Source organism: Eumetopias jubatus, unplaced genomic scaffold, assembly GCF_037043125.1.
Source record: "Eumetopias jubatus isolate StellerSeaLion01/CBP00866 unplaced genomic scaffold, mEumJub1_p1.0 scaffold_11, whole genome shotgun sequence".
Lineage (NCBI taxonomy): Eukaryota > Metazoa > Chordata > Mammalia > Carnivora > Otariidae > Eumetopias > Eumetopias jubatus.
In genome coordinates this window covers 74,631,822-74,776,000 of record NW_028274817.1, presented here as the reverse complement: position 1 = coordinate 74,776,000, position 144,179 = coordinate 74,631,822, and the positions used below count along the sequence as shown (strand labels likewise).

At 41.9% G+C, this 144,179-nt stretch overlaps 1 protein-coding gene across 1 annotated transcript; it reads left to right on the top strand.

Moving 5' to 3' along the window:
* The first annotated feature begins 74,726 nt into the window (after nt 1-74,726).
* MSN (moesin) lies at nt 74,727-141,242 on the top strand. Its single transcript, XM_028126590.2, has 13 exons — nt 74,727-74,927; nt 117,493-117,576; nt 126,886-126,981; nt 128,364-128,638; nt 130,098-130,181; nt 130,857-131,003; nt 132,005-132,101; nt 133,839-134,002; nt 136,379-136,509; nt 136,739-136,899; nt 138,179-138,271; nt 138,601-138,825; nt 139,363-141,242. The coding sequence occupies exons 1-13, from the start codon at nt 74,916-74,918 to the stop codon at nt 139,525-139,527; spliced, it is 1,734 nt and encodes a 577-aa protein (XP_027982391.1). The 5' UTR covers nt 74,727-74,915; the 3' UTR covers nt 139,528-141,242.
* The last annotated feature ends 2,937 nt before the right edge of the window (nt 141,243-144,179 follow it).

Here is a 144,179-nt window from a genome sequence, read left to right as displayed (position 1 = left end):
ACCACCAGCAGCAGTAGCAGCAACAGCAGCACAACAACAGTCTCATTTACTGCTGTGCCTCCCATCTGCTCTACCTGGAATTGCTCTGTGCCCTTTGGTTTGGAACTGAGCTCTTTGTCTGGGCCATTTCTTGCCCTGATAAGGTGTACTTCCTGGGTAGCCCCCTTAATCTAGCCAATATTTTCTGTCTATTCCTTGTGCTGGAGGAATTGGTGGTGGGTGTCAATGCTGAATGGCAACCTTGTCTCAGCCTAATGCTTGGGGCTATTCATTCTCTTTATGTCCTCAAGCTAGTTCATCTCCTGGGCTTCCTCGAAGAGACCCTGGCCATGAGAGTCCTGGTTCATACCCTCTATTCCTCCTGGAAAGATGTGTGTGCCTTTCTCCTGATTTGGATGGCTGAGATCTTATTCTTTGGCTTGCTCTTCCTCTGTGGGGAACTCTTGGGTATGTCCACCCCAGGTCAGGGTAAGCCTCACTTTGGGAACATCTTTATATGTCATAACTCTCACCACTGTTGGCTATGAAGATGTCTACCCCCTCTTTGTTCTGGGCCAGCTCACTGCTGCTGTCACAGCCACCATGGGCATATGCACCTATGTCTTGCTGGTGCCCATGTTCCTGATCCACTTCCAGCACTATTATGCTATAACCCTGACTCACCATAAACTAAGGCCCAGTGAGAGCCTATAGTGGGTCTATTGGTCAAGAAGGTAAGAAAGTGAACTCTACCTTCCCTTCTTTCCTCTTGCCAGTTTTTGGTTAGAGATAAGGATTTCTAGCTTTGGATTTGGCAAAGTCTTTCAAAGTAGTTCCAGGTCATAGCAATCCCTGCTAGTCAGGATCAGCTAGCTGTGGTCTGAAGGTTAGACCCCTCCCCATCATCAGGGGGCAACCTGAAGGAAGGGGCTTAGGGACAAGGTTAGCTAGACCTCAGATTTCCCCTGCCATACCATAGAACTTTCTCTTAGTCATGGAATGATTAGGAAGGATAAAGGATTATTCTTCCTGGGTTGGTGTTATATTCCCCTCTCAACCAGTTGTCCCCTCTCATTCTCTCATTCCTGTCCCCTAACAAGACCGTAGTCTAGATGGAGGACTTTTGAGTGATGGTAATGATAGGATATCAACATCAGTCACCTATGGATATCAATGGTGATTGGCTGTGAATATCAATAGAAATTATTTGTGGATATCTGACAGCAACTGGTTATTGGGTATTGGTGACAATTGGTACCAACAGTGCCCAGGGATAGCCAGACTGTAACATTGTTCTTCATATTGCTCCTGGGACAAGTGCTCCTTAGAGCCATAAGAAGGCCTCTGAAAATTCTACAAGAATCCAAATAGATGCTGATCAGCCAGTTCTGAACCTGGAGAAGCACTCTAACTCCAGGACCTCCTCCTCATCCCATTTTTTCCTTCCCCACTTCTTCCCTTTACTTCCCATCTCTGTGACCTTTTTCTGTGATATTTTAGATATAGTATTAACCTTCATCACAATGTATTAGTCAATATTAGCCACACCATACAGCTACAGTAACAATATATAGTCACTAATAGACATGAAATATTACCATTGCACATTGCATAGACAGGAATGAAGAAACTATTTTTTGGCAAAAATAAGCAAGTGATTTCCTCTTCCAGAACTTTTAAAACATATTTTTAGATTTTACTCATTTATAATTATTTGTTAAAAATTTTTTCCAACATTTTTTTTATTACCCACAAGGGCTCTACCTCCAATCTTCACTGTTACTGAGTATTTCCACTTTCCTGCCTCCTTTTCTCCTTTTTCTCCTCTTCTTCCTCCTCTTCCTTCTACTACTTACATGCTCTTCTCTCCTGGCTTTTTTTTTTTTTTTTGTGGTGCCCACCACCTCTCTTGGAACTGGCTTTTAGAAGGGAGAAAGGACTTCTTCAGGTCTGACTTCAAGTCAAGCCACTGAGGTGTTTGAGGAAGTGCATTGGACACTGAGACTGAGCTGGGAGGTTGAACTGAACTCTCACTGTTGCTAAAGCTGTGAACATAATTCTGTCTATAAAACTTTTGAATAAAATATCTTTTGGAGTCTCCATTCTAGTGTCTGTCTGTGGTTTTTCTGGGAGAAGTTTATGGGCATTAGCAAGGATGGAATGATATATTAAACTAATGACAAGATGTGTGGGCAAATAATTTGATAAGGTAAAAAGAAATTTGCTATTTTTATTGCATCTGTTCCTCACAATAAACTATTATCACTCACAAACACCTTAGCTAGTAAAGAATAACTTTTTGTTTGTGGTGGGAATAGGGTGGGGAGGGGAAGGAGAAAAGTTCAAGAGCTGAAGCGGAATGGGAGGTTGACCCTCCTGTTTAGGGCATAATGGTGGAAACCTTGGACACTTCTCATGGGTGGCAGGTTGTAGGGAAAGAGGTTTCCATTTAAGAAGCACCGAAAGAAGATCAAGATTATGGCAAAACATCAAAGAAAATCTCCACCTTCTCATGCCTAGAAGATGCTGGAACAATATGGTGCTTTCAGATACTATTCTAGTCCACTGCTTTTAAGTTAAAAATGGGAAAATGAGTTGTAGTGAAGGGAGGGGATTTTCCCAAGGGCATACAGAAATAGTGGCAGAGCTGGGAGTTCTGTCACTTCAGAGGAATACTGTGTCAATATTTGTTAAGTCACCAGCATCAGAAATAGATGATTAGAATTTCCAACCAAAAGTCAAGAAGACTGTACCCCATTGCAAGCAGCAGCTGTGGTGGCAGTGGAACGAAGAGATGGGGGTGGGGCTAGGATGTTATGGAAAGCCTTAGAAGCTTGAATGGCTAGGGTAAGACCTTAGAGTTGAAAGGACCTTAGGGAATGACTGGGACCTATTTGGATAGGTTAAAAATGTCAGAACATTATAAAAGAACCAGGTAGAATGTTAGGGCTAAGAGAAGTCTGGGAACTCATCAAGTCCAACCCCCTTCCATTTCAGGTGGGAAAACAGGCCCAGAGAGAGACTGGGACTTGACCTGAGTTATACAGTGAGTCAGGAACAGAAGTAGAGTTGCAACCTCTATCACACAAGAAAAAAATACTTTCTTCCTTTATTTCCCCCCTTGCATCTGGGTTGGATGGTCAGACTTTTTAACCGAAAAGGAGAGAAGGGGGAGAGTTTCATGACCTGGCTAGTATTCTATAATGAAACATTATAGAATGACAGTGATGAAAGGTTTAGTATGTCCCTATTTTTGTAGCAAAGCCCTATATCTGAATCTGTCCTCAGCCTCCAGCACGTAATGCCCTGAAAGAATGAATCCAAGGATTGTCCCAAATTTAGTAATACTCCAAGACTGCGCCTACAAATCCTCTAGACTTTAGGGTCTTCTCTGAATACTGAGCACTCCTCAACACTTATGCTCCTTTTCATGATTTAGGTACTCCTTCCACACTAAGGTCATATTGGGTCTTCTGTCCAGCATGAATTCCTTCTACTCTGAGGAGGGCAGGGAGTAAAGGGGGACACTGGAAAACACTTTAATTTGAGCAACTCTTGCCATATGTTAAGAACAGTTCTTTTCCTCACATGTGAAAATTCTCAGCCATGGAACTAACTCATTCTCACATCCCCCCTCATAGCAGTCACACTCCACCCTCAGAAACTCATACACATCTCCCCAAATATACCAATATACCAACTTTACCCATGACAGGTATGCCACTGGCCAGGCTCTCTGTGCAGTCCTGGAAAACCTCTTGTTATTGGTAGCTGGTAGGGAAGATGTACTCTCCCAGCACACACTTGTATCTGTATCCTTTTTATTAAGAAGGAGCCAGGAGGTTTGTAGGTCAACCCTAGTCTATGAGTCTGGCCCTATCTGGTGAAGTATCCAGTTGTCTTCTCTGTTCCACTACTGCTTCAGCTCTCCAGCAGTTGTATCAGCAGGTTTAGCTGGTCCTGCACTTTCAGGTCAGATCTATAGAGGGCAACCGCTGTTAATTTATGAGAAATGATTTTGGGTGTGTCCTCCCACTCCCTTCACTTATTTTCAGTGCTTGTAAAATTTTAGAATGAAAGGTTATTAGAATCACAGGGTGTATTTAAATAACTTATATTTGAACCCCCTCATGATACATATGGGGAAACTGAAGCCCAGAGAAAAGAGCAGAGCTGAAAGTCTGAAGTTTTAGAAGTCTGTGCCATCACCAGGATCAAGCCTGGTGGGCATAGTGGTGCTGTTGTGGAGAAGGAGGGCAGAGGCCCAGAAGCAGACAGTGTGGTCTGAGGATCCCCTGGATCACACTGGGAGAGACAGTTCCTCTTCTTGAAGTGCATTTGGGAGAGGTGGCACTGCCTCTCAGGGAACAAAAGAGTTGGCGGGCATTGTTGAGCTGCCCCATTCATTAGCATAACAGCAGAGATGTATGCCAAGGGCAGCTAACCTGGATGCCGGCTTTTTGCTATGCTTTACAATTAAATCCAAGCCCTTGTGCAGTCATGTGACTGCTTTTCTGGGACAAACCGGCACCAGCCACAACATGGTGAGACCCTTGCCCAGAAGATCGGTGTAGGTTCATGCTGTGCTGTGTCCCTAAAATTTGGAGTCTTGAAACCCAAGCACATGCCTGAAATAAAACACAGGAACACTGCATCACCAGGTGAGCAGATGGCTTGAACACAAACAGGGGGAAGGCAGGGATCAAACAGAAGCCTGGGACACAAGTGGGGATATTGGTCACTCTTCTGTGTGGGCTTCCTGGACAGCAGTGGGTGTGAACTCTCCTCTTCAGGAAAGAAAGTGGTCTGACACCATTTTTACCCTCTTATGCATGGATGGACTTCAGTGAATGGCACAACACACACACTGGAGGCTTGAGCTGCTTACACCAAGCTCACCAACCTGCACTCTGCAGGTGCCTTTTTTTTAAATTAGGGTAAGTGTGATTGAGAACCAGAGCAACAGTGGGCCCCTCCTGCCCAAGACAACAAAACTCCCCCACTCCTGCTCCCTCCCGCACACACCAGATCTACTGATCGTAGAGTGCAGCAAAGCTTCAGCACTAGTGGAAATAGGACTAGACACAGGCTTTCCTAACACACAAAAGACAGAGTCCTAGACAAAATTCCAAGTTGGAGGAAGTCACCCAAAAGAAAGAACAAACAGAAATCTTGGCCAGGGAGCTAATCAAAATAGATATGTCTGAACCAGAATTTAAAACAAGAATCATAAGGATACTAGCTGGGCTTGAGAAAAGCATAGAAGAAACAAGAGAGACCCTTACCACAGAGATTAAAGACCTAAAAACTAATCAGGCTGAAATAAAAAATGCTGTAACCATAAGAGACTCTCAATCTTAGGAAACAAACTGAGGGTTGCTGGAGGGGAGGGGGTAACTGGGTGTTGGACATTGGGAAGGGTATGTGTTGTAATGAGCACTGAGTATTATGTAAGACTGATGAATCACAGACCTGTACCCCTGAAATAAATAATACATTATATGTTAATTTAAAAAATAACAATAAAATAAAAAATAAAAAATGTTGTAACTGAGATGTAAAACTGACTGGATGTAACAACCACAAGGATGGAAGAAGCAGATGAACAAATAAATGATATAGAAGAAAATATTATGTAAAATAATGAAGCTGAAAAGAAGAGGGAAAGAAAAATATTTGGTTAGGAATGTAGACTTAAGGAACTCTGACTCCATAAAACATAACAACATTCATATCATAGGAGTCCCAGAAGAAGAGAGGGGAAAGGGGGAAGAAGGTTTATTTGAGGAAATTATAGCTAAAAACATCCCTAATCTGGGGAAAGAAATAGACATCCACATCCAAGAGGAACAAAGAACTCCCACCAAAATCAACAAAAGCTGGCCAACAGCAAGACATATCATAGTAAAATTTACAAAACACAGATAAAGAATCCTGAAAGCAACAAGGAAAAGAAATCCCTAACCTAGAAGGGAAGACAAATCAGGTTAGCAACATATCTCTCCACAGAAACCTGGCAGGCCAGAAGACAGTGGCATGATATATTCAACATGATGAATGAGAAAAGTATGCAGCCAAAAGCACTTTATCCAGCAAGCTTGTCATTCAGAATAAAAGGAGAGATAAAGAGTTTCCCAAAGAAAAACTAGAGGAGTTTGTCACCACTAAACCAGCCCTGCAAGAAATATTAAAGGGGGGTGCCTGGGTGGCTCAGTTGGTTAAGTGACTGCCTTCAGCTCAGGTCATGATCCTGGAGTCCTGGGATCGAGTCCCGCATCGGGTTCCCTGCTCAGCCGGGAGTCTGTTTCTCCCTCTGACCCTCCCCCCTCCCATGTACCCTCTCTGTCTCTCTCTCTCATTCTCACTCTCTCAAAATAAATAAATAAATCTTAAAAAAAAAAGAAATATTAAAGGGGACTCTCAGTGGGAAAGAAAGACCAAAAGCAACAAAGCCTAGAAAGGAACAGAGAAAATCTCCAGAAACAATAACTTTACAGGTAATACAATGGCACTAAATTCATATCTATTAGTAAAAACTCTGAATATAAATGGACTAAATGCTCCACCAAATGACATAGGGTATCAGAATGGATTAAAAAAAAAATGACCCATCTATATGCTACCTATAATAGACTCATTATAGACCTAAAGACAACTGCAGATTTAAAGTAAGGGGATAGAGAACCATCAGTCATGCTAATGGACATCAAAAAAAGCATAAGTAGCCATACTTATATCAGACAAACCAGATTTTAAACCAAAGACTGTAACAAGAGATGAAGAAAGGCATTATATCATAATTAAGGGGTCTATCAATCAAGAAGATCAAACAATTGTAAATATTTATGCCCCTAACTTGGGAACACCCAAATATATAAATCAATTAATAACAAACATAAAGAAACTCATTGATAATGGTACAATAAAACTAGGGGACTTTAACACCCACTTACAGCAATGGAACAATCATCTGAGCAGAAAACCAACAAGGAAACAGTGCCTTTGAATGACACATTGGACTAGATGGACTTAACAGATATATTCAGAGCATTTCATCCTAAAGCAGCAGAGTACATATTCTTTTTGAGTGCACACAGAACATTCTCCTGAATAGATCACATACTGGGTCACAAATCAGGCCTCAACAAATACAAAAAGATCAAAATCATACCATGGATCACTACATCAAAAACTAATGATGTATTGTGTGCTGACTAACATAACATAATAAAATTAAATTAAATTAAAAAAGATAATATCATGCATATTTTCCAACCACAACACTATGCACTTGAAATCAACCACAAGAAAAAAATTGGAAAGACCTCAAAATATATGGAGATTAAAAAACATCCTACTAAAGAATGAATGGGTTAACCAGGAAATTAAAGGAGAAATAAAAAAAAATACATGGAAGCAAATAAAAATGAAAACACAACAGTCCAGAACTTTGGGATGCAACAAAGGCAGTCATGAGAAGGAAGTATATAGTACTATCAGTCTACCTCAAGAAGCAAGAAAAATCTCAAATACACAACCTAACATCATGCCTAAAGGAGTTAGAAGAACAACAAATGAAGCCGAAAATCAGCAGAAGTAGGGACATAATAAAGATTAGAACAGAAATAAATGATATATAAATGAACAAACAAACAAAAAATCCAGTAGAACAAATCACTGAAACTACCAGTTGCTTCTTTGATAGAATTAATAAAATTGATAAATTGCTACCCAGACTTATCAAAATAAAAGAGAAAGGATCCAAATAAATAAAATCACAAATGAAAGAGGAGTGATCATAACCAACACCACAGAAATACAAATAAGAGAATATTATGAAAAAATATATGTCAACAAATTGGGCACTCAGAAGAAATGGATAAATTCCTAGAAACATACAAACTACCAAAACTTAAACAGGAAAAAATAGAAAATTTGAACAAACCCATAACCAGCAAAGAAATGGAACCTGTAATAAAAAATCTCCCAACAAATAAAAGTCCAGGACCAGATGGCTTCCCAGGGGAATTCTACCACACATTTTAAGAGTTAATACCTATTCTTCTCAAACTGTTTCAAAAATTAGAAATGGGAGGAAACTTACAAACTCATTTTATGAGGCCAGCATTATCTTGATTCCAAAACCAGACAAAGACCCCACTAAAAAAGACAATTATAGGCCAATATCCCTGATGAACATGAATGCAAAATTTCTCAATAAAATACTAGCCAATCAAATGCAATAGTACATTAGAAGAATTATTCACCATGATCAAGTGAGATTTATTCCTGGGCTGCAGGGGGTGGTTCAATATTCACAAATCAATCAATGTGATATACCACAGTAATACAAGATAGGGTAAGAAACATATGATCTTCTCAAAAGATGCAGCAAAAGCATTTGAAAAAATACAGCATCCCTTCTTTTTTTTTAATTTTTTATTGTTATGTTAATCACCATATATTACATCATTAGTTTTTGATGCAGTGTTCCATGATTAATTGTTTGTTCATAACACCCAGTGCTCCATGCAGAACGTGCCCTCCTCAATACCCATCACCAGGCTAACCCATCCCCCTACCCTCCTCCCCTCTAGAACCCTCAGTTTGTTTTTCAGAGTCCATCATCTCTCATGGTTCATCTCCCCCTCTGACTTACTCCCCTTCATCCTTCCTTTCCTGTTATCTTCTTCTTTTTCTTTTTTCTTAAAATATGTTGCATTATTTGTTTCAGAAGTACAGATCTGTGATTCAACAGTCTTGCACAATTCACAGCACTCACCGTAGCACATACCCTCCCCAATGTCTATCACCCAGCCACCCCATCCCTCCCACCCCCAACCACTCCAGTAACACTCAGTTTGTTTCCTGAGATTAAGAACCCTCAACACAGCAGGGATAGAGGGAACATACCTCAACATCATGAAGGCCATATACAAAATACCCACAGCTAATATCATCCTCAATGGGAAAAACTGAAAGCTTTTCCTCTAAGGGCAGGAACAAGACATGTATATCCATCTACTCTCACCATTGTTATTTAACATGGTACTGGAAGTCTTAGCCTCAGCAATCAGACAACAAAAAGAAATAAAAGGTATCCAAATCAGCAAGGAATAAGTCAAACTTTCACTATTCAGAGATGATATGATACTCTATGTAGAAAACCTGAAAGACTCCACCAAAAAATTGGTAGAACTGATAAAGGAATTCAGCAAAGTCACAGGATATAAAATCAACTTACAGAAATGTGTTGCATTTCTATACACCAATAAAGAAGCAGCAGAAAGAGAAACCAAGCAATCGATCCCATTTACAATTGCACCAAAAACCATAAGATACCTAGGAATAAACCTAACTAAAGAGGTAAAAGATCTGTACTCTGAAAACTATAGAATACTTATGAAAGAAATTGAAGAGGACACAAAGATATGGAAAAACATTCCATGCAAATGGGTTGGAAGAAAAAAATATTGTAAAATGTCTATACTACCCAAAGCAATCTACACATTCAATGCAATCCCTATCAAAATACCACTAGCATTTTTCACAGAGCTAGAACAATCATAAAATTTGTATGGAACCATATGTAAAGACCCTGAATAGCCAAAGCAACCCTGAAAAAGATAAACAAAACTGGAGGCATCATGATTCCAGACCTCAAGCTATATTACAATGCTGTAGTCATCAAGGCAGTATGGTACTGGCACAAAAACACATAGATCAATGGAACAGAATAGAAAACCCCAGAAATGGACCCACAACTCTATGGTCAACTAATCTTCGACAAGGCAAGAAAGAAGATCCAACAGAAAAAAGATAGTGTCTTCAACAAATGGTGTTGGGAAAACAGGAGAGCAACATGCAGTGAAATTCAAGTGGTCTACTTTCTTATACCATACACAAAAATAAATTCAAAATGGGTGAAAGACCTAAATGTGAGACAGGAAACCATCAAAATCCTAGAGGAGAACACAGGCAGAAACCTCTTTGACCTCAGCCAAAGCAACTTCTTACTAGACACGTCTGTTCAGGCAAGGGAAACGAAAGCAAAAATAAACTATTGGGACTTCATCAAGATAAAAAGCTTCTGCACAGTGAAGGAAACAATCATCAAAACTAAAAGGCTGCCTACAGAATGGGAAAAGCCCAGCAAATGACATTTCTATTAGTTATGTTGGTTAGTATCCAATATCTATAAAGAACTTATCAAACCAAACACCCAAAAAAGAAACAATCCAGTTAAGATACAGGCAGAAGACATGAATAAACATCTTTTTCAAAGAAAACATTCAGATGGCCAGCAGACACATGAAAATATGCTCAATATCACTCATCATTAGGGAAAGACAAATCAAAACCACTATGAGATACCACCTCGCACCTGTCAGAACAGCTAAACTTAACAACACAGGAAACAACAGATGCTGGCAAGGATATGGAGAAAGGGAAACCCTCTTATACTGTTGATGGGAATGGAAATTGGGGCAGCCACCCTGGAAAAGAGTAAGGATGTTCCTCAAAAAGTTAAAAATAGAGCTACCCTATGACCCAGCAGTTGCACTACTAGCTATTTATTTATTTATTAAAGATTTTATTTATTTATTCGACAGAGAGAGAGCACAAGTAGGGGGAGCAGGAGAGGGAGAAGAAGGCTCCCCGCTGAGCAAGGAACCCGATGTGGGGCTCGATCCCAGGGTCCTGCAATTATGACCTGAGCTGAAGGCAGACACTTAACTGACGGAGCCACCCAGGCACCTCACACTACTAGGTATTTACCCAAAGGATACAAGAATACTGATTCAAGGGGGGTACCTCCACCCCAATGTTTATAGCAGCATTATCAACAATAGCCAAATCATGGAAAGAGCCTAAATATCCATCAACTGATGAATGCATAAGGAAGATGTCACACACACACACACACACACACACACACACACACACAGGAATATTACTCAGCCATCAAAAAGAACGAAATCTTGTCATTTGCAATGACATAGGTGGAGCTAGAGTCTATTATGCTAAGCAAAATAAGTCAGTCAGAGAAAGACAAATACCATATGTGGAATTTAAGAAACAAAACATACGAACATAAGGGAGAGGAAAAAAAGAGACAGAACAAACCATAAGAGACTATTAACTATAGAGAACAACCCGAGAGTTGATGGAGGGGAGGTGGGTGGTAGATGGGCTAAATGGGTAATGAATATTGAGGAGGGCAGTTGTTGTGTTGAGCACTGGGTGTTATATATAAGTGATGAATTCTTAAATTCTCCTCTTGAAACTAGTATTACATTATATATTAACTAAGTAGAATTTAAATAAAAATTTGAAAAAGAAAAAAATGAGACTAAAGGAAAAATTAAATAGCAGAATAGGGGATGCAATCCTTGCTTAAACTGGCTGTTAATGCCTAGGAAGCTAGAATCTGGGGCACAGCATGTATGTGGGGGGCTGTGTTCACCCCTCTTCTGGTACCCCTTCACAGAAAAATCTCTTAACAAAAGGCTCACCTCATTTCTCCCCTTTCAAGGTTTTCAGCTTTGAAAGAAAGAGGATGACTTACTTGGCATGACAGTGGCTGCTGAGAACATAATTGCCAGCTGGCACATCACCATAGCACCCAACCATCACATTTAGTACTGTCTTGTTTTGTCAAAGCTGTTTCCTATCTTTTCTTTTTTTAAAAAATTGAGATGAACCATGAGAGACTATGGACTCCGAGAAACAAACTGAGAGTTCTAGAGGGGAGGGGGGAGGGGGGATGGGTTAGCCCGGTGATGGGTATTAAGGAGGGCACGTACTGCATGGAGCACTGGGTGTTATACGAAAACAATGGATTGTGGATCACCACATCAAAAACTAATGATGTATTGTATGGTGACTAACATAACATAATAAAATAAAATACAATTTAAAAAAATAAAATAAAAAATTGCTACGGCTCTAAGCCCCAGGGAGCCAGATGAGACAGATATCATTACTCCTTTTACAAAGAAGAAACTTATTTATGGGGGCTAGTAAGGGGGTAACTCTTGATTGAGCAAGTTTAGAAGAGACTGAGTCTAAATCTCTTGTTCCATTGATTTTCAAGTTTCTGGAATGTTCCACATAAATACCCAGCACCCCAGAGGAGTCATCAGTGTCCTTCAAGTGCCCTGATGGCAGCTCCCTCCCTCATTACTTATCACTGACCTTGGGCCAGATACTGTATTGGGCTTTCATTGGAGACAAAGGAGATCTGGACCCTGTCCTTGAGTGTTCACAAGCTAGGTATCTAATTAAAAAAAAATTACTTATTTGAGAGGGCGAGCAAAGGGAGAGAGAGAATCCTCAAGCAGACTCCCCACTGAGCATGGAGTACAACATGGGGCTTGATCTCAGGACTCTGAGATCATGACATGACCCAAAATCAAGAGTCAGCCTGACTAACCAACTGAGCCAGCCAGGCACCCCACAGTCTGGGTATCTACTGCATCTCCACCCCACTCATCACTATCTTCAGCCTTCCTTCTCTTAGCAAAATGCTCTGAAAAGTATCTTTCAACTGATGGTGTTGAATCAATTTTACAATTTTTTCAAAAGCATTTCATTAGGAATCTGGAGACCAGCATTCTATTTCCAGTTTTTCCATTATTTCATGTGGAGTAGTGCTCCATTCCTTTCATGTCTGTGGGCCTCAGTTTTCACCTCTTTAAAATGATGGGACAGGGAGAGGGAAGAGGGAATATATGGTTGTTAAGAATCTCTGGTTCATTCTTAAACTCAACACCCCCCAAAAAAATAATCAAGTCAAAAAATGGGCAGAAGACATGAATAGACACTTCTCCAAAGAACACATACAAATGGCTAACACAACATGAAAAAATGTTCAGTATCATTAGCCATCAGGGAAATTCAAATCAAAACCACATTGAGATACCACCTACCAGTTAGAATGGCAAAAATTGATAAGGCAAGAACCAACAAATGTTGGTGAGGATGTGGAGAAAGGGGAACCCTCTTACACTGTTGGTGGGAATGCAAGTTGGTACAGCCACTTTGGAAAACAGTATGGAAGTTCCTCAAAAAATTAAAAATAGAGCTACCTATGACCCAGCAATTGCACCACTGGGTTTTTACCCCAAAGATACAGATGTAGTGAAAAGAAGGGCCATATGCACCCCAATGTCCATAGCAGCAATGTCCACAATAACCAAACTGTAGAAAGAGCCGAGATGCCCTTCAATAGACGAACAGATAAAGAAGATGTGGTCCGTATATACAATGGAATATTACTAAGCCATCAGAAAGGATGAATACCCAATTTTTGCATCAACATGGATGGGATTGGAGGAGATTATGCTAAGAGAAATAAGTCAAGCAGAGAAAGTCAATTATCATATGTTTTCACTTATTAGTGGAACATAAGGAATAGCATGGAGGACATTAGGAGAAGGAAAGGAAAAATGAAGGGGGGGGAATCAGAGGGGTAGACGAACCAAGAGAGACTATGATTCCAAGAAACAAACTGAGGGTTTTAGAGGGGAGGGGGGTTGGGGGGATGGGTTAGCCTGGTGATGGGTATTAAGGAGGGCACATATTGCATGGAGCACTGGGTGTTATACGCAAACAGTGAATCATGGAACACTACATCAAAAACTAATGATGTACTGTATAGTAACTAACATAACATAATAATAAAAAAAGAATCTCTGGTTCAGATCACCTAGGAGATGGAGATCCTTTGTGATCTGTGGGCAATGCCCTCTCTTTGGGCAAAAGGCTGGAGGGTAAGAGCCAGCTGGCCCTGCTATGAGATGCTTTATCCTGCTGCTTTCCTCCTTAGCTCTGTGAACACTTCCCTAGGGGAGGGGTGGGAGACTTGAGCTTCCTGAGACCTTCAGAGGGACCTCATTTCTACTTCTACTAACCAGCAACACTCAGGAAATATCAAAGCTATTTTGGGTTGGGAGCTTATTCAGCTAGATTCACTTCCTGGGGTTGGGGGTAGGGCAGAGAGAGAGAAAGAATCAGAGAAAGTGAGACACAGAGGAGAGAGAGGCATAAAGTAAGTCAGAGAGACAGACAAAGAGGAAGCAATAGAGAATGCCAGAGAGGGAGAAGAGGAAGAAGGGAAGAGAAAAGAGAAAGAGGGAGAAAGAAAGAGACAGAAACAGATAACAAACAGAGAGTGGGGAGGGAGGAACAGAAGAGAGAGGGAAATAGAAGAGCTAAGAGAGAGAGATTGAGGGGTGCCTGGGTGGCTCAGTCGTTAAGTGTCTGCCTTCAGCTCAGGTCATGATCCCAGGGTCCTGGGATCGAGCCCCGCGTCAGGCTCCCTGCTCGGTGGGAAGCCTGCTTCTCCCTCTCCCACTCCCCCTGCTTGTGTTCCCTCTCTTGCTGTGTCCCTCTCTGTCAAATAAATAAATAAAATCTTAAAAAAAGGGAGAGAGATTGAGAGAGAGAGAGAGAGAGAGAGAGAATGATAGTGGACATACCTAGTCCCAGAAGTCCTCACGAATGGAGCAGCATAACATCCTGCATCTTGTAGTAATAGAATCCAGAACTGGAAGGATCCTTCAGAAACTGAGAACAGAAAGGAATTGAGATTTGCTCATAGTCACACAGCAAGTTAGTGGCAGTGCCAAGATTCAAATCCATAACTAAAATAGGGTAGCTCAAAAGAGAATCTAGAGGCTTGGCCTTTGTCAGTCTGTCTTTACATAACTATGGGAAATGTAGTAACACAAGAGTGCCACCACACTCTCTGCCCCAGAGGAAGCACTGGCATCAGGGAATTCCATCTTTTCCTCCACCAGCTCTTCTCTGAGGACCTAGAAACACATACCTGTGAAGGCTGAATGGGGTAAGTTTAATTTTCAAATACAATGTTTTTGGGAGATTACAAGCAGGCTTCATGTAGGAGTTAACTTTAGGGTGGGGCCTTGAAGGATGCAAACATAAAAAAAATAATGGCAAATATGTAGTCATCCTTCTAAAAATTTCAAGCAACCCAGGAAAATCTAATGTGGGTAAGATTTTTTTTATAATCTATTTTTTCTTTTTTAAAATTTAAGTTCAATTAGCCAATTTATAGTACATCATTAGTTTCAGATGTAGTATTCAATAATTTATCAGTTTCATATAACACCCAGTGCTCATCACATCATGTGCCCTCCTTAATGCCCATCACCCAATTACCCCATCCCCCCACCCACCTCCCCTCCAGCAATCCTGTTTGTTTCCTATAGTTTAATTTTTTAAAAAATTTAATTCCACTAGAGTTAATAGAGTTATATTAGTTTCAGGTGTACAATATAGTGATTCAACAACTCTATGTATTACTCAGTGCTCATCAAGATAAGTGTACTCTTAATGCCTTTCACCTATTTCACCCATCCTTCCACCCACCTCTCTTCTGGTAACCCTCTGTTTGTTCTCTATAGTTAAGTCTGGTTTTTTTGTTTGTTTGTTTGTTTTTTCCCCTTTTGATCTTTTGTTTTGCTTCTTAAATTCCACATATCAGTGAAATCACATGGTATTTGTCTTTCTCTGACTTATTTCACTTAGCATTATACTCTCCAGCTCCAACACGTTGTTGCAAATGGCAAAATTTTATTTTGTATGGCTGAATAATAGTCCACTATCTATATCTATATACTAAATCTTCTTTATCCATTCATCTGTCCATGGACACTTGGGCTGCTTCCATAATTTGACTATTGTAAATAATGCTGCAACAAACATATGGGTAAATATATCTTTTCAAATTAGTGTTTTCATATTCTTTGGGTAAATACCCAGTAGTGTGATTACTGGATCGTAGGGTAGTTCTATTTTTAATTTTTGGAGAAACTTCCATACTGTTTTCCACAGTGACTGAACCAGTTTGCATTTCCACCAACAGTGCAGAAGGGTTCCTTTTTTCCTACATCCTTGTCAATACTTGTTTCTTGTGTTTTTTATTTTAGCCATTTTAAGACATGTGAGGTGATATCTCACTGTGGTTTTGATTTGCATTTCCCTGATGATGAGTAATGTTGAGCATGTTTTCATGTGTCTGTTGGCCATCTGGATGTCTTTGGAGAAATGTCTGTCATGTATTGTGCCCATTTGATTATTTGTTTTTTTGGGTGTTGAGTTTTATAAGTTCTTTATATATTTTGGATACTAACCCTTTATTGGATATGTCATTTGCAATTATCTTCTTGCATGCAGTATGTTGTCTTTTAGTTTTGTTGGTTGTTTCCTTTGCTGTGCAGAAGCTTTTTATTTTGATGAAGTCCCAATAGTTTATTTTTGATTTTGTTCCCCTTTCCTCAGGAGACGTATCTTGAAAGATGTTGCTAGGAACAATGTTGGATACATTACTCTCTCTGCTCTCTTGTAGGATTTTTATAGTTTCAGGTCTCACATTTAGGTCTTTAATCCATTTTGAATTTACCTTTGTGTATGGTGTAAGAAAGTGGTCCAGTTTCATTCTTTTGCATGTAGTTGACCAGTTTTCCCAACACCATTTGTTGAAGAGACTGTCTTTTGCCCACCGGATATTCTTTCTTACTTTGTTGAAGATCAATTGACCATATAGTTGTGGGTTCATTTCTGGGTTTTCTATTCTGTTCTATTGATCTATGTGTCTATTTTTGTGCCAGTGCCATACTATTTTGATTATGACAGCTTTGTAATATAACCTGAGGTCCAAATTTGCGATGCCTCCAGCTTTGTTTTTTTTTTTTTCCATGTTTGCTTTGGCTATTCTGTTTTTTTTGTGTGTGTGTGGTTCCATTCAAATTTAAGGATTCTTTGTTCTAGTTCTGTGAAAAAATGCTGTTTGTATTTTGCTAGGGATTGCCTTAAATCTGTAGATTGTTTTGGGTAGTATGAAGATTTTAACAATATATTTTCTTCCAATTCATGAGTATAGAATCTCTTTTTTTTGCATCATTTATTTGCATCATCTTCAATTTCTTTCATCAGTGCTTTATACTTTTCAGAGTACAAGTCTTTCATCTCTTTGGTTAAGTTTATTCCAAGGTATTTTATTATTTTGGTGCAATTATAAATGGGACTGTTTTCTTAATTTTTTTCTTTCTGCTGCTTCATTATTATTGTATAGATGTGCAATGGAATTCTGTATATTTTTTATCCTGTAACTAACTGAATTAATTCATCAGTTATAGTAGTTTTTTGGTGGAGTCTTCAGGGGTTTTTATATATAGTATCATGTCATCTGCAAATAGTGAAAGTTTTACTTCTTCTTTACCAATTTGGATGCCTTTTATTTATTTTTGTTTTCTGATTGCTATGGCTAGGCCTTCCAGTACAGTGTTGAACAAAAGTAGTGAGAGTGGACATCCTTGTGTTGTTCCTGACCTTAGGGGAAAAGCTCTCAGTTTTTCCCCTGTGGGTTTTTTACATAAGGTCTTTATTATGCTGAAATATATTCCCTCTAAACCTACTTTGTTGAGGATTTTTATCATGAATGGATGTTGTACTAGTTCAAATGTTTTTTTCTGCATCTATTGAAATGATCATATGGTTTTTATCCTTCTCTTATTGATGTGATGTATCACTTTGATTGATTTGTGAATATTGAACCATCCTGGAAATAAATCTCACTTGATTATAGCAAATGATTTTTTAATGTATTGTTAAATTCGGTTTGCTAATATTTTTTTAAATTTTTTTCAAGATTTTATTTATTTATTTGAGACAGAGAGAGAGCACAAGCAGGGAGGAGGGTCAGAGGGAGAGGGAGAAACAGACTCCCCACCGAGCAGGGAGGCCGACATGGGGCTGGATCCCAGGACCCTGGGATCATGACCAGAGCCAAAGGCAAATGTTTAACTGACTGAGCCATCCAGGCGCCCCTTGGTGTGCTAATATTTTGTTTAGGGTTTTGGCATCTATATTCATCAGAGATATTGGCCTATAGTTCTCTCTTTGTGTAGTGTCTTTATCTGGATCTGGCATCAGGGTAATGCTGGACTCATAGAATGAATTTAGAAATTTACTTTCCTCTTCTGTATTTTGGGATAGTTTGAAAATAATAGGTATTAACTCTTCTTTAAATGTTTGGTGGAATTTGCCTCTAAAGCTGTCTGGTCCTATATTTCTTTTTGTTGGGAGTTTTCTGATTACTGATTCAATTTCATTGCTGGTATTTTTTCTGTCCAAATTTTCTATTTCTTCCTGATTCAGTTTAGGAAGTTTATATGTTTCTAGGAATTTATCCTTTTCTTCTAGGTTGTCCAATTTGTTAGCATATAATTGTTTAATAATATTCCCTTACAATCCTTTGTTTTTCTGTGGTGTTGGTTGTTTCTCCTCTTTAATTTCTCATTTTGTTTATTTGAGTCCTCTGTGTCTTTTTTTTTTTTTTTTTGATAAGTCTGGCTAAAGGTTTATCAATTTGTTGATCTTTTCAAAGAACAAGCTCCTAGTTTCAATGTGTTGTATTGTTTTTTTTTTACTTTCTATTTTATTTATTTCTGCTCTAATATTTATTATTTCCTTCCTCTGCTGGTTTGGGGTTTTGTTTGTTCTTCTTTTTCTAGCTCCTTTAGGTGTAAGGTTAGGTTGTGTATTTGAGATTTTTCTTGCTTCTTGTGGTAGGTCTGTATTGCTATAAACCTCCCTCTTAGAACAGTTTTTGCTGCATCTGAAAGATCTTGGACCATTGCATTTTCATTTTCATTTGTCTTCATGTATTTTTTTATTTCCTCTTTGATTTCTTGATTGACCCATTCATTGTTTTGTAGTATGGTATTTAGCTTCCATGTATTTGTGCTCTTTGCAGATTTTTTTTCTTGTGGTTGATTTCTAGTTTCATAGTGTTGTGGTCAGAAAAGATACATGATATGACTCAAATCTTTTTGAATTTGCTGAGATTTGTTTTATGATCTAATATGTGATCTATTCTGGAGCGTGCCCTATGCGCACTTGAAAAGAATGTGTATTCTGCTGTTTTAGGGTGGAATGTTCTGAATATATCTGTCAAATCCATCTGGTTAATGTGTGTAGGATTTTGATAGGTACAGAAGGGAGCTGTTCTAGCTCAAAGTAATAGCACAGGAGAGTTTAAAGTGGGCAATAGGGAGCTGGGAATGTGCCATCTGCCTTCTGAAGGGCAGGTGGTAGGGGCAAGGACCCCCAGCTTTTTGTCACTCCATGAATGTCACGCATGTGGGTTGGCTTATGCAGATGGTGGAAAGGAAAGGAAGAATTTTTAGCATGAATGAGGCAAGAACAGGACTGCACTCTAGGAAGATTTCCAGGGACAGGTAGCCTCATGAAAAATGGATTATTGGAAAGACACTGACATTAGAGAGCCCTAATAGAAGATCTTTACTGTAGTCCAGGTGACAAACAGTTAATAAGAATCTGATGTAATGGAGTAGGAATGGGTATGGATGTGGTGGAGTAGGATGCGACTTTCTAATACTTCTGTAGAAAAAATACCCTATTTTATTTGAGTTAGGATGGTTGTAGAGGGAGGAAGAAGAAAGATGAGCAGTTGGTCAGAAAGTAGCCTCACAGAACTCCCAGTTAGCTATCTATTCCTAGTTTCTCTTGGATTGTGTGTGTGTGTCTTTGTGTGTTTGTGTCTGCTGCTCTCAGAGTGTGTCTGTGTGTGTTACTTTGTGTCTCCCAATGTGCTTGTGCAACATCCTACATTTGTGTAGGTTTGTGCACCTTCACACATCTAAACATGTCCATATTTTCTCTCTGTGTTTCATCTAACCCATGCTGTGGCTAAATTGATTGGCTAATGGAATGATTTTACACTGCCTTGTGCATCTTTGGGTCCCTCTGAATTCCACTTGCTAATCTAGGTTGTGATAAATTTGATTGGTTAAAAAAGCTATTTCAAATTGCCTATAGTCCATGGCACAGCTAGGGGTGAAATCCAATTACTGCTAGCTACAGGAATTACCATAAATCATTTGGATTGATTTTGCAGACAAAAATTTAGGACTTTGTCACCTCTCTATGCAAATCTACCCAACTAAATGGGAGCAGAACTGGGAAACTTTTTTGGAAACAAAACTCTGACCCAGTGAGGGCTCTCTGCTGCCTGCAAGGGGAGTGGGGAGGGGGCTGCAGCCCTGAAGGACCCCAGACCCCTGATTATGGTTTGATTCTTCCTACAGACAGGATTTCAGACCATCTTTTTCATTTTCTTTTTATTCCAACCTGGAAATGGTGAGTGTTCTCATCGTGCTTTCTTCTCATTTCTAGAAGCCATTAGCTCTACCAAACACAGTAGGTTCTCAATAAATATTTGTTATGCTGAATTGAATTATGGCTAAGCCAAGGCCCAAAGAAAAGGAGGAATTTATCCAAACTCTCAAAGAGGAATTAGAGTTTAAACCCTAGTTTCTGGGAGGCCTGGGGGGCTCAGTCAGTTGGTTGAGCGTCTGCCTTTGGCTCAGGTCATGATCCTGGGGTCCTGGGATTGAGTCCTGCATCAGGCTCCTTGCTCGGTGGGGAGCCTGCTTCTTCCTCTGCCTACCACTTCCCCTGCTTGTGCTGTTTCTCTCTCTCTGATAAATAAATAAAATCTTAAAAAAAATAAACCCTAGTTTCTGAATTTCCTGTCAAGAGCTCTTGCAGTTATATCATCCTGTCTCAAGATAGCTCAGGTTCAGACTTCTGGCAGTGGATGGCTTATGCTGCACTGACCAAATGTGTGACTGGGACTAGTATTTTTCCTTTCTCTGGGTCTCAGTGCTCTCATCTGTACCATGGGAAGATTAAACTACAGGTTTTGAAAGGTCCTTACAGTTGTGTTTCTAGGAATTTGTGACCAACACTGAGAACATAAACCTGTATGCCCTTGGCTAGGGTAGAGAGGGGAGGAAGCGGTTAGGGCTTGTTTCAGAGGCTGTGTGTCACACCTTCTTCCCTCTCTTTTGACTCCAAATCTCCATTAAAAGAAGTGAAATAACTTTTCCGGCTTGGGAAGTCTTGCTCTGACCCATAAGCCACTGGGTCTCTGGGAAGTGAGACTGCATGTCCAACCCACAGCCTCCAGTGCCTTATAGGGCTAGAAAGGCCTAAGTGCCCAACTGGGCAGGTGGGGAATAGTTGGCCCAGAGAAGTTCTCTAGTTCCAGAGGATCTAACCTTTGTGAGAAAGGGGGGTGACTGCCACTCAGTCCTGGACAGGTAAGCATGCTGAGCCAAGCCAGTGTGTTCTGGAAAGGCCAGGAATGATGTCATGGGACGCTTTGGGCTGCAACAACAGGAAACCACCGAGTGTTTACATTGGCTTGCAGAGCCCAGGCAGCCTGTTTTTTCTTCACTTCCTCAGTCTATCTGTTTCCTCTAATTCAAATACTATGAAGAGGGACTCACTGCCCAGAGCAGGGAAAGCGGAAGGGAGGCCCCCAGGAGAAACAGCCCCTTCCCCAGCCCAGAGGGCTTTACTCTTGCTGGAGCCCTGCCTAGGACTGACCTTAGGGTATGGAAAGCAAGGTAATTAGAACATACTTTGAGTGTTCTACAACTCCATGGAAAGAAACTTCAGAATTCTCCCTAAGATTCAGGTTCTAAACCTAGAAGCCATCTTGAACTTCTAAGATGAAATCAGTCGCCTAGTCTTATCATTTCAATTGAATTCAATCCATTTAATCAATAGTAATTTGTATGCAAAGTGCTGTGTTGTGCTGTGTCTGTATGTCTGTGTCAGTAGACAACACAGGCAGTGGTGGAATACAAAGATGAAAAAAGCAACAACAGTTCATACCCTCAAGGAATTGACAATAGAGTGGAGTAACAGTGTGATGTCCTTCAACTGTTTCATTCTCTTCATCCCCAAGGTTGTTGCCCCAGTTTAGGATCCCCATCACTTCCCACCTACATTTAGCAGTCTCTTAATGGGTCTCCCTGTTTCCAGTCTTCCCTCCTCCCATGCTTCCTCCGTAGTTATACTAGAGTGACTCTGACCCACCTTTCTAGCTCCACTCTCTCCCATTAACTCTCCTAGGCAATATGACCGGGGCTCAAAATGTGATCTTGGTAGCAGGCAGACCTGGGTTTGAATATCTACCTTATCACTCACCATTGCCTGTATGAAAGTGGGCAGTGGCTTTGCCTTTTTAAACCCCTACTTCTCTAGCCTCAGTTTCTTCATTGGCAAAATGAGGATAATGACTACCTCTTAGTGCTGTTGTGAGAACTAAATGAAATAATGCATGTATGGTGTCCAGTACAGAGTTAGCATTTGATAAATGGCAGCTCTAATTATTATCCCTCAGAAATGCCACATTCTTCTCTATCTTAATTCCTTTATGCAATCTGAATCAGGACCATTTCCCTTAAAAAGAACTGTACCTGGTAAGGCAGAAATACCTTCTAGAGCAGTGCAGTCACCCCCCCTGAGGCCAATGAGGACAAACAATGTGCCTAAGGTTACATAGAGAATGAATATCAGAGTCTCAGAATCACTACTAGAAGTAGAACTGGAATTCTCCAGAATTCTAGTCCAGTGGAGGTTCCACTTCACCAACTGTTGGATTAAACTCTTAGCCTTTAAGATGCATCAACTGGCAATGTTACTTTTCTCTGATACATTTTGTGGTGTGTTTGCATATGTGTGTGTGTGTGTGTATACTTTCCCTCTCTGTGATATACTGCTATTACTACTGTTAGACTACAATACTATAATTTATTAAGTATTATTATGTGCCAGGCACTAGTCTGAACACTTTACAAGTATTAACTCATTTTATCCTTACCACAACTCTTTAAGGTAGGTACTATTATTAGTCCCATTTAATAGATGACAAGATAGGCTCAGATAGGTTATGTAATTTGCATAAGGTCACACAGCTGGAAATGACAGGTCCAGGATATGAATCTAAGTAGCCTGACTTCAAACTGATGAGCACTTGAAATATAGTTACTATGACTAAGACACTTAACTTTTAATATGATTTTATTTTAATGAATTTAAAGTTAAATTTTAATAACCACGTGAAGCTTGTGATTACCATGTTGGACAGAACAGCTGTTGGCATCATGATTTTCCAGACTCCAAGGGGTTAGGAATCATATCTAATAAATGTTTGTGTCATCACTGTGCACCACCCAGTGCATGGCACATCTATTATGGTCAAATTCAGCTACATTAGGAGGCTCTTGTGATTTAGGCAAGATGAGAGTCTACACTATGACAATCACAGTCAAGAGGGACAGAGGGGACATATTTGAGAGATCATTATCATTATCATCACCATTATCATAGATCGTTAGCAGGTACTAAATATTTACTATATGCTAGGCAACTGCTTTAAGTGCTCTAGCTGGATTAATTCATTTTATCCTCACAACAACCTTATGAAGTATTATTATTATCACACATTTTTCGGGTGAGGGCACTGAGACACAGAATGTTTAAGTGACTAGTAAGTTACAGAGCGAGGATATAAGCCAGGGAAAGCTGGCTTTAGAATTCAATCTCTTAATCACTACTGTATACTTTACAGAAGGTAGCATTTGTGGGACTCAGTGTTGGGTTAAATGTGGGGACTAGGAGCAGTCAAAGATGACTTATGAATCTCTTGGTCAGGGAACTCTGGGTATACAGTAGGACATTCATGCAAATAAGGAACAGTGGGGCCGAGGAACAGATGTACAGGGAGCAATATTCAAAATTTTAGTTTGGTTCATGGCAGGGTTGTGCTGCATGTGGGACATCCAGAAGATATCCAGTAGATGGTTGGCCACGTGGGTTTGGAGCTCTCTTGTCACCTGATTCACTCCTTCTTTAGACTCAGATGTCACTGGCTCTGGGAGACTCACTCTCACCTCTGAGACTAGGAAATTATTTTATGTGTCACTCTCATAGAACCCTCCTTTATTCTTTCACAACATTCACCTCAGGTTCAATTATTGGTGTGATTATTGGTTTAATGACCAGACTGTGAGCTCCATGAGGACAGGTATTGTCTGTCTTAGAACTCTATCCAACATGTCTAACACAATGTCTGGAATATAGTATTCATTTACTTGCTCATTCATTCATTCAAGAAATATGTATCAAGCACTTACCATTTCCCAGACACTGTTCTAGAAGCCTGTGGTTCAAAACAGACATAAAGCCCTTGCCCTCATGGAGCTTACATTCCATTAAGACACACAGTGAGTGTTAGGGATTATATTTGATATTTATTGGGTCTGTGATCCTGAGTAAAACTATATTAGTTTATTTATTTATTCAATAAACATCTATTATTTTCAATGTAGCAGGCACTTTTGCAACCTTTCATTTAATCATCAAAACAATCCTCTGAAAGCGATACCAACATTAACCCCATTTCTAGGATAGAGCACCTGAGATCAGAAAGATTTAGCAACTCACCTTAGATCATACAACTAGTAAGGAGTCAAGTACAGGTAGTTTACCCACAAAGCCTACCAGTTTACTCATTACATTACAGCACACTGTTTTTGATATGTCAGTTCTGGGCTTAAAATGATACACTGGAACCTCTGCAGGGAACCTGACCCAGAGGGAGACCTTGAGAAAATAAAGCCATGCAGAAAACTAACAGCCTACACCAGGTCTGACATATACCCCTTGCACTCTCCATTTCTCATAGTGATAGGATAGACCTCATAATTGGTTTCTATTTGGGATGCCTGGGTGGCTCAGTTGTTAAGCATCTGCCTTCTGCTCAGGTCATGATCCCGGGGTCCTGGGATCGAGCCCCGCATCGGGCTCCCTGTTTGGCAGGAAGCCTGCTTCTCCCTCCTCCACTCCCCCTGCTTGTGTTCCCTCTCTCGCTGTCTCTCTTTCTGTCAAATAAATAAATAAAATATTTTTTAAAAATTGGTTTCTATTTGACAGATGGGGGAAATAAAGACATAGGGTCAAGGAGGGAGTTACCTAAGAGCATATAGGCAGTGAAGAAAGGTCCTGGCACCCTTGTAACTTAAGGGACCATAGAAATAGGGTGCTGGGGGTTAACTTCAGGAAGGGGAAGGGTAGCGGTAGCTATAAAACAAATACTCAATTGTCACTTTAAAGCCTGGACTCCTGAGGAAGACCCCATCTCCATGTCATTATATGAACCTTCACCTCCAACTCCTCCCTGGGACAAGTATCTGGAGGACAGGAGGCAGAGGAGATAATTCTGTGGTTCAACTTCTCCTACCATAAAGGGAGATGGAAAAGACTCTAACACTGAAAGGGAAGCAGGGTGCAAGGACAAGTGGAAGGGGGCATAGACCTACCAGACTGTCCTTCCCTGAGATTCAGGGCAGAATTCTGTCTGCACAGCCACCTTCTGCTATGTGACTCCAAATGCCACAGTGTGAATAGAGCCAGAAGGAAAGGAGGGGAGGAGTTGGCACTTCTTGGGTATGGCCTGGGTGTGGCCTGGCCTGTCTCTGACTATGAGACTATGTGCAGGGTCTGTATGTGGGTGAAATGAAGACAGGATGGCATGGAGATGGGGCAGGTCTGGGACGGAAGGAGATACAGAAAGGAATGTGGCAAGTGAGTGAAGAATCTCTGTGCCTAGTTTTGTTGATAAAACATAGTGTGACTATATTTCTGAAAGAAGTGTTTGTACTTGGGTGGGAAACATGGCTTATCATAAGCATGGCCTGGGCAGGCATATGTGTATGTGTGTAAAGTGTTGGGGAGGAAGAGTTGTGTCGGTGTCTGTATGTGCATGCCAGTTTCTGTGTGGTATTCAAGAACACTAGATATAGAAAGTATGTCTAAGGGAGATGTTATAATGAGGTGTGCAAGAGGAACAAGGGGTGAAGTGTGCAGCAAAGTAGACTGTGAGGACTACATTGAAGTGAGGTGTTGGCAGAGGTCATGGTACACTGGCTGTGTGGAGAATATATGAGCTGTGGAATGGTCAGGTGCATCACGACCCCCAGTGACATTAACCACATCTCTCTGAACCTGAGCTGAAAAAATATGGGTAAACCCCACCTCTACACAAGATTGTATGAAAATTCGGTGAAATAATCCATGGGAAGTGTCCCATATACAATAGATACTCAAGATATTATTTAATAATAATATTATCATTATTATGGCTGCGAAGTGTAGTTGCTGACATCTTGGTGAGAGCAGGGGCTCATTAAATGTTTGTCAAACTGAAGACTGAATGACTTGTTTGGTTTGTTTTTAACTGTTTGATACTCAGTAGATACTCAGTTGATAACTAAACTGGGGCTTGAATTGGCCCATTATTTTGTCTATGTTGAAAAAGCTTAAGTGGGAGCCCTGGAATTTCAAATGCCACAGGGGGTGAGGTGGGATGGGAGGAGATGGTTGGAAAGCCAATTAGCCAGGCCTGGACCAAAAGCTGGGGAAGGACAGTGCCAGGAGCTCTCCAGGCACTCAAGAAACTGAATCAAGAAGAGGTGAGGGCAGTGAGGGGCCAGGACCCAAGGGAATATTGTGAAGGATGAAAAACATCTGAATTCTCCCTGCCTGGCCTAAGCTCTGCTATTCCAAGGCAGTTCTTGGATTTGAGGCTCAATCCTATCCAGAACAAGGCAAAACTCGCCACCTAGAGAGCAGAGGAAAGGGAGGAGCAAAAACTGTTGCAGAGGATCTGCCCATTGCTTGGACATGTAAAGCATAATTTTACAGCCTAAGTCTCCAGGGCCTGGCCCAGTTAGGGGCTCATCAGGTGGTCATGGAGAAAATAAGTTATAGAGTGCCAGGTTCACAACAGTGTTGAGACTATAAATTAGGTTTCCTGATTACTCATTTGTTTGTATATTGTCTATCTCCTCTGATTAGAATGTTCTTCACAACCATTTCCCCAGAACCTTAAAATAGTACCTGGCATGGAGTCAGTACTTCACAAATGGTTATACTAGATCACAGCAGTAAGGGTAGTATGTAGAGCTGTTATTATCACTTTCTCTCTTTTTTTTTTGCATTCTTTATTGTGATAAAACATATATTACATAAAATTTGCCAATTTAACCATTTTTAAGTATACAATTCAGTGGCATTAATTACATTCTGTGTTGGACAATCATCACAACTTTTCTATTTCTTAAACTTTTCTGTCATCCCAAACAGAAACTCTGTAACCGTTAAGCAATAACTACATACTCTTCTACTCCCCCTATCCCTGGTAACCCCTATCCTACTTTCTGTCTCCTTGAATACCTATTCTGGGTATTTCATCTATGTGGAAGCATGCAATATTTGTCCTTTAATTTCTGGCTTATTTCACTTGATATAATGTTTTCAAGATTCATCTATGTTATGCCATGTATGAGAATGTCATTTCTTTCAGTGGCTGTATAATATTCCATTGCATGTATATGCCCATTTTATTTATCCATTCATTGGTTTATGGACACTTGAGTTGCTTTCACATTTTAGCCATTGTGGATAATGCTGAAATGAACATTGGGATAGAGTATCAGTTTGAGTCCCTGTTTTCAATTCTTTTGGATATGTACATAGAAGTGGAATTGCTAGGTCATATATAATTCTGTTTGGCTTTTTGAGGAACTGCCAGATTGTTTTTCCACAGTGGCTGCATCATTTAACTTTTCTATCGCCAGTGTATGTGAGGGTTTGAATTTCTTTTTTTAAATTTTTTTTATTATGTTCCGTTAGCCAACATATAGTACATTGTTAGTTTTTGATGTAGTGTTCAATGATTCATTAGTTGCAGCTAACACCCAGTTCTCATCACAACACATGCCTTCCTTAATACCCGTCACCCAGCTACCGCATCTCCCCACCCCCCTCCCTTCTGTAGAGGGTTTGAATTTTTTTACAACTTTGTCAACACTTACTTTCTATTCTCTTTTAAGCTTTTGATATTTATTTATTTATTTATAGTTATGATAAAATATATGTAACATAAAATTTACCATCTTAACAATTTTAAGTGCAGAATTCAGTAGTGTTGGTACATTCACATTGTTGTGCAATCTCCAGAACTCTTTTCATCTTATAAAACTGAAACTATATTCATTACACAATAATTTCTTATTTGCCTATTTCCTGGCAACTACCATTCTATTTTCTGTCTTAATTAATTTAATTACTTTAGATGCCTCATATACATGGAATCATACAGCATTTCCCTTTTTGTGACTGGCTTATTTCACTTAGCATAATGTCATTAAGGATCATCCATGGTATAGCCTGTGTCAGCATTTCCTTCTTTTTAAAAGGTTGAGTAATATTTTATCATGTGCACATACCACATTTTGTTTATCCATTCATCTGATGATGGACATTTGGGATGCTTCCACTTTTTGGCTGTTAACAATGCTGCTATGAACATGGTATACAAATAAATATCTTGTTGAGATTCTACTTTCAATTCTTTTGTATAGTATTTGTCTTTCTCTGACTTATTTTATTTAGCATTATACTCTCTAGCTCCAACATGTCATTGCAATTTCTTTTGCCTATTTTTTATTTTATTTAATTTTTTAAAATTTTTTAATGTTATGTTAATCACCATACATTACATCATTAATTTTTGATGTAGTGTTCCATGATTCATTGTCTGTGCATAACACCCAGTGCTCCATGCAGAATCTGCCCTCTTTAATACCCATCACCAGGCTAACACATCCCCCCATCCCCCTCCCCTCCAGAACCCTCACTTTGTATTTCAGAGTCAATCATCTCTCATGGTTCATCTCCCCCTCTGACTTACTCCCCTTCATTCTTCCCCTCCTGCTATCTTCTCCGTCTTTTTTATTTCTTAACATATATTGCATTATTTGTTTCAGAAGTACAGATCTGTGATTCAACAGTCTTGCACAATTCACAGCGCTCACCATAGCACATACCCTACCCAGTGTCTATCACCCAGCCACCCCATCCCTCCCACCCCCCACCACTTCAGCAACCCTCCGTTTGTTTCCTGAGATTAAGAATTCCTCATATCCGTGAGGTCATATGATACATGTCTTTCTCTGATTGACTTATTTCACTCAGCATAACACCCTCCAGTTCCATCCACGTCGTTGCAAATGGCAAGATCTCATTCGTTTTGATGGCTGCATAATATTCCATTGTGTATATATACCACTTCTTCTTTATCCATTCATCTGTCGATGGACATCTTGGCTCTTTCCACAGTTTGGCTTTTGTGGACATTGCTGCTATAAACATTGGGGTGCACGTACCCCTTCGGATCCCTACATTTGTATCTTTGTGGTAAACACCCAGTAGTGCAATTGCTGGATCGTATGGTAGCTCTATTTTCAACTGTTTGAGGAACCTCCATACTGCTTTCCAGAGTGGTTGCACCAGCTTGCATTCCCAACAACAGTGTAGGAGGGTTCCCCTTTCTCCGCATCCCCACCAACATCTGTCGTTTCCTGACTTGTTAATTTTAGCCATTCTAACGGGTGTGAGGTGGTATCTCATTGAGGTTTTGATTTGGATTTCCCTGATGCTGAGCAATGTTGAGCACTTTTTCATGTGTCTGTTGGCCATTTGGATGTCTTCTTTGGAAAAATGTCTCTTCATGTCTTCTGCCCATTTCTTGATTGGATTATTTGTTTTTGGGTGTTGAGTTTGATAAGTTCTTTATAGATTTTGGATACTAGCCCTTTATCTGATATGTCATTTGCAAATATTTTCTCCCATTCTGTCAGTTGTCTTTTGGTTGTGTGGACTGTTTCTTTTGCTGTGCAAAAGCTTTTTATCTTGATGAAATCCCAATAGTTCATTTTTGCCCTGGCTTCCCTTGCCTTTGGCGATGTTTCTAGGAAGAAGTTGCTGCAGTTGAGGTTGAAGAGGTTGCTGCCTGTGTTCTCCTTTAGGATGTTGATGGACTCCTGTCTCACGTTTAGGTCTTTCAACCATTTGGAGTCTATTTTCGTGTGTGGTGCAGGAAAATGGTCCAGTTTCATTCTTCTGCATGTGGCTGTCCAATTTTCTCAACACCATTTGTTGAAGAGACTGTCTTTTTTCCATTGGACATTCTTTCCTGCTTTGTCAAAGATGAGTTGACCATAGAGTTGAGGGTCCATTTCTGGGCTCTCTATTCTGTTCCATTGATCTATGTGTCTGTTTTTGTGCCAGTACCATACTGTCTTGATGATGACAGCTTTGTAATAGAGCTGGAAGTCCGGAATTGTGATGCCGCCAGCTTTGCTTTTCTTTTTCAATATTCCTCTGGCTATTCGGGGTCTCTTCTGGTTCCATACAAATTTTAGGATTATTTGTTCCATTTCTTTGAAAAAGGTGGGTGGTATTTTGATGGGGATTGCATTGAATGTGTAGATTGCTCTAGGTAGCACTGACATCTTCACAATGTTTGTTTTTCCGATCCATGAGCGTGGAACGTTTTTCCATTTCTTTGCATCTTCTTCAATTGCTTTCATGAGTATTTTATAGTTTTCTGAGTACAGATCCTTAGCCTCTTTGGTTAAATTTATTCCTAGGTATCTTATGGTTTTGGGTGCAATTGTAAATGGGATCGACTCCTTGATTTGTCTCTCTTCTGTCTTGTTGTTGGTGTATAGGAATGCCACTGATTTCTGTGCATTGATTTTATATCCTGCTACTTGACTGAATTCCTGTATGAGTTCTAGCAGTTTTGGGGTGGAGTCTTTTGGGTTTTCCACATACAGTATCATATCATCTGCAAAGAGTGAGAGTTTGACTTCCTCTTTGCCGATTTGGATGCCTTTGATTTCTTTTTGTTGTCTGATTGCTGTGGCTAGGACTTCTAATACTATGTTGAATAGCAGTGGTGAGAGTGGACATCCCTGCCGCGTTCCTGACCTTAGGGGAAAAGCTCTGAGCTTTTCCCCATTGAGAATGATATTCGCTGTAGGTTTTTCATAGATGGCTTTTACGATATTGAGGTATGTACCCTCTATCCCTATACTCTGAAGAGTTTTGATCAAGGAAGGATGCTGTACTTTGTCAAATGCTTTTTCTGCATCTATTGACAGGATCATATGATTCTTGTTCTTTCTTTTGTTAATGTATTGTATTACGTTGATTGATTTGCGGATGTTGAACCAGCCTTGCAGCCCAAGGATAAATCCCACTTGGTCATGGTGAATAAACTTTTTAATGTACTGTTGGATCCTATTGGCTAGTATTTTGGTGAGAATTTTTGCATCCATGTTCATCAAGGATATTGGTCTGTAATTCTCCTTTTTGATGGGGTCTTTGTCTGGTTTTGGGATCAAGGTAATGGTGGCCTCATAAAATGAGTTTGGAAGTTTTCCTTCCATTTCTATTTTTTGGAACAGTTTCAGGAGAATAGGTATTAATTCTTCTTTAAATGTTTGGTAGAATTCCCCTGGGAAGCCATCTGGCCCCGGGCTTTTGTTTGTTGGGAGATTTTTGATGACTGCTTCAATTTCCTTAGCAGTTATAGGTCTGTTCATGTTTTCTATTTCTTCCTGGTTCAATTCTGGTAGTTGATACATCTCTAGGAATGCACCCATTTATTCCAGGTTATCTAATTTGCTGGCATAGACTTGCTCATAATATGTTCTTATAATTGTTTGTATTTCTTTGCTGTTGGTTGTGATCTCTCCTCTTTCATTCATGATTTTGTTGATTTGGGTCATTTCTCTTTTCTTTTTGATAAGTCTGGCCAGGGGCTTGTCAATGTTGTTAATTCTTTCTAAGAACCAGCTCCTAGTTTCGTTGATCTGTTCTACTGTTCTTTTGGTTTCTATTTGATTTCTGCTCTGATCTTTATTATTTCTCTTCTCCTGCTGGGTTTAGGCTTTATTTGCTCTTCTTTCTCCAGCTCCTTTAGGTGTACGGTTAGGTTGTGTATTTGAGACCTTTCTTGTTTCTTGAGAAAGGCTTGTATTGCTATATACTTTCCTCTCAGGACTGCCTTTACTGTATCCCAAAGATTTTGAACAGTTGTGTTTTCATTTTCATTGGTTTCCATGAATTTTTTTAATTCTTCTTTAATTTCCTGGTTGACCCATTCATTCTTTAGTAGGATGCTCTTTATGTCCATGTATTTGAGTTCCTTCCGACTTTCCTCTTGTGATTGAGTTCTAGTTTCAAAGCATTTTGGTCTGAAAACATGCAGGGAATAATCCCAATCTTTTGGTACCGGTTGAGACCTGATTTGTGCCCTAGGATATGATCAATTCTGGAGAATGTTCCATGGGCACTAGAGAAGAATGTGTATTCCGTTGCTTTGGGATGGAATGTTCTGAATATATCTGTGAAGTCCATTTGGTCCAGTGTTTCATTTAAAGTCTTTATTTCCTTGTTGATCTTTTGCTTAGATGATCTGTCCATTTCAGTTAGGGGGGTGTTAAAGTCCCCCACTATTATTGTATTGTTGTCTATGTGTTTCTTTGCTTTTGTTATTAATTGCCTTATATAATTGGCTGCTCCCATGTTAGGAGCATAGATATTTACAATTGTTAGATCTTCTTGTTGGATAGACCCTTTAAGTAGGATATAGTGTCCTTCCTCATCTCTTATTACAGTCTTTGTTTTAAAATCTGATTTGTCTGATATGAGGATTGCCACCCCAGCTTTCTTTTGGTGTCCATTAGCATGGTAAATGGTTTTCCACCCCTTCACTTTCAATGTGGGGGTGTGTTTGGGTCTAAAATGCGTCTCTTGCAGACAGCATATTGATGGGTCTTGTTTTTTAATCCAATCTGATAGCCTGTGTCTTTTGTTGGGGCATTTAGCCCATTTACATTCAGGGTAACTATTGAAAGATGTGAATTTAGTGCCACTGTATTGCCTGTAAGGTGACTGTTACTCTATATTGTCTGTGTTCCTTTCTGATCTATGCTGCTTTTAGGCTCTCTGTTTGCTTAGAGGACCCTTTTCAAGATTTCTTGTAGGGCTGGTTTCGTGTTTACAAATTCCTTTAGTTTTTGTTTATTCTGGAAGCTTTTTATCTCTCCTTCTATATTCAATGACAGCCTAGCTGGATATAGTATTCTTGGCTGCATATTTTTCTCGTTTAGTGCTCTGAAGATATCATGCCAGTCCTTTCTGGCCTGCCAGATCTCTGTGGATAGGTCTGTTGCCAATCTAATGTTTCTACCATTGTAGGTTACATATCTCTTCTCCCGAGCTGCTTTCAGGATTTTCTCTTTGTCTCTGAGACTCGTAAGTTTTACTATTAGATGTCAGGGTGTTGACCTATTTTTATTGATTTTTGAGAGGGTTTCTCTCTGCCTCCTTTATTTTGATGCCTGTTTCCTTCCCCACATTAGGGAAGTTCTCTGCTATAGTTTGCTCCAATATACCTTCTGCCCCTTCTCTCTCTTTCTTCTTCTTCTGGGATCCGAATTATTCTGATGTTGTTTCATCTTATCTTATCGCTTATCTCTCAAATTCTGCCCTTGTGATCTTGTCGTTGTTTATCTCTCTTTTTCTCAGCCTCTTTATTATCCATCATTTGGTCTTCTATATTGTTGATTCTCTCTTATGCCTCATTTATCCTAGCAGTTAGTGCCCCCATTTTTTATTTCACCTCATTAATAGCCTTTTTGATTTTGACTTGGTTAGATTTTAGTTCTTTTATTTCTCCAGAAAGTTTCTCTAATAACTTCCACGCTTTTTTCAAGCCCAGCTAGTATCTTTAAAGTCATGATTCTGAACTCTCGGTCCGACATCTTACTAATGTCCATATTGAGTAGGTCCCTGGCAAACGGTACCACCCTTTGTTCTTTTTGCTGAGCTGATTTTTTTCGTCTTGTCATTTTGTCCAGAGGAGAATAGATGAATGAGAGAACAAAATGCTAACAGGTTAAAAACATCCCCAGCAAATATACTCTATACAAATCAGAAAAGACCTGAAACCAGGGGAAAAGAAAGGGAAAGAAAGAATAAAGAAAGAGAAAAGAAAGAAAAAAAAAAGAAAAAGATACAAACAAAAACAGAACAAAAAAAACAGAATATGATCAAATATGATCAGGCTAGTGCATAGATCAGTGCCACACACTAGATTTTGGACGTATTTTGGTCTGTTAGAAGAAAGTACCTCCTAAAATTTTAATGGATGAAAGACTTATATATGTACAAAATAAGGGTTGATACAATGAAGGGATGGAAGATGACTGTAAAGATGAAAATTATACAAGATTTTATAAAAGGAATTGATAAGAAGTTATTTGAAAAAAGAAAGAAGAAGATTTAAAAAAAAAGAAAAGAAAAGAAAAAGGGAGAGAGTATGATCAGGCAGGAGACTAGAACAAAGCCATACACTAGTGATTTAGGGTATATTGTGATCTGTTAGAAGAAACTGTATCTCAAAATTTTGAAGAGAGAACAACTTATATATTTATGTCAAAAATAAGGGTAACTACTATGAAGGGATAAAATATGACTCTAAAAATGAAAAATAAAAAATGTTTTTTTAAAAAAGGGATTGATAAGATGTTGGTTGAAAAAGGGAAAAAGAAAAATTCAAAAAAGAAAAAATCGTTAAAAAATTAACTTTGAAAAACTAATGAATCATGGTAAAAAAGCCATGAATTCTATGTGCAGTATTCCCTTAGCGCTGGAGTTCTTCCGTTCTCCTTGATTGGTCAACTTGGTCTTGGCTTGCTGGCTGTTCGTGCTGATCTTCTGGGGGAGGGGCTTGTTGCCATGGTTCCCAAATGTCTTTGCCGGAGGCGGAATTTCCCCGCCCTTGCGGGTCCGGGCTAAGCAATCTGCTCAGGTTTGCTGTTGGGAGCTTTTGTTCCCTGCAAGCTTTCTGTACAGCTTTGGAGGACGAGAGTGAAAATGGTGGCCTCCCAATCTTGGCCCGGAGGAGCCGAGAACTCGGGGCCCTGTTCCTCAGTGCACCCCCAGAGAAAAGCAGTCACTTCCGTCTCCCCGGTCTCCGGCCGCAGTCCGTGCTCACCCGGCCTGTGACCGAGCATTTCTATCTCTCGCACCCAACCCCCGTGTCTAGTCTCCAAACCCAGCAGATCCCTGTGGTGCGCCCCGCACCGCTCCTCCTGGGGGAGGAAGGGGAGTCTCCCCAGCTCTGCCGCTTGTTGGGTCCCTGCTGGAGGAGCAGTAGCCCGACTGGGCCGTGGATCACAGTTTATGGCAACCCCGAGCTGAGAGCCCGTGCCTCGGCTCCGTCTCTGCAGCCGGCTTCCCCGCTCTGATACCTGGGAGCTCTGCTGCACTCAGGCACCCCTGATCTTTCTGTGACCCTGAGGGTCCTGAGACCACACTGTCCCGTAAGGGTTCCACCCCCCGCTTAGCCACTGGAGTGACCTCCCTCAGCAGAGCCGACTTCTAAAAAGTTCTGATTTTGTGCTTCACGGCTCTATCACTTGCCAGAAGCGGCCGACGGAGGCCCCCTCCCCCGCCGTCTATCCTCCCGAATATCGCCTCGAATTCACTTCTACGCGTGTCCTACCTTCCAGTAAGTGGTCGCTTTTCTGTTCAGAGAGTTGTTGCTATTCTTTTCTTCAATCTCCTGTTGAGTTCGTAGGTGTTCAGAATGGTTTGATCCCTATTCAGCTGAATTCCTGAGACCAGACGAAATCCAGGTCTCCTACTCCTCCCTCTTTTGCCTATTTTTTAAATTTGGATTTGTCTTGTCTTTTCATTGATGAATTGTAAGAGTTCTTTATATATTCTGGATATTAAACCCTTATCACATATACTATTTGCAAATATTTTCTGTCATTATGTAGGTTGTCTTTTCAGTTTCTTGATAATGTCCTTTGATGCACAAAAGATTTTAATTTTGAAGTCCATTTTATCTACTTTAAATTTTGTTGCTTTTGGTGTCATATCTAACAACCCCAAATCCAAGATCATGAAGATTCACTCCTATGTTTTTTCTAAAGGTTTTATACTTTTAGCTTCTATTTTTAGGCCATTAATATGTTTTTTACTTGACTTTTGTATATGGTGTGAAGTAAGGGTCCAATTTCATTCCTTTGAACATGAAGTCCAGTTGTCCCAGCATCATCCATTGAAAAAAAAATATTTTCCCCCATTGAATGGTCTTGGCACCCTTATCAAAAATCAATTGGCCATAGATATATGCATTTCTTTCTGGACTTTCAATTCTATTCCATTGATCTATATGTCTATACCTATGCCATTGCCACACTCTTTTGATTACTTTATCTTTGTAGTAAATATTTTTGTAGTAAGTTTTAAAATTGGGAAAAGATCCCTCCACCTTTCTTCTTCTTTTTTTTTTCTCAATAATTTTTTGGCTTGCAATCCTATATGAATTTGAGGATTGGCTTTTCCATTTCTTCCAAAAAGATTACTGGAATCTGATAGGGGTGACATTGAATCTGTAGAGTGTTGGGGTAGTAATATTGATATTTTAACAATATTAACTCTTTTTACTAATTAACATGGGGTGCTTTCCATTTATTTAAATCTTATTAATTTTCTTTCAGCAAAGTTTTGTAGTTTCAATGTACACTTACTTTACCTTGTTGGTTAAATTTATTCCTTAAGTATTTTATTCTTTTACATGTGATTTTAAGTGGAATTGCTTTCTTAATTTCCTTTTTTTTGATTGTTCATTGCTGGTGAATAAAAATACAAATGATTTTTTGTGCTGATATTGTATCCTGCAACTTGGCTGAATTTGTGTATTAACTCTACTAGGGTTTTTGGTGAATTCTTTGGGATTTTTCTATATATGGGATTATATCATTTGTGAATAAAGATAATTTTACTTTTTTGCTTTCCAATTTGGATGCTTTTGATTTCTTTCTTTGTGTGTATTATTACTCTAGCTAGAACTTTCAGTACAATGTTGTATAGCAGTGGTAAATTTAGGCATTTTTGTCTGTTCCAGATTTTAAGAGGAAAGCTTTCAAGTCTCTTACAACTGAGTATGATCTTAGCTGTGAGGTTTTTATAAACGTAATTCCCCATATTGACAAATTTCCTTTCTATTCCTAGTTTTCTGAGTGTTTTTTATCATGAAAGGGTGTGCATTTTGTGAAATGCCTTTTGTCCCTCAATTGAAATGATTATATGATTTTTCCCTTCATTCTATTAATGTGATATATTACATTGATTAATTTTCTTGTTCTTTGATCCATTTGTTCTTTAAGATTATGCTGTTTAATTTCCACAAATTTGCAACATTTACATTTTTCTTTTGTTACTGATTTCTAGCTTCATTCCATTGTGGTTGGAGAAGATAGTTTGTGTGTTTCGATCTTCTTAAAATTTATTGGGACTTCTTTTGTGACCTAACACTTGGCCTATCCTGGAGAATGCTCCACGTACACTTCAGAAGAACATGCATTCTGCTGTTGTTGGTTGGAGTATTCTATATATGTCTGTTAAGTTTAGTTGATTTATAATGCTATGTGAGTCTTCTATTTCTTTACCTTCTGTCTAAATGTTCTATTTATTATTGAAAGTGGGATATTAAGTTTTTCACTATTATTGTACAATTGTCTGTTTCTCACTTTAATTTTGTCAATGTTTGCTTCATATTTTGGTGGCTCAATTGTTTGGTGCATATATGTTTATAATTATTATATGTTCTTGATAAAGTGACTCTCTACCAATATATAATTTCCTCCTTTGTCCCTTGTAAAAGGTTTTAGCTTGAAGTTTAGTTTATCTGATACTCATATCTAGCTACTTTTGGTTGTTATTTTCATGTAAAATCTTTTCCTATCTTTTCACTTTCAGTCTATCTGTGTCTTTGGATATAAAGTGAATCTTTTGTAAACAGCATATAGTTGGGTCATGTTTCCAAACCATTTCATTAGTCTCTGCCTTTTGATGGGGTAGTTTGATACATTTATATTTAATGTAATTACTGTTTTCTTATTTGTCCCTCATTTTCTCCATTACCACCTACTTGTATGTTCAGTGTTTTTTGAAAAAAAAAATGTTTTCAGCCCCTTCTCTTTTGCTTCTATGTATATTCGTTTGATACTATTTTGTGATTTACCATGGGGATTACGTTTAACAATCTAATTTTAATTGTTACTAACTTAACTTAAATGTTATTTAAAAACTCTGCTAAGATACAGATCTGTCCCTTTGTATTATGGTTTTCACAATTCACAACTTTATATGTTGTGTGTTCAATAATATAGATTTATAATTATTTTTATACATATGTCTTTTAAATAATGTAGGAAATAAAAAACTGGAGTTAAAAACCAAAACCACAGTAATATCGGCTTTTATGTTTGCCAATCTATGGACTTCTCTGAGAAATGTTTATTTCTTCTTATGATTCCTAGTTACTGTCTAATGTCCTTTTATTTCAACCTAAAAAGCTCCCTTGTAGGGCAGGTCTTGTTCTATGGAAATGCCTCAATTTTCCCCTTATTTTTGAAGAAGAGTTTTGCCAGATACAAATTCTTGGTTGACAGCTTTTTTCTAGCAGTTTAAATATAATGTTCTTTTTTACTTTTTTAAATATCTTATGGGGGGTGCCTGGGTGGCTCAGATGGTTAAGCATCTGCCTTTGGCTCAGGTCATGATCCCAGGGTCCTGGGATCGAGTCCCGCATCTGGTTCCCTACTCCTTGGGAGCCTGCTTCTCCCTCTGCCTCTCTCTTTCTGTCTCTCATGAATAAATAAATAAAAAATAAATAAATAAATATCTTATGGGGGTTTTGTTGTTGTTGTTGAAAACTGGATGGATATTTGAATATTATAATGTGGTGAATCTGGAAATCAGATTCTTCTATTTCCCTAAGGTTTGCTCTTTTGTTGATTGCTGAAGGCTGTAGTATGTATGTTCAGTGAGTATTCCAAACTGTTTTTTGGAAAGACTGAACTCCTTATCATGTACGGTCTCTGAAATCTCTATTTCCTTAGCTCACGTTTGGCTAGTGTTTTGACATATTTCCTTGAATGCCAGGAGCTAGAAACAAAAACAAACAATAACAAACAACAATGAAAGAAAAGCACCTTCCATTAAAAAAAATTCCAAAACACAAAACATGTGTCCCAATATTTGTAGATTGGCTCTGGCTAGGTCAATCCAACACTTATCCAGGATTTCACCGAGGCTGAGGTGAAAGTTTAGAGTGGTCTGAGTTGTAAGTGAGGCAAAATAGAGGCAAGTTATTTGCATTTGTCCTTCACAGAGCCTCCAGAGAACTTAGAACAGACATACACAGGGTCTGGACACTTGCAGAGGATGAGCTCTGTAGCTACTTCTTCCTCGTGATCCACTGAAGTTCCTGAAAAAAGGTTTGGTTATTTAGAGAAGATGGCAGTGGAGTAGGAGGACCCTAGGCTTGCCTTATCCCACGAACACAACCGTATAACTAAAAATCATCCTAAACGCACCAGAAATAGGCCTGAAGACTGAAAAAACAAACTCCACAACTAAAGAGAGAGAAAAAGCCCCATCAAAGAAGGTAGGGAGTGCAGAGATGGGGTTTGGGGGAGAAACAGCTTATGGGTGCTTTGGAGGGAAGGGAGCCATGGTCATGGAGAAGGGCGAGAGAGAGAGAGGCACACAGGGAAATACAGAAGAACATTTCCCCAAAGCTATTGGCTTGGAAAACAAGAGGAGTAGAATTTCATGAATTCTTGCAGCCAGTGGGGCTTGAAGCCTGGAGTTTCGAAGGTCAGCAGGCTTGGCTGGGATAGAGCCTGGAGGGCACTGTGCTGCTCCTAGAGAGAAGGCAGGCAAAAAAGCCAGGGACAGAAAACATGGAAACAGCAATCTGAAGAGTGCCTGGGGCATACAGTGGAGAGATTACTCGCTCTTCTCAGAGCACCTCACTGAGAGACAGTGTTCATGGAGACACCTGTCTGGGAAAAAAGAGCTGCTGGTGCCATTACCTGCCCCCACCCCCACCCTTCAGGATAAACACAGAACAACTTGTGGGAAGGAGCACAGCATCACCACTGGCTGCTTAACTTGCTTATACCAGTTAAGCAGTCAAGCTTGCCTCAGTCCCAGCACAGAAAATGCTTCCCTTAGAAGACCATTGCCAATCCCCAGATATACCACATCTCTGGGCCAGGGAGTTCTGCAAGGCCTCAGTTCTGTTGGAGTTTGTGTCAGATCTCATTTCACAAGCAGACTAGAGCACACCTACGTAAAACTCACCACATTCAGGCCTGGGACCAAGAACTGCCCATAGCAGCCAAGGAGAGTCTCTGCAGACAACTGGCCTGAAGGATAGAGCAGCCTAAACACAACAGCAGAGCACATGCAGCACACACCACAGACACTCCCTGAGGTGCCAGGCCCTGGGCACTACATGACCTCTTCTTCATAAGACCATTACTTTTAGGAGCAGGAGACATAACCAGATTTTCTAACACAGAGAAGAAGGATGAGACAGACAAAATGTCAAGATTGAGAAATTTATCCCAAATGAAAGAACAAGATAAAGTTCAGGCCAGAGATCTAAGTGAAACAGATATAAATAACATGTCTGATGGAGATTGTAAAGGAACAATCATAAGGATATTCACTGGACTTGAGAAAAGAATAGAAGACATCAGTGTGACCTTTACCACAGAGATACAAGAGTTAAAAAAAAGAATCAATCACAAATGAAGAGTGCAATAAGCAAGATTAGAAACAGACTTGATTGAATTGAAGCAGCAGGCTGGATGAAGCAGAGGAACAAATTAGTGACCTAGAAGCCAAAATAATGGGAAATAATGAAGCTGAATAAAAGAGAGAAAGAAAAATTATTCACAAGAGAATAGACTTAAGGAACTCAATGATCATCAATCATAATAACATTTGTATTACAGGAGTTCCAATAAGAACAGAGAGAAAAGAGGGCAGAAAATTCAGTTGAGGAAGTAATAGCTGAAAACTTCCCTAATCTGGAGAAAGAAACAGACATCCAGATCCAGGAGATACAGAAAATTCCTATTAAAATCACAAATGAGGACAGGCTCAGGGGGCGGAGCAAGATGGCGGAGGAGTAGGAGACCTGGATTTCGTCTGGGCTCAGGAATTCAGCTGAATAGGGATCAAACCATTCTGAACACCTACGAACTCAACAGGAGATCGAAGATAAGAAGAGTAACAACACTCTGAACAGAAAAGCGACCACTTTCTGGAAGGTAGGACGTGCAGAGAAGTGAATCTGAGGCGATATTCGGGAGGATAGACGGCGGGGGAGGGGGGCCTCCGTCGGCCGCTTCTGGCAAGTGATAGAACAGTGGAGCACAAAATCGGAACTTTCAGAAGTCGGCTCTGCTGAGGGACATCGCTCCAGTGCCTAAGCGGGGGGCGGAAACCTCGCGGGACAGTGTGGTCTCAGGACCCTCAGGGTCACAGAAAATCGGGGGTGTCTGAGTGCGGCAGAGCTCCCAGGTATTGGAGCGGGGAAGCCGGCTGCAGAGACGGAACCAAGGCACGGGCTCTCAGCTCGGGGTTGCCATAAACTGTGATCCACGGCCCAGTCGGGCTACTGCTCCTCCAGCAGGGACCCAACAAGCGACAGAGCCGGGGAGACTCCCCTTCCTCCCCTGGGAGGAGTGGCACGGAAGCGCACCACAGGGATCTGCTGGGTTTGGAGACTACACACGGGGTCGGGTGCCAGACATAGAAATGCTCGGTCACAGGCTGGGTGAGCACAGAGTGCGGCCGGAGACCGGGGAGACGGGAGTAACTGCTTTCCTCTGGGGGCACACTGAGGAGCGGGGCCCCGAGTTCTCAGCTCCTCCCGGCGGAGATTGGGAGACTACCACTTTCACCCTGGTCCTCCAAAGCTGTACCGAGAGCTTGCAGGAAACAAAAGCTCCTGAGAGCAAACCGGAGCAGCTTGCTTAGCCCGGACTCACAAGGGCGGGGCAATTCCGCCTCCGGCAAAGATATTTGGGAACCACGGCAACAGGCCCCTCCCCCAGAAGATCAGCACGAACAGCCAGCAAGCCAAGACCAAGTTTACCGATCAAGGAGAACGGGAGAACTCCAGCGCTAAGGGAATACTGCACATAGAATTCATGGCTTTTTTACCATAATTCATTAGTTTTTCAAAGTTAATTTTTTAACTGTTTTTTTTAATTTTTCTTCTTCCCTTTTTCAAACATCTTATCAATCCCTTTTTTAAAAAATATTTTTTATTTTTCATTTTTAGAGTCATATTTTTATCTCTTCATAGTAGTTACCCTTATTTTTGGCATATATATATAAGCTGTTCTCTCTTCAAAATTTTGAGATACAATTTCTTCTAACAGATCAAAATATACCCTAAATCACTAGTGTATGGCTTTGTTCTATTCTCCTGCCTGATCACATTCTCTCCCTTTTTTTTCTTTTTTCTTTTTCTTTTTAAATCTTCTTTCTTTTTAAAAACAACTTCTTATCTTATCAATTCCTTTTATTAAATCTTTTATAATTTTCATCTTTACATCTTCCATCCCTTCATTGTATCAACCCTTATTTTGTACATATATAAGTCTTTCTTCCTTTAAAATTTTAGCAGGCACTTTATTCTAACAGACCAAAATATGCCCAAAAGCTAGTGTGTGCAACTGAACTATGCACTAGCCTGATCATATTTGATCATATTCTGTTTTTTTTGTTTTGTTCTGTTTTTGTTTGTATCTTTTTCTTTTTCCTTTTTTTTTCTCTTCTTTCTTTCCCTTTCTTGTCCCCTGGTTTCAGGTCTTTTCTGATTTGTATAGAGTATATTTGCTGGAGACGTTGTTAACATGTTAGCATTCTGTTCTCTCATTCATCTGTTCTCCTCTGCACAAAATGACAAGACGAAAAAAATCAGCTCAGCAAAAAGAACAAGAGGTAGTACCGTCTGCCAGGGACCTACTCAATACTGACATTAGTACGATGTCGGACCTAGAGTTCAGAATCATGACTTTAAAGATACTAGCTGGGCTTGAAAAAAGTGTGGAAGTTATTAGAGAAACCATTTCTGGAGAAATAAAAGAACTAAAATCTAACCAAGTCAAAATCAAAAAGGCTATTAATGAGGTGCAATAAAAAATGGGGACACTAACTGCTAGGATAAATGAAGCAGAAGAAAGAATCAGCAATATAGAAGACCAAATGATGGAAAATAAAGAGGCTGAGAAAAAGAGAGATAAACAACTACAGGATCATGAGGGCAGAATTCGAGAGATAAGCGATATGATAAGATGAAACACCATCAGAATAATTGGGATCCCAGAAGAAGAAGAAAGAGAGAGAAGGGGCAGAAGGTATATTGGAGCAAATAATAGCAGAGAACTTCCCTAATGTGGGGAAGGAAACAGGCATCAAAGTACAGGAGGCATAGAGAACCCCTCTCAAAATCAATAAAAATAGGTCAACACCCCAACATCTAATAGTAAAATTTACGAGTCTCAGAGACAAAGAGAAAATCCTGAAAGCAGCTCGGGAGAAGAGATATGTAACCTACAATGGTAGAAACATTAGATTGGCAAGAAACCTATCCACAGAGACCTGGCAGGCCTGAAAGGACTGGCATGATATCTTCAGAGCACTAAACGAGAAAAATATGCAGCCAAGAATACTATATCCAGCTAGGCTATCATTGAAAATAGAAGGAGAGATAAAAAGCTTCCAGGACAAAGAAAAACTAAAGGAATTTGCAAACACAAAACCAGCCCTACAAGAAATTTTGAAAGAGGTCCTCTAAGCAAACAGAGAGCCTAAAAGCAGCATAGATCAGAAAGGAACACAGACAATATAGAGTAACAGTCACCTTACAGGCAATACAATGGCACTAAATTCATACCTTTCAATAGTTACCCTGAATGTAAATGGGCTCAATGCCCCAATCAAAAGACACAGGCTATCAGATTGGATTAAAAAACAAGACCCATCAATATGCTGTCCGCAAGAGACTCATTTTAGACCCAAAGACACCCCCACATTGAAAGTGAGGGGGTGGAAAACGATTTACGATGCTAATGGACACCAAAAGAAAGCTGGGGTGGCAATCCTTATATCAGACAAATTAGATTTTAAAACAAAGACTGTAATAAGAGATGAAGAAGGACACTATATCCTACTTAAAGGGTCTATCCAACAAGAAGATCTAACAATTGTAAATATCTATGCCCCTAACGTGGAAGCAGCCAATTATATAAGGCAATTAATAACAAAAGCAAAGAAACACATTGACAACAATACAATAATAGTGGGGGACTTTAACACCCCCCTAACTGAAATGGACAAATCATCTAAGCAAAAGATCAACAAGGAAATAAAGACTTTAAATGAAACACTGGACCAAATGGACTTTACAGACATATTCAGAACATTCCATCCCAAAGCAACAGAATACACATTCTTCTCTAGTGCCCATGGAACATTCTCCAGAATTGATCACATTCTAGGTCAAAATCAGGTCTCAACCGGTACCAAAAGATTGGGATTATTCCATGCATGTTTTCAGACCACAATGCTTTGAAACTAGAACTCAATCACAAGAGGAAAGTCGGAAAGAACTCAAATACATGGACATAAAGAGCATCCTACTAAAGAATGAATGGGTCAACCAGGAAATTAAAGAAGAATTAAAAAAATTCATGGAAACCAATGAAAATGAAAACACAACTGTTCAAAATCTTTGGGATACAGTAAAGGCAGTCCTGAGAGGAAAGTATATAGCAATACAAGCCTTTCTCAAGAAACAAGAAAGGTCTCAAATACACAACCTAACCGTACACCTAAAGGAGCTGGAGAAAGAAGAGCAAATAAAGCCTAAACCCAGCAGGAGAAGAGAAATAATAAAGATCAGAGCAGAAATCAAATAGAAACCAAAAGAACAGTAGAACAGATCAACGAAACTAGGAGCTGGTTCTTAGAAAGAATTAACAACATTGACAAGCCCCTGGCCAGACTTATCAAAAAGAAAAGAGAAATGACCCAAATCAACAAAATCATGAATGAAAGAGGAGAGATCACAACCAACAGCAAAGAAATACAAACAATTATAAGAACATATTATGAGCAAGTCTATGCCAGCAAATTAGATAACCTGGAATAAATGGGTGCATTCCTAGAGATGTATCAACTACCAGAATTGAACCAGGAAGAAATAGAAAACATGAACAGACCTATAACTGCTAAGGAAATTGAAGCAGTCATCAAAAATCTCCCAACAAACAAAAGCCCGGGGCCAGATGGCTTCCCAGGGGAATTCTACCAAACATTTAAAGAAGAATTAATACCTATTCTCCTGAAACTGTTCCAAAAAATAGAAATGGAAGGAAAACTTCCAAACTCATTTTATGAGGCCACCATTACCTTGATCCCAAAACCAGACAAAGACCCCATCAAAAAGGAGAATTACAGACCAATATCCTTGATGAACATGGATGCAAAAATTCTCACCAAAATACTAGCCAATAGGATCCAACAGTACATTAAAAAGTTTATTCACCATGACCAAGTGGGATTTATCCCTGGACTGCAAGGCTGGTTCAACATCCGCAAATCAATCAACGTAATACAATACATTAACAAAAGAAAGAACAAGAATCATATGATCCTGTCAATAGATGCAGAAAAAGCATTTGACAAAGTACAGCATCCTTCTTTGATCAAAACTCTTCAGAGTATAGGGATAGAGGGTACATACCTCAATATCGTAAAAGCCATCTATGAAAAACCTACAGCGAATATCATTCTCAATGGGGAAAAGCTCAGAGCTTTTCCCCTAAGGTCAGGAACGCGGCAGGGATGTCCACTCTCACCACTGCTATTCAACATAGTATTAGAAGTTAACATAACAATAAAAAAAAGGAAAAAAAAGAAAAGAAGTCCTAGCCACAGCAATCAGACAACAAAAAGAAATCAAAGGCATCCAAATCGGCAAAGAGGAAGTCAAACTCTCACTCTTTGCAGATGATATGATACTGTATGTGGAAAACCCAAAAGACTCCACCCCAAAACTGCTAGAACTCATACAGGAATTCAGTCAAGTAGTAGGATATAAAATCAATGCACAGAAATCAGTGGCATTCCTATACACCAACAACAAGACAGAAGAGAGACAAATCAAGGAGTCGATCCCATTTACAATTGCACCGAAAACCATAAGATACCTAGGAATAAATTTAACCAAAGAGGCTAAGGATCTGTACTCAGAAAACTATAAAATACTCATGAAAGCAATTGAAGAAGATGCAAAGAAATGGAAAAACGTTCCACACTCATGGATCGGAAAAACAAACATTGTGAAGATGTCAGTGCTACCTAGAGCAATCTACACATTCAATGCAATCCCCATCAAAATACCATCCACCTTTTTCAAAGAAATGGAACAAATAATCCTAAAATTTGTATGGAACCAGAAGAGACCCCGAATAGCCAGAGGAATATTGAAAAAGAAAAGCAAAGCTGGCGGCATCACAATTCCGGACTTCCAGCTCTATTACAAAGCTGTCATCATCAAGACAGTATGGTACTGGCACAAAAACAGACACATAGATCAATGGAACAGAATAGAGAGCCTAGAAATGGACCCTCAACTCTATGGTCAACTCATCTTTGACAAAGCAGGAAAGAATGTCCAATGGAAAAGACAGTCTCTTCAACAAATGGTGTTGAGAAAATTGGACAGCCACATGCAGAAGAATGAAACTGGACCATTTCCTTATGCCACACACAAAAATAAACTCCAAATGTTTGAAAGACCTAAACGTGAGACAGGAGTCCATCAACATCCTAAAGGAGAACACAGGCAGCAACCTCTTCAACCTCAGCCGCAGCAACTTCTTCCTAGAAACATCGCCAAAGGCAAGGGAAGCCAGGGCAAAAATGAACTATTGGGATTTCATCAAGATTAAAAGCTTTTGCACAGCAAAAGAAACAGTCCACACAACCAAAAGACAACTGACAGAATGGGAGAAAATATTTGCAAATGACATATCAGATAAAGGGCTAGTATCCAAAATCTATAAAGAACTTATCAAACTCAACACCCAAAAACAAATAATCCAATCAAGAAATGGGCAGAAGACATGAAGAGACATTTTTCCAAAGAAGACATACAAATGGCCAACAGACGCATGAAAAAGTGTTCAACATCGCTCGGCATCAGGGAAATCCAAATCAAAACCTCAATGAGATACCACCTCACACCCGTCAGAATGGCTAAAATTAACAAGTCAGGAAATGACAGATGTTGGCGGGGATGTGGAGAAAGGGGAACCCTCCTACACTGTTGGTGGGAATGCAACCTGGTGCAGTCACTCTGGAAAACAGTATGGAGGTTCCTCAAACAGTTGAAAATAGAGCTAGCATACGATCCAGCAATTGCACTACTGGGTATTTACCCCAAAGATAGAAATGTAGGGATCCGAAGGGGTACGTGCACCCCAATGTTTATAGCAGCAATGTCCACAATAGCCAAACTGTGGAAAGAGCCAAGATGTCCATCGACAGATGAATGGATAAAGAAGAAGTGGTATATATACACAATGGAATATTATGCAGCCATCAAAACGAATGAGATCTTGCCATTTGCAACGACGTGGATGGAACTGGAGGGTGTTATGCTGAGTGAAATAAGTCAATCAGAGAAAGACATGTATCATATGACCTCACGGATATGAGGAATTTTTAATCTCAGGAAAAAACGGAGGGTTGCTGGAGTGGTGGGGGGTGGGAGGGATGGGGTTGCTGGGTGGTAGACATTGGGGCTGGTATGTGCTATGGTTAGCGCTGTGAATTGTACAAGACTGATGAATCACGGATCTGTACTTCTGAAACAAATAATGCAATATATGTTAAGAAAAAAAAGAAGAAGAAGATAACAGTAGGGGAAGAATGAAGGGGAGTAAGTCGGAGGGGGAGATGATCCATTAAGGACAATGGACTCTGAAAAAGAAACTGAGGGTTCTAGAGGGGAAGGGGGTGGGGGGATGGTTTAGCCTGGTGATGGGTATTAAAGAGGGCAGATTCTGCATGGAGCACTGGGTGTTATGCACAAACAATGAATCATGGAACACTACATCAAAAACTAATGATGTAATGTATGGTGATTAACATAACAATAAAAAATTATTAAAGAAAAAAATCACAAAGGAGAGAGGAGAAATAACACCACAGAAATACAAACAATTATAAGAGGAATATTATAGAAAACTATATGCCAACAAATCGGACAAACTGGAAATAATGGATAAATTCCTAGCAACATAAATTATGAAGACTGAAACAGGAATTAACAGAAAACTTGAACAGATCGATAACCAGAGAATAAATTGAATCAGTATTTTAAAAAAAATCTACCAAATGAATGGGAGTAAATATTTGCAAATGACATATCTGATATAGGGTTAGTATCTCAAATATATAAAGAATTTATGACACATTAAAAAAATGCACAATCCTGTTAAAAAATAGGCAGAAGATATGAATAGACATTTTTCTAAAGAAGACAGATGGCCAAAAAACACATGAAAAAATGCTCAACATCACTTATCATCAGGGAAATGCAAATCAAAACTACAAGGAGATAATCATCTTACACCTGTCAGAGTGGCTAAAATCAACAACACAAGAAACAACAGATGTTGGTGAGGATGTGGAGAAAGGGAAACCCTCCTGCACTGTGGGAATGCAAACTGGTGCAGCCACTCTGGAAAAGAGTATGAAGGTTCCTCAAAAAGTTAAAAACAGAACTACCCTAAGATCCAGCAATTTTACTACTAGGTATTTACTGAAAGAATACAAAAATACTAATTTGAAGGGATACATGCACCACGATGTTTATAGCAATATTATCTATAATAGCCAAATAATATAAAGAGCCCATGTGTCCATTGACTGACGAATGGATAAAGAAGATGTGGTATATATAGACAATGGAATATTAGTCATAAAAAAGAATCAAATCTTGCCATTTGCAACAAGGTAGATGGATCTAAAGTGTATTATATTAAGCAAAATGAGTCAGAGAAAGACAAGTACCATATGATTTCACTCATATGTGGGATTTAATAAAACAAATGAGCAAAGGGTAAAAAGAGAGGGGGGGCAACCCAAGAAACAGACTTTTATCTTTAGAGAACAAAATTATGGTTATCAGAGGTGAGGTGGATGGGGGGATGGGTTAAATATGTGATGGGGAGTAAGGCAGGCACTTGTTGTCATGAACACTGCATGATGTATGGAAGTGCTGAAGAATCACTAAATTATATACCTGAAACTAACATTACCCTGTATGTTATTTAACTGGAATTTAAATAAAAACTTTAAAAAAATAAAACATTTTCATCACTATAAAAATAAATCCTGTGTACCTTATCCTTCACTTCCCATTATTATTAAAAAGATGGAGATGATACTGTCCCCACCCTCAAAATATTCATTATCTTTTGGGGAACATAGACATGAAAACACATAATGTCAATCCAGATTGCTGAGTGGAGGAGGCATGAACCAGATCCCAGACTGGGTATAGAAGTAGGTTCGGGAAGATTTTCCAGTAAAGGTGATCCTTAGCTAAGTCCTTTAGTTAACTTAGCTAACCAAAGGGAAGGATGACATGGATGCATTTCAGGCAGAGTGTAAATATAGATTATGGTGGCCAGAATTTTAATATGGCTATAGGTCAGGGATATAAAGGTGGAGAGAAGCCAGAGTCTGGGGAGAACATGATAAGGGATGAAGCAAAGACTTACATGCTACAAAAAGTTTAGAATTAACTTCATAGGCACTGAGGAGCAATTTAATCCCTAAGAGTAACATTTGGCCAGGTTGGATACTTTCATGGTACCCACCTCTTAGGAATTCCTGCCCAGTTTCCTGCTAACAAAGAGCTAGCTTCTTCCTGGGCCCCTGGTGGGATGGCCATGCTCCCTTTTCAAGGATTTCTGTTATAAAGAACTCTTTACATATTAGACTTATTTATTTATTTATTTAGGTTTATGTAGATCCAATTTTATTTTATTTTTTATTTATTTTTTAAATTTTATTTTATTGTGATAGTCACCATACACTACATCATTAGTTTTTGATGTAGTGATCCACGATTCATTGTTTTCGTATAACACCCAGTGCTCCATGCAGTATGTGCCCTCCTTAATACCCATCACTGGGCTAACCCATCCCCCCACCCCCTCCCCTCTAAAACCCTCAGTTTGTTTCTCAGAGTCCATAGTCTCTCATGGTTCATCTCTCCCTCCAATCCCCCCCCCAGTTTTCCCTTCCTTCTCCTAAAGTCCTCCATGCTATTCCTTATGTTCCACAAATAAGTGAAACCAGATGATAATTGACTTTCTCTGCCTGACTTATTTCACTTAGCATAATCTCCTCCAGTCCCATCCATGTGGATGTAAAGGTTGGGTATTCATCCTTTCTGATGGCTGAGTAATATTCCATTGTATATATGAACTGCATCTTCTTTATCCATTCATCTGTTGAAGGGCATCTCAGCTCTTTCCACAGTTGGCTATTGCAGACATTGCTGCTCTGAGCATTGGAGTAGACATATTTACAATTCCTCTCTAACACATCACCAAACAATGCCCATAAGGCCATAAAAAATCAATCACATCTCAGTTCTTATTAATACAATAAAGTCAGATTTCCATTTTTTAACTCTCGGCTCCAGTTTCCCCTGTTTTTTCCCAGGCTTCTCTGAGACTTTCTTGCTCTCTCCTCTTGTTTCTGCCCTAGTAAAATTCAAAGAGCCTCAGTTGCCTCATCTGAACCAGGAGCTGTGTTCACCTTAATGGTCTGACATTTCCTAAAGCTATTTGTAATAATAGGAACTATTCTTACACTCATAGTTTCTAATTGCTTATTCTTCTGCAAATCTCATGAGAATTCTAGCACAATGGGTAATAGTTCCATTTTATTTAGAAGGAAGCCGAGTTTCAGAAGGTTGAAGTCAGTACCCAAGATCACACAGCATTTCAGAAGCAGAATTAAACCTTAAACCTATATGGTCCAATGCCTTGCCACCAGACCAGACACCCTTTCTTCACCTTCTTGGCCAAATCTCTTTGTTTTCTCCCCACAACTCCCAAAAGAGGTTTTTGCTAAAAAGCTTCTACTTGTCCAGAGACCCTGGCAAAGATGTGAGAAAGTAGTTAAAGAGGCATCCAAACAGGCCCAGAAGGGGAGCATGTCCTTACTATCACCTTACCCTAATAACCCAGAACATGGTGGCAGGTCAGGTGCAGATCTTTAAAGGCCCTAAATGATGAACAGATTCTAGTGCCCCTGCTCATATGTAATTAAAAATAAAAACAATAATAAGCCATTGAAATCAGTGTAAAGAAGTTCATTAATATTCTGATATTGCTTATGATGACTAATTTGAAGTCTTTTTAAATATCAAATAGGAAAGTGTTCTTACTTGGGGGACCATTTTTTCGTGCCCTTGCTTTGAGGGTGACTATTTATTGGCCTGTCTGCAGTACATGGTAGGTGTGAGTGTCTAATGACAGCACCATGCAAAAATGAGGGCTGCTTGGGCTCACTGTCATGCTTATCTTGGTCTCTCAGTCAGTCATGCCTTCGGGAGGCCCCGCCTGCTCCCACCCCTGAGCAACCGGGTTCCATAGGGTCTACCTCCAGTGCTCAATTCAGGCCTCTAGCCACAGGCTGTTGGCTTGATGCAAAAGTTCGGAACAGAACAAAGAACTGAGGCTTCTTTTTTCTCTGGTTCCCTCTCTCCCTTTTTCTCTGCCTGTCTCTGACTCCATATATCTCTTTTGCTCTTTCTTTTTGCCTTTTTCTTGCCCTCTCTATTTCTATCTCTGAGTCTTTCTTTTTCTTTGTCCCAGTCTCAGACTCCATTTTTCCTTTTATCTTATCCTATCTGTTTCTCTCATTCTCTTTCCTTCTCTATTTTTCTCATAGCCCGGTATCTCTTCCTTTGCTTCTTAACCTCGGTGGGCATGTGTCTTGGTCTCAGATTTTCCCTGTCTCATTTTCTTTACCATGCCAGAACCCACAGGGACTTTTAGAGAGGATACGCTGCTATATTTTGGGCTTTCTTTCCAGGAGAGTTAGGGATGGAGACTTAGGGCTAAATTTGAACTTTTCAGGCTTGGGTGGGGCCTTCAAAGAGACAGCTAAGGAAGGAGGGAAAACTGGCTTACTTAGTAAGAGGATGGAGCCTGGGGTGGGAACTTGGCAAAGACTGTGAGTTCCAATGTTCAGTCAGTGTCCTGGCCCTGCGTTCTCTGACAGGCCTTGAGGCTATTTTTAGATGCTTTCCAAATATCCCAGAAGGCTCCTACCCCTCCATTCAGCCTGGGATGCCAGAGGATTCATCGATGATAAAAGAACTGAGGACTGCTTTCTATTCTTCCTTAGCTCCTACCAGCCCTGAGAAAACAGTAGTGACACTGTCCCCAGAGGGGGGGATGAAGGGAGAGGGGAGCAGTGACAAGAGATAATGATCCAGCCAGAAAGTAGGAAGGAGGTTAATAAAATACCTCAAATCCCAAGACACCAAAGGTCTCAGCTGAGAGGGATCCTAGAGATCAGTTGGTCTTTTCCCCACAATATATATGTGTGGGGAAGGCTGAAGAGGGTGCTATTAATATCTTTCAAAAGGAAGGGAGAAAAAAAAGAATTTCTTAGACCCATCCCCTTCACCTCTACCCTAGTTTACTATTTCTGGCATGGACTGTTGTGATAGCTTGGTTTTTCTGCTTCCAGACTCTCCCTGGGCAATCTAGTGTCCATACTGGCCAGAGAATCCTATCATATTTTGGGGGTGGGGATTGGACTGAAGAGCCAGCTCTGACTATGTCACTTCTGCTTAAAGACTTCACTAGTTCTTGAGTACTTTGATAAAATCCAAAACGCCTTAGCCTGACACACAAGCCTAAGCCTCTTTGTGATTTAGCCTCCACTTACCTTTCCAAATTCTTCCCTTACTTGCAATGTTTCCCTTTGGAACCTTCAAAACTACCATTCTCCACACTCTCCTAACCTAACATTCTTTTACTCTCTCTCTCTTGAAAACAAACAAACAAACAAACAACCCACAAGAGTTAACACAAGCCTACAGATAAAAATTCAAACAACATAGTAAAAAGAAAAGTAAAACCCCTCAAGCTTTCCATGTCCTACTGCCATCCAAAGGCAACCACCCCTGCAACCTAATCTCCTATTATTCTATCCCTCTCTGATCCAGCCATGAGGGTCTCCTTGTTGTAAGAACCCAAGAGCTCCTACCTCAGGACATTTGCCCTGCTGATCCCTCTGCCTGGAATGCTCTTTCCTCATATATCTTCCTTCTTCCCTCAGTTCCTTTATGTTGCTACTTAACAGTGGCCTTCTCAGTGAGGCCTTCTCTGACCTCTTTATCTAAATTTACAACTGCCCCCACATCCCTTATTTCCTCCCCTACTTTATTATGTAGCACTTATCACCATCTAATTTACTATATATTAGACTGATTTATTTGTTTATTGTCTGTCTCTCCCACTAGAATGTAACTTCCACGAGGGCAGTGATTTTTCTTTTTTTCTTTTTTTAATGATTTTATTTATTTATTTGAGAGAGAGAGAATGAGAGATAGAGAGCACGAGAGGGAAGAGGGTCAGAGGGAGAAACAGACTCCCTGCTGAGCAGGGAGCCCGATGTGGGACTCGATCCTGGGACTCCAGGATCATGACCTGAGCTGAAGGCAGTCACTTAACCAACTGAGCCACCCAGGCGCCACGGCAGTGATTTTTCCACACAGCTGTAACCTCAGTACCTAATAGAGAACCTATCACATCATAGGTTTTCAATAAAATATTCATTGAATGAAGTTCAAAAGGTGATAACCATAAATTCTCTTATGTATTTGAGAATGTAAATACACTCTATGCTGACCAGCTGATTTGTTTGTTCTTTCTTTGGTACCAAACTGCTTTAATTACTGCAGATTTTTTTGGTTGATGTATGCTCTCACACTTTGGACTTGTGTACTTGCTGTACCTTCTGCCTGGCATGAGTTTCCCCCTCCCTGGTCTATGTAGGGAATTGCTGCTTACTCTTCAAGTCTCAGCTCATGCTCCCCACCTTTTTGTGAAACTTTTCTGCTTCTGCAAGGCTGAATTAGATAACTCTCCTCCATTCTCTCATAATCTCTCTGCCATTGCAATTATCACCCTGTGACTTGGTCATCTATTTACACATCTGCCTCCCTTGGTAAACTGTAGGGACCCTGAGGGACCAGGACTTGATGATGGTATCCTTAGTGCCTAGCACAGTGCCTGGAATTCTGTAGGAGCAGCTGTAATCGGACAGAGCTGAATTTAAATTCAACTGTTCCAATTTACAGCTATGTGATCTTGGGCAACTTATTTAACGCTGCTGAGTCCCAGTTTCATATCCTGTAATATAGGCATCATGATACTCACCACATGGGGTCATGATGAGGATGCAATGAAATAACTCTGTATACATAAAGTGCTGTAACAAATATGTAGACCTCTCATTATCTCACTTGCTCCTTATGAGGGAAGTAGGACAAATATTATGAACTCCATTTTTCAGAGACCCTGAGAAGTGAAAGTGAATTTTCCAAGGTTGCAGAATAAATAAGTGACAGAGTCAGGACCCTAATATGAATCTTCCAGATTGGAAGCTTGCTGTCTGTCTGGGAAGTAAGAAGGTTATGGACTCCAGGGTTCCTGGCTCCTAAGCCAGCATGTGGGTATGGTGTTGTTGCCCTCAGATAAGACTGGCACATCCTTGGCAGCATTTGCTACCCCACTGAGGAAAATGGAGAGTGGTCTCATTTTGTCCTCAATTCTGCCTTAGCCCAGGTGTTCTTGGCTATCTTCTTAATCAGGGAGTGGGAGGCCATTTCCTATTATCTGAAATAGAAGGTGGAGTTTTCATCCATGAGGGTCAGCTAAAGGTTGGGCCTGCTCTGGGGGGATTCTGAGAGGAAAAGAAAGCACAGGAACTGCTATATATAGTGTCTACTATTTGCCAGCCACTTTTTCATGTGTCCATTCATTCAGGTAGTAAACACTTGCTATGCACCTACTATTTGTAGGTGCTATACTGGATGATGACAGTGTAGTGGTAATGAAACTGGAGGGGGAGGACACAGATGGCAAACAGGTAATAACTATAAAGAACACATAGTCTTCTCATTTGATGGATGAGGAAACTTGGTCTCAGAGAGGGAATATGAATTGGCCACAAAACACAGTTAGTGCTGATCCAAAATGTGGATTTGTCTAACTTTAAACCTGGTACTCTTTCCACTATACCACCTACATCCCTGAACCACAGCCTCCAAATCATTTCCTTCACCTACCTGTCTTAGTGCTCAAAATGACACCATTAGAGAGATACTCCTATGGGATAACAGTTACATCCAAGAATTCCCTATCCTTATTAGGATAGCACACCTGGGAACCTGAGACATATGGGCAGCTATTAGTGGATCTCAGTTTATGAGGTTTAATATAGCAGTTACCTAGCCAAAACCAGAGAACAGTGGATACCAGGTAGTGAGTTCTGATGGAGGGCAGAGGTAAGAGAAGGAAAAGCATAGTAGCTGGAATGAAAGCCTAATGTATTAAAAGTAAATATGGATTGGTATTTTTATAACCTTGGCAGGATAAGACAGAAATAACAAAAGGAATATTGATAAATGTTGATGACATAAAAAATAAAAAAATATTTTATGTTGCAAAAATTAAAAACAGAAGACAAAGGACAAACTAGGGACAAACTTGCAAGATATTCAGTATAAAAGGGGCTGCCATCTTTAAAATATAAAGAAATTTTATAAATCAATAATTAAAAGAGAACACCTCAGGAAAAACTGAACAAAGGATATGAATAAATAATTTATTAAAGAAGAAATATAAATGACTAACTTAACAGGTGAAGTTGCTCAATCTCATTAGTAAATAAATGTATGTATCAAAATTTAAAATTTGAGGGGCACCTGGGTGGCTCAGTCGTTAAGCTTTTGCCTTCGGCTCAGGTCATGATCCCAGGGTCCTGGGATCAAGCCCCACATCGCATCAGGCTCCATGCTCAGCGGGAAGCCCGCTTCTCCCTCTCCCGCCGCCCCCCCCGGCTTGTGTTCCCTCTCACCCTGTCTCTCTCTCTGTCAAATAAATAAATAAAATCTTTTAAAAAATTAAAATTTGCTTACCCTTTGACTAACTGAAAAATAAATGTGGACCAGTGTATACAGATATATGCACAAGTTTATTCATCACAGTGTTGTTTGATAGTACAAAATTGAAAACAATCCAAGTGATGATCACTGGGTGTTACACGCAACTAATGAATCATTGAACATTATATCAAAAACTAAAGATGTACTATACGTTGGCTAATTGAAATAAAAAAAAGAAATCAATCCAAGTGTCCTTTGATAGCAGAATGATTAAATAAGCTATGGTACATCCATGCAACGAAACCACTTAAAATGATGAATGACTCATATTAGTTGACATAAAAAGATGTCCATGAAATACTGTTGAGTGAAAAAAGCAGATTATAAATCAGCATGTAAAGAGTGAAAATTATGGTGTGTGTGATATTTTGGACTATATTGATAGAAGTATCATTTCTAGAAAATGTTCATCTGTATATTAGGCAGAGTCCAGGTCCAGTTTTGGGCATGGCATTTTAATAGGCACAAAGACAAATTAGAGTATGTCCAGAGGGAGGTGAGTGGGCTAAGAGGAAGTAGACCTAACTCAGGGAAATAGTTGAAGGAGCTGGAGCCAAAGAGTAAAAATTCCAGGGAAACCAATTTTGGCTTAAATAAAAGAAACTCTTTGAATGTCCTAGCTCTCTTGTGATTGAGTAGGCTGTCCAGCTAAGGATTGGAATGAGCTTATCACCAAAGGAGGTGTGTAAGGGCAGGGTCAGGGAGGCAGTTAGGTGGCCTCCAAGTCACTTTCCTTCTAGTTTTTGAGAGTCTCAGACTTAACAAATGCTGTGGGCCTACACTGCCTGCCTGGGGCTGAGGGAAGGCAAGGACAGGGGACCCTGAGAATAAAGCCCAGTGGGAGCTGCAGTGATTTAGAGCAAAAAACAGTCATCCTGGCTTCCCAGTCAGACCCTCATAGAGATCTCTCTTTCCCTTGCCTGGCCTCCCTGCCCCACCAGCCCCCCCCCCTTCTCCCACAACATCTGACTTGTGAGAACTGCAGAGCTTCCACAACTCTTTCTCTGTCTGGGTCAGAGTTTAAATTAGCTCCATTACTAATTAGGCCTATAGGTAGGAGGTTACCTAGATAGTATGATTCCAAGGGTACTAGATCAATCCCCCTGTTTTAAGAGACCTCCCAAAGTCTGATTTTTCATGATTTGTGCTTTGTCCCTTGATTTTTGAATGCTCTCCAAAATCCCTTTGCAAAAATGCCAATAATTCCAGGAAGGGGATCACCTTAAGCTGACAGGAAAAGGGGGGGGAAGGGCTTCTGCATTCTGCAGAAGGCTTCTTCTGAGTGTCTAGAGGAAGTTTTGTATGCTGGAAGGCTATGCAAGGCAGAAGAGGGGAGGCAGTCTTTGGGGGAAGAATCTTTCTATCCAGGGACTCAAACTATTCTGTGGTTAAAGCTTAGAACAGCTAGACTCAGTAGTTCCTAGGCCTGGCTGCACATTAGAATCACCCAGAGAGCTTTTAAAAATACTGGTGAACAGACTTTACTCAAGCCAGAAGATTTGATTTAATTGCTCTAGTGTGGGGTCCAGGCATTGTAATTTTTGTAAATCTCCCCAAGTGTTCTAATGTGCAGCCAGAGCTGTGAACCACTAAGCCAAGAGAAGCCCAGTCAGATGTAATCCAGATTGAGGGAGAACAAACAAGGCTAGATTAGCTTCCTGGTCCTCAGTAGGGCAGGACCATGGGGAAGGAATGGTACTACTCCACTGCTCCCCAGCTATATCTGCTTGCCTCGAGGGTGATCAGGAGCAGGAGGGCTGGTTACTTATAGAGATGACCAAATTTTCTGGTTTGCTTGGGAGTTTTCTGGTTTTAAAACTGAAAGTCCTGCATCCCCAGTAAACTTGAAACGTTGGTGACCCTACACAGGATGACTGCAAGTACTTAAATCTTAAGTCATTTGAGCACTTGTTGGGACAACCACTTCTTTCTCTCCCTCAGTTTCCTCTTCTGAAGAACACCAACAGCCTTTAAAGCTTGTTTCTGCCTCTCTCACTGGCTGCTGTAAAATGAAATAATGCAAGTGAAAGGGCTCAGTGATCTGTAAAGCAATGCATACAATAGTGGATAGAATATTATAAATAATAAGCAGTACCTGCCAGGCTGGAAAGGTCACAGGATTCTTGCCAGTTAAATCTGTAATGTCTGTTGTAGTCGTGGGATGGCTCTCATTTATCCTTTTCTTTTCTCCCATGGGTTCACTTATCTCTTCCTCCACATTTAAAAAATCCTAGGATATCAGAGCTGGAATTGACCACTGACACCTTTCAGTCCTATTCCATCATCAAATGGAGAGATGTTGGCCTAGAGAGGTAAAATAAGTGATAATACAGATAACAAAATAATGCAACTCATTAGCGGCAGACCTGAGACTCAAACTCAGCATACTTTGATGCTCAGCCCCTTCATTTGAGTCACAAAACATTGTCAAACCATCTCCTTGATTCCCATAAGCCCATATGTCCTTTTTAAGGGCATCATACTTAATTTCTCCTACAAACACTATCAGAGTTCAAAGAGAAAAGGAAGCTCAAGGAACTGTGGGAGCTCAGGGCAGGGTAACAAAATTCAGTCTGGGAAAGTGGCTACAGTCAGGTAGGACCTCTCAGATAAGGTGAGCTGAGACTAAATGAAAATTACTAGTTTTTCAGGTAAATGGGGGCAGAGGGGGAAGGGGGAAGCCAGTAGGGGGAAGGCAGTTTAGGTAATGGGAATGGCGTGCCCAATAGCCCAAAGGAGTCAGAAAATACGGTTTTTCAGTCCACTCTCATTGTTGTATGGACTGGAGAGCATGGTGATGGCTGGCTGGACAAATGAGGCTAGTCATATATGCCTTGCTAAGGAGTTTGGACTTTAGTTTGTAGGTGTCAATACCACAGAAGGTTTTTAAGCTTGGGTCAGATATTTAACTCTCTTGAACCACTTGTAGCTCCAGGGCAAATAGAGAGGGATTAACAAAAACAGTGTGAAAGTTAGTTATCCTGAATCTCAGACCAAGACTAACACTTTCTTGGCCCAAGCTGCCAGTAATGGAACTGAGGCTTAGACCTGACTGATTCATTTCTGTGATACTGGGCTGGGAGGAGACTCAGCTCCTACGTGGAGGTTCAACCCCACCCTCTCCTGTGTGAGCTGAACCAGGAATAATCTGGGCCTAGGCTGGCAGACATTCAGGTTGTCCCTGGTTACTCTAGGGCAAGGGGCCCAGAGCCCCTGGTCCCTCTACCCTTGGCAGCTACTGCCCCCTGGCAATGTGTCCCCTAGGATCTTTGCTCTGGTCCTTGTTCTCATCTGCATTGGAGGAGTTTTCCCTATCTGTCTTCTGGGCTTCATGTAATGACCCTTCCTACTTTCAGGTCACCATAGCATGGGGTTCTCTCTTTCTTTCTCCTCTACAGAGTTTATCTAAAGCATGTTCATTTAGCTGACAGTCTAATGCGGAAGGCAGACAATAGTAATTAGAGGAGAGTGGGAGAGTTTGGTATCCAAAGCATAGTGGGAGCACAGAGAAGGAAGGGAGTTTTTGTGGGCGGTGGAGCAGCTTCCCAGATAAAATGACATTTGGCTTGGGTTATCAAGGGTGAGTAGGAGTTGGTCAAGTGGAGAAGGATTATAAAACTAAGGGAATAGTAGGCTCAAAGGAACAGAGCTTTGAGCCTACTTGAGGATGATTAGGTGTGGTTCCAACAGAGAGGGAATGCATGGTAGAATGAGGGAGAGTAGGGAATGGGGGAGGAAATGCTGAGATGAGACAGCTCTACTACTCCTAGGCATCTCCACCTGGTGGTTTATGGGTAACTTAAACTCACCATGCCCCAAAAATTCTTTTCCTTGCCCCACAAACTGGTCCTTTTTTAGGACTTTTAATCACCGAGTCTTAGCAATTCTACCTCTTTAATCTCTCTCTAATTTATCCTTTTCTCTCAATTCCTATTACTATCACCTTAGTCAGAACTGAAGAGTACTGTCTTTTCTTTTCTTATAATGAAAACTATGTAACTCATTACATCTCCCTTTCTATATAGACTCCAGGATTCTCAGAGCCAAATTCACAGCTCAACTGTGTGAGCCCTAGAGGCTTCCATATCTGTGCTTTATTCTTACTAATTTCTCCTTTTCTCTCACCATCATAAACAGGGTTCCTCAATTTTGACTTCCTGATTCTGACATCTGTCATTTTTATTTAAAATTTTTGTTTATTTGTGTAATTTTATTGCGTTTCTGTGGTAAGTTGCCTCAGATCATTTGTGGAATGAGTTCAGAGATGGATAAATTGAGAGATGGTTGGCCCACAAGAGATAAAATGTTCAGATCCTTATTACTTTTGCCTAAACTATTGTGCACGCCATTCCCATTACCTACAATGGCTTCCAAACTGAGTTCTATATCCCACCCTCTATCTCATCTCCTCTAATTGGTCTTCCTCTGTTCAGCAGTGTCATCCTTTCTAAAAGCAAAACCTGGTCAAGTCACTCCCCTGTTTTGAAAACATCAGCAGTTTCTCATTGTCCTGAGAATGACATTGGTGCAAGGCCCTTTGCAAACTTACTACCTCTCATTTATTTATACTTATTGAGTACCAACTATACTATATGCCAAACACTGTGTCAGGCACTGGCATTCAATAGTGATAAAAAAATAGACATTGTTCCTGCTCTCATAGAATTTATAGTCTACTTGGGGATATAGATATTACTCAACTCAAGAAGCAAACAAATGTTTACTTACAAACTGTGGTTATGTTATCTGGAGGAAGACTGGCTAGTTCTCTGAGGACACATGGCAGGGAGCATTACTAAGTTTTAGAAAGTTCCGCAAGAAGTAACATTTTATCTAAAGGAAGGATTGGGTTGGTGCTAACTAGATAAACTGTGGGAGTGGAGAAGCATGTACCCCCTGCAGAATAAATAGCACGAAAAGATCTTTGTAGGGGTGGATTAGAGGAAGAATGATACGTTTTAGAAACAGAAAGAAGGCCAGTGTGGCTGGGATCCGAGTTGCAACAGGGAGTGTTGGTTGAGAAGTTAAAGAGGTAGGCAGGAGCCAGACCACAAAGAGCTTTTAAAGACCATGACAAAGATTCTGTTCTTCATCATAAGAGCAAAGAGAAGAATCCATTGAAGGGTTTTAAGCTGGAGATGACATGATCAGATTTTCATATTGAAAAGAGTCCTCCGAATGCTTTGTGGAGAATTACATGGGTGGAGAGCCAGAAAGGACGTGGAGAGATCAGTTAGGAACCTGCTGCAGCTATCCATTCAACTTGGCTGGGACCAGGGTAGCAACAGTGGAGATGGAGAGAAATGGGCAGATTTGAGAACTAGTTAGGAGGCTCATTGATAGGACTTGGCAATGGACTCAAATGGCAGAGGATAAGGAAGAAGGAGACGTTAAGGATGACTCTTAGGTTTCAAAGGAGAACAGATTCAATAGGGAAGATTGGAAGGGGTTTTGAAAATGTTAAATTGGAGGCATATGTGAGGTGGAACCTCTTTGTCATATGACCTAGTGTTCCGGCTTCATCCAGATCCAACTTGCAGATCTCTAAGTTTCTGTGATTTCTTTTGCTTCCTTGACTTTGTAGATTCTGTTCCTTCTGTTTGATGCAACACTATCCTTACTCTTCCCCTCCATTCCCACTATCCAGGTGGAAGGAGTAGCTCAAGGAAAGTCTGTGTGACTTTGCAGTGTGTGTGTGTGTGTGTGTGTGTGTGTGTGTGTGTGTGTGTGTGAATATAGAATGAGTGAAAGTAGTAGTTAAAAGTGTGGGTCCTGTGTAAGAGCATCTGGGCTCATATCCTGTCATCTTCAGGTGCCAATGACCTTGAGCAAGTTACTTAATCTCTCTCAGTTTCAACTTCCTCAGCTATAAAATGGAGATAATAATACTCATGCTTTGAGGCTGTGAGGATTAAATGAGATAATAATTCATACCAAGTAATTAGGTGCTTGACACATAATAAGCACTCAATATTGACTGTAGTTACTGTGTTGAGTGTTTGTGGGGGTAGAGTGGGGAACAGATGTGAACAATAAAGATACCAGCCTGACAAGAGATATCCAGCTGCATTTAAAAAGAGAAGTGAAGCTGGAAATGAAAGGTAGGGCTTGGATGTGGATGGGGAGAGAGTGCCAAAGATTGCTGTCCTTAAGTCATCAAGTGAGCACTCAAACCTAGGCCAAGATGCCAAATTATGTGACCTTTCTACTCAACTTAGTGTTGACTTTCACCAGGAGAAAAATGGAGAAAAAATAGTTGCTAAAAGGCAGGGTGTATCACTTCAGCAAGGAGAAGGTGGAATGCTCAAGATGTAGTCTAAAGGAAGATATAAGATAGGTCCAGTGTATGAGAGATTATGTATGAGGGAGTGGTGATTCTAATTCTAGCTCTTATACTCACTAGCTTGTAGGGCCTTGGAGAGGGTTCATACCTTCTCTGAGGAACATCTACCTTTCAAAAGAAAGGAATAAATGAATAATAAGACATAATGTGTGAAAAAACAGACCATCACCACCACTGCAAATAACATGTGAGCAAGCTCCTACCATTACACATGGCACATAGCAGGTGCTCTAGAAAAAGTTCTTGGTTGAGAGACCCAACGGCCATCTGTATATATGAAAAAATGAAAGAGAACATCTGTCATTATAGCCTAATGGAGAGTGTAATAGTTTTCTATGATTACTGTAATAAATCACTACAAATTTAGTGGCTTAAAGCAACACTAATTTATTTTCTTACAATTCTGGAGGTCAGAAGTCTAAAATGGGTTAGCAGAGCTGCATTCCTTCTGGAGACCAGGGGAAAATCCATTTCCTTGCCTTTTCCAGTTTCTTGAGACTTCCTGCATTCCTTGGCTGTGGATAATCTCCATCTCAAGGTCAGCTGATTAGCAACCTTAATTCCATCTGCAATCTTGATTCCTCTTTGTTATGTAATATAACACATCTATAGGTCTGGGGATTAGGATGTGGACATCTCTGGTGGGACCATTATTCTGTTATTCTGCCTACTGTAAGAAGGTAAATATTAAACAAGTAAATACATAGATAAAATACATTATTGCAAACTATAGTTAATGCTGTGAAGAAGACAAATCTCTGACATTGAAAATAAAGGTTTGGGGCACCTGGGTGGCTCAGATGGTTAAGCGTCTGTCTTCGGCTCAGGTCATGATTCCAGAGTCCTGGGATCGAGCCCCGCACCAGGCTCCCTGCTCAGCGGGGAGTCTGCTTCTCCCTTTCCCTCTGCTGTTCCCCCTGCTTGTGCTCTCTCTTTCTCTGTCAAAAATAAATAAAATCTTAAAAAAAAAGAAAATAAAGATTCTTTTTTTTCTGGAAGGAGGGTATAGGGCATTCTGTTTTAGGAACAATGGTTAAGGAAAGGAGTTATATTTAAGCTGAGACCTAAAGGAAGGGGAAGAGCCAGCCATGCAAATATCCAGAGGAAGAGTGTCCCAGGAAGAGTGTTCCAGTCAGAAGGAACAGCATCTGCAGAGACCCTAAAGTAGGAAAAGTAGGACACTGAACAGGAAGTAGAAGTATCCCATGTCCAGCCTTGCATAGGGAGTGGGAGAACTTAGGTAGGAGCAGAACACCTTGTAGAAGTAAAGGAGATGATAAATGAATAAATGTAATCAGGTAAAGTGATTTCATCACCTCCATCTCCATTTTCCATATAATCTATGAGGCCAGAGCCTTTAGGGATGAGAAGCAGTCCCCCTAGACCAGCAGGTAACCCCATGACCCCTGGGGTATACTGTGCTTATCCACCTCCCTAGAAAATGGAAACGACTAGAGTGTGGAGCACCAGAGGGCTAGTACACCTGCAGCTCTGGTACACAGCGAGTCAGTGGGTGGATCCAGACAGAGGCCTTTGCCCAGGAAGCCAGGATGATCTCATCTCTATGACAAACACCATCATTCAGGAAAGCCTGGAGCTGTGCAAGTTTCTGGGAGATGAGAAGAAAATGCAAGCCATAACCTTTGACATTAGGAAATTTTGTTGCAGATCTGGAACTCATGTTGCAAGAGGAGCAAGACCTCCCCAGTTTCCAGATCAGTTGCTGGACAACAGAAACCCACATTTTTCCTGGGTCTCAGATCCTGCCCTGAGCCATGGTAGATACCCCGTCTGGATTTGCTTTTAGCAGAGAGACCCAACGGCCAGCCTCTGTATTTCTTTTTCTTCCCTGAGAATCATTCAGCTTCTGTTTTTAGGATATGTCTCCAAAACAATAGAACAATAAGACCTTTTGTTTTTTTAACTAACTTGCTTGATCTTTATTGCTCTTGAGTCTGAAGGCCCAGCAGAAGAACACTAGCCTGGCAATCATGAGAGCTAGGTTTTTCCCTGAGCAAGTTCATTTGCTCCTCTTGGCCTTAGTTTCCTTACACACAAAATGGGACATGTAGCCTAGATGATGGACAAAGGTGTGATATTCTAGGATTCTGATCTCTGTTTTCATCCTTTCACAAGGTGGGGTTAGACAATGATGAAAGACTAGGCTTGCTCTAAGATTCAGTGTTTCTTTGAGTTAAACACAGGGCTCTCCCTTTGGGCTCTCTTTCTTCTAAACATTCTGACACAGAAAAATTAGCTGGATATCTTTGAGCCTAGTCATCTGGCAGCACATTGAGGTTTTGTTGTTCTGAGTCTCTAATCCCAAAGCCTTGGAGAAGGGAAGGCTGAGGGGGTTAGGTAGTGATATGTGTGTGAGAGGAAGTAGAGAACAGCTCCTCCTCTTCCCCTGAGGCATTACACCTGCCAGCAACATATCCTCTGGAGCCACTGGGGAAGTCCAGGAACACATGATGTAGCTGGTTCTGGAGGACACGTCAAACTTGGTGGAGGGCCCTGCATTTTCCTCACCGAGACATATCTGCATATGGGCTCTCATTTGCATGTACACACATGGCTGGGTTGAACATAAGCAAAGTGCTTTTGAGGGGATGGGAAGAAGAGGAAGGGCTCTCAAAACATATTTTGAGACCTTTATTTCTCAGATAAAAGAATGTTAGAATGTTTTCTGGTCTGAGACTAGGGGTTAAGGAATGAGAAAAAGTGTTTCTGAGGTGAATCTACTTATCAGCAACTTGAAAATGCAAATTAGGCCCATCAACACACATACACCCAAAAGGATACATAAATATACAAGTATAGGGGGCACCTGGGTGGCTCAGTCGTTAAGCGTCTGCCTTCGGCTCAGGTCATGATCCCAGGGTCCTGGGATCGAGCCCCACATCGGGCTCCCTGCTCAGCGGGAAACCTGTTTCTCCCTCTCCCACTCCCCCTGTTTGTGTTCCCTCTCTCGCTGTGTCTCTCTCTGTCAAATAAATAAAATCTTTTAAAAGACAAAACAAAACATACAAGTATAGGAATGTATAGACAATACACATATGACCAAACAGGCACATCTAAACCCAGGAGCACCCTGGAACCTACGTTTCCACCCACATAGCTATGATCATCCTTTTTCCTGGTTTGTCCTTTATGGTTTGCAAAAATGCTTCTCATGTTCAACCTTATATATCCTTTTGACAACAATCCTGGGAGGTATCAGTTATTGTTACCTCAGTTTTTACAGATGAGGAAACTGAGGCTTAGGGTTAATCAATTGATTTTCATAAATTTTTTGGACCAGTAAATGACAAAACAGAGGTTAAAAACAGATCTTCTGGTTCCAAATTCATTGTTCTTTATATTATCTTATGCTGCATTCTAAGTGACACTTTCTTTCTCTCTCTCATGCATAGACAAAAAAAAAATAATGCAGCTATCTAGCTGCATACACACACACACACACACACACACACACACACACACACACGAATCAACCATATACAACTCTAGCCATTAGCAAAAGGTATTGAGCAGTGCTCTTTTGGAGGCCTCAGTAACTGGGGAGGAGTCTGCTCAAAACTTTGAGGCATTCTCCCTCTGTTCCTTGTCCATTTACCTATGCTTTTTCAGAGTATTGAAAAGAGTTTCAATTGACCTTGCTAATATGAAGCCTTTGATTTTCTACCTCAATGCTTAGGATGTAAGGAGTGGTAGAAAGAACACATTATTTCCATAATGTTTCTTGTCTGTCCCTTGCACAAGGCTGGGAGCTCTGTGAGAGTAGTGACTTCTCTATGTCTATATCCCTGGAGCCTAGTGCAGTGTGTTGTGTATAGTAAGCATACACACACATTTTCTGAATGAATAAAATGAATGGCTGGATGAATAATAAAGTCAAATGGCTTAATTTCAGGTTCTTACTTGTAATGTGATCATGGCCAAGTGACCTCAATTTTTTGAGCCTCAGTTACCTTAACTGTCAAATAAGGATTGATACCTATTCTGTCTAATTAAGATGTTCTTAGGAGTAAATGAGATAATGATTTGAAAGTGGCTTTGTTTTCACCTGAGGGTTTTTAACATATTGGTTTCATAGATTCTTAGAGTATAGGAATCTCTTCTTCAACCTCCCAGAGCATGGGCTCCTTCAATCTTTTCTAACACATCTCCAATTATGACTTCAGTACTTTTGGGGGCGGCAGAGGGAGAGGGAAAGAGAGAATCTTAAGCAGGCTTCATGCCCAGCACAGAGCCCTATGTGGGGCTCGATCTCATAACCCTGAGATCATGACCTGAGCCAAAATCAAGAGTCAGACACAACTGACTGAGCCACCCAGGCGCCTCATGACTTCAGTACTTAGTCACTGACTCTCCAGTTTTAGACAGATACGATAAGAACCTTCTTCCTTGCATCTCATTATAGCTTTCTCCCAGCTCTGTCCTTTGGGGCCATATAGAGCCCATCTGTTACCTTTCCTTAAGGTGACCATTCTGAAGTCCAAACACATAGACAACATCCCCGTGAATCTTTTCAAACTCAAACCATCTCAGATCCTCCAACTGTTTCTCATGCATCCTGGGTCCCAGGCCCTCCCCAACTAGCTCACTCTCCTATGGGTATACCCCAATGTGTGTGTCTCCCCTTAAAGTGGGGAAACCACAGTAGCATACAGTTCTTCAAATGGGGTCTGACTAGGGAAGAAGAGGACAGAACTGCCCTTTCCTCCTGGACCTTGGTCTTCTAGGTTTGAATGAAGTCTCCTGGAAACCACAGCTTACTGCTAACATTTATGAAATTTATTATCAAGTAAAACCTCAGAGGTCTTTTCAATTGTTTTATTTTATTTCATTTTATTTTTTATTTATTTTTATTTCATTTTCTTTTATTTACAGTGTTATATTAGTTTCAGGTGTATAATACAGTGATTCAACAATTCCATACATTGGTTTAGTCACATCTTCTCCATCTTTTCCTCATGACGTCAACTTTTTGGACTCCAGCACAAACATTACATTTGTTCTAATTTTAAGTTTTACCATTATTTGGGCCTGTCATAATCTTTTTGGATCCTAACTCTATTGCCTAACCTATCTACATTCTCTCCAAATTCTTATTTTTATTCTCTTTTGTTCTCTTCTTCTCTCTTCTCTTCCTCTTTTTCCTCCTCCTATTCATGTTTCTTTTCTTTTTTTTTACCATTTTATATAATTACAAAAGTAATTCAGGCTCACTGAAAAAATTAAATAATATAGAAATATATACATTAAGAAGTAAAAATTTTCTCTTTACTCTCCTCTCTAATCCCAGTCCCCTTTCTGGAGATAACAACTGGTATGATTTGCTGTGCATATTTCCCCTTTTCTGGGGATTTACATATGTATAAGCATATGGATATTTTAATTTGTAAATAGTATCATATTATTCATATAGTTCTGTAACTTCACAGTCATAGTAGTTCTTTTACTGGTAGTTAATGGTTTTAAAAGGCTGAAGAGCGTCCTGTTGAATGGATATACCATATTGTATATTGTATATAATTAGTCCCCTAGTGATGGCTATTTAGTCTGTTTCCCTTAATTATTAGAGTATCATAGTAAATGTTCTTGTTAATTTCTCTTTGTGAACAGCAGAGTGTTTCCCTAAGGTAGACTGGTAGCAGAGCTGGCACACACACACACACACACACACACACACACACACACACAAAAGGGGAGAGAGAGAGAGAGAGAGAGAGAGAGAGAGAGAGGGAGAGAAAGAGAGTTGTAAGTGGAGGGAGGAGTAATGAGACAGGAATAGGAGTATCTGTTCTATTAGTTTTGTCTCCTAACAGGAGAACTTAAGTCAGTGTAAGGGGAAATTTGGGCCATTAGAGAATTTGGACATAATACAACTTGATAGGCCTGCAGGGCTAGACATGAGAATGGATCCCTCTCTTCCCCTGGCCTAGCTGAGCAATTGGTCCTGAGCTCCAAAGATATGCCTGGAAGTGTGTTGGACTCCTTCTGCTTGGAACACAAAATATGATCCCTTTCCAGGAGCAATTATAGCCCAGCCTGAATGGAGGAAAAGAAAAAAAAAAAAATAGCAGTTGACAAGACAAAGCAAGATGTGGGAGGGAAGCCAGATGACCCCTGTGGACCTTGGGCACTACAGGAGCTGGGGAGAGGCAGAGTAAAAGGAGGGCAGGAGAGATCAGGGAAGGCTTTGTGCAAAGACAAGAGTGAGCACACTATGCTGTGCACATGTAGTGGGAGTAACCTGGCTTCAGGGGAAGGGCTGTTCTGGGGAGCTGTGGGAGGAAGAGAAGGCTGCAATGGTTAAGTGTGTGCGTTGGGCAGAGGGGGTCATCTGACGACTCTAAGCACAAATGATGGCTACATTTCTGAAGATCACCAAGGTGCCTATGTGGAGGATGGCCATGTGGAAGATGGCCTGGATGGGACAGCCTGGAGGCAGGGAGACCAGGAGCCACTGAGGGTTGACCTAGGGCACTGACAGTGGAGATGAGGGGCAGAGAAGCTGTGAAAGACAGAGAGCAGAGCTTGGTGACCAGATGATAGGGGTCAGGCAGAGGGGAGTTAAAGATGATGACAGTAGGCACACAAAGGACAGCACCAACAGCAAAACCAGCAATGGATACAGAGCCAATAGGAAGGAGAGCTCCTAGGGTGGAAGAGGTGAACACCCCTTACAGAGCCTCATATAAAACCAGGCATCTGGTCACTGCTAGAGGCATGGGTGGAGTGGACCAATAGTTTCCTTCTATGTGTATTGAGTTGTGAACTGAACTGTGAGTCATTCATGGAGGTTGCCATATGCTCAGCAGGCTATCTGGCCACATATGGTCTCTGGTCACCGGGCATAGGGCTGGGGGCTAGTGACTCTATTGGGAGACCCCTTCTGCAGGGCTAATTTCATATTCCAAGAGGACACTGGCTCAAATTGAATTGATATTGGCTGGCTGGGGGAAGCTCTTGAAAAGTTTCCACGCTTTTTGGAGGAAAAGCCAGAGAGAAGCTCTTCCCTCTCACTGTGGTCCATTAGTATGATTAATAATAAATATTCCCAGGCACTTGATATTGGCAAGATCCTGTATCACCACTGTTTATTATTACCCCACCCCCCCCCCCGCTATCTCAAGCTGTCTAGTGTGACCACTGAACTGTAGGGGTGCTGAGGATGCTCAAAAACAATATTTCTCTACTGTTCAAGTATACTCTACTCACAGCCATATTATACCAGGAGGACCTATTTTCTTTGGGGAGATAGCAGTATATATTTTTACTAATTCTCTTGTTTCTGTAAAGGGTACAGCTAGCCTAGTGCTTGGGATACTGACCCAGAGGAAGGAAGAGAGAGAAAGGCCTTAGAGTGTGTGGCCTCAGAGTAATGTTTGCTCTCATCTCTGACAAATTTCTCTTTTATGAACGGGGGAGGGGCGCCTGGGTGGCTTAGTTGGTTAAGCGTCGGACTCTTGATCTCAGCTTAGGTTTTGATCTCAGGGTGGTGAGCTGAAGCCCCAAGCTGGGCTCCATGCTGGGTGTGGAGCCTGCTTGAAAGAAAGAAAAAGAAAGAGAAAGAAAGGAAGAAAGAAAGAAAGAAAGAAAGAGAGAGAGAGAGAGAGAGAGAGAGAGAAAGAAAGAAAGAAAGAAAGAAAGAAAAAGAAAGAAAGAAAGAAAAAGAAAGAAAGAAAGAAAGAAAGAAAGAAAGAAAGAAAGAAAGAAAGAAAGAAAGAAAGAAAGGAAGGAAGGAAGGAAGGAAGGAAGGAAGAAAGAAAGGAAGAAAGGAAGAAAGAAAGAAAGAAAAAGAAAAAAGTGGGTAGAGGAGAAGAGCAACTTCAGAGGCTTAGTTAATTCCTTCCCTAATCAACAGCCAAGAGCAATTGTGCTTAGTGAAGCAGAAAAGATCTAATTTAGATGTAAAGAAGGACTTTCCAGCTGTGATGAAAATGAAAAGCAGCCCTCAGAAAGTTCTAAGTGATGGAATCTTTCAACTGTTAACCGTCCAATAAATGGGAAGGCAAGGGTGCTTCTTTATCCAAAGTATCTCTGGGTTTCAGTACTGCTCCCTATCCAGTTCCTCTCTGGTATTGTCTCTCCTGCACTATTGTGTCCTCTGAAGGAGAAATACAATTTAGAATGTAGAAGCTTCTTTATTGCAGTGAGTTTAGATCCCAGGTGTGGGAGATGATTACAAGTCTAATCTCATTTCTCTCTTGAATTTGGCATAGGCTTTCACATACATCTACATTATGCAGTTCCTGCTCTCAATTTCCTTGACTTTGATATCCAGACTTGCTGCTGCTCCAGAATAGCCCCAGTCCCCCAGGAATCCTGAGCCTTTCCACTTGGACCCCATGTCTTGCCCTAAAGCTCAGATCTTTTGCATCTCTTATCCCCTTATACAGATGCTTCCAGCTTCCTTGGACTCCAGCTCTAGAATTTTTCTGTACCACCTCTGCTCATAACTGGCCCTCACCTACCTTTACTGCTTGAAAAATACTCGCTAACTCCTCCTTGAAACTTCTGAATTCAAATCTTCTGAATATCCATCTTTATACCTTTTACTTCCCTCACCCAGAGTAGCCCTTATTCACATGTTTTCTCTCTACAAACAGTGGCATAAAGGCCATCATATCTAAACCTAAGTGTGGGGATTACTCTGACCACAGGAATATTGAGCTAACTCTCATTTCACATGGGATCATGGTAGAAAGTAGGGTGGGGGGAGATCAGAAGTTCTGGCCATATAGGTATAAAGTGTTTTACAAATAAGAAACAAAGATGTGTTTCTCTGGCCATCTTGAAGAACAAGAGAGCACCTCAGCTGCTTCCACTTTGCTCTGGAGATGGGGGGCTAACTAAGATGGGGCCCTCCTAGCCTAGAGGGTTTTAAATGTAACCTTCAAGCAATGTCCAGCTGCTTGACCATAATCACCATAACCAGCTTCTGTCTTGTGAAGTTGGAGGGGGGACTACTTCTCTTGTTCTAGGTTTCAAAATTTCTTGCTTGTATTATCGCAACAGTTTAACTGAATTCTTTGTCTTCTCTACTATCCCTGAATCCATTCTTTACACTTATTGCCTGATCTTGGGTAAGTTCTTTCCTATTTCTGATCCTCAGTTTCCTCAACCTGAATGGAGGCTTGACTAAACAGTTTCTGATAGTCTATGCTTTCTTCTTATTTCCCACCCTTCTCCTCCCCAAAGGGCAAACCCTATCCTTCTCTCTTGGTCCCTCTTTCCATCAACTTCCTTAACTTCCCCACCCTCGGATCTCCCTTTCCCTATTTGAACTCTTGTGCCCCTTTTCCCTTTTAATAGTATGTTCAGCTCCTTGACACTCCCTAACCAGCTCTCTCTTGTGTGTTACAGGGAGTGTTGACATGGGACATGGGGAATGACACACAGGGGGTTTCCATTTTCCAGGAAGGGTAATGAAAGTTGGAGTCTCCAATCAACTTCCTTTCCCCCTTTAAGCACTTAGCCTAGTCTGAGGCCCTTGTGGGCTTTAATAAATGAGGGAATCAATGAGTTCTTTGAATTTCTGGGAGTAAAGGGCCATGGTAATGTCAAGGAATGTGATTGGCTGCTCTTGCTATCCCTGCTGCTCAGGCTTTCTTGGGAGTGTTGCTCTTCCTTGGAGTGTCAACTGCTCAACTTAAGAAAATAGTTTGGACAGGGAACTTTTTTCTTCAATTCTGTAATACATCTAAAGTAATTTTATTTTTTAAATTTTATTTTTAATTCCAGTATAGTTAAAATACAGTGTTATATTACTTTCAGATATACAATATAGTGATTCAGTAATTCCATACATCACCCAGGGCTCATCACAACAAGTGCCCTTCTTAATCCCCATCACCTATTCCACCCATCCTCCCCTCCCTATCTCCCCTCTGGTAACCATCAGTTTGTTCTCTATAGCTAAGAGTTGTTTCTTGGTTTGTTTCTTTCTCTCTATCTCTTTTTACTTTGCTTGCTTTTTTTGTTTCTTAAATTCCACATATGAGTGAAATCATATGATATTTATCTTTCTCTGGCTGATTTATTTTACTTAACATTACACTCTCTAGCTCTATCCATGTCATTGCAAATGGTGAGATTTCATTCCTTTTTATGGCTGAATGATATTCTATTGTGTATATATACCACATCTTCTTTGACCATTCATCTGTTGATGGACACTTGGTCTTCTTCCATAATGTGGCTACTGTAAATAATGTTGCTATAAACATAGAGGGGCATGTATCCCTTTGAATTAGTGATTTTGTATTTTTTTGGGTAAAAATACACAAAAGTATGATTACTGGATCATAGGGTAGTTCTATTTTGAACTTTTTGAGGGACTTCCATATGTTTCCAACAGTGGTTGCATGTTTGCATTCCTACCAACAGTGCAAGAAATTTCCTTTTTCTCCATATCCTTGTCAACACTTGTTGTTTCTTGTGTTGTTGATTTTAGCCATTCTGACAGGTATGAGGTGATATCTCCTTGTAGTTTTGATTTGCATTTCCCTGATGATGAGTTGAGCAGGGAACTTTGTTTACCCTAGCACACATCAATGAATCTTGACAGCACTGAGAGAAACTGAGGCACACTGATTCATGCACATTGTTGAGTTGGGAAAGTAGAGGAGCAGGGAATAGGACAGCTGATTCCTGAGGGCAAATGCAAGGTCAGTCCTTATGCAACCCTACTAGACTCAACTACTGTTCTAGGGATTCTACTTCCTTTCTCATCCTTTTATAATGTCAGAGTGGGAAAGGACCTTGGAAGCCCAGGAATCCAGTCCTTTGTTACTACAAAAGGGGAAATGCAAGTCCAGAGAGGGGAAGGGACTTCCCAAGGCCACACGGTGGTCACAGAGTGAGTTAATGGCTAAGCTACAACTAGAAGCCAGGTGTCCTGACCACCCCCTTTCAAGTATCCATTCCACTTCTCCAAGTTGGCTCATCATCCTTGAGGTATGTGGTGCCCTACATTGTAAAGGATACTCAGACCATACCCGCACACAGTTGCCTATGGATAGGAGGAAAAAGAACTATGATCAGTCATTTTCAAAGTAAAACTCAAACTTGGGGTGCCTGGGTGGCTCAGTCGTTAAGTGTCTGCCTTTGGCTTGGGTCATGATCCCAGGGTCCTGGGATCGAGCCCCACATCGGGCTCCCTGCTCCATGGGAAGCCTGCTTCTCCCTCTCCCGCTCCCCCTACTTGTGTTCCCTCTCTCACTGTGTCTCTCTCTGTCAAATAAATAAATAAATAAATAAATAAATCTTTTAAAAAAAGTAAAACTCAAACTTATTCAGATAACTGCTAGTCTTGAGCTCTATTGTCCTGGGATTCTGTGACCTTGAAAGAACTAGAATGATTGCTGGCAAACACATCTCAAAGGCATGGACTGAGGGCGCATCCAACCTGGGAGATTATAGCCTTATCAGAAAGTAAACACATAAATCATGAATGTGTTGGGGAAGGGAAGAAGGTGAAGATTGGGATTTGAAGGAAGGAAAATGAATAGAGGACAGATACAGAAAAGAAGCCAAATTCTGTTGAAAATGAGGATTGGGGCACCTGGGTGGCTCAATCGTTAAGCGTCTGCCTTCAGCTCAGGTCATGATCCCAGAGTCCTGGGATCGACCTCAGCACCAGCATTGGGCTCCCTGCTCAGCGGGAAGCCTGCTTCTCCCTCTCCCACTCCCCCTGCTTGTGTTTCCTCTCTCACTGTCTCTCTGTCAAATAAATAAATAAATAAAATCTGTAAAAATACAAAAAAAGAAAATGAGGATTGAGTAGAAGTGGGGAGGAAATATGATGGGAAAAGAGATATAGAGACCTACAGAAGAGAACGAATGACGTGTTGAAAGACTTCAGGCAGTGTTGCCAAGAGAAGAGAAATTTCAGGGGGACATGTGATCTTCAGAGCTCTCAGGAATTATTAGGGACAGTAGGGGATTTGTGTGGCCACAGGGAGCAGAGCTGAGAGCCATAGGGGAAGTCACAGAGAAAAGGAGTTCAGCTACACACAAGGACTTTCTGAGAGTCAGAGCTGTCTTGGGAGGGAACAGACAGTTTTGATAGGTAGTTAACGCCCCATTAGTGGAAACTTGCAGTCAGGGGCTGTAAGCCTCTGCCAGGGTGCCGCCCAGGGCCGGGCCCTGCTTGGGGGTGGGGCCGGATGGCCTGGATTTGAAGGGTAGGGGCTGTGAAAGGGGTGGGAAAAAGAGTAGGCCTGTGTGGGGGGTGGGAGTTCCCCATGGAACGCCCAGGCCCAGCCTGACCCCCACGTGGCTGGTGTGGCCGGGCTGGGCTGGGCGGGGCGAGGCCAGCGGCCGGCGAGAAGGCGGGCGCGAGGGCGGGGAGCAGCGCGGAAGCCCAGCCACATAAAGAAGCGGGCGACGCGACAGGGCGGCTCTTTCCTGGGTGGGGTTTGTGAAGTCGTGGCCCGTTAACAGGAAGCCGAGCAGTTGCCCCAACGCTAGAGAGGGACCCAATCCGAACCTCCAGCCCCCAGAGTCCGTGCCGTGTGTACTGTGTGCTCACTGCTGCCAGACAGCTTCTAGCCGAACTTTATCAACTCTGCCACTTTTGCAGCCACCATGCCTAAGACGGTGAGTACGGGGATGTGCGCTGCCGCCCTGGGGGCTCTAGCTGACTCTGGTAGCCTAAGCTAGGGGCTTGGCTAGCCATCCGCCCACTCAGAACGCTGCGTCCTCCGCCAAGGCCTGGGTTGGGGAGGGGCGAGATTGGAGTCCTGGTCTGGTGAGCCCCTCGGGTGTGAGTGGGTACCGGGCTAGAAGTGTGGACCGGGCGGGACCGGCCTCTTTCTCAGATTCCAGTTTACTGCGTGTGGGATGAGGCAGTAGGGAAGGTTCCTTAGGGGCCCGAGGTCTCCTCTTGCTCCTGACAGGCTATGGGGGCAGGGGAGAGGAACACTTCCTCCAGTTCAGGAATTGGCGCCTTTCCGGGGGGAAGGCTGCCTTGGTCCAGGAGGGGCCATGGGAAGGGAGTAGGGAGCTGCAGTGGGCTGATCCTGCACCCCCATTCACCTTTCTCATAGTCTCCCCTGGAGGCTCCAGATGTTTCCCACTAGTAGGGGAGGAAAGAGTTGGTGGAGGAGAGAGTTGTGGAGGGACTCATCATCAGAGGTTGTTTGCTTCTACCCAGGATCACTAATTACTTCACTGGGAGGAGGAGGTCTGCTCTACTTCCTAGGGTAGAAGACTGGTTTCTTCCTCCTCTCCACCGACAGATCCTTGCCCTTGCCTTTGCTTAATGGCTCTCTATCTCCTCCTATCCCCTCCAGACTGTTCTGTGAGGGCCTCACATTTCTAGAATGGTGGTAGCTTCTAGGATTTGATCTCCACCCCACTGGCTGATAGAAGAACAGAAGCCTCCTGGGAGTGGGGCCTAGGGAGGCCGGATGCCCAGAAGGGAGGAGGGGCATGGGAGGGGTGTGCCTGAATAATGAGTCCTGCTTGCTTTTGTGCAAGTCATACCAAGAGGCTACTGGGGCCCTTCTCTTGTTCAGGAAGGCCTGGTGACTACCCTGGCTTAAGTCCCTAAGGCAAGCAGCTTGTGATTCCAGACCCCTCTCCCTAGAGGACTGTTTGAGCCTTGTAGTGCTGAGATAGTGACTAGTAGCCTTGAAAAGGTCTGAGGGTCCCTGGAGGAGAGAAGTGGGGGGCCTGGTTCATTGGGTGTGTGCTGAATTTGGTTGCCACGTTGCTATATTCCAGCTTTTCTGCCAAGTCATTCTTGCCTTTCCAGAACCCTATTAGAAACACCAAGTTTTCAACAAGTATGTGCTTCTACATTCTCTTTTTAAAATTACTCATGGTTTTATGACATGGGGTTTTTTCCACACTTGTTCCCCCTCCCCCAACACATATAAAGTGAGAGAGAATGGTTTTGAAAAGAGAAAGAGGGGGAAAAAGTTGTCTCTGCCAACACAGAGGATTATAAAGATCCTTCCAGGAGACTCTTTTTGAGTTTATCTCTCTGTGGGTGGTTTTACCTAAATAGTTGGGTGGATCTTTGGGAACAGACTTTGCCCCATGATGTCTCTTCACTACTGGCATCTTTCATCCTCAATTCTAAAATATCTCACCTTTAAATGCAACCTGACGGGCCTGGAAGTTTTCTCAAAGTTGCCTTAAACATCCCATCTCAGTCAGAAGTGGCAAAGAAGATAGCCTGGTGATCCTTTTCCTAGGCTTGGAGAGAGGCTGGAGAATGAGCTGTTTGAGGTCAGGCCTAGGGTACTGAAGGTACCTGAATATTGAAAGTATTTTTATGCAGATTGAAACTTGAATCAAATTGGAAGGAGAGGGCTGAATTTTGATGGTCTGAAAGCTTTGGAGAATTTTCCATGCTGTTCAGTTCAAGGAATGGTCAACTTTTAGGAGAAACAACTATATCATGCCTATTAAGACCATAGAATCTTGACCTGAAAGGGACCTCTGAGACTGTCTAGTACAACTTTCTTCCTGTCCCCACCCCACTATTTCTCTCTTTTAACTAATGAGGATGTTGGGCTTAAAGAAAAGAACCTACCTAGGAGCACATGGTGACATAACCAAGATTGGGGCCAGGCTTTTTGATGCTTATCTCAATGACCCTCTATTCTGACTCAGTGATTAGGTTCTTGAAGTTGAGTCCTCTCTCCTGCCCAAAGCAAACTGCCCCCTGTTCTTAGGACTTCCTGGTCCTCAATAAAAGGAAGTATATAATTTAGACAAAGTAACATTGACATTTGGTGGTCTCCTGGTGAGAGTTGGGGGTTTCACAAGGTGCCCCCTGTTACTTTTCTCATTCCCCATCCCAATGCTGAAGCATCCAGGGGCATATACTAGTTCACTGCATGGCAGCTAGTAATTTTAATGGAGGAAGAATATTCCTATTTTCTGCTCCTTCTTCACTAGTTAGACTATTAGGCTATTTCTGGATTATGATAGATAGGGAAGGGTAGTGGAAAAATAAAATCCGTTCATTCATATTAACTATGTCTACAGTCTGTCCAGAGTTGGTTTCAGTTTTACAGCCAGTTGTCTCCTTTAGTCATCCCAACCTCCATTAAATCTGTTAAAACATGCTTCTCTGCACCCTCTCCCTGCCAATTCTTGGATTCTGCTTCTAGTTGCCAGTTTCCTAAGTCTGCCAGAATGAAGAAGCTTATTTACTGACATCTACATTTTCTGCTAAGACAGTTGTTAAAAAAAAAAAAAAAGCTTTCCCCCTCCCTGCCCTCTTTAAATTTTTTTAGGTCACAAAGTCTTTGGGACGTTTTGATTCCCTAAAAAGAGATTGTTTTGAATTTCAAGGTTTTCTTGAGTTTTAGGTTTGTTAGAGTTGAAAAGGCTCTTCACAACTGTCAAGTCTAACGCTTCTCATTGTATAGATGGGGAAACTGAGACCCACAGATAAGGAGGGGGCTGACCTAAAATGATACAGCATGTCAGTAGCAAAGCCAGGACTTGAATTTAAGTCTTAGAGTATCAGTCTTGGTAAGACGTTTTCAGTTTGCTGGATTTTTAGCCCTAGCTCAACAGGTCAGGGAAAGGTGATCAAATGATTGCTGATGGGACCATCCACGTGAGCAGATGTAGAGTCCACCTCCTTGAAGTATTTGAAGGCTTCTGGATCTGCATTCAGCTAAACTTTAACAGGGACTCTGTGGATTGTTTATTCTCCTGCCATTCCTAGCATTGCTTGAGCCACTCGAGTGGCACTAAAATGGTACTTTGTGAAAAGAAGGCAAAATCTCAGTCTTTTAACTCTTGAAGCAACCCTACCTACAGACTTCAGGGCGAAGCAAGGGATTAGGAATGGAGGTTATATGTGAGAGAGGGTGACTCTGGATCCTGCATCTCTCCACCTCTTTATTTCTCCAGTTCAATCGGCTCTTTGTGAAAGTGTAGATGATAAAGCAGGAACCATCTTGGGGATTTCCTTTAGGCTGGTCCTTGAATAGCCCTCTGGGCAGAGAGGGGCTGATGGGGCAGGAGGACACTTGAAGGCACCAACTATCTATACTTAGTCTCGTAGAGGTGAAAGTTGCTCTGTGAGTGGGTGACTGAGGTGGTATTGACCACTAGTCTGCTAACTTTCCATTCTTCTCTAGCTGCCTGTTACAATAGCTTTGTTTTAAGCGTGTTATTTTTACTTTTTTCTCTTCCTCCTCTCAGGAGACTGCTTTCCTGGATGGTGAAGTGGTATTTAGAGGTCATCTGGTCTGTCTCCCTGACTCCAAATCCAATTCTATCTCCATGAAATGAGATGACAGCTACATTTATTCTGAACTCTGTTCTACTAGTGTTGCTCAGCAACAGTCTGTCTAGGTTCCTTTGTATCTTCCTGGGAGTCCCCCTCGCTGGAATTTCCAGACTCAAGGTCCCCAGAGGGGAGAATATCTGGCTCCCAACACTACCAGAGTTGGGCCTTTAATGGCTAGAGTTGATGAAAATTGGCATTATTACAAGTTGGGAACAGTGTGTTTCTGATTTTTCAAAGATAGAACTGAGTTTATCATGTACATCTTTCCCAGTCTTTTCTCCCTGCTACCACACCCCACTCTTCTGCCCCAAAACAAAACAAAACAAAACAAAAACCAAAGTACAAAGGTGGTCTCCTTTAGGCCAGTCTAGTGGTCAAGTGGAGAGGTGGTCTTGTCATGATTGGCTGGCTTTGCTGTTCATCCCTCCCATTTCATGCCTGATAGAGCTGAAAAACTTTTCAATTCCAGGTTCTGATTTGTAGTATAGGAGCAGTCACTTGAAGGGTAGCTCAGGACTCCATTGATTTGGAAAGTGGCAAGTAACACTGACCTGAGAATTTTTCTTGTCTTTCCATGTAAGAAGAACATCTTCCTTGTCCTCAATAAAGTGATCCAAATGAAGTAAATATTTAGGCAAGTCCTTTCTTTAGGCTCTCAGTCTCTTCAGTTTGTCATGAGGGTACTATAAAAAGTAGTAAGTACACTCTAGGGACCTTTCCAACTGATGTCCTTGAAAGCCTTGATGATACAGCTTCAAGCCTCCCATTTCTATGTTTTTTCCTTCAGACATTTTTTCCTCAACATTTGAGTGCCTTCTATATACCAGACAGTGTGCTAGGCTTTGCTGGGAATACACAGTTCATCAGCACTTACCAGAATGTACCTTCTTTGTTCCCTTACACCTCTGAAGTACTGTTTTTTCCTGGGTACTGAGTTCGGAATGGAATTTCTAGCTTGGGAGTTGGTTTGTTTCATTAGTAGCTCTAACAGAAACACTGGCATGAGTGTTCTTGGCTGTTTCTTCTTAAGTTTATAGAGGGGAAAGGGCTATGTCTTTCCTTACTGAGGAATAAGAAAGAAATCAATGACACTGTATTGTGAAGGTTGACTGAAGAGCCTCAGACAAACACTGAAAACTGAATGGGTTTCCCTCCCTTTCTTTTCACTGGCTGCCAGTAGCATATACTTCCTGTAGTTCTACTGAAATGCTAGGAATCTGCTAGTTATGTTTCAAATGTACTTTTAACCTTGCGAGTGGTAGTTAGACTTTGAGGAGCTGGTGGGCATAAACCAACTTCCCAAGATATCTACCACCAGTGAGCTGAGGTACAACATTTCAAATGCATCTCCACTTAAGATGACTTAAGCCTTAAGCTTCACTTGAGCTGATTGTTCTAGATGGTCTAGGTTTCTCACATGGGTGTTTTGAACCACAGAGCAAATGACCTGGCCTTAAACTTTGAGTTCTACCTTTATGTTTTAGATGGTGACAGCAAAGGCCAGAAAAGGGAAGTGATATGAGTGAATGGTAATAAGGTTGGGACTAAAACCCAAATTGGCTGGCCCTCAGTGTAGGGGAGGAACTATTTTTTTTAAGACTTTTTCATTTATTTTAGAACACGATTTGAGCCAAAATCAAGAGTCAGATGCCCACCTGACTGAGCCACCCAACCATCCCTAGGGGAGGAACTTTTAAGGTTTACCTTTTAAATGGCACTTGGTGCAGGGTGCTCAGTGTTTCCTACCTCTGTGCTGGGGGTGACTTGACCATAGTGTTATTATGGTCATGGGAAGAGCAAGTCCTTCTGAGTGTGTAGAGCTGAGTTCAGAGGTTATATGGTTATGGTTCAGACTCTGACAGTGCCTTTGGGACTTTTTGTAGCACTTCCCAGGAAGGTAAATGTTTTTTGCTTTGTTTGCTAAAAGTGATAGAAAACAGATGTGTGTGTTGAAGGGAGGTAAAGAGAGGAGACTAGCCACATTTTCCTGCTTGAGACTGGGCCTCAACTGTCCTAAAAGTTTTTATGGAGTGGAGTTATTTCTTTTAAGTATTCATAGCTAGAGGAGTCAGTCAGCTTGTTCAGGGTCACATAAAGTTGGAAAGGAGAACTTAGCTTTCCCAATTACTGAGTTAGTGGTCTCTTACTAACTTGCCTGTCTTGGAAGAATGACTCTGTTCACCAAGGGGACACAGACTTCCAGAGAATTGGCTCTATGGTGATTACATTAACAAGATGGCTGCAGTGGAGTTCCCCTAAATAGCTTCTGCTGTAGCAGGTTTCAGTCAGTGGGTGACTCAGTTTTTCTGGGGCCCCAGAATGACTGTTTCTCTTCCTGATCACTCCTCACCCAAATTATTGCTTTCTCTTTGCCTTCTTAAATTTTGAGTTCTGACCTCTCTGCATCTGACTCAATGCTCCAGCTTGACCTGTTCCTTGAATTAGGAGAACATTATGGTACTTCCATTAGTACTTTGGTGGAAGTATTTTCTTCTGTAGCAGTCATTTGGATTCAGACTGGAGTCTCCTGGACTCAACCCTCACTACTCACCTCTAGGTGTTGTAGGCCAAGCCTAGGGCAGGTAGAGAGCCCCCCCGCCAAAAAAAAAAAGACCTTTCAGGACTTCATAGAAAGGTAGCATAGAGTAGTGGGGAAAGCACAGACTCTGGAACCAGACTGCTTGGACTCAAATCCCAGCTCTGTGACCAATTAGTTATGTAGCCTTGGGCAAGTTACTTAACTTGTATGCCTCATTTTCTTCAACTGTAAAGTGAAGATAATAGTAGTACCTATTTCACAGGGCTTGTTCTGAGGATTAAATGAGGCAATTTATGTAAAGTGCTTAGAACTGTGCCTAGCATCTAATAAGTTAGATGCAAATGTTTGTTATTATAATTACTTATGTAACTGAACTATTATATGCCCGACCCTGTGCTAGGTAAGATAGGTAAGAAAGAAGGCAGGCAGTTGCATTCTCACCATTTATTGAGTGTTTGTACAAATAAATGAATGGAGTATAAATTGCTGCCTTAACAGATCTCCTATTTAATTGGAGATTTAGGGCTAACTCACTTAAAAACACTTTGACAAAAATAAATTTTACATGGCATTCTCTATAGATTTTGAGAAGAAGGGGGTTTAATGGGACATGAACAGGGCTTTGAAGGAAGTGTATACTTGTGAGTGGTGGCTGTTCTGGGTGGGAGAGTGTTGTGGTTTTGGTATGTGGACATAAACCCTAGGCCAGTGCTCTCTTGAAAGTGAGTTTGGGGGCACCTGGGTGGCTCAGTTGGTTAAGTGTCTGCCTTCAGCTCAGGTCATGATCCCAGGGTCCTGGGAACAAGCCCTGAGTTGAGCTCCCTGATCAGTGGGGTGTCTGCTTCTCCCTCTCTCTCCTTCCGCTCATGCTTGTGCTCTCTCTCTCTCTCTCTCAAATAAATAAATGCAAGCTTAAAAAAAAAAGAAAGTGAGTTTGTCTGAAATGAAGGAAGCATTGAGGTGTTTCAAGGAGAGCCACAGAGTACATGTAAGCCTAGACCAAGTTACTCCTTGGAAAGTCAGTTAGAGCCAATAATTCTGAAGGGGTTTGTTGGGGAAGACTGCACCTTGGGTTTTCTAGAATTGGGTGAATTAACTGAAATAAATTTTATTGTCTTTGTTGCCCATGTAGATATTTTGTGTGGCAGAGTATCAGTCAGGGCCTAATGAGAGAGAAAAGTTGAGATGTGGGCATTTGGTCTCACAAAACAAAGTATAATCTCAAGAAATCCTTTCCTAGATATGTATTTGGGAGGTGACAGGGGTCAGGGCCTAGAAGGGGGAACAATGCATACCTATCAGTCTTGGTCAGCATTTCCTTCCCTCTCTTTAGTACTGAACTCCCTTAAATACCTGGGAAGGGGGGTGCCTGGGTGGCACAGTCAATTGAGTTTCCGACTCTTGCTTTTGGCTCAGGTTGTGATCTCCGGTTTGTGAGATGGAACCCCATGTGGGGATCCATGCTCAGTGCAGAGTCTGCTTGAGATTCTTTCTCCCTCCGCCCCTCCCACTTGTGCTCTCTCTCTCTCTAAAATAAATAAATCTTAAAAAAAAAATACCTGGGAAGGATTGAGGCTTTATTTTTCTTCAGTGTAGTGTGTTTAGATAAGGTCCCTCCCTGATTTTACTGTCTTGGTCTAATCTGCCCCCTACCACTCCCTACCCTGTCCTTTTTCAGAAATCTCAGCCTAAAGTTAGATGAAGTACACCAAGAGGTTCTTATCTGTTGTAATCTTTGACTGAGGTTGACTAATCTGTGGTATGGAGTTATAGGGCGGGGTCAAGGTAATAATGTCATCTATTTGAGTGTCATAAGTTAAGTTGTACAAAACTTTGCTATCTTCAAGGTTTTTTTTTTATCTTTATTTATTTATTTTGGGGCGGGGGAACGAGCAGGGGGAGGGGAGAGGCTGAGGGAGAGGGAGAGAGAGAATCTCAAGCAGACTCCACACTGACCTTGGAGCCCACTGGGGAGCTCAGTCTCATGACCCTGAGATCATGACCTGAGCTGAAATCAAGAGTTAGACGCTGAACCAGCTGAGCCACCCAGGCACCCCACTATCTTCAAGGGTTTTAAGTGAGCAAAACTCCCCTTCAAACATCCTTGCAGATATGCTTGGGAGATTAATAACTCAGAAATCCCCTTGCTGAGAACAAAAGTCACTTAACCTCTTTGCCTTTGAAATTTTCTTTTCTCTAATATGAAACTATCAACAATATGTAACTGGAGTAGATCAGAGCCCTCTTCCCCAGGTTTCTTACTCCTCTTGGCACCTAGGCCATGGTGGATCTAGAATATGCTTAGTGAGAACATCTGGCATTTTGCTTCAAAGTTACACTATACCTCTCTGCTGGTACTTGAAAAGCTGATCCAGCAGAGCCTGAGGGTGGGCCTGGGGAAAATCTCTTTTGGTTGTCTTTCTCTCTGCCATAGCCTGGGCATTTTCCTAAGGTTGGGAGTTTGCCTCCTGGCCTTAGGCCAGTTGCCAGAGGAAACCAGTGACTAAACGCTTCCTCTCTGCGACGTCAGCTTTTGGAACCTTTCCTGATGATTCCCTACCAGTCAAGTATGCCTTATTTGGCTATTTTCTCCCCCCTCAAATGCCCTTTACCACCTCAACTAGTCCCCTGTTCTTTTTTGGTACAGGGAATGCCTTTCTCAAGTTTATATGGTGCCATCTGCAAACTTTTCTTTTTTTTCCTAGTGTGGGGCTTGCTCAGAGCAGGTGGTTGAGGCTCTTTGATGGAGGTGGGGGAGAGATGGGAGAGAAGAGAGAAAGATGGAGGAGCTCTGGAATGACTGTGATTTCTCCACCCCACTTTCATTTCTCCCCATTCTTTTTTATCTCTCCTGGCTCTCTTGACACAGTCTGGTCACCCCTGTCTAGCTTCTTACGTAGCTCTCTGACAGCTTAGGGGTAGTCTTGCTTCACCTAAAAAGGCTCAGAGTATGAGGTAGGGCAGGGTCATCCTGAGCCTCTCAGCATCTTAAACTATTCCTTTAGAGTAGGTAAAGCCTTCCAGTTTGTGTGTGCCTTTTGTATACCCAAGCTTCTCACTTGACTTTCCTGAGTGGAATGGGTCCAATGTCCCTCTGCCTCCCATCCTCAGTCTTGAATTAGGTTAAAAGAGCTGAGCTTTTTGACATTTAAATCCTGACACATTTGTCTGGATGTTTTTTTCTTAATGCTTTTTAATAGAAATGGTGCAATGAAAAGAATAGGGTACTTAATCAGGATATCTGCTTCTTAGTCTCTGCCTGTGTGACCTTGAACAAGTCATTTCTATGGGCTGTAGTTTTAATATCTGTTATAATGAGAACATTGGCTTTTCCTGAAATTCTTTTATTTGTGCCCAGTCTTTAAGAAGATAGTAAGGCTTCTTGGAAAGAGTGTAACAAAACAGAGCAGTGACTATTTGGAGAAGTTGCCTTCTCTTTACAATGACATTGGGAACATTATCCGCCCCCCCCCCTCAGTTATCCATGTGTAAGTAACCCTCTTTATTTCCGTGAGCTTAGAGGTCTTGGATCCACCTACCACAGAGCTCACTGTGGGCATCCTGGCTTGGAGAGACAACTGTTAACTAAATACCTTGGGTGGGGTTTTGGAGTCCAGCCTGCAAACCACAATTGCTGGCTATTTTGGGTCATTGGTGACTCCAGGAAGAATAGAAGACCCTGGAATTGGTCATTGTTCCAGCAGGGAAGGGGGAGACTAAGAAACGAACCAAAACTGAATGCAAATGAGATTTGACTTCCTTTACCCCCTTCCTCTACAATATCCCTCTTCTTAGGGCTATGAAATTGCTTTTGGCCAAGTCTTAAATTGCTAAGGTCCCCTTCCTTTTCCTCTATCTGAGTCACTGATATCTATGTTGCCCTTGCATGGGAAGAGATAGGTGATTTGGGCTTGGGAGGAATTTCTAGTGAGGGAGATTGCCACATGTCTAGTGTTAAGCCTTCAACTGATCCTGTATTTTGTGAATATGGCTTTCTTTGGGGTTAGACCTGTAGATCAAAGGAGAGTGATTTCTGAATTTCCCGTCAAAGTCTAATGGGCTGATGGGGCATAAGCAAGTTCCTAGAAATGAGGTGCTCTTGGCTGGATCTGTTTTCACCCATCTTCTTCCTCTTTAGTGACATTTTATGTAGTTATTACTCGTGAATCAAGGATCTCAGGCTGTAGTTCAGCCACCTAGGAGTTGGCCATGAATTTGATTTTCACCTACCCTGAGCTCCCTGGAGGGAGGGCATGATGGAAATATTCTTGGTATTTGTCTTCCTTTGTTTGGTAACAAGTTCCTAGGACAGTTTGACCAAAGAAGGCTTAGTTGGGTAGAGCTGGGCAGTGCTTTTGGGTAGAAGATTCTTCCCCAACATTGGGCTGAAATAGCCTCCAGGCTGTGTAGGAACTTGCTGCTGGGTACAGCCACCTTGCTGTCAGCCTTTCCTTTCTAGAGGCCTCTCAGGTGGTAGATTAGAATGACTGTTCATGAGGGAGAGTAAGCAAGCAGGTGGATGAGTGAGAAGGGGAGAAGGAAAGAGGAGTCAAATGGAAGAAGAGTAGTTATTTTTCTATTTCCTCTTTTTATAAAACCCACCATGACATATGACAGAGTTTAGTAAATGGAGAAATCTTCTATAAATCCACCATTTTTAAAAAATTTTTTATTGTTATGTTAATCACCATACACTACATCATTAGTTCTTGATGTAGTGTTCCATGATTCATTGTTTGTGCATAACACCCAGTGCTCCACGCAGAATGTGCCCTCCTTAATACCCATCACCACACTAACCCATCCCCCCACGCTCCTCCCCTCTAGAACCCTCAGTTTGTTTTTCAGAGTCCATCGTCTCTCATGGTTCGTCTCCCCCTCCAACTTACTCCCCTTCGTTCTTCCCCTCCTGCTATCTTCTTCTTTTTCTTTTTTCTTAACATATGTTGCATTATTTGTTTCAGAAGTACAGGTCTGTGATTCAACAGTCTTGCACAATTCACAGCGCTCACCATAGCACATACCCTACCCAATGTCTATCACCCAGCCACCCCATCCCTCCCACCCCCCACCACTCCAGCAACCCTCAGTTTGTTTCCTGAGATTAAGAATTCCTCATATCAGTGAGGTCATATGATACATGTCGTTCTCTGATTGACTTATTTCACTCAGCATAACACCCTCCAGTTCCATCCACGTCGTTGCAAATGGCATGATCTCATTCGTTTTGATGGCTGCATAATATTCCATTGTGTATATATACCACTTCTTTATCCATTCATCTGTCGATGGACATCTTGGCTCTTTCCACAGTTTGGCTATTGTGGACATTGCTGCTATAAACATTGGGGTGCACGTACCCCTTCGGATCCCTACATTTGTATCTTTGGGGTAAACACCCAGTAGTGCAATTGCTGGATCGTATGGTAGCTCTATTTTCAACTGTTTGAGGAACCTCCATACTGTTTTCCAGAGGGGTTGCACCAGGTTGCATTCCCACCAACAGTGTAGGAGGGTTCCCCTTTCTCCACATCCCCGCCAACATCTGTCATTTCCTGACTTGTTAATTTTAGCCATTCTGACGGGTGTGAGGTGGTATCTCATTGAGCTTTTGATTTGGATTTCCCTGATGCTGAGCGATGTTGAGCACTTTTTCATGTGTCTGTTGGCCATTTGGATGTCTTCTTTGGAAAAATGTCTGTTCATGTCTTCTGCCCATTTCTTGATTGGATTATTTGTTCTTTGGGTGTTGAGTTTGATAAGTTCTTTATAGATCTTGGATACTAGCCCTTTATCTGATATGTCATTTGCAAATATTTTCTCCCATTCTGTCGGTTGTCTTTTGGTTGTGTGGACTGTTTCTTTTGCTGTGCAAAAGCTTTTTATCTTGATGAAATCCCAATAGTTCATTTTTGCTCTTGCTTCCCTTGCCTTTGGCGATGTTTCTAGGAAGAAGTTGCTGCGGCTAAGGTCGAAGAGGTTGCTGCCTGTGTTCTCCTTTAGGATGTTGATGGACTCCTGTCTCACGTTTAGGTCTTTCAACCATTTGGAGTCTATTTTTGTGTGTGGTGTAAGGAAATGGTCCAGTTTCATTCTTCTGCATGTGGCTGTCCAATTATCCCAACACCATTTGTTGAAGAGACTGTCTTTTTTCCATTGGACATTCTTTCCTGCTTTGTCGAAGATTAGTTGACCATAGAGTTGAGGGTCCATTTCTGGGCTCTCTATTCTGTTCCATTGATCGATGTGTCTTTTTTTGTGCCAGTACCATACTGTCTTGATGATGACAGCTTTGTAATAGAGCTGGAAGTCCGGAATTGTGATGCTGCCAGCTTTGCTTTTCTTTTTCAATATTCCTCTGGCTATTCAGGTCTCTTCTGGTTCCATACAAATTTTAGGATTATTTGTTCCATTTCTTTGAAAAAAGTGGATGGTATTTTGATGGGGATTGCATTGAATGTGTAGAATGCTCTAGGTAGAATTGACATCTTCACAATGTTTGTTCTTCCAATCCATGAGCATGGAACCTTTTTCCATTTCTTTGTGTCTTCTTCAATTTCTTTCATGAGTATTTTATAGTTTTCTGAGTACAGATCCTTTGCTTCTTTGGTTAAATTTATTCCTAGGTATCTTATGGTTTATAAATCCACCATTTTAACATAGCATTTATTATTTTTTTATATTTCTTGTCATAGCTCATATATGTATTATAATTTTCCATGGTGCAGTCATAGTATGTATAAAAAAGTACTACTACTTTATCCTTACTTAATATATCACTAAAAACTTAGGTAAATGCTGCTTAGTTTTTAAAAATGAACACTTTAATGGTTTTATAAAATTCCATCCAATGGCTGTGCCATAATTTACCATTACTTTCAGGAGTCATTTAGATTACTCCCAGCATTTGCCAGTATTTATAACACTGCAGTGAATGTGAGGAAGAGAAAATCTAAACCCCTTAGCATGGTATATATAGAGAGCCATTTGATACCTGGCTCCATCCTAGCCTACTTTCTGGACTTACCTCCCTACATGTATGCTATATTATGGCTTTGTGGGATCAAGGTTTTCCAAGTAAGCCATACCTTTGATATATTTCAGCTCTAGCATATGTCTTTTCTTTCAGTTTGAAATGTCAGGAGTGTCTTCTTCACCTTCCTCCACTCCATGTCATCTCCACTGGAAGCTCTTTTTAATACTCCTAGGTAGTATTAGTTGCACCATCCTCTGTGTGCTAACTGTACTTCCTTTATAAGAAGTTCTGTTATGATACATACTATGTGGTGTTACAACTATCTGGGTTCCCAGACTTTCTCCTTCAGTAAACTCATGGACTTGAAAGTTTCTAACTACCCTGCCTCAAGAAGGGGCTCTTGTCCAGGTGGAGGTGGTTAGGTCTTTGAAGAATGTATAGTCAGTGACAGACATAGAGAGAAGCAGTGCTAATGTATGCAAGGGATCCAAGAATGTTGAATTAGAACCTGGTAGGATATACTAGACAATAGTAATAGAAAAAATGCACCTTAGAGAAGGGAAAGATGATTAGCCCCTATAGGGCAGATAGGTGCCTGAGAGAGAATCTTGTTGGCCTTGACCCACCAGTGCAAACTTCTTAAATCATTCCAGATCTCAGTTTCATATCTGCAATATGGAAAGAGTAATAGCACCTACTTCTTAGGCTTGTGGCAAAGATTCAGGCACTAATGCATCTGAAAGTGCTCTGTGAGGTGTGGGGTACAAGGGAGGGAAGGTAGGTCCAGGATATCCCAGAATTTTTCTAGTTGTCCTCTTAAAGTTCTTTCCTATGTGTGTTTCCTATAAAGCCTCCGAGCCTAGAATGCCAGATGCTATAGTTTCCCTGAGCAAGCCCTACAGCTTGGTGCTTTAGTGGAAGGTATGCGAGGAAGTCCCATCTCCCCACTCACCTAAGCAGCATGGCTCCAACTGGCCCCAGTGCAGCACTACTCAAGAATAGCCCCACATGGCTGGAAAGGGAGGTGTGCCACCTTCTCTCCAGCTCTTTAGCATCAAATGACTGGTACTACAGTAGAAGATTTCCTATCCCTTCAGCTGGAGGTGGAAGTATTTATAGAAGCTGCAGTGAAGCTGGGTACCTTTCGGGCCTTCTGGCCCCAAACCTGCCATGGATAGAAGGAAGGGTCTCTGTGTCTGTCACTGACTATATGTTATTCAAAGACTTGCCCATCCCACCTGTCTTGGCCAAATAGCTCATGGGCAACCATCCAAGCCAGATTCAAGGTCTTTGGATGCTTTTTTGTTTTCTCCAAATACTACCACAGCTTCTTGCTGCTGTTGTGGCCATTTGAAAACCCCTAAGTTACCCCAGGATTTTGTTTTATAAAGGAACCAAATTATATGAATCTATGGAAGGTCCATTAATTACAAAATACAACAAGGGGAAGGGATTTGCTCAAGGTCCCATAGTGAGTCAGGGGCAGAATCAGGTCTAAAAGCCAGGACTCTCAGGAGTGTGTTCTTTCCATTCTATCAGCCTATGCCACTAAGAATGTAAACTTCATGAGAACAGGGAGAGTTTCCCACTACTCACTATATCCCCAGTACCTAGTACAGTGCCTGGCACAGAGGAGGTACTCAACAAATATATGTTGAATAGATACATTAATAGCTACTATTGTCAAGTTCGATTGTCTTTCACAGATTTTTTGGCTAAGTCTACTAGAAAGCCAAACAACAATTCCAGTGGCCCACAGGAAATTAGCTAATGTAGACCCAGCTGGGCCCTGGCAGAATGGAGCTGAGTAGTGCCAAGGAATGGGGAGGGGTTGTCCCTCTTGTATACCTTAGGAAACCTGTTTACCTGTGAGTGGTCAGCTAGTTCACAATTTCCACTCATCTTTTTGAGTCTTTACACAATATTCGTAGCATTCACAAGGGGGAATATTTGAATCAAAGTTTTTAGTGGATTCTAACAGGCAGCCATGCAAGCATTTCTATCTGCCTTTGTGAAGCAACCCACACTTTGGCCATAGAGTACATATTTGAAACATTACCCAATTTTTAAATTTAAATTTTTTTAATGTGTGCTGCTCACTGTGGCATAGCCAGCAGGCAGGGCTGCATTGTATAATCTAATCCTGAGAGATATGTGCTCCTGAGGTTTAGAGATTGAGTTGACTCCTATGCTCAGGGATGGGCAGGGCCAGGCACAGATCAGGGAGGACAGCGGGAAGTTCTATAGATCATCATTTTGGTGCACTCAGCATCTGTGTTTTGCTGTTGCCACTGTTGCCACTGCCACTGCCACCACCATTATCCAGGCTGCTTTAGGGCCCAGTGCTGCATATCTTTGCATATTTGGGCATGTTTTAATCAAGGTAGGCTAATTTGGGGAGAAATAGGAGGTACTCTTTTTCCTACCTATTCCCAAGAGTAGGGTGTGGCTAGCATTTGGTAGGTTTAGGTTGAAGCCTACTAGATAAAGTTGGGTGCTCCAAAATGGTAAGTGCCTCAGAACGTCATCTTGTCTTTAAATGATTTCTCCATTTGTTCTTAAAGTGCTCAGCTAGACACCATATGAGGTATATTAAAAGTCTGTGCTGTTTGGTAGGACATACTTAAAGACAGACTATTTATTTTACAATTTATGATTTTTTTCATTATGAAACTAAAACATACTTGCTGTAAGAAATAAAATAATACTGAAAAATATCAAATTCCCTGTCTTCTGCCCCTGACTATTCTTCAGAGATAATGACCATTTACCAGTTATATGAACTTAGAATCCTTTGTAAATGCATTTACACATATATAATTTTATTTATTTATTTATTTATTTATTTATTAAAGATTTTATTTATTTATTTGAGAGAGAGAGAATGAGAGATAGAGAGCTCAAGAGGGAAGAGGGTCAGAGGGAGAAGCAGACTCCCCGCCGAGCAGGGAGCCTGATGCGGGACTTGATCCCGGGACTCCAGGATCATGACCTGAGCCGAAGGCAGTCGCCCAACCAACTGAGCCACCCAGGCGCCCTACACACATATAATTTTAAATACATGCATAACACAAATCCATACTATTCTGCAACTTTTTTTTTTTACTTATTTCACGGTGGCCATCTCATGTCAAATCATATTTTAATGTCTGTATGGCCTCATTAATAAACAAGTTATCAAATGGGTGGAACACATAAAATCTACAGAAATGAAAAGGGCCCATATTCTTTGTTTAGTGGAAAATGAAGAGGACATTGTAAATGTTTACCTGCCAGAGAGAGAAAGGCTTCCTAGAGGGGGTGGGAGTTGTGGACCCTTCTGTTAGCATGAAGGATAAGATGAGGAAAATTATTTCCCTTTCCAAGTCCCACATCTAGAGATTGCTGTGATTTCATCTGTGTCTAAATGATCTTAGTGGAATGCTTGGCAGTAGGTAAACCACTTTCCTCTGCTTTACATGGACCCTTCTCTTTCCTGCGGTTTTGCCAGTTTGGGGTAGCTTGAATCCAAACATTACCTGACTGAGAACCCTATTTCCCAGAAGACCTCTGGCTGCCAAAGCTGTTTGAAGTTAAGGAAAGAAGGTGTGTGTGTGTGTGTGTGTGTGTGTGTGTGTGTGTGTGTGTGTGTAGTGGGGGGGGGTAGTGGTGGTGGTCACATGCCTTTCCAGTTTTCCCCGAAGAAGAGCATTGAAGCTGGATTAAAATTCTCCCCACTACTCATAGGTATCAGGGATCTTGTTCAGGTGTCAGGAAAGTAGAATTTTGCAGAGTATTCAGTTGTAATTAAGCCATCCAGTTAAAGAGTTGAGGAAGATAGTGATTTGTGAATCCCCCCAAAAATATACAATACATTTTGAAAACAAATTTAGCCCAGTGGCTTCTCCTGGTCTTAGAAGCTTGCTAGCTTAAAGATATTGATCATGTTGAAAGGAGCCAGACCCAGTGAGGACAAGCAGAATTACCAGAAATGCAGGATCTCTTCTGCCCACTCATGGCATGCCCCTCCCTTCTCTTGTCTCTTAGTTCCCAGACTTTCACAGTGGATGGAACAGAGTTTCTGCTTGCCCAACCTTTAATCCTGGAGCCTCTGACACCAGAAGTTGACCTTGATTGGGCCAGGCCTACAGGCCAAAGCAGGCATTATTGCCTTCTTTAGACAAACAGGAAGCTGCCTGCAGCTTCTGAGTGTTTGGAGCTTTCTGAATCTTATGGGGCAAGGAGAGCAAGGCTCTGAGGTTAGACTCCAAAAAGGGAAGGAGGATGATACTTTGGGATACTTTAGTCTTTGGGCTCCTTGGATCGAAAGTATCTCCAGGCACTTATTGTAGGCCAAGCTTGCAGGAGGATCTGTGTTTTAACATATTGGCTGTGTGACCTTGGGGAAGTCCCTTAACCTCCCTGAGCCTCCCATTCTTCATCAGTACAGTGGAGATGATAATGCTAGCCTCAGAGTTGATGGGAAACTTGAATAAGATAATACTGGAAAACCCTCAAATGTTAGTTCTGTAGAAAATCAGCATACAGGATTCAGGTCCTCAGAAATGCTTAAGTCACGTTTTAACAGCCTCTGTTGACAAAGGCAGTAGAGTGTGCCAGTGGATGAAAGCCTTTCATCTCATCATTAAGAATGGTTATCCTTGAAAGAGTAAGCCTCAATTACTAGGAAGAGTTTACTTCTGTGGAATAACTCATTTATAGACCATTTGGGACCAGTGATGCATTGCCGTATAATCAGCTCTCAACTATCCATAACAACACTTTCTTCTTCCAGTTACCTGTACTGACTTTCCTAAGCCATGTAAGCCCAGGGAATGCAAACTCTCTTGGCTCTTCTGACAGTCCAAACAAGAATAATTAGGGAAATATTTTCCAAACAACTTCCCAGACAAAAAGTGGTTAGAGTGCTACTGCTGAGTTATCCATAAGGTATTACTCTTATGTTGATGTGGATAACTGACCTTAACCATAAAGAAAACAGTGAACTTTGGCTTCTGGAACAAGGAAATAAATAGGCTTCTACTTTCCTGGCCATTTGTGCCCTCAGTACCATCCTTCCAGGCTGTGAACTCAGATAGGGGTGACAAATTTATGAGACTGGGATTGAGAAGGAGGCAACCCTTCAAAGAGTGGAGATAGAAAAGATCATGTATGAGATTGTCCTACATAGATGTTATTCCAGGGAGGGCTTGAACAGTTCTCCTTTCCCCACTCTATTGGGTTTCAGCCTTTGTCAGGAGGAGCCAAGACTGAAGAAATCTTGAAAAAGCTCTTAGAGACCCCTCTAGGTAAGTTCCTCTGGAGCCTCTAGCTGTTGAGCAGCCCAGAAAAAGGAATACATGAGTTAGGAAGCTGCGAGGGAGTTACAAGTTTAGAGGATAGCTGCCTGTTTTCCAAGTAGTTCCCTCTTTAAGACAACTTTGACAGATGTGAGTTGAAGGAATCCCTTTATAGGTTTGCTAACATTGCCCTGCAATTATTTTCCAGTGTTTCTAGCTTTCCTTATCCCTTGCTTGGACCAAAAAAAAAAAAAAAAAAAAAAATGAACAAAAAGGTCTCCAACACAAATATTGATAATTCTCTATGTTTGTGATATGCATCATAGCTGTCAAAGCCCTTTTTACCACAATTATTATGTCATTTGGTATTCATTAGCTCTTTTCAGTTGGCAGGTTAAGAATTATTATCCCCATATTTTCATGTGGGAAAACTGACTCAAAGAGGTTAAGGGACTCGGCAAAAATTACTCAGCTAATGAATAAGGGAGACAGGACTTGAGTGGGAAACAGAAGACTTTAGTTTTAGACTCTGTATAAGGTGGAGTGTGGGAAGGGGAGATAAATGTTGTTTCACAAAGGCCTGGACTTAAGCTCTAGTCATGGTTAGGTCAGAGTTCTAAGGCTAGAAAGGAAGTTTCAGGTTTAAACATGAGGTCCTTCCCCTGTACCAGTAGTTGCTCAACCTCCCTTTAGTTTCTCCTTCTAATATATCATGAGTCAAGAATAAAGTTTAGAGAGAATTCTAGTAATTGGGATTGGTGTGTGGATGTTCACCTGTCAGTTGTTTATGTTCTGCCTGTTTGGAGGCAGGCCTCACTCTTGTTTTGCAGCTGGTATCCTGTGTCACCCTTCTTGCTAGTGTCAGACCACTGCCTTCAGGGCTAGTCAAGGTTTCCACCTGGTTGAGCCAATAACTTACTTGGTTTTGTCTGAACTTTACTTCTGAACACATAGGTGTTACTTGTTAGGAAATGAGAATTGTATGGGGACTGCTTTGACCTAGCTAATGTAGGGTCTTGTTTGTACCTTGGGATCATGAGCATTGGTCCAACTTGTTGAATGGAGGAGGTGCTGGGAAATTGTGAAAAGAGCACTCTTCTAGAGTTGAAGAGCTGGAGTTTTTTTTTTTTTAAGATTTTATTTATTTATTTGTCAGAGAGAGAGCACAAGCAGGGGGGAGCGGCAGGCAGAGCAGGCAGAGGGAGAGGCAGAAGCAGGCTCCCCACTGAGCAAGGAGTCCGATGTGGGACTCGATCCCAGGATCCTGGGATCATGACCTGAGCCGAAGGCAGACGCTTAACCAACTGAGCCACCCAGGTGTCCCTGAAGAGCTGGAGTTTTGTCTGGGCTCTGCCGCAAGCTTCCCAGGGCAATCTTGCCCTTTTGGGGCCATAGTCTGTTCTACAAGGAGTTGGTTTGCCTAATCTCTGTGGGCTATTCCTGTTCTGAAAGTCTGTTTGAAAAATGTTATATTCCCCTGACAATGGACGTGGGTCTGCCCCACCTTGGGTAGGGAGATGGTGGCCACATCTCAGAAATGTTCTCATTGTGTTGGGAACTGGGGCAAGAGGCAGCTCCACCAGCTTTGAGAGGCTGGAAGGGGTTGGCTGTGTCTGGTTTCTTTGTTATAAAGATTTTATTTATTTATTTGAGAGATAGGGAGAGAAAGAGAGAGAGAATTGGGGAGGGCAGAGGGAGAGGGAGAAGCAGGGAGCCTGATGTTGGGCTCGATCTCAGGACCCTGAGATCATGTATGTCTGGCTCTTGGAGGGGAGAACTTCATAGAAAGGCCTTGGAAATGTTTAGGAGCATAACTGGATGCAGGGATAGGCAGTCAGGGTGGTAAGAATCAGTCCAGGAAGAGATGCTCTGGAAAGGTAGTTCTTAGGGAACCCACCAGAAACAGGTGATAGAATGACATCATGAGGTAGATGGTTTAGTATAGTTCCTAGCCAGATAGTCCCTGGTCACAAGTAGTTGCTAAGCCCTCAGGAATGTGACACTGTCACATGGGAGTGTGTCACTAGAGCAGTCAGAGCCTATGGAAGCAGGAAGAACAGCTCTCTCGTTACCATCCCCTCTGTGTAGGGTGCAAGTTCCTTAAAGTTGGGCCATAGAGGCCAGAAGTGGAAAATGGAAAAATCTAGGTCATAATGGTAGATAGGCCTGGTCCTTTAGAAGAAAGAAAAGTCATAATGCTTGCTTGATTTCAAAGCATGTGAGATTGAATTTACTAGTGCCAATACATTTTTTTTTTTATTTATTTATTTATTTATTTATTTTTACAGATCTGAAGTAAGGTTGGGGAAAGGGAGAAATTTGAACTCATGATCCTAGTGGCCCTAGGGGCCAGAATGAAGGTGGAGTTCAACTGTTAGAGCTGCTGTTCTTATAGTAGGGGGCTGAGATTTGCATGGGGTCAGCTAGGTTCCTTACTTTCTGATACAGTGGGAAAGTCTAGCTTGCCTGTGCAGTTGGTCTTGGCCAGCTTTGGGAAGCCGTTTAGACTGATTTGACAATTGTTCTGGCTTAGGGCTTTGCGCATCAGTATTTTTTAAGAGCTCCCCTATTGTAATGTTGAACTAGGGTTGATAACTGCACCTCTAATCAAAGCCTCTTCATATTATATCCAAGAAAATGGAGTCTGAGAAAAGTAGAGGCCCATGCTAATGCCCACACAGTGGAAATAGAGCTGAGCTGAGCTGCAATTTGTCCAGGGCTCTTTTCACTCCACTCTTGTAGCCGGAGTTAAAGGTGGCCCTGATAGCTCAATTGGGCAGTCTTTAAACTTGGTCCCTGGGCCTAGAGAGATGGAAGTTATGTGCCCCTTCCCCCACCACAAATGCTGGAGGAAGGAGTGGGATTCAAAGTAACTAACTGGGCCCAATGGAAGTAAACAGCTCTCTTTAGAGCATAAAGTCACTGTCTGGGCATGTGTGGACCAGTGGTGGTAGGGGAGAAAGGATAAGACAGGATGGGAAGTGAGTAATTCTGTGGGTTCCAAGGCATTCAGTTAGTGGGAACATTATAGGGAGCTGGTGAGTAAGAGCCTAAGGACCCTGTGAATTCATTTTTCAGTTCCATATAGAAGTGCTGGGCTGGGATCCTGCCCTGTGTTCAAAGCCAAGTGCTTAAGAACCGAAGATTGCTTGTTTTCTGTTTCCTGCTTCAGCTAGATCCTGACTAGGCCCCAGGCTCTGCTGCTTCTATACTTTTAGAGTACACCAATTTCTCCCACAAGGCCTGGCACCATATCACAATGTGGTCTTTAATTATTTTTTCACTATTTTATATGTGGCACCCCAATTAGAACATAAACTTCTTTTTCAAATACTGCATCCAATGGCTGGGATTACATTTTTTTTTATTATTATGTTATGTTAGTCACCATATAGTACATCATTAGTTTTTGATGTAGTGTTAATGATTCATTATTTGCATATAACACCCAGTGCTCATTACAACATGTGCCCTCCTTAATACCCATCACCATAAGCTTTTTCTATGGTAGGAAAGGGGATTTTGTTCCAAGTCCCCCCTGGGGCACAAGAAGGTATTTAATGTGGAGAACCAGGAATTCCAGGAGGACATCTTGATTTCTTTTCACCCACCAGCCTCCAAAGGAACTTTTTATTTGGGAAGAAAGGTGGTCAGGAGCTTTAGGGTGGATATTGCACATACTGCATTCTGTGGGACCCAATAATTATATCTTTTCACTACAGATGGGGAACCCCTTGAAGTAAGGGCTTGTCATAATCTTTGTATTCTCAATGCCCAATACTCTGCCCCACACTTTGCAGGTACTCAATAGCTGCTGAATTTTCTTCTCCTGTTTCTCCCTTGAGTCAGACTAGATTCTCTAGAAGCCCTCCATCTCCAGAGGGAAGAATCTGGAAGCTAATGGGGAGAAAAGGGCTACATCTGAGCATTGGCCATCGGTGGTAATCCTTGTATCCAGAAGCCCACAGCTCTTAGTAGTAATTTTTAGGGTACATATGATTTCACACATACATATTTTTCTTTTACTTCTTTTTTTCTACAGAAGGGGTACATGTGAGGATCCAGGGCATGGAGTGGGAGGTCAGGAGGTGGGCACTTCTGAATGGTTGTTTTTTCTCACCACTTCCTTATGAGAGAAGTGCTAACTGGAACCTGAGGATCCTAGACCTAGTCCAGAGGAGAAAGGCTTGTGTGTAGTGTTGACCACTAATGGAGGTCTTTAGCCTTGGAACTTTGTGTTTGGCACTAATTTCATTCTTAGCTCTCCTTCCCACTGTGTTAGGCATCTCTGACTTGATTTCTTTTTATTCTTTAAACCTTTTCTAAGGGGATAGGGAGGGAAGCAAGCCACACATGTACCTTAGTTTCTTGAGCCCTTAATAGGCCAACTGGGTAGGTCTCTTTCTTCTTTCTTCTTCATGCATGCCTCTTCAAGGCCTAGGGTTTGAGCCAGAGGCCTAGGGGTTAGGTACTCCATGGCTCAGCTCCTGGCCTGGGGCCTACTACTGAGGGGGACCAGCATGACCCAGGGCCTTTCTGGTATGTGAATGAGCCTTTGGGGAAGATGGTTAGTGCTCTAAGCTTACTGCTTATTTTTTTTCCCAGTGCTTTTACTTAGGAAGGGAGTAACCCACTGTGTATGATTGTTAGGGCCAGTTATCTTTGGCTAACTTTTGGATAAGACCCTTGCTGCCCATCTTTTATGGAAAGTAGAATGTGAAGAGAGGTGTTAGTCCAGATTTGAGGCCTTACTAATAGTGAGTGGAGTTACTACCCTGACAATATTGGTCCAGTCTAGCAGTTGGCAAACTTGTTTATGAGTCCTGTTTTTTATATGTATTGTAGAAATAGGTTTCACACACAAAAAAAGTCATTGTTAAAAAGAAAAAAGAAAAGAGGAATATGCAACAGAGACCATATGTGGCTCACAGAAACAGTTCGTCCATCCCTGACAGTCTGTGCTTTATACTACCAATTTCTTATATACCAATTTCTTATAAACTCATGACACCATTATAGTCACCTAATTCCTGAGCCATGCATATATGGTAGACCTCTGAATCCTGATTTATGATGGAGTTGTTTGTATTCAGCCCTTTCCATATTGGTTACTAACTAACCAAACCACTCTGTCTCCTTCTGGTGGAATTTGGGGTCTTAGTCACTAGGGTTAGAATTAAAATTGTATCCTTCTCAGGGTGAAAAGAGCCTGGTAGATAATACTTTTCTTTCAGCTCACAGTTCCTATGTAAGACGTAACTTTTCATCTCAGATGGCCCCAAATCTGGTAAGTATGCAGCTGCTGTTGATAGTCATTAGGGAGATTTGAAAATGAAAACATGAAAGTCCAAAGCTATACTCAACAGGGGAGTCCAGAGCTGGGACTAGCTCTTCCTGTTCCTTCCCCCACACTTTATTTTTGGCTTTGCTAAGCCTCCTAAAATCCAGTCTGGCTTTTTGAGAAATTCCCTCCTTTGTGTTCTTCTGAGACCATGCCTAAACAGAAGGAATCCTGGTACTTTTGGAGTATGACACAGAAACTGTTTGGAGTTATGGGGATGATACTACAGTATAGCTCTAGTGATTGGCTTACTGAGACACGGAGACATTCCCAGCTCCATCTGTAGCCCTTACATCCAGTGTTCTGGGGGCTTCCACTATGTTAGCTGTTGTGTGTTTATGTAGGCACCTATTTGGGCACCTGTGCCTGTTCATGCAAAATCTTTGGGAATCCTGAGATGGTGAGAATGTGGTGCCAAGGCTGAGTCACTCTTCTGCAAAGGTCAAAGTTTAAGAGGAGCTGTACCAGATTTGCTCTGGAATGCCTTTTCTTCTCCCTTCTACCCTTTGCCAAACACACCTAGACTTGTGATACACACCCAACTGCAGACTACTAGGGAGACTCAGCTACTGAGCTTCCTGACCTGAGGTGACAAAGGGGGTAAACAGCATTCATCAGAGCTGCTCTTCTCGCCTTCCGTAACGTCCTCAGTACCCTACACCTCTACCCAACACATAGAAGACTTGTGGAATATGCAAAGATGTTTCTGCCGTTAATGACTGAAGCATTCTGTGGATAGTCAGTGAGTAAACTTAGCTTAAATGGTTTTAATATGACAATTAATGGTGAGCATTCCAAGTAGAGTTGCCTCAGGTTTTCCCGTGACTTTTTTGGGTGGGTGTCTGGTCAGCATTATTCAAGGTGACTTGAGAGAAAGGAAGGGTGGTATCCACAAGATAAATTAAGTAGGCCAGTTATATAGGATCGTTTTCAACTATTTATAGGTGTATGACCTTAGGTAAGGCATTGAACCTTTCTGAACCTGAGTTTTCCATTTTAAAAATGTGGGTAATAGTGAAACCCACTTCCTTGGGATTTATGAGAGAAAATAGTTCGCAAGTGTGAAAGTACATCTAGGAGGGTGCCTGGCATATTGAAAGTGCTTGATAAATACCCCGTTTCTCTTAATTTCTTTCATGTATTTTGAGATCAAAACATTTCAGGACCCTAGTTAGGCTTTGCCTCTTATTTTTAAGTGTTCTCCCTGTGTGCAGTAGCACTATCTGTATGATTTTTTTTAATAGATGAGGAAACTGATACTTGAAGCAATGATGCCAATTACTGGCCTAGTTTGTGGTGAACCCCACTGTACCTTCCATTGCGGCCTGTCGAGGGGGACTGAGAATCTATGTGGGCATGTCTTGCTTTGTGAAGAGGAACCCCAGCTCTAGGGAGCCTTGAAAATTCCAGGATGAGGGAGTGGGGGAAAAGAAGAGCTATACTGAGACCGATGTTAGACTGGATGGTTATGGGGCGGGAAGAAGAGAAGATGTGCAGAGGAGAAAATGATTAGAGGAACCCTTACTCAAGAGGGCAAAGTGGTTTGTGAAATCAGTGTGCCCCGCCTCTTTGCAGAAGCCAGGCAGCTGTGGCTGAGGCCCATCCCAAGCTCTTGCTGTGCTGGTAGCTTTCACTTCCTCTTTGTGTGTGTAGTGGGGTGTGGGTGCAGTGGAAATCTTAGTCTGGTTGCCTTTCCAGGTCTACCTGTAGGTAGACACGTTTTCCATATGGACTGAATGGGTTGTAGTAGGCTCCCCTGAGGTGTGGAGAGTGGTTCCTCCCATGTTTGTGGGAGCTAGGGTAGGGAGTACTCATTAAGCTAAGCTGGTACCTCAGTGGGGCTATGCAGAACAGAGCCAGCTTCCTATCTATATCATGTATATTAGGCCACGTTGTCTGGCTTTGTCTTCAGGAATTTCTCTCTCTGCCTGTGTAACAACTCTCCTCCAAATCTGATGATCTTGTGCCTAGTATTTTGGTGGTGGTCTGTAATTTACTCTCTTTTGATAAATTCTGGGGAGAGAGTCTGGGAGCTGGGAAAGGAGACCTGGATCCTTTGTACCTTAGGAACGATTTTCACATGTTGTATATTTCCCTGTAGCATTTGGAGGCATGCATTGTTTCTTGCCTCTGTGTCCTTGTACATGCTATTTCTCTAACCGGAACACCATAAGCTTCCCTTTCCGTTCAACATCTTTTTCCTGTGACAGTCTTATTTATCTCAGGACATGTCAGCTCTTCCTCTAAAGACCTCTGCCCTTCTACTTTCTCCATTATGGCCTGAGTGCCCCTTTATGTTTCCACAGTTCCCTCTGATTGCCGCTATCACAGCTCTTGCTGTATAGAATGGTAATTACCCATTCACTCGTCTGCATGCTACTGCCTCCCTGCTCCCCCCAAAAAAATCTGTTACGTGCTCATTCACTCGCTTTCACACACGCATGTGCAAGCATTAAAATTATCTCAAGGCCTGATTCATATTGGGTATCTGATAAGTTGGTGTATGGAACAAGCATGTATGCGTATACAACTGTATCAGAGGGGAGATCCTTTCTAAAACACCTGAGGTAGGTAAGAGTTGGCCCTATTTGCTTTTCTAGATCTTACTAGAATTGTAGGTATAATTTTAGGGTTTACTTTGGAACAATGTCTATTGCCTGGGCCATTGGGAAGGCTTGTGGGTAATGACTATAGAGATTCTGGTAGGCCTCATACCTGAAGCTGTCTGAAGAAACTAGACCCAAATTAGGGTAGTGGGGGAAAGGGCTTCTGAGTCTACCCAAAGAACTTTGTGTGTGTGTGTGTGTGTGTGTGTGTGTGTGTGTGTGTGTGTGTGTGTGTGTGTAGGGTAAGTGGTTTCATGCATGCTCGCCTCCACATTAGGGGTGCAAAGATTGTATGTTTGTGGTGGTAGGGGTGCCCTGGTAATTTTGTCTGAAGAGGTTAAACAGTTTTTACCAGTCTCAGTAATTTGGTAGCTGAGCTTGTAGTTTGGAGGGCAAGATGTGGCTTTATCAACTGAAAAAAAATATAAAGCCATCTTTTAAAGAAGTTATATCAAGTGATGTACTGTATGGTGACTAACATAACATAAAAAAAAATGTTACATCAGTCTGTATAGGGACCCAAACTAATAGGCTGGATGTTATGTTCCTGTTCTCTTACTGACCACCCCCACTCTGCAACTTTTCCAAAATAATCATAGATCCATATAGCTCAAGGGCATTATTTAGGCTCTCTTTACCTTTGCTTCCAGAAGGATGACCATGACAAAAATGAAGACTGTAAGCTATGGCCACAAACAGAGATACCTGGGGCAGGTATGAGAGTACTCTTCAGCCTTCAGCACATCCACTGGAGGCAGGGGCTGAGAAGTTGGTATTTTCTTAAAGCCTATGTGATAAACCTTGTTCTTTGTTGGGGGCAAGAGTTAGATTGGGTTATAAGATTAGATGTGGGGGAGTAGTAGGCTGGGTGGGACTGAGGACATCCTGCTTAGGGGTGGTTGGCCAAGGTCCCCTATACAAGCCTAGCCAAGGATCATGCTGCCCTAAACATTCACGCTTAGTGAGGCAGTGCTGTGGAATGGCATCTACCTCTTTGCTTCACTCTAGATGAATGAGGAGGTTCTCCCTGAACATTCAGAATGTTCAGCCACATTCTTTGCTACTTATAGTTTAGGAAGTGAAGACAAGGGAGAGCCAGGGAGTCAGCTGGTCAGAGAGAAGTGAAAGGAAATTGAACAATGAGTAGGCTCAGGCTGTGGTACCCTCTTGCCATCCCTTACTCTGAGTGTGTTGGGGGGGCTGTTTATTATGGGTCTGAAGCCATTTTCTTCTTCATAGTTGCCAAAGCCACTCTAGGCCCATTAAGACTGCCTGCAGATCAGGCTGCTTTAGCAGAAATGCTGAGACTGGCATCTAAAACCCATATGTAGTAACTTGAGTAATGTTTGGAAGACTTTTAAAAAAATAAGTTTACTGCATTTTTGCATCTCTTGGTTCATTAATCAAAGAAGAGCATTAGCATGTTGTCTTCCAGTTTCCAAATGTAGAAGTTGCTAATTTGTGTTTTTCCAGAAAATTCGTTTTTCCAGAAGTACTTTGGATCATCACCATTTGTCTCTAGGCATGGATCCTGTAATGTGGAAGGTGCTCAGTGTTAACTTGTCAAACTTCCTGTCCCTGTCTGTGAAACCGGGAGATTTATTGCAGATTATTCAGCCTGATCAGGCAGAGAACTCCAGCTCCCTCCCCAGTCAACCAAAGCCTCCTCCAAGGAAGGGAAGTGTGGTAATGACATTATCTTTCCCCAGGCAGCCACGTGTTCTCTGAGAACAGGATGTGGGGAGGGCTGGGCCCCAGTCACAGGGTTTGGGGAGGGCACGGGAAAGTGGGTTGGTGGTATGGGCATGCGGGTTTGTACCTGCCTCCTTGGCTTTGAAAGGCATGAAAAGCCCCTGTATTCTTAAGGGTTCACTTATGTGTACTTATGTGTACACTTATACGTACCTGTCTGTGTTCTTACCCTAATAAAGAACTATAAACACCTGTGACTAAAGCCCAACTCTTCAGGCTGGAGAAACTCAGTGGTAAGGAGTGGGTGGGCCTACGCTTCCCACTGCCAGCTCACGCCTTGTGTCTCCTGCAGCCATAGGCCATTTGGCAAAGTTTTGTTGGGGGAGCTGGACCCCAGTAAAGAATGGAGCTGCTTTGTTTCTCTTTCCCAGGGCCCTAGTCATTCCCCTCCCCCCAGATGGCTCCCTAGCATACTGTGGTGATTTGCATGTTCAGTTTCTTTTCAGGCCTCATTCTCTTCTTCTCCCTGCCCCCACTACTTCTGTTGGGGACCTTTGGAGATATGCTGCCTGGGGTGGGGAAAAGAGGATGTAGCTAGCTTCCTGTACAAGGGAGGGTGGGGTGCCTGCCTTCCTGCCTGTCTGCCCACCCGCCCAGTTGCCATTTACCCAGTGCTTGAGGAACTGACTGAAGAGTTCAGAGTCACCAAAGGCTGAGGGGCTTTCCAAGGGCAAAGGGATGGGGCTTGTCTCTTAATGGCCTCTCTTCACAGTTCTTCATCATGGGGATTGTTGGGCTTCCTTTTCCTGGAATCCCAATGCTGAAATGGCCTTTAGAGGCTAATTGGTCCAACTACCTTAGGTGGGGAAACTGAGGCCAAGAGAGTCCTTTAAGTCCTATAAAGAATCAGTGGCAGAGTTAAGATGAGTAAAATTCTAGAAAGTTATACCTGGAGGTCTCTCCCTTTCCCTAAGCTGGTAGTCCGGTGGTTTGCAAACTGTATTTGGCTGAACTGCCTGGGCAGCTGCTGTCCCCCTTTAACTAGAACAGTTCTACTTTTATGTACTTCATATTTTGAAGTTTCATGTGGTTTTCTATCTGAAAGAGCGAAGAGGCAAGAAATGGCTAAAAATATAATAAAATTGAAAACCACTGAGCAAGACCTACCCAGTACAGTTGGGGACACTCTACCTAGAAGGAGAAGAGATTATCCCAAGGTTACTGGGACCAGACCCAGGACCAATTTCTGGCCCACTGTTCTTGGCTGGTTGCTCCTAGATAATGGTGTAGCTCCCTCTACCACAAGAAGACTGTGCCTACCTCATTGGTGCATTGATCTTCTCCCATCTCAAGGATAGTTCTTGTAGCACCTGAGAGAGCTAGAGGCCACTTGATTTCTTGTATGAAATAAATGACAATAAGTAAGCCACTGGACTTTCTTTTAACCTTATTTTTTCTTTTAATTATAAATAAAAGAAACTTGGAAGGGTAAAGAACAGCATACTAGTAGTTGTGGAGACCTAGGTTCTTAGTCCTGTCTCCTTCACACTTGAGCAAATTGCTATATACCTCACTGAGGCTCCATTTCTCCCTTCTGTAAAACTGGGCTTGTCTATGCCCTGCCTTTCACATAGAATTGAATTAGGTGAGAGAATGCATGTGAACAAGTGTCTTTTAAGCTCTAAAGCACTGTGTACATGGGGCTAGGGTTATTATTGTATAGGGTGAACCAGGAACCCTGGAAGAATCTGGATTGGATAATGAGGTTGCAGGAAAAAAAGAACTAAATTTATCAAACATCTAATACATGCTAAGTGCCAAGCCAGGTTCTTTTTTTTTTTTTAAGATTTTATTTATTTATTTGAGTGACAGAAAGAGAGAGAGCACAAGTGGGGGAGAGGCAGAGGGAGAGGGAGAAGCAGATTCCCTGTTAAATGGGGAGCCCAACACGGGGCTCAATACCAGCATCCTGAGATCATGACCTGAGCCAAAGTCAGAAGTTTAATCAACTGAGCTACCCAGGTGCCCCAAGCCAGGTTCTTTTTTTAAAAGTGAAGGAGATGATGGTTCTCACAACAATCCTGTGAGGTAGGCATTATTTCTCCCATTTTACTTGTAGGAAAATTGAGGCTTCAAGAAATCTATGGACTTGCATTGTCCCAGGGCCTCCCTTCAGAGCCCACACTGCCAGATATTTGTGAAGAGACCCTAAGAATGTGCTTTGGTTTCTACTGGGGCTTTCTAACCCATTCCCTGACTCACTCCAGCCTCTCTCCTATAGTAGTGATGGTACTGTTTCTTTTGCTTTCATGTCTCAGTCCTGGGTTCTTTACCCCCAGCTTTCCTTGGCACCAGGCACATTTAGGTGCCCTTCTTTGGCCTTTAGCTGATGGAGAAGCCGTTTGGGTCAGCCACTTTTTTGTTGACAAGAGGGTCTTCCTACTCCCTTGGGGTGCTGGTAAGGAGAATCAGAGATTTGTTGCTAGTCAGACAGACTTGGCTTTTGGCCAAGGTCATGAAGCTAGAAGATGGCAGTTGTTTCCCTTCAGTGAGACTCAGTTTCCTCATTTGTAAAATGGGGCTAAAGATGCTTACCTGCAGGTGTATCATGTGCTGGTAAATATTTAAAAACAAGTTATCTGGTGAAGTCAAGATTTATACTGTTTACTGATCTCCATGTTGTAAATACTCTCATTATGGCCGATTCCAGGGTACCAAAGTGTGGTCCTTGAGGGAGGAATTGTAAAGAGATGCACATGATCAGGGCTAGTGTGAGCTGGTTCCAGTGCACCATTATTAATCATCGCCCTCACCCCCTCATCCCTCCCCGCATGCTGACATCTCAATGCAAATATAGGACCCCCTCACCATGTCTCTTCTGTTCTCCAAGTTCCCAGATCATCCAGGAAAGGGAAAGTATCATTTAAGGTGCTCCTTGCCTGAAAACTCTCCCAGGAAAGAGTGGATATAGAGTGCTTAAGGGACAGAGAACTCAAGAAGGCTTTGATGGGAACCCTAATTAGAACATTTTGATCCATATGTTTTGGCTGGTGAGGTATCTGCATCAGCTGTTTTCTCCAATTGTCCAATTCTTAACTAGATGTGAGGATGGTGGAAGGCTCTGGGCAATGACCTGAGCATTTGATCATTCCAGAAAGCATTTAGCTTTCTGTTTGGAATTCCAGAGTCTCCCTCTACTGCCTGCGGAGTCTGCTCTGCTGGGCCCTAACCTCAAAGTCCCTGTAATGAGGATATCTGGACAGTTTAGAAGCAGTTTAGAAGACCAGACCTCTGATCCAACCCCTCATCTCCTCTCAACAGTGTCTGTGCCAGGTGATTTTCTTTAAATTTCCTAAGGGATAAGAATCACCTGGGCCAAAACCACTAATTCCCAAGATCCTCTTCTGGAGAGTCTGTTTCAGTAAGTTTGGAATGGGGTCCAGGAATCTGAGTCTTTAAATTAGTGCCCCTAATGATTCTTATGATTAGTTAAGTTTGGGAAACACCACATTAGGACTGCACAATACTCTGCCAGGTTGGCATCATTATGCCCATTTTGCAGGTGGGAAGGTGGAGAGCTCATGGCTTATTGGTAGAGTTGGATCTTGCATATATGTTCAGAATACAAAGCTACGTTCTTCCTACAACAGAGACATTGATTTAGTGCACAATTGTGTCCGTGGTGGTGAGGAGTGATGATACTAGGTAGCAAGGGACAAGGATAATCCCTGCCCTATTTTACAAATAGGGAGACCAGGTTGCAGAGGTGTTTGGTGGCAGTAGCAAAACTGTTTGCATTGCTGATCTTTTGTGGAGGTGGGCTGCATTCAACTCTAGAGAGCTGTTCACGAAGCCCAGCAGCCTAAATATCTCCATAGTTGTTCTCTACTTGTGTTTCTCTTCCTTCAAGCATCCCTCTAACCATAACACTAGCCCATGAGAGGCTGGTTGGTTCAGGGAACTGTATTCCATGCCAGAGGTTCCCAAATCTGGCTGGGCCTTAGAATTATCTGAAGTTCTTAACTTCTGATGTCCATGCCCTGCTTCTGATACAATAAATCAGAATTTCTGTGGGTGAGTTCAGGGAATCTGTATTTCAAAAATCTCCTTAGGTGATTCTCTTAAGCCAGTTTGCAGACCCAGCTTGTGATTTTTCTGGATACCAGCTGAAGAAAGTTTGGAGGTCCTGGTGGGTTGTGTTGAGGAGGTAGGGATTTGTGTATTTTGGTGAAACATGATTGGAGAAAATAGCAAGGCAGAGCCCAGATTAAGGAAGATCAGGCAGCCCCTGTAAAGGACAAGGTAGCACAGGTGCTCTCTTGTGTTCTACCTCTTCTCAGGGCTCTGCTTCTTGTGGAAAATCCCCATTCCTCCCAAGAGAGAAGGCATTTAAAACAATGCATGCAAGGATATGTGTGTGTGAAGCTGATGTGCATGGCTTCACATTTTTTAACCAACTAGAAATCTAATCACATTTTAGAGTTTGCCCCCAAAGTGAAAGGGTCCTTATGCTGAAAGGGCTCTCTGGAGGTCGTCTTGGGTAGTCCCTAGACCTCTGCAGTTGAACACATTTTCATTTTAAATCATTTTAAGAGGTAGGATATTTGTAATAATATGGCTAAAAACGTGAGATGCCTGGGTGGCTCAGTCAGTTAAGCGTCTGCCTTCGGCTCAGGTCATGATCCCAGGGTCCTGGGATTGAGCCCTGTGTCCAGGCTCCCTGCTCAGCGGGGAGTCTGCTTGTCCGTCTCCCTCTGCCCTCCCCCCATTTGTGCTCTCTCTCGCCCCCCCTCAAATAAATAAGTAAATAAATAAATATTTAAAAAATATATAGCTAAAAAAGGGGTTAGTAGTCATCCTATTCTACTTGTGATGTGCTATATATTTTCATGTCTATTATTTTAACTTAAATCTCCCAATAACCCTGTTGCGAAGTTGATATTATTAGACCTGTTTTATAGATTAGGAAACTGAGTTTCAATAAAAGGGAGGTGAAAGAAACTCCAAAGCCTATTTCTGTTATACCATGCTTCAAAGAGCTGAGACAATTATTTCTGGGACAAGGACTGCAGTTATGTGGGTTTCCCAGATACTGGATTTAGCTGTTGGCTTCCCAGTAAGGTTGGCAGAAAGCTGGCTTTAGCTTACCTCTGGGGTTAAAAACAGCTTTTTGACTTGGCCTGGAAGCCTCCTCCCGCCCCTGTAGAGTTAACTGATCCTGGCTTCAGCAATTTTTAACACCCAGAAGCATAAGACAGGGAAGAAATCCCAGGAGCATTAGCTAGAACTCAAACTGAGGCTTGGATCAGCTCCAGTGTGCTTCAGAGCTGTGATGCTGGAGGTTTCTGGGGTGGGTTCCTGAGCAGAGAAAGTAGAGCCCTCTTCTGGTGCTCTGGGCAGACCTGGCATCTCTAGGCAGCTGCAAATGATCTGTGTTTCCAGCCTACAAATACTTCTTATGAAACTTGCAGGCAGGAAGCTTGGTCAAGCAGGCAACTGGTGTGAATGACTGAAATCCAGCTGGGTGTATCCCCAGAGAGGGGCTTTGCCCATTTGGGAGACTCACTTTATTAATGATGGGCCCTGTCCCCTTTTGTTTCAGCAGCTTCAGAGTTTTACAGGAATTGAAAAATCTGCTGTTCTTAGCTACCTAGATATAAATCTGTTCCTCAAATTCCCTGCTTCTTTCCCTGTTTCATCCCACCCTCTCCTCACCAACCTCCATCTCAGATCTTGGCTGTATCTGCTATCGGGGAACTTGCCAAGCAGTTGCAATCCAAGTTTTTGCAAAAGAAGCTGTCTTGGAAGCAAGGATTTTTGAGTTTTCTTCTATGGTGTTATGAAAGGTTTAGTCTCCCTAGAATGAGTGTTAGTGAATGTCTCAGAGCCTGAAAGTTAGGCCTGCCCTCTGTTGAAAGCTAGACTTCCAAGCCATGCTAGCTTGGAGTTTTTCATGGAAGCAAGATGGCCCAGCTTCCTCTACATAGTCTTCATAGTCTTTAGCAGTGGTTTACCTGAGGTCTACTGTTTCTTTCTTTTTTTAAAAAACTTTTTATTTATTTATTCATGAGAGACAGAGAGAGAGAGAGGCAGAGGGAGAAGCAGGCTCCCAAGGAGCAGGGAGCCCGATGCGGGACTCGATCCCAGGACCCTGGGATCATGACCTGAGCCGAAGGCAGACGCTTAACCATCTGAGCCACCCAGGTGCCCTGTATCTACTGTTTCTAAGTGCCAGGGTGGTTCTATAGCTTATTAAGTGGCCACTGGATCAAGAGCCAGATTTTTTAATCCCTGATCTCATGCTGCCTAGCAGCTGTGTGACTCTGGGACAATGCCTCTCCTTTCCTGGACCTCAGTTTCCCTAGCTGTTATGTTGCAGAATTTGAACCAAATGATCTCTAAGGTTCCTTTCAGGTCTGATAGTTTGGGATTCTGGACTGTTTATTCTCTTGGAGAACAGGGATGGGAAGTTCAGAAGGATGCTATTCTGGAGGAGCCAGATGAGATTCTAGAATGAGTGGATTTAAATTTTAAGGAACTGTAAAGAGGAGGAATGGCTATGCTGAGGAACTGGTGAGGCAGCCTCTGTAACTAAGAAGGAGAGATGAGCTGCGGTGGGGGGTAAGTGAGTAGGTGTTGTTTGATCCTGGAGTATGGTTTGGCTGAGCTGATTTTGAGAGTAAGTCCTGGAGTTGGATGCAAATGGCAAAAAGTTAGTTTACTTCCTGACCTTCATGTATTGAGAGGGGACTCTACCTCAGTCTGAGCTTGATCAAAAGGCCATACAATTAAGGCTGGATTAATGGTGAAGCTTCAGCTTGCTAAGGTAGTCTCATTGTTTCTGACCTTTACAGCTTTGTCCTCTGCTCTGAACTCTCATTCCCATAGTGACTAGGTATGTTCTCATTGCTAAATTAGTTACATGTAGGGGTTACTCCCCCAAATATATGGTGACTGGTAGAGTAACACCCCATTTCCAATATGCCCTTGTCTCCCAATGCTTCTTGGGGAGCTTTTGGAGGGCAAGACTGAGTCAAACCAAGTAAAAGGGGAATCCTTTTCTCCCATGACCTTTGTAGCAGTTGAAGTGGTTGAAGAACTGCTGACCCATTAAGATATGGGTGTGCATGGGGTTGGATGTGGCTCTCCTTTCTAGAAACTACTGGGAAAAGGCACAGGCATAGGAAGGGTTAACCCCAGGCAGGTCTTGATGGCTGCGTTAAGGGTCTAGAGATGGGCAGGAAGAGGTCAGAACAGATAACAGCTCCAGGTACCATTTCCAAGTCAACAGTGGCTGAGTTGCTGGGAAGTGAGTGAGTCAGTGGAAGAGGGGGAGGGGAAGAGGGGGAATGCCTCCTAGGCTGGAGATTCAAAGCAACCCTTGTTTTCCCTCTTATGGAAAACAGCTGCTTGAGGCAGTGCTGTCATCCCAAGAGGCAAGACAGACCAGGCCTTGCCCTGCCCTGCCCTTGCCTCAGTTCTGGCAGCAGGAAATGGTGGGTGCTGGAGCCTAAATAATGGGGATTAGGTAGTTTGAGTAACACTGTGGTGACTGTTCTCTGTCCAGTGGCGAGACTGAAGTTCTGAGGTTGCCCTGGTAAGGCTTGTCCTGCCTTTGTCCCCTTCCCCCACTTGCCTTTGTCTTCTTCATACCAGCAGCTCCACTGAAATGCCAGAGCGGGTGGGCCCTTGAGGAGAATGTGGAGGTGGCAGGTGGGAGTGAGGTCATTGAGCCCGGACACAACTGCGCTGACTCACAAGCTCTGCCCCTGTGAGGGGGCCTTCCCAAGGAGTGCTTCCCAGATGTGCTCAGGCTTTCAATGCCAGAGTATTTTGGCCTTGGACAAAATAGTTGCCAAGGCAGTGTCTGAAGACAGCAGTGAAACCAGCATGATCAGAGAGTGGGGTGGAGTCATGGAAGGAGCTCCAGGAATGTCTAGAAGACCAGTCTTCCCCACTTGCTGGTTGAGTAAATTTGGCTTCAGTGATGTTAAGTGATACTGTGGGTGATGGGTCTTGGCACATTGTTGGTATTCAGTAAGTGTTCATTTCCATCCTCCTGTCACCTGCCTCTGTGTATCTCAGTTTCATCATCTATGAAGTGGGGCCAGTAATTTTAATTCTTTCTGGTTTACATGTCCATACTTCAGGCAAATTACTTGTGGTTATTCAACTCTCTCTACTTTCTCCTCTGCACCCCCCAAACTCCTCTCCAGGAAGAGCCATCTTGTAGTTCAGTGATATGGGACAAGTGAGGGGAAACACTGCCCTCATCTCCTCACTGTGGTCTGGCTACTGCTTACCTGGATATTCCTGGCTCTAGAAAAAGAGAGGGTTGGTCCTTTCTTTGAAGCTGGCCAGGCCCAGAATCCAAAGTACCCTAGCTGCTGCAGCATCTGGCCTGGTTATTTTTGTTTTCTAGGCCAGACCACTGGGGACACAGGAGAGATCCCAGTGTGTTGAGGGCTTTGGATGGCAGACCACTAAGATGGGTTCATTAGTGAAGGACATTGGTGTGGGAAGTGTCTGTTCAATTGTTCAATAAATAACAGTGTATTTATTGTTCTTGGGCTAGAGGTGGGAGGGCTAGTGTATGAGAGGGTGACACCGTCCCTACCACACCCAAACTTTTTGTTGTTGTTCCCTAAACCCTTAGTGTTCTCCAGAGACACGGTCTTTAAACTCAGGCTGTGCCTAGATCCTCAGGGACAGGGTTTGGAAGGGATTTCATTCTCTACATATTGAAATAATACCCCACCCAGGCCAGTTTCTTCATTCCTGCCAAGCTGAGGGGCTGCCTGGGAACTTTCTGCTGACTTTGGAGGTTTTATTTTCAGGTTCTTGTCTCCCAAACTAGACCACCCTCTTCTCATAGAAATTGCAGAGACCAGGCCTCAAAGGAAGGCAGTGGGTACCTACTAGGGTGAGCGTCCAGGGTGCCCTGTGTGGCAGTGGGTCTGGGCATGCAGCTCATCTTACACACTTGGGTTCCAGATTAGTCTAAGGGAGAACAAGGGATCTTCTTTGATCAAGACTCTGTTCTACCTATCACCTTCAGGCCCCAGCTATGTTATTTTTTTTTTAAAGATTATTTATTTATTTATTTATCTGAGACAGAGAGAATGAGAGAGAGAGAGCACATGAGAGGGGGGAGGGTCAGAGGGAGAAGCAGACTCTCCGCCGAGCAGGGAGCCCGATGCGGGACTCGATCCAGGGACTCCTGGATCATGACCTGAGCCGAAGGCAGTCGCTTAACCAACTGAGCCACCCAGGTGCCCCCCAGCTATGTTATTACCCTAATTCCCCCCCTACCTCTGACACACAGAAAACAGGAGAGTACAGACCTATGACCCTGTCCTCATGACTCACATTTTCTTCTGAGTTAAGTGGTGGCAAGAATAGAAGTCCCTTTGTGTTTGCTTTTCTTTCTTTCTTTTTTTTTTTTTAAACCTAAGATTATTTGTCCTCAGTGAAATTCAGGAGATCTTAGGCTGTTCTCCCTGGAGTAGCAGCTACTGTGGAAATGGCAGAAACCCTGAACAGGGATTCTGGAGAAGTAGGTTCCAGTTTGGTTTTGGCTGGACATCTTTAGTTTTTAGAAGAGCCCTTGTTCTGGGGTCGTGCTCTATTTAGGAGGAAGGAAGCACAGACAGCACTAGCGTGTATGACATGCTTATTCCTAACCCAGGCTGGGTCCTTTTCTACCAATTGATTTATTCAAGAAACATTTCTTCAAAAAATATTTGATGTAAATATTTGGGCTTGTGAGCTAAGCCCTAAAGATGTTACATTGACGTGACCTGTGATTGATATGATCTATGATTGACACTGGCTTATTTACTTTGAAAATTCTTCCCAACAGTGTGAATTAAAGAGAACTCCTAGGCTGTGGAATGTTTCCTTGGAGTCCTACCTCTTTCATCAGTTTCCTCCGTGGGCACTTTCTTCCAAAAAGCCTTGTTCTGATTCTGCCCCACTCTGCTCAGAACCTCCAGGCTGGCCGGCCACTGCCAACAGGATTAAGGCCCAGCTTTCTAGCATAGCCTTCAAGGCCCTCCATTTACCTTCCCAGCCTCTCTGCCTACTCTTCACTTTGTAGGCCTCATTCACCCTGAAGTAGACCTGCTTCTAAATGGGCCATCTCCATCCCTGTATCATTCTGGGCCATCGCACATACTGATTTCTCTACCTGGGACATTTGAGTGTTCTTCCCCCCCATCCTGCAATCTCCTTTTTTTTTTTTTTTTTTAATGCAGCTTATCCTTGTGGACCGTGCAAATATCACTTTGAACTGTGGTTTCTTATCTCCACAAAAAGATTCTTCTGTTCTGCTATGGCATTCCTCTGGGTCTTCCTTGTATATTATAGTTTTCCTATTATTCAGTAAGTCTCCTTGGGGTCAAGGACTGGTCCTATAGCTCTACTCTAACCATAGTTCCTTAAATGCAGTGTTCCCTTAATATTGGGTGAATTGAAATAAATTTATAGGAAGCTCCTTAACCTGGAATTCTTAGGCCTCCATGGGGGTCCATGGATATAATCTGAAGTGGGAAAGATCTATGAACCTGGATTGAAAAAAATTACATATTTGTTTTTACTAACCTCTCACTGAGATTTAGACCTCCTTCAGTTATGAATACAAGCAAAATTGCCCTACTAGGTATTTCCCCCAAAGATACAGATGTAGTGAAAAGAAGGGGCACATGCACCCCAATGTTCATAGCAGCAATGTCCACAATAGCCAAACTTGGAAGGAGCCGGGATGCCCTTCAACAGGTGAGTGGATAAGGAAGATGTGGTTCATATATACAATGGAATATTACTCAGCCATCTGAAAGGAGGAATACCTACCATTTGCGTCAACATGGATGGAACTGGAGGGGATTATAATAAGTGAAATAAGTCAAGCAGAGAAAGACAATTATCATATGGTTTCTACTCATATGTGGAATATAAGGAATAGCACAAAGAACCATAGGGGAAAGGAGGGAAACCTGAATGGGAAGAAATCAGAGAGGGAGACAAACCATGAGAGACTCTGGACTCTGGGAAACAAACTGATGGGTATTAAGGACGACAAGTGATGTGATGAGCACTGGGTGTTATACACAACTAATGAATCATTGAACACTACATCAAAAACTAATGATGTATTATATGTTGAGTAATTGAACATAATAAATTAAAAAAGAAAAGAAAGATACAAACCCCAGAATCTACAAAGGAAAATAATGACAAATTAATTATGTGAAAAATGCTATAGAAAAAAAATGTTAAAAGGGATAACACAAATAACAGACTGGGAAAAAATATTTGTTCAACCTATGACCAAATATGAACTTCCTTAGTATATAATAGATATATACTAATTAATTAATAGATAAAGAGAACAGCCCAATAGAAAAATAGACCAAGGAAAAAAAATTAAACTAATAAACATAGTTATTTTTAATGAGCAAGCTCAACTCACTGGTGTATAAACAAAATATAATTTTTATTTTCCCAAAAAAAACCCTAATATGTTGGCTAATTGAACTTAATAAAAAAAAAAAGATGTGAAATTAAAAAAAAAAAACCTAAATGACAGAATGAGGAGAGCCTCAGAGCTGATGAAGGCATAAAGGTGCTGGGAAGGTGGCCCAGCTGGAGAGGTCATGGAAGCTCTGTATCCCCCCACCCCCTGCCTACCTTGCCCTGTGCATGTCTTCCATTTGGCTGTTTCTGAGTTACATCTGTTTATAATAAACCAGTAAATGAAAAAAGAAAAAGAATACAGGCAAAAAAAGAAGTGGTAAAAATGGCAGTACCTGTGACTTTGTCACTAATGGAAATCTAAAATCTTTTATATCACAATTTTTTGCTGTGGTTTTATTTTTATTTATTTAAAAACTTATTATTAAAATATAGTTGATATACATTGTTATATTAGTTTCAAGTGTACAACATGGTAATTTGACAATTCAATACATCACTCAATTCTCTATATTGTAGATTTCTCAAAATATTTCTATTCTTAACACAATGTTGAAATTACAATAGTAATAACAAATAAGATACAGTGCTAGGCAATTACTTAATATCATAAAAAGCACATATTTTTATAACAATTTCAGTATAATTGGTTTCTTTGTATCACTTTATTTCATGCTTTTACAAATATTCTGAAAGGGGGTCCATAGACTTCATCAGACTGCCCAGAAGGGCCCATGGCACAGTAAAAAGATCAAGATATAAAATCTTCCCATCTCTGGATCTTTACACTATGGTAGATCTCTGTATTTCTTATATCTCCATGCTTAGAACTGCTCATTTAACCATCTTCTGACTCCTACTGAGTTTTGGGTACTGGAGAGGTAACTCAAAGTTAAGACAGAAACCTTGAGGTGATAATGAAGTCCAGTGTATTAAAAGCCCTACTGGCTTTTTTCTACTCTTTCCTATGTCCTCAGTCATTGGTGTTTTGAGGTCTCCCTTGACTCAGCTCAATGGTGATTTGAGGCTAGATGTTGAGGCCAAATTCCAGCCCATTGGGCCTTATTCTCACTACCTTATGAAGGCCCATTCTATAGCGGTCACTGGATTGGCAGGAAGCCTAGGATAACACCAAGTCAAGGTGGCTAATCTTGCCCGTTGTCTCCCTCTGGGGTAACTTGCCTTACTTGTTCCTGCCTTCAGGGCCTTTCCTGTCCCATTGTCAATCTTGAAATAGATTTCCTCCCTGACTCCCTAGTGATATTTATTTACAAAGTTGTTCCCCAGGCCTGGTCCTCATCAGAATTGTTCAGCTGGCAAAATGGCTGTTTGGCCCCCTCTTCCCCGCTAACTGACCCCTATGCTCAGGAAAGACCCAGAGGTGTCAAAGACTGATAAGGCTTAATGTCTTACCCACTCCATGGGGATTTGCATTTTTGATAATTCTATTTTTAGTCTCCAACCAATAGTATAAGTAATATATAAGCATCTTAGAAAATGTAGATTAGGGTTTTTTTTTTTTTTTAATTTAAAGAAGGGAGAACACACTCATCACCACCCTAAAACCAAGCCTGACTAATACTTGGGCATGATTCCAATAATTATCTCTCTGTGCATACTTTTTATAGAATTGAGCTCATGCAATCTTGTTGCTTTCCCTTCTTTGCTTAATATTACTGAAGTACTTTCCCTGGGCATGAAATAGTCTTCAAAATATTTTATATGACCTTATATAACAAGCCAGTTTGTGGCTGTTCTATATAGAGTACTTACGCAAAATGTCCCACAAGTTAAAGAATTAATCTTTGATTTCTTCTCATGGGGGTATTTTACACTTTGATGTACAAAGCGTTTAGTGTATTGGTTTAAACTGAGGTTTGGACTTAAATCTGAATTCAAACCCTGTCTTCCCCACTTACTAATGATATGACTTTAGACAAATATTTATTTCTTCATCCCTAATGTGGAGATAACATTATCTACTTCATAAGGTGATTGTTGATATTAAATGGGATAGTGCACGTGAATCGCCTAGTGAATAGCAAGTCTCCATATATGAAAGCTACTGCATATTGCTACTACTATTACCACTACTACCAAGTTTTCAGCCAAAGGAACAAATCTCCACTGATGAAATTTCAGCTATCATTTACCTGAGCTAGGGGGTCTATTTGTAAAAGCGGAGGGTACTTTTTCCAGTGACTATAAATTGTGTGTGTGGCTACCTGTTATTTTCATTGGTGCCTGCCCCTTTTCCTTTTCCCCTCTGCTGACTTGGCTTTGGTAGTATCTCTGTGCCACCACACCTACCTACCTTTGCTAAGGCCCCTCTTCTCTTTTGTGCTTAGGGAGAGCAATGAGACATAAATGCAAGAAGTATTAACAATGCAAGTCAGTATATAGAACCATAGACACCAGCATTGAAATGGTCATCACCTAGTGTAATTGACACCCAGCCCCTGCATTACTACTGTTGTACGGATGAGGTGAACTAGGTTCCAGGAAGGAGATAAGACTTATCCAAGGTTATAGATTGAGACAGTTGCAGTGCTAGGCTTAGAACCCAACGTTCTTTATCTTGCCCTTAACTTGTGTCTGCAAAGACAAGTACTGTAGATAATTCAGGTTGTGGATCAGAGGTGGGAAGAGAATGCTGTGGGTCTAGAGCTGGCTGGTGTAGGTGGGGAAGGCTTCCTGGAAGAAGTACAGTCAGCACTTGCTTCCTCTTGATAGTAGGCTGATTTGCATTTATGTGTTTGCCCCTTGGTAAGCATTGCTCTGTGTCTATGTTTATTGTCTTCATAAGCTGGTTGGGAGCTAGGGTCTGGTTATTGTTTGTTTATTTCAATATTCTCCCTTCCTTCCCACCAATATCTAAGTTGCTCAGATTCTTAGCATCCTAGCTCCCTCTTCTTTGGTTGAACAGATACACTTGTTCCAGGCTCTGCTAAGCACAGAGCCAGACAACTAACTCGCCTCTTTTGATCTCATCCTAGATCAATGTGCGTGTGACCACCATGGACGCAGAGCTGGAGTTTGCCATCCAGCCCAACACCACTGGCAAACAGCTGTTTGACCAGGTAAGGGAGAGACTATTTGTTTCTTAGCCTCTTCCAATTCTTCCAATAGTTTCCACCGCAGTGCCCACTTCTTGGGAATCTCTTCTCCTACATGCTCCTTCAAGATAGGTCCAAACAAAGGCTGATCCCAGCTTTAATAACAAAGGAGGCAACGTTTAACTTTGGCAGCCTGTACCTCAGATGGCTCCAATTAATCTTATCCTTGGTCCTGAACATGGTAGAAAAGAGAAGCGAGCAGGGTATGACTCTGTTAGATGTTCTAAAAATGTTAGCATATGGAGCTTTCCTCTCAACTCTGAAAGATGCAAGTGATCTCTCCCCCATTTTAATGATGAAACTCAGAAATTAAATAACTTACTGTATTTAGCCAGTATCTGGCTGGGATTTCAGTCTGCATTCTAATCACTGCACCCCATGGCCTCTGTCACTTTTTTTTTTTTTTTTTTTTGCTTCCTAGTAGAAGGAAACCAACTTATTTTCTCTGAGGTAGTGTGCTCTATGTACATTTCCTTCAAAAGAATATTGGAACTTAGGACACCACTGGGAGTGCTAAATGCATTATGAGGGTACTTCATAGCCTGAAGTCAGGCCATAGAGATAATGATGACATGTCATTCCCATCTCCAATGCAAGGGATGTCCCTTCACAAGGAGTCACTGTTATCAGAAGGGATATGCTATATATAATCTAATAGCTGGGTGGGGGGCCACAGACTCTGTCAGCATTCAAAGACTCTCCATGGGCCAAGGGAATGTGCCATCTGTGACCAGACTTCCAGGAGTGAAAATGGGATTCCCATTTCCAAAGGCTGGAATCCTTTCAGATGGGTCATTATCCCATTTCTCTACCAGTTTCTGGTGAGGTGGGGGTCTGATACTGTCTAGAATATGTTACCTTGATGGATTTTCCAGGCCCTCTTTCTCGTTTGCCCTCTGAGTCTCTCTGTTGTCTTAAGAACGTACCCAGAGTTGGGGAGGGAAAGGAAGAAAGGCTCCTTCAGCCTCTTCTCAGACTCCTTCTCAGACCCCTGGTTCTACACATTACCCTTCTCAAGCCAAATGATGCCATCCCCTGCCTTCAACACTAGGGACTTTGTTCATTTGCATTGGAGGGGGATAACTGTGGAAGGAGGGTGAGGAAGGCATCATTTAGAACCTAGGGCAGAAAAATTCTTGAACAAAGAGGCTTATTAACTTCAAAAAGCCACAAAGCATGGTAATTCTTTGTTCATGTTGGTTTGGTTTGTGTACTGTGGGTGTTGTTCTGTAGGAAGCCCAGATGGTAGGGAGCCCTGGACAGATGGTATGCTAGTTGTGAAAGCAACTACTTCCCAAACAAAACCTTTGAGAGACTTGAAGCTTTCATGCTGGCTGGAGAGAGGAAAGGGAGAAAGCCTGTAAGTTCATGACTTCTCATCTGGAAGATCAGTGTTGTTTTAAGAACTATCATTTATTGAGCACTTACTATGGACCAGCCTTGGCTAGATGCTTTAATCCTTGCAATGATTCTGCCTCTAAGAGGTAAAAGAACATACTCTAGGTTATGCAGTTAGTAAGTTGTAATATGGAGTTTCAAATACAGCTTTGCCTGCAAAACTATAGTTTTCCCACTGCAGTATTCTGTCTGGGTAAATGAGGCTGTTTGGGTTGAGAAGACTTAAGGTAAGATGTGTTCTCTGTCTTGAGATTTCTGAGGGGCTGTCATAGGAAGGAGGGAGCAGTAATGTTCTGTGAGGTAAGATGGGGCAGAACTGGGACCCCGTGGGTGAAAAAGGGAAAAAAGATTTGAACTCAAACAAGGAGTTGAGCATCTGGCACTCTCAGGGCCAAGGCAGGTCTGGATGGGAATCCACAGAGGTATGTATTCACAGGCTGTTGGGGGATATGATCTTTTCCCTCTCTCTAACTTGATGAGTGAGTCATTAAGGGAAGAAGTCCATTCTGTCTGGCCTTTGAGACCCATTATTCAAGGAGGCCCTCCTGGTGGAATTGGGGCCTAGGAGGAAGGAGCTGGACTCCTTGGAAGGAATTGACAAAAGCTCTGGGGCCACCCTGGAACCCAGAAGTTATCTGGCCAGTAGCCAGAGAGGAAGCTGACTGGAGAGGAAGCACCCTCTTTGGCATCAGTAATAAATAACAGGCAACAATGAGAGGTCATAGCTCAAGGAGACACAAGACCTGGTGGGAAAGGGAAGTGTGGCCTATAGTTCCTCCGTCTACCTTTATGAGTGTGCACCCAGCTAGGGAGTGGAGAGAACATGTTTTGCTACAGCAATTCTGTCACTACTTCTAAAGCCTGAGGTTCTTCAGAGGGCTCTTGATTGCCTAGGTGCCACTAAGGGGCAGTGCCACCACCATTAGTTCCATTTTTGAGAACCCCCTGCCCAGCCAGGGGCTCTAACTCTATCTGCCTCTTCCCTTCAAGATACTGAGCTCTACAAGAAGGGTGAAATCTCAGAGCATCCATTCATTCATTTGTTCATTGACTAATTGACTGTTGACAGAAGGTCTATACTGTGTCTCAAGAAAAATCTCTAGACCTATTAAACACCATCTCTGTCCTTAAGGACCATGGAGTTCCTTACCTATAGAAGCAGAGAAAAGTAAATGCAACACAACTCTCTTCTCACATAGGATAAAACACCCTTGAAGTTCAGGTTGTGTATAGAAGTGATATATAGTGTATAAATTATGGGATTTAGTGTCAGCCTTGGGTTCAAATTATGTTCTTCTATTTAGCTGTGTGACCTTGGTTGGCTCATTTAGCCTCTTAGGACTTGAATTTTCTCAGTAAAAAGGTAATCAAACTAATTTCAGAGATTTTGTAGTATTATTTAATCCTCAATAAGTAAAGTGTCTGATGTATAGCAGACACTCGAATTTTGGTTGCTCTTATTAAGGGCTAAATAAGTAGTAGAAATTGCCCTGGGAGTTCAGATAAGGGAGCCATTAAATCAGGAAGATTTTTCTGGCTTGGTAAAGTCTTTAGGATTTGTGGATTCTGCATTGAAGACAACAACCTTTTCTTCTTTTTCTTCCATTTTTATTTTATAAAATAACTACCATCTATTATTATAATAGTAATATCCCCATCTTGTAGTTGAAGGATTGAGGCTTACGGGGGGGGGGGGGGGAAGACCTGTTTAAGGTTAGATAGCTAGGAAGTGGTATAGTGGCTTGAATCAAGGCATATATCATTTGCAGTTTTCCCAGTGCCTTTTGTCAACTGTGTCTTCTGTGACCTCCCCTCTCTTTGCCTGTTCCCATTCTGAGTGGAGGAAATTTGTCCCTAAACTTAGAATCCTAGCTGAGTGTGTTCTATGCTATAGAGCAGGTGGCCACTTGAACACAGGCAGTGTAGAGTAGCAGAAACAGTGTTGGTGGCAGCCCCTACCAGAACTTTCCAGTTGTGCATTGATTTGTTTTCAGGTAGGTGGTTGATGCTGCTGTTGCCAAGCCTGTAATGGGATCTCAGTGGGCCTTAAAGTGTTTGGGCATTGATGGAGTTTGCACATAATTTTTGCACATTACACAGTTTTCCTTTTGAAGCTCCAGCCTTGCTTCCCAATTTTGCTCTGGGCTTCTGAAGTGGCTCATTACATCACTAGTTGGTTTACTCAGATGCATGGGGGATATGGAGAGGAGGGCTCTGGGCTCTGGAATTGACCTGATTGCCCCTTCCCTCCATAGATCTCAGATGTAGGCGGCCTTCACATGCAGAGGAGAGACAAAAGAGGGTTCTTTCTTACATTCAAATGCTCCTAGTAATTAGTGAGGATTTTCTTAGAGGCAAATCTCTTCCCCTCACTGGACCTCAGTTTTCTAGTTTATGCTGCTTGGACCCGATAATACTTCACAGTCTGTTGTGAGGGTTTGTGTTGTGTGGCTCAATAGAATTCACAGCCAGTGTCTTAAAAACTGAAGTCCTAGTTCCTGTAGGTGTATATGGCAGGTTTTAGGAAGTACACAGAGCTGTGTGGTGAATTTGATTTAGTAATTTAGTATCTTTTATTTTAAGATTTTATTGTCAGAGAGAGAGAGAGCACGCACACACAAGAAGGGGCAGTAGCAGACAGAGGGAAAAGCAGGCTCCCTGCTGAGCAAGGACCCCGATGTGGGACTCGCTCGATCCCAGGACCCTGGGATCATGACCTGAACTGAAGACAGATGCTTAACCTACTGAGACACCCAGGTGTCCCTTGATTTAGTATCTTGGAGCATCAGTTTTACTTGTAGGTGTTATCTATTTCATTATTAAAACAATGGGGTGCCTAGGTGTTTCAGTTGGTTGAGTGTCCAACTCTTGTCCGTCTCATGGGTTGTGGGACTCAGCCCCACCTGGGGCTCCACACTCAGCTGGGAGTCTGCTTGAGCATTCTCTCCCTATGCCCCTCCCCCCAGTCACGCACGCACGTGCATGCTTTCTCTTAAATAAATAAACCTTAAAAAACAAAAAAAAAATAGATATTTAAGGAGTAGACTGTAAAATGTGCACATGTAATTAAGATTAAACCTGAGTCTTCAAAGAAATTCTGGCTTTAGCCATCTACTTATATCTCCCTATCCTTTGTGTCCCCTGGGGTATATGCATTTATTATTTTCTGCTGCTTAGGGATTTCTTCCATAGAAGCTTTGAGAAATGCTAGCTCAGGCCAGATAAATTGGCAGTCTGGGGTCAAAGGGAGCCAAGAAAAAAATATATATATATTTTATCAGAGATGGAGTCATTTCTCAGAGTGGAATGGGAAGGACCCTAGTCACTGAAGCCACAGATGTTGTTCCTGGAACAAGGACCTAGAGACTCTCTCCCACTAGAAAATAAGATTTCTTTTTTTGTCTGGGGTGGAGGTCTCAGCTGGAAGCAAAGCTGGAAGTAAGCAAAGCTTGGCCTCATTCCCAAGTGGAGACAAGAGTTGCTTGATCAAATGATTCCCAGTACCCTGTGTACCTTAATTGGAGATTTCCTTATAGCCTGGAGTCTAGGGGTCATCTGTTTTATCCTTTGTTCTTTTTCAGTCTCAATTCTGACCTTAGATCATATTTCCTTCCCTCCACACCCTTATTTCCTCACTTTGGGACTTCGGTGGAGGCTGAGAGAGATTGCTCTCTCCAAAGCCCTGAAGCCTAAGGAAGTGGAAAATTTATATGCATCTGATTTCTCTATGTTCATAAGGGAAGAGGCAGAGCTCAGAGAGATAAAATTTGCTACTGATCCTGAAATTTTTTTTTTAATATCACTTTTGCTGTTATTTGTCCAACTGCTCCTCAGAGATAATCCACATCCTGGAACTATTTTGGTCCTGTGATCTTCCTCTCATTACACCCCTACTCATCCTTCTAGTGAAACAGACAACATGGTGCAAAACGAGGCTAAGGAGCTCATTCCTGGGACCTCTAGGACTGATTATGTAGTCTGTACCTGCCTTAGTCCCTTTTAATTCTGGGGTCGCCGAGCCTCTACAGTTGGTATAGGCAGAGGCCAGTTGCTGCCCTACCAGTTCTATTCTGAGTCTGCCATCACATGACCTAGTGTCCTGGCCCTAATGGTCCATCTTTAGCATCTTCAGTGTGTCTCTTTCTTACTGGGACTGAATTACTTCTCCAGCAATTGCATCTGGACACACTATTCTTCTACAACCCTGTGGAAAATCTTTAGAACTGTTAATTGGGCTCTAGTTAGATCGAGGATGAGATAAGAGGTGCTTTAAATAATCTTCTCTAATCTTTTTCTAATACCCTCCCCCTCTATCCTCTGCAAAAAAAGCCAATATCAATTTCAACATGAGCATTTTATGTTCTCCATCTAAAACTTATAGGCAATTCCTGTTGCCTATTAACTTAGACTCAGGGACTCACCTTGCCATTGAATCCTGGAAGTCTTTTAATCTTCCCTCAACACCCCCTACACACAACTTATCTTTTCTAAACATGTTCCTGGTTATTCAAATCAGCAAGAAGTAGGTGGGAAATGGGACTGTATTTCTTTTCATTTACAAATAACCTAATTAGTGGAATGAACTTGAAGGAAGAAAGAGGCCATTTAAGTCACCAGTTGTAGTAGATGGGGAAGCCAGATAGATGGGGAAGCTAAGGGAAATGTGCTGCCTTAAGATCACATAGCAAATTAGAGACAGAGGTGAGACTTTCACTCAGGTTTCCTGACACCTGATTCAAGCTATGAAAGGAAGTGTGAACATCATGCATGCCTCAGTGAGCAATGAAAGTTGAGGACTTGGGGATATGGCTTCTCTCCAAAGTGGTTGTTGACTAAGCCTAGTGGAAAGCCAGGAACCGTATCTATATGCAGAGATGATCAAAGTTCATTACAGGGCTGAGATATGTGGGCAAAAGAGAGACAAGGCAGTTAGTCACTTGGGAACCCCAGGGCTTCTAAGCTCATATGAATCCTTGGAATTAAAAGAGAGCATGCTAGGGGCGCCTGGGTGGCTCAGTCGGTTAAGCGGCTGCCTTCGGCTCGGGTCATGGTTCCAGGGTCCTGGGATCGAGCCCCATGTCAGGCTCCCTGCTCAGCGGGGAGTCTGCTTCTCTCTCTGCCTCTGCCTCTCCCCCTGCTTGTGCTCTCTCTCTGTCAAATAAAGAAATAAAATCTTTAAAAAAACAAATAAATAAAAGAAAGCATGCTAGAAAAGAAAGGGTACAGGTTTTGGAGTCATATACATCAAGATTCTAGTCTAGTCTCTATGGCTTTAGGCAGGTTGCCTCTTTTTGGGGGGGTGTACAATTTTTTTAAAAAAATTACTTAAATTTTAGTTAACATACGGTGCAATATTTGTTTCGGGGGAAGAATTCAGTGATTCATCACTTACATACAACACCTAGTGCTCATCACAACTGCACTTTTTAATAGCTATCACCCATCTAGTTCATCACCCGCCCACCTCCCTCCATCAACCTTGTTTGTTCTCTATTGTTAACAGTCTCTCTCTTGTGGTTTGTTTCCCCCTCTCCTTTCTTTCCCCCTTCCCATATGTTCATCTGTTTTGTTTCTTAAATTCTACATATAGGGATGCCTGGGTGGCTCAGTCAGTTAAGCATCTGCCTTCGGCTCAGGTCATGATCCCAGGGTCCTGGGATCCAGCCCCGCATCTGGCTCCTTGCTCAGTGAGGAGCCGCTTCCCCCTGTGCCTGCTGCTCTCCCTGCTTGTGCCCTCTCTCTCTCTGACAAATAAATAAAAAATCTAAAAAAAAAAAATTCTACATATAAGTGAAATCATATAGTATTTGTATTTCTCTGATTGACTTATTTTGCTTAGCATAATATATTTCTAGCTCCATCCACATCATTGCAAATGCCAAGATTTCATTCTTTTTGATGGTTGAGTAAAATTCCGTTGTATCTCTATCTATATCTATACATATATATGTGTGTATATATATATCATCTATCTATCTGTCAATCTACACACACACATACCACATCTTCTTAATCCGTTCATCATCGAAGGACATTTGGGCTCTTTCCATAGTTTGGCTATTGTTGATAATGCTGCTATAAGCATCAGGGCTCATGTACCCCTTTGAATCTGTATTTTTTTATACTTTGGGTAAATACCTAGGAGTGCAACTGCTGGATTGTAGTGTAGTTCTATTTTTAACTTTTTTAGGAATCTCCATACTATTCTGCAGAGTGATTGCTTCAGTTTGCATTACATTCCCACCAACAGTGCTAGAGGGTCCCCCTTTCTCCACATCCTTGCCAACACCTATTGTTTCCTGTGTTGTTAATTTTAGCCATTCTGACAGGTGTAAGGTGGTATTGTGGTTTGGATTTGTATTTCCTTGATGATAAGTGATGTTGAGCATCTTTTCATGTGTCTGTTAGCCATCTGGATGGAAAAGTGTCTATTCATGTCTTCTAGGCAGGTTGCCCCTTAAGCCTTTGTTTCTTCGTTTATAGAATAGAGATAATAGCTATCTCAGGGTTGTTCAGTACCTGGTACACAGTAAGTACTTAATAGAGATGTGCTACTTTTTCCTTTGGGCCTCTAAAGCTCTAGATTTTAAGCTTTAGGAGTGACTATGGGGTCTGGCTTTGGATGCATGGTAGAAATTTTGTGGATATAGTGGAGGTATGTACGTGTGTGTGCGCATGCGTGTGTGTGTGTGTGTGTGTGTGTGTGTGTGTGTGTGTGTGTGTATGTGTTGAGGGGAGATATGATTTATTCACAAGGAGGGACTTTAGCAATATTGGGTCCTTCTTTCCAATTTCTATATCCAGGTAAATTCTTTCACCTCACTCCCCTACTTCCCCTGCCCACTCCCCCCCCCAAAAAAAAAAGAAAAAAAGAAAGAAGACCATCAGCATAACCTCATTAGGATATGAGTCAGCTTTATTGCCTCCATCTCTAGTGGTGGGCATGCTGGGGTTCAGCTATCAGCCCGAACCATTAACATACTAATGTCAGGGTCTCAGGGACTGGAAAACAAACTCCATCTCCTGGCTGGCCTCCCTTTCCTACCCACTGCTTAGCCAAGAGGTGTAGAACACCAGGGGCCACTTAGCTACTATACTGAGGTACTCACCTGTTTCTACCCTCTTTTCTATTCTCAGCTTGTGTGGGTGGTAAAGGGAATCATGACTAGCCTCTAATCAGGGCTGGAAAGAAGCATCTCAGCACCCAGACACAGCACATCTTTGGAGTATATAGATATCACAATACCTGCTATGTCTCCCTGAACATTCTTTCTTGGGGCATTGTAAATGGGATTCAGTTAGAAGAGTGTGAGCATATTCCTAGTTGCTAAAGTTAATGGAGCAACCCAAGAGAAGAAGATATAGGAGTTAAGCCAACATTTTCTACTTCCAGCCTTTAATTCATCTTGGGAGTAGAAAGGCACCTGGCATAATAGAAGGAAGAAGTGGCAGTAAATACTGGATTTGAATGGGTTTGGAGTCAAACAGACCTGACTCTGCTACTCACTAACTGAACCTTTTCTTGGAAACTTACTTTCACTATCTATAAAATGGCCCTAATTGTCAAAGTATTACAGGGCTATTGTGAAAATCAAAGGGGATAATGAATAGAGTTATTGGTGTGTGGTAGTGGTCCAAAGTGATAAACCTGTTTCCTACCTTAGCAAAAGTACTTTGTGTAGAGAGATGCTGCCATCATTTCTTGACTGCTGCCCAGGTGTATTTCCTTGCCAGACCCTGGACGCCTTATATCCTTTAAAATCAGGGACCATGTTAGTTTCACTTTTGTGTCCTCTGTGTCTGGCACAAAGTAGGCATTCAGTCAATGTTTTGTTTTGTTTTTTGTTTCTGTTTTTTTTTTTTTTTCTTTTCTAGGTGGTGAAAACTATTGGCCTGAGGGAAGTTTGGTTCTTTGGTCTGCAATACCAGGACACTAAAAATTTCTCCACTTGGCTAAAACTCAATAAGAAGGTAACTGCTTACCCCATTGTTGGGTTTGGAATTCATTCCTCCATCATATTTATATTCAAGGGGGTAACATGTGCTAGCTGGCAAATCCAGGGCTGTGCTTTTCACTGGGTGGTCTACTGACCACTAGAACAGAATAAGGGCAGAGAACTGAGCCAAGGTAGAGCTCCTGCTCTGTCCCCACTTTGACTTCTAACAGTGAGAATGGCCAGTGTCCAAGGAGAAAGAGACCTTTCCCTTTCTCCTGGGAGCTCTGTCTTAAAACGTTGACTTGTTTTATACCATAGTCATTAATGCATTTTCAAGAGGGGATTGGCATCCTATTTTTTCTTTCCAAACTCAAGGACTTTAGGAAGTTTGTTAAAAGGAGAGTAACAGACTCTTGAACTGGAAAGACTGTTGAAGGCCTCATAATCTTATCTTGTCCCTTCTCCACCTGTCACCTGATATGGAAGTTAGCTCCATACAGATGCTTCTCTCTTTCTTTTCTTTTTTTCTCCCATAGGCATCTACACATAAGTTTATTAACACATCTTTTTTTCCCTCAAGTACTTATTTAAATTCCAGCTAGTTAACATACAGTGCAATATTATTTTCAGGTGTAGAATTTAGCGATTTATCGCTTACATACAACACCTGGTGCTCATCACAAGTGCCTTCCTTAATACCCATCACCTATCTAACCCATTCTTTCTTGATTGTCTATCTCAACTGAGCTCCAAATGAGATGATTTGAGTTAAGTCCATTCAAGCTCTTCACCTCTAAGCAGTGTCTCTGCAGGAACATGGCAGTCCTCTATCACAATATCCTCAAACTTCCTAACTTTTTCCTTGGAGTTTTCCAATGTCTTGTGGCTTGTGTTTCTGATTGTGTCTAGGGGATAGGTGCCTCACCTTGTGTTGGCAGAGTCTTGTTTCCCAAGAAGTGGAGACTTTTGCTGGACAAATGTGTTGCTGTTAAGAGCCAATTTCGGGCTTTAAAAGACAGTCTAGTTTGTTCTCTTGTCTAGCCAATTCCTAGGCCTCAGTGATACATACTGGTTTTTACTTTGCTAATTTATGGTGTTTGGGGGCGCTTAAAAGAAGAGCTTTCATAAGCCTAACCTCAAGATTTAGGGGCAGTTGGTATATAGTCAGATGGTGGCTTGAAGGCTTATGATCATCAGTGGGTGTAAGGTCATTTCAGGAAGTAATCCCCAAAAAGAAGCAATTATGGACATGGGATCAGGTTCCCAGGGAAAGCAGTGTTTCTCTTTTCGGAATTACCAGAACAGTTGCCACCTGGCTCTTTGGGATTACCCAAATTTGATGACCTTTCAGTGTCTCTCACCACCCGACAGCCAAAGACTATTTTTTAAGAGCCCATAACCCCTTGCTGCTCCCAGGTGACTGCCCAGGATGTGCGGAAGGAAAGCCCCCTGCTCTTCAAGTTCCGGGCCAAGTTCTATCCTGAGGATGTATCAGAGGAATTGATCCAGGATATCACACAGCGCCTGTTCTTCCTGCAAGTGAAAGAGGGCATTCTCAATGATGATATTTACTGCCCACCTGAGACTGCTGTGCTGCTGGCCTCCTATGCTGTCCAGTCTAAGTATGGCGACTTCAATAAGGAAGTCCACAAGTCTGGCTACTTGGCTGGGGACAAGTTGCTGCCGCAGAGGTGAGGTGGTGCCTTTGGTCATCTGCCCTCACATGAAGAAAGTCCGTGGCTGACTAAGCCCTGTCATACAGGGATTGCCAGATCTGTTCCTTTCTACTAGGGTCTGTCCGAAGACCATGTTATGCATACTGGTTTTTACTTTGCTAATTTATGGTGTTGTGGGGGGAGCCTTAAAAGAGGAGCTTTCTTAAGCCTAACCTCAAAATTTGGGGGCAGTTGGTATATGAGACACACATTTGCATATGGCACCATACCCGGTTGTTACCCTGACTCTCAAAATAGAAAGCTTTTACCCCCTCTCTTCTTTTGCCTGATTACAGAATTGCATTACTCTGGAAACAGGTGCTTATATAGATTACCAGAGACAGATTGACTCCTCCCACCCTGGTTCCATTTTTTTCAATCCTTTTCACTGATTTAGACCTCTTGTATCAGAGGTTCACAGGAGGGAGAGAGAAATACCCAAGCCAGGGATGTGGGGGAGCTCCAACAGTATTTTAATATCAATAACCAGTGTACAGAGCTTTCTGCTTTTATGAACTTCAAAGCTGAAAGCTCTCAAACACTCATTTTTGTTTTAGCATCACAACAACACACAAAACGAATAAGGCAAGCATTATCCTTATTTCCTGGCTAGGGAAATAGAGCAGAGTGCTCACTCTGACTTGCCAGATCTCCCACAGCTCGTTTGAGGCAGAGCCAGACCTGGAACCCCCAGTCTTTTGAATTTTTAACCCTGGGTTTTTCCCTACTGCATCCAGTGGCCATTTTCATGAGGTTTTGGATGGAAGGAAATGTTCTTCATTCTGGGATCCTCAGTCCTATTGGAGCTGTGGCATATGTACAACTTAACTGGAGGTATTATGGATAATGGCTGTGCCCTGGAACTCTACCTGAGTCACTGCTTTGATGTCTGAGATGGCATATTTAAAACAACTCTTGCTTATGATCTAGTAGATCTGGGAGGTTGAGCCTGTTGGTTTCTTCTAAAGCCATTTGGGCTCAGTTCTCTGTTCTTTAGCTGTAGGCTGTAATCTCATCTCTGAGCAATTTTCTCATAAACACAAATCATTTGTTCCATAAGGATCTAAGAGAGAGAGTCATGCCTCCTCCATGAGGCCCATCTCTACTCTTAGCCCCTCAAGTCAGCATAGACTCTTGATACATTACTGCCCTACTTGGAAATCATAGCATATTATTGGATTTTCTGGTTAAAACTACAAAGGAAGGTGTTTCCACTGTCTTTATTTTCCACCCATTCTTGTGTCTCTCCTACCTCTCATGCAGTTCCCTATGTCTAATTAATACCTCCTGCTATAATTTCAGTCTACTTCCAGTATGATCTCAGTGGGCTGATTTCATATCTTCTTTGCATCAACCTGGCAGAGAGCTAAGTGGGCTTCCCTTTATTCCTGCATTTGGGTTTTGTGCTTGAAACTACTATCTGTTGTCTTTCCAGGGTCCTAGAGCAGCATAAACTCAACAAGGACCAGTGGGAGGAGCGGATCCAGGTGTGGCATGAGGAGCACCGGGGCATGCTCAGGTAAGATCACCCTAGCAACTGTGGGTTCTACTGCTTTTTCAAGGAGAATGAGAGAGGTTCTGGTGGAAAGAGGCAAAGGACTAGGGGCACTAGAGGATGTTGGAGAGAAAGGGACAGGAATGCAATTTATAGGGGAAATTAGAGATAGAAGGCAATTAAGGATCATTATAAAGCTGTATTTTTTTGAATGATGGCAACTGATAGCCCAAAGAGTTTTGACCATAAAGAAACAAAAGGAACCTCAGGATCCCTAGGGAGCTTCTAGAGTACCAGGGACTCCTCCCCAAGAAAGAAATGTGAAAGGAGCTCTCTAAACATGGCAGATCATTTGGTGTTGTCTAGTTGAGGATCAAATCTTATCATTTTGCCATCACCACACCATCTGGGCTCTGCTAAGAACATAAGAGGCTTTATTGCAGCTAACATGCCAGAGGCCAGCGAGGGTCAGCCCACCCTTGTTACCCTTGGGAACCTCAGATCTTCGGCTCCTGTTAGCAAGTTTTGTTTGACAAAAGTCATGTTGTGCTCTATTTTCCATCATCTGCTCACCTTCTATCCCCTTTCCCTCCCCTAATGGCAAGATTCTTGTCAGAAGTGCAGAGTAGGTAGGCTATCCCCCTGGGTCTGATTCACAGGTTTCCCTCTATAACCCCCCCTCCCAAATCTGTTATTTAGGGAGGATGCTGTTCTAGAATATCTGAAGATTGCCCAGGACCTGGAGATGTATGGTGTGAACTACTTCAGCATCAAGAACAAGAAAGGCTCAGAGTTGTGGCTGGGAGTGGATGCCCTAGGTCTCAACATCTATGAGCAGAATGACAGGTATAGCTTAGAGTTATCTTAGTTTATTTGGGCCACTCTTACACCTAGGGCTCATCATGAAGTAGGACTGTACCTCTGGGTCCTACCTGGGTCCCACCTTTTTCTACCTAGTTAGATCAGCCCAAATGATTGCATAACCTCTCAGGCCTCTAAAATCTTGCATTGACCATCCATTATGGTAGTCGCTGGCCACATGTGGCTATTAAGCTCTTGAAATGTGGCTACTCTTAAATTGAGATATGCTGTAAGTGTAAACTATACACAAGCCTTTGAAGACTTAGTATGAAAAACAGAATGATGAATGTCTCACTGATATTTTTTAAATATTAATTTACATGTTCAAATGATAGTCTTTTGGATGTACTGGGTTAAATGAACTGTTATTATAGTTACTCCCATCTGTTTCCTTTTTTTACTTATTTTCATGTGGCTATTAGAAAATTTAAAATCTCATATTTCTATTGGACAGCATTAGCCTAGCACCTGCCTTGTCAGGATTTGTAATTAATCCTACTCCCATATGATGATTAAATGCTTTTTGGCCTATATTCCCTCTTTCTACAGACTTCTCTCACTTATTTTTTTTCCCTTGGTCTGCTCTTGGTGAGGATGGATGTAATAAATGATTGTTCCATGTAACTTCTAAATCTTGGAGCTCATTGTTTACATTCTCCCCAACTATTACAACCTTGGGTGAAAGAGTCCCAGTAAAATAGGGCTGGAGATTCTTGTGAGAGATTTTTACAAGGTCCATGCCTCAACAAAAAATACAATAAAACAAACCTCAGAGTTTGGGACAAGAAATAATAAGTTGGTTGTGGTATCAGGAGGTCCTTTTTGCACCCTCAATGCTGGCAACTGACTTGGTGGCATGTGATAACACTGGCTGAGCTGACAATGAATCTACCTCCTTAAGGAAGAAGTTGGGTACAGAGGGCACACCATCGACCCTCTGTGTCCTTCCTGTCTTTCCCTTGTCCTAATGTTCTTGTTCTCTACAGACTGACTCCCAAGATAGGCTTTCCCTGGAGTGAAATCAGAAATATTTCTTTCAATGACAAGAAATTTGTCATCAAGCCCATTGACAAAAAAGCCCCGGTAAGTGATTCCTCCTACTGAACAAGACAGGTACTTGCCAAGACCTGGATAATGCTAGGAGCAATCAGGTTATTGTATCTTTCTCTCATTTTTCTGGCTTTTTGTGTGTGTGTGTGTGTGCAGGGACTGGAAATAGGAGGCACAAAAGGAGATTGGCAGTGGAAGGGGATATTGATGACAGGACATGACCAGGGACATCCTGTAGCTGGTCCCACCCTGCTACCTGTATGTTAGGAGAAGCAGAGATGAGGGAGAGCCACAGGCAGTCTAAGTACTGCCTCTCCACCACTGTCTTCTGCTGCTCTGATGCTGTGGGGTGGAAACAGAGAGTGCATCTTATTTTTTAAAGCCTCTAGGCTCCAGAAAGTGAAATTGTTCATGTACTTGATTTATTTTTAATTGTGCAGAAAAGACAAAGTCAGAAGTCCAGATCCAAAGATGATCTTCCAAACTTGCTTTTTGGTATAACTTTGCTGCTGTCCGCTCAAGACTTATCTCCAGAGCAACCCAAGAACAAAAGGGGTTTGGGTCCAGTCATTCCTCTAACATGCTCACCACACTTTTCACCTACTCAGTTGCCTGTGGTTGATAAGACTGGAAAGCTGGTGATTGAGAGTAGGACAGAAAACAGAAAAGGGTCTTGTCTTTTGGTGTACCTCATGTCCAACAAGGGTCAAAGGCCATGCTGAGACAGACCCTTCTCATGAAGCCTCAACAGTTCTTCTCCTATAAGCTCCTATAGAGCTATAAGGTCTCTGAACTTCTGCTGCTAGGCACTATATATATATGTTATCTTGTTTAACCCTCAACAACATTGTCAGGTAGGTAGTAGCATACCTGTTTTATAATTGTGGAAATTAAGGTTCAAAGAATTGGGGTGATTTGCCCAAGATCACACAGCTAAAAATGATAAATCTGGGGTTTATATATACATTATTTGACCTCTAGAGCCTGTGCTCCGTCCGCTGTACACTAAGCCATATGAAACAGTAGTAGTTTGGGTTCCATGGCAGAGGAACTGGTGGTTAGCCAATGAGTTGGTAACCTTGGTCCAATGGTATTTATAGTAACAAACAAACTAGATTTTCTTGTGTGTGTGTGTGGTTTTTCTTTTTCTTTTTTTTAATTGCTGCTGTGTTCAACTTTTGTTGGAAAAAGGTAAGTAACAAAGCCAGCTGAGATCAAGGGCTTATTTTTAAAAATGACAGCCAGGACAATCAATGTTCAGATTTATGTATTTATGTATATATTTACAACTTGCCTTATTCCAAAAATGATTTAAGGGGCTATGCCTAGGATATGCTTTTAGGAGGTTACAGAAACAGTCCTGCCCCCCATACTGTATATACCAGTGTATTATGCAGGGATTATTGGGCCTCTAAGAGAGGCCCCTGAGATTTAACAGGATCCCTAATTAGCAGATAGATTGAGTTCCTATCTTTCAATTAGATTGAGGATATTTTAGGATGTGATGCTTTCACAAGCAAAGGTTGAAAGAAATTGTGGTTTGGTGGAAAGAGCACTGGTTTCAGAGTCAAGAAGCCTGGGTTCTAGTCCCAGGTTTGCCACTAGTCTGCTGTGTTACCATGGGCAACTCACTTCACCACTCTGATAATTAATCTTCCTATCTGTAACATGAGAAAACTGGGCTAAATAACCCTTCCAGTGCTTTCAAAAGACAGAAGTTCACCTTCATCTGTCCCTCCAATCTCATTTTGATTGTTGGTTTCCCACCAGGACTTTGTCTTCTATGCTCCCCGGCTGCGGATTAACAAGCGTATCTTGGCCCTGTGCATGGGGAACCATGAGCTATACATGCGCCGTCGCAAGCCTGACACCATTGAGGTACAGCAGATGAAGGCACAGGCCCGGGAGGAGAAGCACCAGAAACAGATGGAACGGTAGGTTCTGTGGAACTGGAGTGGAGGCAGAGGCTAGGGCAAAGAAGCTTCTCAAAAGTGTCAAGATTGATAAAGGAAAGACATGAAACCATCCTGGATGGGGGGAGAGAGAGCTGTACAGGGTTATCACCTCCTCCATTAAGTCTCAGGCATCCCCTTCCCCAAGAAGCAGGCATCAGAAGCCTAGGATTTCAGAGACTCAGAGGAGGGAGGGGTATTTCATAGTTCCACATTGTCTCTGACCCTCATGCCATTGCTCTTCTAGATAGACTCTGGGTTGCTCCGGGCTATCTGACCAGCGTAGTGGCATTAGCAGAAGGCTCCATGCACATTTAAACATGGACTCTATGGGGATTTCTGAGTGGAATTGGGAAGAGCCAACAGAATTTTCCTTATGAAGCCCTTATGCCGTGTAACCCCCTTGCTACTGAAAGTGTAGCAAGGCTCAGCAACAGCAACTTGGGAACTTATTAGAAAGGCAGAATCTGACACCCTGCTCCAGACCTGCTGATTCAGAATCTGCTTCTTAAGATCCTAGATGATCAGTTCTCCAAAGAAGTTATGCGAATGGCCAGCAGGCATGTGAAAACATCCCTAGTCATCAGGGAAATGCAAATCTGAACTACAGTGAGATATCACTTGATAACTCACGAATATGGATATAATAAATAAATACAGAAAATAATAGCTATTGTCAAGGATGTGGAAAAATTGGAACTCATGTACATTGCTGGTGGAAATGTTTCAGCTACTATGGAAAATATTTGGTGGTTTCTTAAAAAGTTAAACATAGAATTACCATATGATCCCACAATTCCACTCCTAGGTCTATATTCAATATAATTAAAAACAGTACATGTACACAAGTGTTCATAGCAGTGCTATTTACAATAGCCATAAGGTAAAAACAGCCCAAATGTCCAACAGATGAATGGATAAACACATTGTATAGCCATACAATGGAATATTATTCAGCCATTAAAAGGAATGAAGTACTGATACATATTACAATGTGAATGAACCTCTATAACATTATGCTAAGTTAAAGAAACCAGATACAAAATTTCATATACCATATGATTCCATTTATATGAAATATCCAAAATAGATAAATGTGTAGAGGCAGAATGCAGGTTGGTGGTTATTAGGGGTTATGGGGAGGAGAGATAGGAAGAAACTCACTTAATGAGTATGTGGTTTTGCTTTGGAGTGATGAAAATGTTTTGGAACTAGATAGAGGTGGTGAATGTACAACATTGTGAATGTACTAAAATGCCACCAAATTGTTTGCTTTATAGTGGTTACTATTATGTGAATTTCACCTCAATAAGTTATTTAAAAAATAAGATCTCAGGTGTTTCCTCTGCACATTAAGGTTTGAGAGCCCTGTTCTAGTAGGTACTAGTAGGTACTGTCATAAAGAGTTTGGAACCTCAGGAGGCTTCTAAATCTAGTAGGCTAGAAAAGGAGTCCATGTTTGAGAAGTTAGACACCCAAAGTTCTTACTTATTCAGAAAAATTTTACTGAGATTGGGGACAGTTTACAGAGCCAGAACTGGCAGGAACCTTGCCCTCAAGGACTTCACAGTCTGGTTGGAGAAAGAGGAAAAATAATATACACATAACTGTTCAAGGTACAAATGCTGTATCATTTTTTTTACTCAATAAATATTTATTGAGCAGTGAAATATAAAACAGACAAAAATCCCTGCTATCAGGAAGCTGACATTCTAGTGGAAAGAGACAGAACAAATAAGCAAATTATACAGTATGTGAAATGGTAAGGAAGTGCTGTGGAGAAAAATAATAAAGAAGAGGGATGGGGAGAAGGATAGGCCAAGTATTCTGAGGGCCCAGAGAAAGAAAAGACACCTAACCTAGGGTGAAAAGGCAACCTCCTGGAAGAGGTATCGGGGCAAGAAAAAGTGAATAGTTGTTCTAGATTTGCAACAAATTATGGAAAAAAAGAGCCTAGAGCTGGGCTTCAGAGGGCCTGCAGAGTTAAGCCTAAGGACTGATACCCAGATGGCTGGGATTGAAGCACAGTAGACAGGGCAGGACTTATCAGACCATTTTACAGATAGGGGTACTGAGAACAAGAGCAAAGAAGTGACATAGCTAAGTTTACCCACTGGTTACCCACTGGCGAGTAGTAGAGCTGGGAATTCAGGTTGGATCTCATGACTCTGGGACAAATGACAGGGTCCTGAGTGTACTGACCCATGTGGGGCTATGATGTAAGGACAGGATGTGGAGATACAGAAGCGTGGTCCCAACTGACAGGCTCTAAGTATGTTGGATGGGTAGGGGCTGAGGATCCAGGGCCAGGGAGCCTTAGGGCCTTTCCATGTGACCTATTCCATCCCTTTCTCTTAGTGCTTTGCTGGAAAATGAGAAGAAGAAGCGTGAGATGGCAGAAAAGGAGAAGGAGAAGATTGAACGGGAAAAGGAGGAACTGATGGAGAGGCTGAAGCAAATTGAGGAACAGACTAAGAAGGCTCAACAGGGTGAGGCTTAGAGTCAGTCACCTTGGAGACTGGGTTTTCCTGCTTGAGCTGCAGACTCAGGCTATATAATCCATATGTGGCTACAGATAGATGAAAGTTGGGGCAAAAGGAAGAGTACCCAGAGCTTTCTGCCAGCTGTGCCGTGGGGTGAAGCATTTCCAGGAAGGAAACTAGGTGTTCCTTCCATGTCTGCATGTTTCACCACCTTTCCCCCTTCTTTTCTTTCCAGAACTAGAAGAACAGACCCGCAGGGCTCTGGAGCTTGAACAGGAGCGGAAGCGTGCCCAGAGCGAGGCTGAAAAACTGGCCAAAGAGCGTCAAGAAGCAGAAGAGGCCAAGGAAGCCCTGTTGCAGGCCTCCCGGGATCAGAAGAAGACTCAGGAACAGCTGGTAAAGCTACAAAATGGACTAGGATTGTGGTACCTGAATTTTCTTCCCTGTCTGTCTACCTGTTCACAGTTGCCCCTGCCTGCAGGGCTGGCTCCTTCCAGCAGGGTGCCAGTCAACAGGCCCCCAGCAGATAGCTTATTCAGAAGCAAGCTGCAAAGTCACTGATGTGGCCCAGAAAGCTTTGCAGTCTTCCCTAACCCTTACTTTTATTCTACTTTCTTAGCCCTTGGGGATCTGAGCTGATGACCTAACAAAGGAAAGGGAGGGAGGAAAGAAGCAAAGGAATTGACACTTAATTGACTACCTACTGTGTGTTAAAAGCTATGCTAGCAACTTTTCCTTTCCCCTCACTTTCTTATTTCCTCTCCCAATAATCCTACGGGATTAACCCACATGGGATACTATGCCCAGATAAGGAAATTAGGACTCAGGGAGGTTTAAGAGACTTGTCAAAGATCACACAGTGTGGCTAAGTAAGGATGAGAACCCATTTTTGCCTCTCTTTGAAGGATTTGTTCACTAAAATTGTATGTAAAACTATGTGTCTGTGCACTTTTCAGGGGAAGAGGGTGAGCATCCTTACTTTCATTTACTTCTGTCACTCAAAAGCTAAGAACCTGTGTCCCAAATTCCTTGATGTATGTTCTTTCCTTCTACTGTTTGGAATGTGAATGCAGGAACTAAGACCTAATTAGCAGGGGAAAGCTTCCTCTAGGAGATAGATGTGTCCAAGGTGTGAGGGTGTGCCTAAGTTTTTTCCCTTGTTCAGATTGCCTTGTGACACTATAGTGTCTTTCCTATACTTGTCCTGAGAGAAGTCTTAGTGGAGCATTCTAGGAAAACAGGAAAGAGTCTGGCACTTCAGGCAGTGACATGATGATTTCCAAATCTTTACAAAGGCCCTAAATATGCAGTGGGCAACAGTGCATGCACAAGAGAAAGAGAGGGAGAGGGAGAGAGGGAAGGGGGGGAGAGAGAAAGAGAAAGAGAGAGAGATGAGGAAGAGAGAAATGACATGTTTGTGTTCAGGAGGTCTGTAGTCTAGGAGTGGATCTCTGACTTCTAACGAAATGATTTGGAGTTAATAAGAATAGGAGATCTGAGAATAGGAGTGGTCTTCCAGGCTTCCTGGAGGAGGTGTGGTAAAAAGAGCCTCCAGGACAGCAAGCAAGTAGAACAGAAAGTTTCCTATCGGTTCCCCAGGGGAACTGGGGTTGAAGATACCTAGGTCCTGAGGACCAGAAGGCTCAGCTCTCACAAGCTTCCAATTTATCCATAGGCCTTGGAAATGGCAGAGTTGACAGCTCGAATCTCCCAGCTGGAGATGGCCCGACAGAAGAAGGAAAGTGAGGCTGTGGAATGGCAGCAGAAGGTGAGACACAATGCCCAGAGTAAAAACATTATGAAAGAGGATACCTTAGATTCCTCAGATTTGGGCTCCTTACTCCTTCCATCCTTCCTTGACAGCAGGCATCACGGGAGAAGGAGCTCGAGGCTTTCTCAAATACTTCCCAGAACTCTCCAGTACACCAGGGAAGTTGGTAAATTGTTCCTATTGTACAGGTGCAGAAACTAAAGGCAGAAAAAGTGACTTGGCCTACCTGGTGCCTGCCTCCTGCTGAGCCATTCTATGCACTTGTAGGATGCCACAAGTTAGCCTGATCTGACTGCTGGTTCTTCTTGCCCTCTGTTACTGGACAGGCTCAGATGGTACAAGAAGACTTGGAGAAGACCCGTGCTGAGCTGAAGACTGCTATGAGTACACCTCATGTAGCTGAGCCGGCGGAGAATGAGCAGGATGAGCAGGATGAGAATGGGGCAGAGGCCAGTGCTGACCTGCGGGCTGATGCCATGGCCAAGGATCGAAGTGAGGAGGAACGTACCACTGAGGCAGAGAAGAATGAGCGTGTGCAGAAGCACCTGAAGGTATCCTGGCAGGGCCAAAGGGTCAAAGATACCATGTGCATTCCCTAGATCATCATGGGGTTAGGTAGAGGAGCCTGTCTCAGTGGAGTATGAGAGTCTGAGCCTTTCTCTAATGAGAGTTTAAGGATAGGCACCCATCACTTATCAATCAGAACTTGGGCCACCTCTTCCTTTTGTTTTTTGCCCCACACTCCATTTATCTCTTATATTCAGAAAATACCCTGACCCAATGTCTACCTGAATCTTTGATACATTGTTCTACTCTCAGAGAATACCTGCCATTGGTCCCCTAAGTTTGTGGGGTTTTTTGTTTTGTTCTTGCCCCACCGCATTCCCAACAGGACTGAAAATGGCCCTCAAAAATAGGTGTATGTGTTTGTGTGCAGAAAGAGAGCAGTGAGGGGGTATGTGTGTGTGCAGCGAGAGAGAGAGAGAGAGAGAGAGAGAGAGAGAAAGAATGAATCTGATGAATCTGGTTAAATAAGGGGATAAAGTGAGAGCAAACCATTAACCTCTCATCCTCTTAAACCCTCACAGGCCCTCACTTCAGAACTGGCCAATGCCCGCGATGAGTCCAAGAAGACTGCCAATGACATGATCCATGCTGAGAACATGCGACTTGGCCGAGACAAATACAAGACCCTGCGTCAAATCCGGCAGGGCAATACCAAGCAGCGTATTGATGAATTTGAGTCCATGTAATGGTCACCCAGCCTCTAGGGACCCCTCCTCCCTTCTTCCTTGCCCCCACACTCCTATACTCTTGCCTAACTCACACTGTGCTGAAGCTACTAACTAGAGCAGCCCTGGAGTCATGCCAAGCCTTCAGTGCCCCTATGGGACCAAACCTAGCCCCTCAGCCCTCACTCACTTCCTTGGGCAAATAAATGGCCCACTATGGCGCCAATTGGACCCTCTTTTCCCTCTCCCATTTTAATCTAGATTACTAGAAGAGACCACTTCTGAAGCTCAGAGACACTTCCCACTTGACTGGGGAAATACCCCCACATTTACTGTTCTGTAGGACTTAAGCATGGTGTAGGTTGAAAACTAGCCCCCATCCCTGCTCCACAACTGCCTTCCTTTTCAGGGTCCTGTGATTTGCAGAACTGGAGCATCACAAGGTTTACAGAAGGAGGCAGGGCTCTGGGTATATGCTCTAGGGTATCAAACCGACCAAGGATTAGACCTTCCTATGTCCATTTCTTCTAGAGTTATTTAGGCTTCATAATGATTGGAAACGAAAAAGATGTTCAGTCATTCTTCTCTATACCTCCCAGAATGGACCTGTTACAAAATTCTTACAAGTCTTGTCCCTGAGTTCAGGAATTCGGTTTTTCTCCACAGTGAGATTGGAGGAGACAGTACTTTTAAGAGACTTCACCAACATCTTATAAGGCTATTGGCCATTCTATTCAGGCAAGGCTGTTTAGAAGATCTTCCCCCAATGCCTTATGGGAGCCTAGGCTTATTTCAAGTGAGCTCTATGGGCAGAGGTATCCCTTACTATTATTCTGGGTTCCTCCCTTCTTGGGACCTGCCTCTCCTCATTCTAATCCCCAAATTCCCTCCAGCTAGAATAGTAGGGATGGTTACCCCAAAACCTAGCCAGCCCTATCCAGGACTCTTGCCAATGGGGGGAAAAGTTCACACTGAGCTTCAGAGAGCTGTTGGGGGCTCTGGCCTGGTCCCTTCTACACTCTAACCCCTTTCTCTCAACACAGGAGCAACCTCCTCCTCTTTGTTTCATGTGTGCTCTTTTTTTTCCTACCAGTATTATATATTCTAGTGGCATCTAATTCAATATTGATTTCTGTGTTTCTTGCTAATGCACCCTTAGAAGATATTAGTTTTGAGGCAGGATCATTTTGGCCTCATTTCCTTACCATCCCCACACCTGGGAAGCATATACTATATTATAAAGTATTTTGCCAGAAACATTATTGTAAGAAGCTTTCAGTATTAGTGATGTCACCTGTCACTATAGGTCATACAGTTCATTCTTAAAGCACTTGGTATTTGGTTTTATTGTTCTTTTTATTTTCTCTTCTCCCCAGAGTTAAGTCCCCAAAGGGTCAAACTGTTCCTCCATGCAGTGCTCCTAGCCCAAAGCCCTTGGCTTCAATCCCTCCCTGACTCCATCCTGCCTGACTTGGGGAGTCTTATGTGCATTGCTGTGAATTATATTGACAGTCTCTTGGTGATAGGCCCTATATTGGCTAAATTCAAACTTGGAATTGTGGGGCAATCTAGCTGCCTTAAGGGCAATAACGCACCCACAGGGAGGCTGGGGAGAAAGGTTATATTTTGTATTCAGTTTTTTTGTGTGTATTTTTGGGGTTTTTAAAAATTGTTTTTGGAGGGGTTTATGCTCAACCCATGTTCTATTTCAGTGCCAATAAAATTTAGGAAGACTTCTCTGTTATTTGATTTTTTGTTGTGGTGTGAGTGGGTGGCTATAAGATACTACACTGTAATTTCCATTCTGTAGACCACCTTCCAATCCTTGGTCTTATTTCATCCTCATTTCAGTCCTATAGAAAGTGGATATGACCATCCTCATTTTAGAGAGGGGCCAATGGAATTGAAAAAAAAAGAATAACTGCCCAAGGGCATAGGACTGTCTTAATCACCTATGCCCTTTCCACAGCTCCAGGCCAATTTTTCCAGTGTAGTGGGCCCTGCATTGACCATGTGATGCTCTGGGGCTCACTTACACTTGGGACTTTGGGTTGCTTGTGAGGAATGGTTTGTATCTCTAGATTCCTCCTGGGATAGTTAGGCCTTGTACTGCCTTCTTGTCAGGAAATCTTCCAGGCTTGCCAACTTCCTACTACCCTCACTTTTTGCAGTACCAGTGAAGGTCAGAAAAATTACCTTGAGCCCTGTTGTAAAAGGCAGTGAGGAGTGGAGTGTGAAGTGAGATGGAGTATGTACAAAAGCTGTTGGGAAGTACTTTATGGCTTACAAAACATGTCAATTTTGTAGCCTAAATGGGGTTATTCCAGTTTTCCAGATGAGGAAACTGAGACCCAGATAAGATTTCTAGGCTGTCTTGAACCTGACACATTATCTCACTTACCAGTCCCCTTCTTGGTGAACCAACACTTGCAGGGAAAGTAAACTAGGTATTCTGTGAGCTTTAAATTCTTCACAACAAACCTTTGAGCCAGGGCACCTGAACTTGTTTGAACATTGGAATTTTAAAGGTTGAAAAGCCTAGACCACATCCTCAGATCAAATTACAATCTGTAGTAGTAGAATACAGACATCAGTACATTTGATGATTTCAATGTGTAGACAGACTTGGGAACCACTGCTCTGAAGACATACTATTTTTTAACACTATTTTTTTAATTTTATTTTAATTTCAGTATAGTTAACATGTAGTGTTATATTAGTTTCAGGTGTACAATACAGTGATTCAACAATTCCATACATCTCCCAGTGCTCAGCACAGCAAGTGTGCTCCTTATCACATCCCCCATTTCACCCATCCCTCCACCACCTCCCCTCTGGTAACCATCAGTATGGTCTCTATAGCTAAGAGTCTATTTCTTGGTTTGCCTCTCTATCTCTCTATATCTTTCCTTTGCTTATTTGTTTTATTTATTAAATTCCACACATGAGTGAAATCATATGGCATTTATCTTTGTCTGACTGACTTATTTCACTTAGCATTATACTCACTAGCTCCATCCATGTCATTGAGAATGGCAAGATTTCATTCCTTTTTATGGCTGAATAATATTCCAGTGTGTGTGTGTGTGTGTGTGTGTGTGTGTGTGTGTGTGTGTGTGTGTGTGTGTGTGTGTGTGTGTGTATACCACTTCTTTATCCATTCATCTATCAATGGATGCTTGGGCTACTTCCATAATTTGGCTACTGTAAATAATGCTGCTATAAACATAGGGGTGTAAGGATCCCTTTGTATCAGTGTCCTTGCATTTTTGGGGGGTAAATACCTAGTAGTGCTATTGCTGGATCGTAGGGTGGTACTATTTTTAACTTTTTGAAGAACCTCCATGATGTTTTCCACAGTGGCTTCACCAGTTTGCATTCTCACCAACAGTGCAAGAGGGTTCCGTTTTCTCTACATCTTTGCCAACACTTGTTGTTTCTTGTGTTTTTGATTTTAGTTATTCTGACAAATGTGAGGTGGTATTTCATTGTAGTTTTGATTTGCATTTCCCTGATGATGAGTGATGTTAAGCATCATTTCATATGTCTGTTGGTGATCTGGTTATCTTCTTTGGAGAAATGTCTGTTCATTTCTTGTGCTCAGTTTTTAATTGGGTTATTTGTTTTTTGGGGTGTTAATTTATATAAGTTCTTTATATGTTTTGGATACTAACCCTTTATCAGATATGCCATTTGCAAATATCTTCTCCCAGTCAGTAGGTTGCCTTTTAGTTTTGTGGATTGTTTCCTTCACTGTGCAGAAGCTTTTTATTTTGATGTAGTCCCAGTAGTTAATTTTTGCTTTTATTTCCCTAATCTCAGAAGACATATCTAGAAAAAATGTTGCTAGGGCCAATATCAGAGACATTACTGCCTGTGCCCTCTTCTGGAATTTTTATGGTTTCAGTTCTCATATTTAGATCTTTAATGCACTTTGAATTTATTTTTGTGTATGGTGTAAGAAAGTGGTCCAGTTTCATTCTTTTGCATGTAGCTGACCAGTTTTCCTAGCACCATTTGTTGAAGACACTGTCTTTTTCCCACTAGATATTCTTTCCTGCTTTCTCAAAAATTAATTGAACATATAGTTGTGGGTTCCTTTATGGGTTTTCTATCCTGTTACATTGATCTGTGTGTCTATTTTTGTGCCAGTACCATATTATTTTGATTACTACAGCTTTGTAATATAACTTGAAGTCTGGAATTGTGATACCTCCAGCTTTTCTTTTCTTCTTAAAAGTTGCTTTTGCAATCTGGGATCTTTTGTGGTTCCATACAGATTTTAGGATGGTTTGTTCTAGTTCTGTGAAAAATGCAACAGCATTTTGATAGGGATTGCATTAAGTGTGTAGATTGCTTTGGGTAGTATGGACATCTTAACAATATTTGTTCTTCCAATCCATGAGCATGGAATGTCTTTCATTTCTTTGTGTCATCTTAAATTTCTTTCATCGGTGTTTTATAGTTTTCGGAGCATAGGTCTTTCACCTCTTTGGTTAGGTTTATTCCTAAGTATCTTATTATTTTTGATGCAATTGTAAATGGGATTGTTCTCTTAATTTCTCTTTCTGCTGCTTCATTATTAGTATATAGAAATGCAACAGATTTCTGCACATTGATTTTGTATCCTGTGACTTTACTGAATTCGTTGATCAGTTTTAGTAGCTTTTTAG

Excerpts from the sequence above, each read along its gene's own strand:
- MSN (XM_028126590.2), top strand. Across the intron at positions 132,102-133,838 it reads CCATTGACAAAAAAGCCCCG|GACTTTGTCTTCTATGCTCC; the intron begins GTAAGTGATTCC and ends GTTTCCCACCAG. Across the intron at positions 136,900-138,178 it reads AGAAGACTCAGGAACAGCTG|GCCTTGGAAATGGCAGAGTT; the intron begins GTAAAGCTACAA and ends ATTTATCCATAG.